This window comes from Harpia harpyja, chromosome W (genome assembly GCF_026419915.1).
Source record: "Harpia harpyja isolate bHarHar1 chromosome W, bHarHar1 primary haplotype, whole genome shotgun sequence".
NCBI lineage: Eukaryota > Metazoa > Chordata > Aves > Accipitriformes > Accipitridae > Harpia > Harpia harpyja.
The window spans coordinates 17,700,379-17,823,656 of NC_068968.1; the positions used below are offsets into that span (position 1 = coordinate 17,700,379).

Genomic DNA, 123,278 nt, shown 5'->3' on the forward strand with positions numbered 1-123,278 from the left:
CACTAACGAGGAGACTAAGCAACAATGTAAGCATCCTTACCTTGTTTAAAGAACCAGACAGATGAATAATAGGCAAGCAAGCTGAACCCTGCATTTCTTCTAATCCTCTTATTTCCTAATACCATTTAGAAATAGCACAAACTGCTTAAGGCATGGTAAGGGCCAAATCTTCCCAAGTGCTTCCCATTTCAATATGGGCTTTGAGTCAGCCACAGCTGTGGCAGAGGAAGATTAGGAAACAGGAAACACCTGGGAGCAATTGGGAACAGTAAAGAGACAGAGAACACAATGTGAAACAACAATGGAATGGCTAGAAAAGGGTCATCAGAGGTGGGGGGAAATTTGAACTCGTAGGTTTTTATGTATGTTTGAATAGCCACCATTCCTCATCCTCTGCACCAGACTTTCACAAAGAACTGCACATCACTGGCAGAAAGGGGCTGACTTGTTTGGCAGCTGATTCCAACTAGCAGTGCAACACAAGGGCAGATGGAAGAGGCAGAGTGGACAGCTGAGTTCAGTGGGGGTGAAGGCAAGTCATCACAGCTGGAGAAACACTTCTGCACAAAGATAATCAGAGAGAGTTAGAAAATTAATCCCAGGCATGGACAGAGATGACAGATTTTGCATAGGCATAGTTTAGATAGCCAGCAGACACTTCTGGACTGAACATTTATCATCATCTGCAACTGCAGAGAGATGAATAATGATGTGATTCAAGTTCTTTGTTTCCTAATTAAGAGAATCTGTACTTGATTCATTAAGTCATCTATGTAACAATTATCTTACTGTGAAAGCTCTGGACCAATTATCCTCACACAGTGCCTCATCTTCTTGATGCTGTTTGTTACCAATTAAGAATAAATCTAAATAAACTCTGAAATAAAGTGTACACTGCCTTTTAAGTATGACTACTGTGCATAACTATAAAGATCTCAAAATTCTGATGGTAACGTTTAGAACGGAAGACTTCTGAAGACCTCTTTAATAAGGATCTTGCCATAATTCTCTCATCCTTGGAGTATTTTTTTTTCTCTTTTTAAATTATGGAAGCAATAGGGAAGAGACTTCAAAAGCTATACAAAAAATTTAATTTGTCCAACTTCCTTGGAAAATTGTCTGTTGCTTATTTATTACAAGATCTTGCTAGTTACTTTTGTTTATGCTATAAACAAACACTACTATGTTTTAACGGAGTTAATAGCATAATCAACTGCATTTTCTAGAAAAACTGTGAAAGTGTCTCCTGTATCCTCCAGTTTAAGCCTTTTCCTTACTACTGCCCATCACCAGAATTCAAAGGTTTGGCTGGACCATCATTTGATAGTAAGAGAATGAAACATGATAGTCTATTTAAGGTATAATAATTAACAACAAGAAGATCAAAGTCTAAAGCTGCAGCATTCACATTTAACTATTCATACTCAACTGAAAAAGAGGTTTAGCAACCAGTATTACAGTAACCCTAAAGAAAACAAATATATCGACTCAGACAGGTGTTATCCAAAACATATTTTTAATGCAATCTGCATTTAGAGCCTAAAGAGAGTAAGAGCAAAGAAATATATTTCTTATTCCTTTTTTTACATTATCATTGAAGCTAAATTAAAAAAAGAAAATGCAGTATTTTGAATTTATAATTGAAATATTTCAATTACATGGAATTTCCCTGCACAGGAAGTCTTTGTGATAGAATGGAACACAGAGTTAGTTAAAACCAAATGAACAATAACTTTTCATTCTGCTCACTGAGGGTTCAACATTTACTTTCACACCCAAAGCAAAGATTTGAACAATGTAAAACAAACTATATTTAAGTCTAGTATGTCTCCATCATATTCCTCAAAGTTACTTTGAAGCATTAAATACCATTTCATTGTAGTCACAGAACTTAGTGTTAAGTCTTTGTACTCGTATTTGTCAATATTTTAGAGTATAGCAGGCATTCCACTCTAATTCAAAGCATGAGGAAGCTATTTCCAGAGTAGTCATATCCTGACACTATTAACTTGCAGTTGATGCAAAACTGAGGTGGCACATCGTCTTTCCTATTAAGGTTTTTATCCTTTTTTTAACCCTTTAGTAAGAATTTTGCTATGGCATTCCATTCCTTCTATAAGATAGTGTTTTATAAAAGCGGAATGAGTAATTTCAACCAGTTTCAAAACAGTTATTAAAAGAGAACTTTTGGTATTTAGGTAATATATAAAAATACCTCCTATCTAAGGACTGTTGCAGAGTATACATGGAAAAAATAACCATGCTGTTGCCTTGCATTTTAAAAAGTGCCTTTATACCGTGTGCTTAACAATCAGAACCTCAGAGACACCACAGACAGCTGGAATCTCATTACTGACATAAGTGATATAAAAATAGGAATCTAATTTTAGAATTTGGCAAGAACAGCTTTTTTTTTTTTTAAACCACAATACTTTTCATCTTCCTGGCTGAAATATTTTCAGTGGAAGCCAAAGAAGATTAGAAAGAAGAGTGCTTTGAGTATTTATTAAAAAAAAAAAAAAAAAAAATCCAACTTCAGAGGTCTCAACAAGCAAGGGGGTATCAGTATCCTTGTCTTTAAAAGTACATACCTGCAAATTATTTAATCAATTTTTAAATCTATTTCACCCCCACAGGGCATACAATTTTTTCCTCAATGTTCTCGATATGTTTATGGGTTGGCAGCTCTGAAAAAGCACTTTTAATCAGAAAAAAACAAATGGGAAGATAAGAACAGAAAAAGAATGAGTTAATAATATGACAAAAAAGGATAACAGTTCTGTGTTCTGAATGCTCTTCAGTTCCTTGTCCTTACTATAGTTTGTGTTCAGCTAGCAACACTACTGCATTTAGTATCAACATGTTTCACTAAAATAATCTTATTCCTATCTCTGAATGGGTAATAAGACTAAGAATTAAAACAAAACAACAAAAAAAAAAACCCAAAACACACCACACAAACAAAAACCAACCAACCAAAAAAACCAACCAAACAAACAAAAACAACTAGTCCAGAAAGTTAGTATCTATACTTAAGTGGAGACATTCCTGGTTTGAATTAGGGGCTGAGGGGGCAAAACTGCTACTACCCATTAGCACTGGCCATAGTGGCACAGACATCTCAGACAGGGCCTACTGTCCTTACCCTCCTTCCCAATCAGCAAATCCTTAACTAATCCGTAACATTACCCAACATACGCTCTGTACCGATTTCTTTTAAAATGAAGCAAAAATTAAATGGGGGTAACATACACATACAGGGTTAAATAGAAAGTGGAATTAAATGCATTAACTTATCCATCTGGTCACCTAAGCTTGAATATCTGACATCACAGTTAAGAATTCAGCAGATAGCCTCATGACCTTGCAAAATTAAATTCTGAATGTAGGTGATAATCTTTAGGATTGATGTGTATTGGCAGATATTTAGACAGAATTACATACAGTAAATCAGTACTTCATAAATTAAAAACAAATAGAAAACCCCAAAACCTAAGTAGCTAACAATAAGCCCTGTAAGGCCTGGCAATTTTCACTGGATTTACACATATTAGATAGTGATATGCTTTCTATTCTGGGGTGTTTTCCATTCAAAACTTTGCTAACAATAGCAGCACACACTACCATAATTTTTTAGTTCTATTTCTGGACTAATAATCTCTAAGTAACTAACTTTAAACAGGATATTATACAGTTATAAAGACAAATTCAAATCGCAAACACTAAAGAGCAGTACAGATTCCAGAGTATAAAACAGTAATCTAAAAATCCCTTTCTCTGTGACCTATAGAAAGATGACTTTTTTATTACTTGAAGTATAATGCTTTTTATGGCTTGAAGTATAATGTGGACCGTTTCTAGCGTGGTATGATTTGAGTACACGAACTTACAGAGTAGTAGAGAAGCATATAAAAAATAAGAAATACAAAATCAAACTACTTGTTCTCACAACTGACAACTTGGGTGGCATGTAGTTTAATCATTACAAATCAGAAAAAAAAAAATCAGCCAACGTAATAGAAGTTTACTGCTGCACATTTGCAAGAGAAACAAATAGGATTTCCTTATGCTCAGATTTTCATACAATATAGGTATGCCATGGGATAAACAGGTGAAAGTTATTTCAAAATAAGAGTTTGAAAGTGGCAGTATACAAACAGCACTACTTTCAATATCTCTTTGTTTAAAAGCATCCCAATATTTTCCCCAAGAATGGCTAAGCTTGTTGGCTCCACGCTGTACACTAAGAGAAAACCTGAAACAGCCAAAAAGTAAGGATTATTTTTTTTTTTTAATATATACACTCTTTTATACTCTCAAGACATTCTTCATCACCTTAGTTCACAGAAGAAAAATACTCCAACATCAAATTTAAAAAACCCCTCCTAAATAATTTTTTTCCTTGACTTAATTTGGCTTTTAAATATCTCTATCACCAACAAAAGCCTAAATCAACTTGGCAAGAAACACATTTACTGCCCATCACTGAAATGAAACATCAAGTCAACAATATCTAATATGCTAGAATACTAAACTATATTCTACTCAACACAAATTAATTTCACTTAGACATCTGCAGGGCTAATATGCCATAATAAATTCTACTATTAATCAACAGTAAAGTGTTGAATTATATTAAATACCTGAATCTCACTCTCCTTTATTAAATTCTTTTATAGATTTCTTATCAAGTCAAAAGAGCCCTTTCTGTTGTAAAAGTTAAGCTATTATGCAAATATTATAAAAATAGTTACGTTTAATTAGAAGCTATATATACACAACAGAACTGCTTTTTCTTTAAGTACAGCTGACAGATAAGAGAGATGGAAAAAACATGCATTTATAAAGATATTTAAAACAAAGAAGAGAAGACACTGCTATAGAATTTCTATTACTCTGGCATACAGCCATTTACTATGTTATAATGATATTGATGATGCCTATATTTCTGGACTGATAAGCATCGCACCACCAACATGCTTTAGTTTCTTTTGTAGCTAAAGAAGTTGATTTGTAAATTGAAACTATAGCATGCATTTCATCTATTTCTCATTAGAGTGTATCATTGAGTTTGAGGTTCAACTTTAAACAAACTTTACATCTAGTCACGTAACCAACACAAGCAAGACATTAGTGCAAAAGGAAAGCTGTCAGTTGTATATGATGAGGACTCTTCCCCCAACTGCATGATGTGAGAACGATTATCAGATTAAAAATTCAAGTAGATTACCATGAGAACAAGAGAGATTTTCTTCTCCCAAATTTAGCACAGATTTCCAAAGGATCAAGAGGAAAGCAACCCTCAGTTACAGCTAGAATAAAAAAGTTAAACCCCAGTTCAGAAAGGTGATATGTAGCTCCAAAATTTGTCATGCTATGAAGGCAGCATTCTCAAAAAGAGCTCCAAACAAAACTGCAAATCAAAATGGGCATTTAAGTTGAAATTGGCCAACTGCTGCATAGAAATATGTTCACACACAACAGTCACATTTAAGTCAGTGCATAGAGAAGATAAAAAGCACTTATGGTAGTTGCAAATGTTAACAAGTCTATACAACTCGCACAGTTTAACAAGTCCATAGAAAAAGAATAGGAGTAGAAATACTCAAGCAAAACCAAAGAAAGATGACCCTCCAACCATATAAAATCCACACAGTTGTAGTAAAAAGACATCAGTGGAAAATATTCAACTCAGTCCTAAACACCCAACAGGCAAATAAGACCAGGATAGACAAGCCTTTGGCAAACAATTTTAAGAGTCTAAATACAGCACTGCATTTTTAAATAATCCACAAAATATAATAATATGACATATTCAAATATTGGTTAACCAACTCTGCAGATGCGATGCTAACAACATTTTAGCCAATGAGAGCAAGATAGAGCAAACTAAGGGAATACTGGTATATCACAATAGTGCTCAATAAAAAAACATTGTCACCAAGTCATGCTTCAACAGCAGCACTCTGGGACTGCACACTATTATCTATGGAGCAAAACAAATTTCTCTAGTTTTTCAGGAATGTGCCCTGCATAGCATATGTTATGATTCACTATAACACGAGCAGCAAGACACTGCAACGTAGTATGATTTATAGGCTGGATTAAGTTTTTTGCTATTTTCTTTTCATCCAGCAAATCACTAGCAGTTTGTTTATGCGAGTTTGTGGCATCAAAGTGTGAACCTGACTTGATAAGAAAATTCATTATGCCTGGATGGTTGTTCAGTGCAGCAATATGTAAAGGACTATTGTTATCAGAGTCTCTGACATTTATATTAGCACCACATTCCACCAGGATAGCAGTAACTTGTAGAGAGGGGAATTTACAAATTGGGTAGCGACCCACACATGTAGTATTCTTGTCAACAGCAAGGTGAAGCGGACTGAAGTTATTCTTCCCTCTAGGCTGAAGCTTAAGAAACTTGTAAATAGTCTGTTTCTTAAAATGCTCCTGTTCTGAGCTGCAAGGTACTTTTTCCATCAAGCAAATTAAATGCAAAATGATTGAAAGGGCTTTGTTCAGCTGTATTGGATCAGGAGGGCACTGGATTTGTTTCATGGCCCGCTCTATTTCAAGAACACTTTTGCACAGTATACCCATGAGATCATCAAATGTAACAGTAGTGCCTAGCAGGCCTTTTGCCCTGTCCTGCAGCATGAAGGAGAAGAGTTCAGCAAATGATAGTAAACTGCTGGCTGTCATAGGGCTCAGCGGATCTAGATTGCTCTGCTGCATGTCCAAAGCATATTTCCATAAGTTGATGCATCGCTTAAAGTTTCCAGAGTCTGCACAGACAGCACCTCTATATCTAATATAGTAGGATGTATCTGGGTGAGAAGGACCAAGAATACGTTCTCTAATTAATAGTGCTTGCATTCTCATCTCATCAGGATCTGCAATAAGATTTTCTAGCTCTTCTGAGCTGTTTACCTCTTTAGCATAATCATAGGCCATAATTAGTGTTTGTGACACAGGTTTGTTCAGGATACTAGTCCTATCACTGTATCTCATTTCCATAGCTTGCTTCCAGTATTTCAAAGCACCAAGCAGATCTCTCTTTTTGTCCACAAATGTTGCTCCTAGAAGTTCCAGAGCATTTATACATTCTATCTTACTGGTCTGTTCATGTTGGGTCAGAAAGTCCACAATATTTGTGTGGCCTGTCACACTGGCTGACAGAAGGGGAGTCATTCCATAGCCATCCTTTTCCATCTTAGCACAATACTTGAGAAGCATCTTCATGATCTCTAAACTTCCAGATTCTGCACAGTCATGTAATGCAGTATTTCCTAGCAAAAGAAGAAAAACAATTACATAAATCATAAATTATAGTCCAAATATCACCACACTAATAGTTAAAAAAAATAAAAATAAAATCTGTTTTGACATCTATAGACTATGAAAAGCTTAAACAACAAGTTAAAACATTCAAGACCTGATTAAAACATCAAAGCTACCAGACAGTTATACAAATCAAAATGCTTGACATTATTACCCAAAAGAATTAAACAGATTTTAAGGACACTTATGTCTCATTATTCAAAACTTAAACCAGAATTCTCTACTACATGAGCAATTTTGTATCTGCTTTCAAGTATAAAACAGAAACCTAAGCTTGCCATCTTAAGCGGTTATATTTTCCCTTCTTCCCTTGTCAAATTTCTTTCCTCCCTATCTCCATCCATGATAAAAAAAAACAAACCAAGATCTGTATAAAAATTAAAGCTGTGCTAACTCAACATTGGCCTCGTTCACCTCTACACTGTACCTCTTCCTCTCTCTTTCATCCAAAGCCTTTGATTAAAGCGTTCCAAGGTAATAATCATACACAAAGGCAAATACAACTCATCGCAACAGGCCCTTCATCTCAGCTGGGGCCTTGGAGACTTCCAGAATATTCTGAGGGACCTGCTTATTTTGTCAAGCCTATGTATACACACAGACAAACTATTCTTAGTACTTTTAGGTCTTTATCCTGAAGTCCCACATTAACCCCTCTGCTCAGGATTCCCAAAAGAAAAAAAAAAAGCCACCCAAAAAAACACACCCACAAAATCCATAATGCCTTCAACACACAACATGCAGCCATTTGTCTTAAGTCTTATCATTTACATTAAGATTATTTCTCATTAAGAGAATGTGCAATGTCACACTAAAGGCATTCAGGTAACGCTCGCACTACATGGTGAAGTTTCCAGCAAGCACTAGTGCCACCTGACTGAAAAACATATTTGCAGCAAATTAAAATGAAAACATTGGACGCCGCAGTTAAATACTTAACTACTATGCTTCAAGTAGAAGAAAGTTTTGCTTAAGAACATATATGAGTACTTCATTGGGGGAGACAGGAAGATGGACGACCAATAACTCCCCCCCCCCAACATAATAAAGCCTCTGGTTGATTGCTTTTAAAACTACACAATTTAAACCTAGCTTCTTTTTCATATATACTACAGATTCAGGCATACCAACTTTTCAGTCTCCCACTACATTAACATGAAAATAATTAACAGCACACCCATGTAAGAATCCCACCCCCCAATTAAAATGTCTTACACCACTAGTCTTGCAAATTCTGGTTTACTGGCCATCAGATGATCAGTATCTTGATATAGAGAACAAACTGCTTATTGCTTAATGATTGTCTCTCTGTAACTTTACATACCAAGGACTGGTGTTTGTCAAGGATTAAGCCTGTCAGAGACTGGTACTTGGGAGTGATGAGCAAGAAGAAGCCATGAGCAATCACAAAACTTAATTAAATGTTTGATGAATTTACGATCTTGTTGAGAAGGCACAAGCAGAGGCCTTGCTTGAATAGATAGGGCTGGAAAAGATAACAACTCCTGCCTTTGTTCTCGTCCTTGCAGATAATTTAGCTTAAACTAGCCATATGGTTTTACATCACTAATGAAAACTTAGATAGTAAGAGCACTAACAAGCATTGATGTATCAAAACATGTAAAGGACCATACTGCGCAGAATCACCTAAGGAGGGTCAAGTAGCAGACAAGTGATGAAGACTATGGATGACCACCAGAGGACTCCCGAAGACCACCAGAGACCTTCAATGTGCCTGCATAAAGGACATTTGCATATGCTAATAGTTTCCCGGAAAACTAAAGAATATGTATAACATTTCTTGGAAATCTAGTGAATATGTATGTAGAACATGTACTTAACCTGCACAATTAGGCCCGACGGTGTGCACGATAGGTGGAGCGATCCCCCGTGCATCCAGCGCTGCCAATAAAGAATACCTACTTAATAGTTAATCAAACTATTGTGTTAGTTTCTTTGAATTAATCTGTTACACCATCAGCAAGTTTCCACATTCTCAAATGAGACCTCCTTTTCCAAGGATTCCGTACATTCATAGTCATCTGATTTGGCTTTTTAAAAGTTCAGAGAGAAAGTTTCCTAAAACTTCCTCATTTGCATTTTTGGCAGGCTTTTTTCTATGCCAACAAGACACTGATTTGCAGTGGGCTTTGCTGTTGTATTTCTAGATTTATAACAGAACTGAAGTAAGTAGGGAAACAAAGCAGTAGTCTTGAAATCTTCAGCTGATGTTTGGGAAAAGTGCATTTTTGTAGGTATACAGCCTCCTGATCTCAACGGTTTAGATTTACCTTCATACATTTTCTTAATGTGCCCCCCCCCCCAGCTCTGATATCTAGAATGTGCAGTTCACTCTAATATAAAGAGTGTTTAGTCAGTAAAACTCAAATCAGTCCCTAAAGCATGCCTGAGATTTGTCGTAAAAGCTGAATGCTACATCAAAATAAACTGAAAATAAGATGGAGATAAAGGCTTTCCATTAACAAATTCTTTCTGCCCAGAATGTATTGTTCATGCTGTCTTAAATAGGTTAAATTCAAATGCAAAAATATTTGAAGTTGGTACATGTATATATCTATCTACAAGAAAAACAAAAAAAAGACTCATATTTGTTAAATACATTTCAGAAATAGAAATTTTGTTCCTTGTTCTCATTCCAATTATAAGAATCTGAATTAAGTTTATACAAATAATCTTGGTATCTTCTAGCTTTTGACTTCACAGCATTCTTATTTCCTTTTTAATGAGAAACTTGGTAAGGGGATATGAAGTCAAAGTTTGATAAAAAAAACAAAACAAAATTCAGAAATATCTGGTGAAACCATGACGACTGTCCTATAAATTCAATACCTACTTGTCACCAGCAGAACCAGATGCTTTAGACCCACAATGCAAACCTCTTATCCTATCTTGAGTTAGATTATCAAGTAGTAGCTTACTTTTATCTTCTGTAGATAAACCACTAGGATGAGAACAAGCGTATCCAAGAGTTTTACGAGTTTTAGTATACAGCAGAAGGATGTATAAACTCAAGGTCTATTTAGATGAAAGTGTTCTAATGGGCACAGAACATTTTGCCTCTTTTCCCCTGCTAATATTCCAACAATCCTCTCTTCACTTTCTCTTCCTGAAACTTTACATGTAAATTAATCTGCTGCTTCTTCCTTAAACTTGCTTGTGGACCATCAGAGGAAGAATTGACAGCACATTTCAAAACTTGCTTATCGCTCTCAATTCCAGTAACCAGAAAGACAGTAGTAAGGAGGAACAGTAGTTATTCAAGACAAACCGAGTCTCAATCTAAGCACACTGGATAATAAGAATTTAGCTACCACACTAATCAAATTCATACCAAAGGGGTGCAAAAAGCTATTTTCAAAAGATTATGACTAAAGGTTAACAGGTTTTTACAATTACAGTAGAACAGAAACTGTGGTCACATTTTGTCCCCTCAAACAATTTTTTAAGTGCAAGTTTCAAACATTAAAAAAAAAAATCCAACCCACAAAACATTAGATTTTTTATTAACATACAGTGAGCTTAACTTGCTGTCATGGTTTAACCCCAACCAGCAACTAAGCACCATGCAGTCACTCACTCACTCCCCCCACCCAGTGGGATGGGGGAGAAAATCAGAAGGAAAAAGGTAAAACTCGTGGGTTGAGATAAGAACAGTTTAATAGAACAGAAAGGAAGAAACTAATAATGATAATAACAATAGTAAAATGACAAAAATAATAATAAAAGGATTGGAATATAAAAAACAAGTGATGCACAATACAATTGCTCACCACTCGCTAACTGATGCCCAGTTAGTTCCTGAGCAGCGATCCGCCCCCATCCCCACTCCCCCCAGTTTATATACTAGACATGACATCACATGGTATGGAATACCCTGTTGGCCACTTTGGGTCAGCTGCCCTGGCTGTGTCCCCTCCCAACTTCTTGTGCACCCCCAGCCTTCTTGCTGGCTGGGCATGAGAAGCTGAAAAATCCTTGACTTTAGACTAAACACTACTTGGCAACAACTGAAAACATCGGTGTTATCAACATTCTTCTCATACTGAATCCAAGACATAACACTATACCAGCTACTAGAAAGAAAATTAACTCTGTCCCAGCCAAAACCAAGACACTTGCCAAATGTTCTTTTTCCAATACATTTCTGAATAGTGACCAACTATTTTACTATCACTTACAAAAAAAGTAAGTTGAGGAAGACACCCCACACAAAGTAGCACCCAAAATCATCTGTTAGATCAAGACTCATGAAATTAAAACCAGGTCTTAATAGGAAATGATTTTCAGTCTCAAATACCCTAGGCAATCTTTGTCACTAATGGAGCGTTAAGTCAGTGACCAGAACCTTCACCTATAAACTGGTCTGGTCACGCTACAGTTTCTACAGAGACCAACAAAATTTCCAGTTACAGGAACAGATATTTTTCCAAATCTAGGTGGATTAAAAGTTTGGTTTGTCAACTGTAGTTTATTAACTATAACTCCTTCTTTCTTTATTACGGAAAACTCTTCATACCACCAAATTGACAAGCATGAGGCCTTTAAATTCCTAAGATAGAAAGGGATCAAAAGCAGACAAATACACAAAACCAGCTTGCCAATACACAGACACGTTATAAAAGTCACCTTGCTATGCTGGAGAAAGTCTAGTTAAAACTTAAGTATAGCTGTCAAACCAGAAGCAAATACTGACTGGCTCCTCAGGCCATCTGCACTTATGGAACACTCAGTGATGAAGCCAAAACCAGATTCATCTGGGTGTAGGCTGAGCCACCAGTTAGTGTAGCCAGTTTAGTTCAAGTCCATACTACCTCACTCACAGCAGAGCTCTGAAACACTAGAAAGGTCTTTTAGAGGGTGCCAACTCCAATACCAATCTAGACATGGCCTGGGATGAAAAAGATTCAGAACTACAAGTGTTTGCAGCAATGTATGTCAGAATCTTGCATTAGCTGGGCAAATTTAACTTTAACATTTAAATTTCAAAATATTAGTGTACATAGTTTCAGTTATATTTGAGGTGTTACTTAATTTAAAAAAAATTAAAAACTCTCAAAAATGTTTTATTACAGACCATACTGTACTTGTTAAAATACTAGAGTCATCCTTAGGTCACAACTATTTTATCTTTACATGTTATCATTCACAATCCTTTATTTTCTACCTTCAAGTCAATATTTAAGATATTAAGAGAGTCATAACATAAAAGCATATTAAAGACAAATAAATCAAAATGCACTAGTGACACGAAAGTTCTTACAATTGCTTCACAACTATTGATATACATCTTGCTAGCTTTGACAACAGGATCAATAGCAGCTATTCATATTACACGCTGTAGATCCATCACCACATAATGTTGCCCTTTACACTCTTTTATCAGTTACCAGATGTGTATGCTATAACACACTGATAGTGCAAAAATTCACACAAATTAAGCTTAGCCATTGTCTGCATAAATTCAGGTACAAACCAGCAGTTTATATGTTATTAGTTTACAATGCAGCTATGCAGAAGACATGGAAATATTCCTAAACCACCAAGGATTTTCAGTACTCTCTCTCCACCTGGATCGCCTTCATTAAAAGATTTGCTTTTTTATTAGTATTATAGTTATTTACTCAAACTATGGTTATTAACAGCATATCAGAAGTAGGGTAATTTTTTAGCTACTTATATTGTAGTAGGCCTTAGAGACCACAATTATTTCAAGCAATGCACAAACTAAAAGGAAAGCGATCACCACTAATTTTTAGTGGCTGCACCTCACTTCAGTTTGACTGGATGGAACAGCAGCAGGAAGGAAATATTATAATATAAGCTTCCATAAACTAAAAGTGGACACGGGCAGATAGATGGATATAGAACTGCCAACTTAAACAAAAAAATCCCCCCACCCAACAAAACACACACACACATAAAACCCAACCTTAAGAAATAACAAGAATTCCAGTCATCTACCTCGCAATTATCAAGTGTTAAATTTGAGGAAGAATTTAAGAGGACATGGCAGTTAGCCTTGATATCCAACTCAAGAACTATGTTCCACATTACCCATAAATTCAACTGTTCAAATATAAGGATGGCAAATCAACTATTACCCACTTCAAAAATACTATATTGTCTATAGTGACAAGAATAAACAGTGCCTGAACACTATCTATGCAATTCTGCAGTTAAGTCAATCCAATTTTTGTAACAAATTATTTCTTCAGTAAGAAATTAAAATCAACATTATATCTACTGCTGTATTAAAGAGGAAAAAGGCTGAAAAGAAGCAAACACCCTTTGAAAGTCATTCTCTTTGATAAGCAGCTAAGAGAAACATATACAGAGATGTTGGTCAAACTTTTAAAGAATTCTTTAACTTAAAGATGATTATTTCAAAGCAGACTTCATTAAAATTTTCTTAACTCATTTCTAATTCTTAAGTGATCTGCTGAAATTTGATCACATGTAAAAACTAGCCAATATTAGAACATGAGAAACTTCTCATTCTTGCACAAGAACAAAATTGGACTGGAAATATACTAATCATAACACATCTCTGCTAGAGAAGGTACTGTTATATTGCAATATATTGCATTGTTAATACTGTTTTCTATCTATATAAAACTCTACTATTTGCACTACCTAATAATGTTCTCTAATTAAAAACAAGAGCAAAATGGAATAATCCAAATCTCAAATACACATTCGGAAAAAAAAATACATTAAACCAATGTCATAGTTTCATTCTTTCATTATAGTCCTACTTTAACAGAGGTAGTATAAACATCACAGAACTAATTCCCTAACTATCCAGTCTTACAAAAACAAACAAACAAAAAAAAGGCAGCTCATCTAGGGAGGTGTGTCTAATGAGGTTGTGTCTTTCTAAGTCAGAAAGAAATTATTCTCAAAATAGGCTGGTAGCTTGTAACATGGAAAAGAAAGTAAAGCAGTGACACAAAGTGATTTGGCTTGATTTGCAACCACTATTAGCTACATCTACTTCCTAAAATTTGCAAAATGCTTAATCAAATTTCTGGATAGCAAAACTTTTTAAATTTGAAATTTGATTTTTTAAAATATGATAGCAGTGTGATATCATACCAAAGATCTCTTCCTGAAAATACACACTCAGCTGCTGAACTTTACACACTGGTCAAGCCTTCAAATTAAATATTTTTTTATATGTTTAAAATAAACCACATGTATATATTTTTGCAGCCTCACAGAAGAAATTAATCACCTTCATAAAATGAAGCTGTTCATAAAACACTGAATTTTTTTTTTTTTAAGCAGAGCACTTGAAGTAAATAAGTCCTCTAGCAGCTTTACTGATCTTTAAAAAAAATTTATTGATACATACATACAAATATAGGCAGTGCAAAAGAAAACTGTTTTACATCTCTACATTTAATAAACATGACGAAGGAAAATTAAAGTTATGCCTTCCTTTTAAAAATAAATTAAGTAAAAATTGCAAATAACCATTAACCTCAACAAGTTGTTCCATGTTCTGTAATGGAATAATTGTTCCCTTGGTCACAAAACTCCTTAATGATAATTCGTATTACCAAGATTAATAATACAAAGTGGCAATAATGTATAAGATTACGTGAATCATTTAATTTCAACAGGAACTACTTTTGGCATCTGAAATTCAATAATTTATTCCTTTAAACTGCACCTTCTTTTGTTATTTTATTTATAGACATTGGTACTGAAGTTCAGTTTCACATAGCAGCACACACAAAATATCTACAAATTGCAGCGCAGAACATAGTGTAATATCATCCAAAAAAGAAAAACAAAAACAAAAAAACCACACAACCCACAAAACCAGACAGACACAGAACACTTTGAGAACACAGCCTTTATTCACAAAGGAAAAAAGTGTGTTTGGAATTTTTTTCCTTGTTTTTTCCAAAATGAATCTTGGCAAACAGACAAGACAAACTCAAAAGAGAACAAATCTGTCAGATTCCTTGATGTTTACTGCAAGGGAAGATTAATTTTTTCACATATACTAATGTATTGGGTTTGCATGGCAAGGTTCTGGTAGCGGCAAGGGGGCTAGAGGGGTGGCTTCTAGGGGAAGCTTCTAGCAGCTTCTCACATGTCCAACAGAGCCAATGCCAGCTGGTTCCAAGACAGACCCGCAGCTGGCCAAGGCCAAGCCAGTCAGCAATAGTGGTAGTGCCTCTGTGATAACATATTTAAGAAGGAAAAAAAAGTTGCTGTGGAACAGAAACTGCAGCCAGAGAGAGGAGTGAGAACATGTGAGAGAAATAACCCTGAAGACACCAAGGTCAGTGAAGAAGGAGGGGGAGGAGATGCTCCAGGCACCAGAGCAGAGATTCCCCTGCAGCCCGTGGGGAAGACCATGGTGAGGCAGGCTGTCCCCCTGCAGCCCATGGAGGTCCACGGTGGAGCAGATATCCACCTGCAGCCTGTGGAGGACCCCACGCTGGAGCAGGTGGGTTCCTGAAGGAGGCTGTAACCCCGTGGGAAGCCCACGCTGGAGCAGGCTCCTGGCAGGACCTGTGGACCAGTAGAGAAAGGAGCCCACGTTGGAGCAGGTTTTCTGGCAGGACTTGTGACCCCGTGGGGGACCCATGCTGGAGCAGTGTGCTCCTGAAGGACTGCATGCTGTGGAAGGGACCCATGCTGGAGCAGTTCGTGAAGAACTGCAGCCCGTGGGAAAGACTCACGCTGGAGAAGTTCATGGAGGGCTGTCTCCCATAGGAGGGACCCCATGCTGGAGCAGGGGAAGAGTGTGAGGAGTCCTCCCCCTGAGGACTAAGGAGCGGCAGAGACAACGAATTGACCGCAACCCCCATTCCCCATCCCCCTGCGCTGCTGGGGGGGAGGAGGTAGAGAATCCAGGAGTGGAGTTGTGCCTGGGAAGAAGGGAAGGGTGGGAGGAAAGCGTTTTAAGATTTGGATTTATTTCTCATTACCCTACTCTGGTTGATTGGTAAATTAAGTTAATTTTCCCCAAGTCGAGTCCATTTTGCCCATGATGGCAATTAGTGAGTGATCTCTCCCTGTCCTTATCTTGACCCACAAGCCTTTTGTTATTTTGTTATATTTTCTCTCCCCTGTCCAGCTGAGGGGGGGGGGAGTGATAGAGTGGCTTTGGTGGGCACCTGGCATCCAGCCAGGGTCAACCTACCACAACTAAACCACACCGGTCATACAGCAAAGAGTGTGCATCCACATAATCCCCCTACTTCTGGGTCTGCCAAGTCTGTAAAAAAATTCCACCCCCAGTAGGTTCGAGTATTATGCTTTTCAGTTTCCCACATAAATAACAACACTGAAATAGTGCTAGTCCTTGATATAGTACTACTATATGTATAACCTTGATAAGGTACTCAGAGACTGAGGTCTATATACTTCTAAACTTTCCAAAATGAGCAAGTAAACTGAAGAAGCCTCATCCTCCACATTATTTTACAAAGCCATTATAATCAAATACTGCACCATAGCTAATGGTATTTAACATCAAGATTTCAAATCATAGCATTATTTTGCATTTTCAAAATACATGATTCCCTCTAACTTTTATGGTCATATGGAGTATGATAGACAACAAAAAATAGGGTTTCCACCCCAACGTTCCTGTGCAGATCTCGAGATACCTAAATGAATGCCTAATCCAGCAGTTCTCAAATTTTCTAATACTTGGGGGTGGGGGGGAAGGGAAAAATCAGTCTTTTGGCTAGCAGATGCGTCTGTTAACAACTGAAGGGAGACAGAGGTAGTAAAGACCACCAGTGAAACCCAGGAATATCACCTCAATGAGAAAGAGACCACATTCCAAGCAACTCAGCAATGGAGTTACAAGCCACATTCAGAGAGGGGGAAAAAAAACAAAACAAAACAAAAACCCTGCCTTTCAAGTAATTATTTTTGGCAAAAAGAGTCCTTATTCCCTGCACCATTACGTACACACCATCCTGGCTATCAGAGCTTGTGTACTTTATCTATAGTTTAACTTCTTAATTGCAGAAAGAAGGAGAATGAACCTCCATTATTAGAGCAGGTCTGATGGAGAAGGGATAAAGCATAATGCAAAGTATCAAAACACGCATTGTGATTTCTCAAAGTGCAAGATCCAAGTATTATGTCTGGCGTTAGACTAGAGGTGTAACATCTCTTTAAAATGGTTTGCACGCAAAATATCTCTGTTGTGGAAATTAAATTAATTTTAAATAGAAAATCCAATTCCAACAACCACAGCCTCAGGTAGATCACCAACAAAGCCCAAATCCGTAATTTCGAGGCCCAGCAAAGACTGCTATCACTTGAATTACAAGAGCAAGCATCTCCGCCACCCTCCCACACCACACAAACACTGACTAGCCAAAAGACGACTGCACAGAAACACATCAGCAAAACACTGATCAAGACTCCAGAAGTCTATTAACACTGTAAGGGAGCACTAACCTTTAACTACAGATCATTGGCAGGCTTCACAATGCAGCAGAATAGAAAACTGCATGCAGCCAAAACACAGAATGTTCCTCCTGATCCAAGCACATGAATAGATGGTCTGTACCTCATTCAGAGTTTAGTTCTAGGGTTCTTCCTCCTCATGAAAAAAACTCAGGTTTCTGCTACTACAGTATTATCCATACTATTCTTTATTTTAAGAGAAATTTTTATTTAAATTAAAAAAACACACAACCAAACCAAGAAAAAACTAATTTGCTGTTAGAGACCTCTGTTTTATACCAGTGAAATATATCAAGCCCTGTTAGTTTTAACCTGCAGCTTCTCAAACCAGGAGTAATCTACTGGAAAAGCCTCTGAATTAGGATGACAATACCGAATTAACTCACATTGGAAGCATTGCTTTAACTACTGTCTGCTTTTCTAAAAAAGTCTTTAATTCCACAGGTATCTTTGCTATTTTCCACAATTCTAAAAGAAGAAAAAAAAAAAAAAAAAGAATTTTCTTATCCTGTTGTCATGGTTTAAGCCCAGCCAGTAACAAAGCACCACAAAGCCACTCGCTCACTCCTCCCCCACCCCAGCCCCAGTGGGATGGGGAGGAGAAAATATAAAGAAAAGCTCGTGGGTCGAGACAAGGACAGGGAGGGATCACTGACCACTTATGGTCATGGGCAAAAGACAGGCTCAACTTGGGGAAAAAAATCAATTTAATTTACTACAATCAAATCAAAACAAGGATACTGAGAAGTAAAACCCAAATCTTAAAACACCTTCCCCCCCACCCCTCCATCCTTCCCAGCTCAACTCCACTCCTGGTTTTCTCTACCTCCTCCCCCCCCAGCGGCACAGGGGGATGGGAATGGGGGTTGTGGTCAGTTCATCACACCTTGTCTCTGCTGCTCCTTCCTCCTCAGGGGGAGGACTCCTTGCTCTTCCCCTGCTCCAGCATGGGGTCCTTCCCACGGGAGACAGTCCTTCACGAACTTCTCTGGCATGGGTCCTTTCTGCAGGCCGATCTTCTGGCACAAGCTGCTCCAGTGGGGGCTTTCCCATGGAGTCACAGCCATCTTCGGGGGCATCCACCTGCTCCGGCATGGGGTCCTCCACAGGCTGCAGGTGGGCATCTACTCCACCGCTCACCTCCATGGGCTGCAAGGGGGACAGCCTGCCATCTCACCACGGGCTGCAGGGGCATCACCTCCTCCAGCGTACCTCCTCCCCCTCCTTCTTCACTGACCTTCAAATCTGCATAGGTGTTCCTCTCTGTCCTGGTTTCAGCTGGGATAGAGTTAACTGTCTTCCTAGTAGCTGGTACAGTGCTATGTTTTGAGTTCAGAGCGAAGAATGTTGATAACACTGATGTTTTCAGTTGTTGCTCAGTAGTGTTTAGACTAATGTCAAGGATTTTTCAGCTTCTCATGCCCAGCCAGTGAGAAAGCTGGAGGGGCACAAGAAGTTGGCACAGGACACAGCCAGGGCACCTGACCCAAACTGGCCAATGGTGTATTCCATACCATGTGACGTCCCATCCAGTATAGGAACGGGGAAGTGGGGGGGCAGGGATTCGCCGCTCGGGGACTGGCTGGGTGTCGGTCGGCGGGTGGTGAGCAATTGCACTGCGCATCATTTGTACATTCCAATCCTTTCATTATTGCTGTTGTCATTTTATTGGTGTTATCATTATCATTATTAGTTTCTTCTTTTCTGTTCTATTAAACCGTTCTTATCTCAACCCACGGGTTTTGCTTCTTTTCCCGATTTTCTCCCCCATCCCACTGGGTGGGGGGGAGTGAGTGAGCGGCTGCGTGGTGTTTAGTTGCTGGCTGGGGTTAAACCACGACACTCTCACATTCCAATCCCCTCCACCACTGTAGGTTCCCCTTCTTAAATATGTTATCCCAGAGGCATTACCACCGTCGCTGATGGGCTCGGTCTTGGCCAGAGTGGGTCCGACTTGGAGCCAGGGGAGCTTCTAGCAGCTTCTCACAGGAGCCATCCCTGCAGCCCCCTCCCCTGCTACCAAAACCCCACCACACAAACCCAAAACACCTGTTTATCACTGGGGTTTTTTCCTCACTTGCACTGTTCACATGACAAAGTATTAAGAAAATCCTTTGTTTCCATTTCTGTGGCTCATATGTTCTTCATAAAAGTTTGGGGAAAATGTAAAAGTCAGATCTGTAAAACAGTGGCAAGAACAAAGACAACTAAATGCTCGTATTTTAAATTCAAAACTATTGACCATCTTCTGCAGTATAGCACTTGTCTAACCCCAAACATCTTGTTACCTCCTTCTTCACCATCATCGCCTGTTAGATGGTGCTAGACCTATACTTTACATCAGCATAGTATCCTACCTGAATCAGACTCAGAAATCATATTCTAGCTGTACTTTTGCACTTCCACAACTCTCCTTCCAAAACATCTGCATTCTGAATTTTAGTAGTCCAAAACACAGTTGCTGGATTATGTCTGTATTTTAGAAGCAGGACTTGACTGCATGTTTTTAAACTACTCTTTTATACCCCTGCCTCAACTGTCATCCTGGCTTTTAGATCTCTCTGAACTTACCCATTTTGTCATCTCCAAGTATTTGGATTTTTCCCTGGAACGGTCAACACCTGAAAACATATTTTCACACTTTTCCCAGCTCTAGAATTCCCCCCATTTTTTAAATGTGAATGAAGTCCTATCTTACAATAAGAAAGTCTACTGGAAAAGCCTAAGGGATAGTTTGAGTAATTTTACCCTCTCACTCTTTCCCTGGTTTCAAGAATAGCTGGAAGAGAACCTCTAGTAATCTCCCATAACAGCATTTTTCAAAACATAGTAAAATTACATTAGTTTTGTTCTTATAAGAAGCTTTATATTTTAAAATGCAACAACAGTAGCTAAAGCTTTTGCATCTTTCACAGGGCAGTAGGCTTTTCCATGAATGGCCCAGAAAGGGGTCTAGTTTAGATACAAGTATAGCAACAACTTTAACTATTTGAGCAGAGCACTAAGTTCTCTTCATCTCCCTACCACAAGCACCCCTACTCTCTGTCAAGAGTTGTTAGACAACAGGGAAGAGTAGAAACTGAAAGCAATAGACAGAGACTTTGAGGCGGAATATGACAATGTAGAATGAAACCTATTGGAAACATTCATTTTGAAATTAATAGCTAGTGAGCATTCTTGCAAAACAAAGTTCAGAAGGTTAGTTGTTGAGCCTCAGCCATTGCAACACCCATACTGTTGTAATATTTAAGGCTACCAGTTTTGGTCAGTTCTGCCTTTCCACAGATGACTTTCAGGGTTTATAGCACTTTCTTTCTCTCTTCCTTTAGCTTGTCACTGCTTATTTAGTAACTTCAGAGACCAGACCGCCTCACGATGCCAAAAAAGTATGCTCACGTCATATCAGAGAGGAGCATTTGTTTCCAAACACAAAAAGGCAGCGCATACTTGACCAATAGATATATGTATACACATGCATTTGTACACACTGTAGTCCAAGAGATAAAATGAATTTTTATGAGCTAAAACATATGCAACTTTTTTTTATTATTATTCAAAAAATAAGGATCAGTTAATACCTTAGGAAGTTTTGCTCATGTGCCTCAGTTGTAAGTCACAGAAACTGAAGGAAGCAGAGAGAAGAAGGAAATAAGATAATAAAAAAAAACCCCAAGAGCAGTGAGAAAATCCTCAGGAGTGCACAGCTGCCATTCAGTCATTTAAACAATAAATAAAAATAATGCACTAGTAAAGTGAATAATAAGGATGAGTAAATTAAAGCCTACTCCACTGACACAAAAATGAGGAATAAGAGATCCACAGATTTATTTTTTTCCTGTTACATCAGATATTTAGCAGCTCTGCTCTGTTCATACCTACCATATAAAGGGATGAGTTTTAAACTAAAGATAATATATATTTTTATATTTAGCTTGTTATTCCAAGAACCCAGTCTAGAAACATGACGTTTTTATCCTATCACAAGTCCATGATTCATAGGCAACCTTAAATTCTTACAAATAAAGATTTATTTTGCTCTGCCCACTTCTATGACAAATTTTTAGTTTAGCTTGCTTTATATTAAACCCACATAACTCCATGACTTGCAGAAAAAACGCATATTTAACTGAACAGCTTTTTCAAAGAGATTACTCTCATATTTGGCATTTAACAATATTGTGCAGTAAGCCAAGTACTACAGGTTTTTCTGTCAAAATATACTTAAAGTATATTATACTGTTAAAATTTTAATTAGCCAGAAAAGGGCAACTGAAGTATTATGCTACAGAAAGATTTATTAGCAGATTTATTATTAATAAACATATATTAAAAAAATAAGCTGCTGAGACACAATCCTGGCTCAACAAGCTAAAAAGTTAACTATAACCTGCAATAATCAATATGCTTTTTAGGCCAATATCATAATCACATACAAGTTTGAGATGTAACAAAAGCCAGCAATTAGAATAAGAGGTCCACATAAATATGACCACAGCAAAAAGGACATAAGTCTTCACTTTGAACAACGTGTCAGGATAACTGTAAACAGAGGCAAACAGATGTTCTTTGTGATCTGTGCACCACTGGAAATCTTTCTGTTGTGATCACAGTCACATGAAGCTTCATTTCCTTAATTCTAAAATACATTTTTGTTTACCAACATTGAAAAAAGGTCCAAAAATATTCAAGAATTTGAGGGAGAGGAGGAGTAGAGAGCAAAGTGAATTCTTTTCTACATTGGAAATGAATAATCTTCTCCTTTATGCATCTTTCCCTATTCTAGTCTTAGTGGCACAGGCAAATTTTATGTACAGCATGTTTGGTTTGTTAAGAAACAGTACAAAAAACATCCTAAATTTTTACACAATATACGCTCATATATTTATTACTACACAAACCTGCTACAAATAGGAGTTCTCGGCAAAAGTCAATTAGCTTTTTGCACATGCATAAATGCAAAGTCTTTAGATTAAAATGTATCAATTTAGAATTACATTTTATAGCCAGTATTAAATGAGTATGCTGAAAAAACTTGTAAAAACATAGCTAAATACACTTCATCTCTTACTGGAAAAAACATTCACATTATGAGACTAGAGGAATATTTTTGGATGTCAGTCTCCTAAAGAACATGAGTAACTTCACCCCTATTTACTACAAGGAAAAATGAAACATTGAACTTACCTTTAACACTTTTTCTGTTAACATCAGCTCCTTTTTCAAGTAAATACTGAGCAATTTCTTTGTGGCCTTTGTAACAAGAGATCATCAAGCATGTATGCCCATGACGGTTTGATACTTCCAAGTCTGCTTTGTGCTCCACAAGATATTTTACTATTTCCAGGTGACCATCAAAACAGGCAGCTCTAAGCGGAGTTGAATTTGTTAGAGTTGTGTTGTTAACAGATGCACCATGATCTAACAGACACTGAACCACCTTCAAGTGGCCAGCAGCTGATGCTGCCCATAATGGCGGAGCTCCCTCAATGGTCTCACCATCAAAATTAACCGAACCACCAATTTCTATAGAAGCAGAGCAATAGTCCAACAAGTATTCCACCAAGTCAACGTGCCCATAACGGGCTGCCATCAAAAGTGGTGTGGCACCATTGGTTTTTTCTGACATTAGTAAGGCCACCTCTTCTCTGGTTTTGCTTGCCAGTAACTTGGAAAGGAGCCGCAGCTTGCCATCACGAGCTGCATTGAACACTGCTGTCTTTAGATCCATTTAGTCTGTACCTCTGTTTCCTGAAGGATACACACCTGCCTTTTTCAGTCACAAACAAAAGCTTATTAGAAACACACAGCCCAAACAGAGCATCCCCAACTTTTTCTCAGATCAGGCAGATGGGACAACACGGAGACTCTGAACGAGGTCCTGACAAAGCACAGGCTGCACTTGATAACTCTGCAAAAGAAAAGAATTCTGGATGTTTTTACCTTCTGCTTCTCAAATAAGTATATACATTTTTCTACAGCTATACTCAAACAAACCACTGGTTGTGGTGCACCAACATCCAGCTGCCTTCTATAGGACTTCCCTGGACTGCACAGTACCCCTTAAGGAAAGATGTTGAGCAAGAAGCCAGATCCTAGCAGTGCGCTATCCGTACCATTTGCAGGAAAACGCTTTCCCCTCACAACATAACAAACCGTACACTTGTATCAACTTCTGCTTTTAAGCACAGCCTAAGCAAAGAACCATTAGCACCCCCCCCCCATCCCCTCAGGTCCTCTGCGGAGCCCCACGCTCACAGACACACACGCCCCCGTGCTACCTCCACCCTACTGGCAAGGGAGCAAATTCAGAGCCTGAACGGAAAGACAAAACACGTCCTTGCCACAGTCGTTTGATTTAGTATCAGACACCGACGAAACCCTGAACTTGCTCTTCCACCACAACCACCCTCAGCCTGCCCAAAGGCCCCCCCGACCTACAAATCTCCTCCTTCAAGACCACACTATATTTGCCTCCCACCCCAAAGCCGCCTACTCCCCCAGGATTATCCCCCGATGCCTCCCTTCAGATCGCCCCCCTCTTTTCCACCCCTAGTCCAACAACCACCCGCCCCCCACCTCTGGGCAACCTCCCCATACCACCCCAGGGTCCCCAAAACCCCCTTCCCAGCTCCCTCAGAGCCGCTTCCCACACGACCGCTGCGACAGAGTGGCTGGCCTCCACCACTTGCCCGGAGACGGAGAGGAGGAGGCGACAGCAGCAGCAGCAGCAGCAGCAGCAGCAGCAGCAGCAGCAGCAGCAGCAGCAGCAGCAGCAGCAGCAGCACCACCACCACCACCACCACCACCACCACCACCACCACCACCACCACCACCACCACCACCACCACCACCACCACCCCAGAGAACATATCGGCGAGGAAGGACCCAAGGGCGCGGGCTACCTTCCCAGGACGCCACCGGCTCTCTCCCGCCGAAGCCACCCTCACGCGGAAGCACCCACCACCTTCCACCCTCCGTCCAGCTGCTCCATAACAAACCAGTTCCCACAGCGACTAGCCTCCACCACCAGCCCTACACCTGGGCGCAACGGAACCTACCAATCATATCCCGGCCACCGCCAGGCCCAATGAGAAACACGCCTGAGCGCTGTTAGCCACTCGGAGCAGAGCGGGGGGTGGGACTACGCCGCCGCTCAAGCTACGCTGAGAGGGGGGCGGTGCTGGCGTGCCGTGGTGATGCGGTAGCTGTCCGCTAGGGGGGGTGGGTGAGTCCCTCGCACTACCCTCCACTATAGCGCGGGTGAGCTGGCAGAATGCAGCGGGGAGGAGGTGGGTTTTGGTTAGCTGTGGTGTGTGGGGATCAGGTAGGGGGTTTCCTTTTCTCCAACTCGTGCCTTATTTTCCTTTCTCTAGAATAAAACAAAGGGCGGAGCAGCGCTACAGCGGAGCGTGCACCGGTGGGGAGGGATGTCGCAGAGGTGAGGGGGCAGCGGGGGTGAACAGTACCGGGGGAGGGGCGCTTCCATGGAGAGCAGCAAAACCCCGCAGGGCTGCAGGAGGAAAACCCTCACGGCCGGCCACGTGTGGATCTGCTCAGCAGCTCTGGGCAATAAACCCATTCCTTGCAGAGGAATGCAAAAACTGCCCAGTCTGGAGAAAGAAAAGTGGGTGTTTCCTCAGAAATAGATCGGTTTACTGCTGAATTGAAAGGGGTAATTAGATGCTCCTTCATTTAGTGGGAGAGGCGGCCATGAAGGCCTGCAGCACCTGCAGCTTATAGGCAGACCTTCCCTACCCACCTGTGATGTAGGCCAGGGTGAGGAGCTGGTGTGGGGGCTCCAGTGTCTTGCTGTGCCTGTGGGGAGGGATGGGAGCCCCAATGCCCTTGTCACAAAAACTCGCAACTGGCTTGTGCTAACTGAGGAGAGAGGCCAGGACTCAAAGTATAGAATTACAAGGGTAAATATTTATTTATGTGCATGAGGTGTCTCAGCCAAATTGGGGCACCTCAAATGTGGTTTTACACAGGGTTCTTATAGCCTTCAAACACTCAGGTACAACATGATTTGATTAATCACAAACACACACACTACCCATTATTAATCATAGTGAAATTTTGCAAAGCAACTATATTTTTGCAGCATTTTTGCTGCTTGCCTATTGATCCAGATGTCCCTAGAGTCAGTCTTGCTATAGTTACTTAGCTATGATGCCAGACAATGCTGGGAGGATTTCAAAGATGTGCTAGAGGGGCTAAGATGCTGGCGTTATCTTGGTTGTCCAGGGGTATCCTTTACCCTTCATGGACAGCTATAAGCTTCCAAGAAGCAAAGTCCTTATTTCCAGGGCTGGGCTGTCCTTTAGTTTGTTTTACTTAAGCATGAACAATACCAAAGTCTCCAGTAAAATTCCACTACCTCGTTACATTACAGTGTATGTGAACCAATATATATATTAACAAAGTTAATACACTTTCATACTACAAAGGCTGGTTGATAGAATAGTTAGGGAAGGGAATTTTCATAACAGTCCCTCCTTTTCTTTTGACCATCAGGTTCACTTTATATTATTGTATTGGCTTTGTGTGGCAAGGTTTTGGTAGCGGGGGGGGGTGGTGGTGTTACAGGGGTGGCTTCTGTAAGAAGCTGCTGGAAGCTTCCCCTGTGTCCAACAGAGCCAATACCAGCTGGCTCTAAGATGGACCTGCTGCCGGCCAAGGCCGAGCCAATCAGCGATAGTGGTAGCGCCTCTGTGATAACATTTTTAAGAAGGGAAAAAAAGTTGGGACAGAGAAATGGCAGCCAGAGAGAGGAGTGAGAACATGTAAGAGAAACAGCCCTGCAGACACCAAGGTCAGTGAAGAAGGAGGGGGAGGAGGTGGTCCAGGCACCAGAGCAGAGATTCCCCTGCAGCCCGTGGGGAAGACCATGGTGAGGCAGGCTGTCCCCCTGCAGCCCATGGAGGTCCATGGTGGAGCAGATATCCACCTGCAGCCCGTGGAGGACCCCACACCGGAGCAGGTAGGTTCCTGAAGGGGGCTGTGACCCTGTGGGAACCCCGCGCTGGAGCAAGCTCCTGGCAGGACCTGCGGATCTGTGGAGAGAGGAGCCCACATTGGAGCAGGTTTTCTGGCAGGACTTGTGACCCCGTGGGGGACCCATGCTGGAGCAGTCTGTGCCTGAAGGACTGCACACCGTGGAAAGGACCCATGCTGGAGCAGTTCATGAAGAACTGCAGCCCATGGGAAGGACCCACGTTGGAGAAGTTCATGGAGGACTGTCTCCCATGGGTGGGACCCCATGCTGGAGCAGGGGAAGAGTGTGATGAGTCCTGCCCCTGAAGAGGATGAAGTGGCAGAAAATAACATGTGATGAACTGACTGTAAACCCCATTCCCCATCCCCCTGTGCTGCTGGGGGGGTAGGTAGAGAATCCAGGAGTGAAGTTGTGCCCAGGAAGAAGGGAGGAGTGAAGGGAGGGTGTTCTGAGATTTGGTTTTATTTCTTATTACCCTACTCTGGTTGATTGGTAATAAATTGAGTTAATTTTCCCCAAGCTGAGTCTGTTTTGCCTGTGATGGTAATTGGTGAGTGATCTCTCCTGTCCTTATCTTGACCCACAAGCTCTTTGTTATATTTTCTCTCCCCTGTCCAGCTGAGGAGGGGGAGTGATAGAACAGCTTTGGTGGGCACCTGGCATCCAGCCAGGGTCAACCCATCACAATTATCTATTATTTTAGTAGTAAGTTGAGTGCATAAGGTAATACAACACTGCAAATACACCTATATAATTACAAAGCAAAATAAGATACTGAATACAACAGCCAAAATCCTTTTAGTTCACAGTCCTATACTTAAGTCTGGGAGCCAAGAGGTTAACCACCTGAATAGATTTAGGGGAGATTCCTGTCTTACTTTATGTAAGACTTTTAAATGAGTTCTATCTTGTTTATATTAGTTTCAATTGTCTTGTCTTCATTGACGTAAAACCAGCAGCTATTATTCAATAATGCACATATCCTGTTCTGTGCTGCTAATAGATCGTCTAAGGCTAATTGATTCTGTATTACCATTTCTGATAATAATTTGATTTTTTTCTGTAGGGCTACAATATTATCTGCATTTTAATTAATGCACCTAGAATACACTTCTCATCCCAGGTTGAGGGTAAATACTTAAATGCCCTTTCTCCACATATCCAATATTGCCCTGGTAGTTGTGTAAATAGGGTAGTATAATCCTCAAATAAATCTTAATCGTGTAAGCTATTTCGTGCAAAAGGGTTAGCATGTGCTGGATCTGGTTGTTTAGGTAAACCAGTAAGGCTCAGACCCAGATTACATGACTCGGAGCAATCAGGATCTCATAGGTCCATAGTGAAAACCAAAATTTTACAATTATCTTCAGTTTGATTATGGCTTCCTACAGAATACCAAGTTAATCTATCTGTGAATATGCACATTGTTTCGGATTTTGGAGAGCCTGATAAACTCCATCCCAGAACAAATCTACAATATGATGTCTCATTATAATAGGTTTCGTGTAAGGGTTTTTTAAACTATTATTAGTAAGAAAAAAAACAAACAGCATATTGTAACAGACAACTACACTCTAATTTTAAGTAAGGATATAGTTCAGTCCATGTGCAATTCATAAGTATCAAATTACTTTCTACTTTCTTGTTGTTGTATTTTAAGCAAGGTTAGCAAGTCCACAGCCAATCCACTAGCTCCGTGTAAATTCCCAGCCATGGGTAATTTTGTCTCTGCAGTGGTAGATATTTTCTTGGTGGCAGAAGGGTTTCCTGGTTCCAATTCTAGATTGGTTGCAGCTTTCAGGTGGGAGTGACGGATCCAAGTCGATTTTTCTTCCACCTTTACTTCTGAGAAAGGTTAGCAATACCAAAAATGGTCTCTGCCACCAAGGAGATAAGTTATCCTTTCTTTTCTGTGCTTTTACCCAAACGTAATTTCCTATATTGAAGGGTACAGAGCCCCTTCTAGAGGAAGTGGTTGTACTAGTGTTACCGAAATCCGGAATAAAACTCCTTAACACCAATGTGAAGTTAAGAAGCAGGCACTTCGTTTATTGCAGCACTGGGGACACGGGGGATCGCTCCTCCAAAGGCATGTCCAATTTAGTATCAAAATCCATCAGTTTTTATAGACTTTTTCTGTCAGGTCATTGTTACATAAGCTCTTTACATAAAAATGCATACTATGCTCGTTCTTAAATTTAACCTTTATAATGATTGGTCCTTTGATTATATAACCTTATCAATATTCTTATTTAAAAACAATCATTTGTCAGTTACACTTAGCTCTACTGATTGGAATCTTCGATACTCAAATCGAGATGGGAAGGGTAAGGGGTTTCCAAGCAGCATAACTGGTGTCCATGATGGTTTCCTTAGTTTCTTGAAACAAAACATAGAAAACCCAGTAACTTCCTGGTGAGGTTTCTATGGTTAGCTATTTCAAACTTTAACAATATTAGGGTTCCCATAGTCACACATAACACAGTTCCTAAAGTTTCTATGGCTACATTTCAAACTTAACAATCCTATACGTTATGCTTCACAATTTTACTTCTTAATCAAACCTAACTCTTCTATGTGATTAAATTTTGATTTCTTTATCAGAATATTTGCAACACTATCTGTGCCTGATTGTATTTTAATAATTTCTGAACCTTGTTGTGCGATTTGGTATACTACTTACATAGAACTTGCTTAGCATAACTTGCTTAGAATTAGTAGCTAAATTTCCTGAAGCCTAGGCCACAAACTGTGAACTTTCACCTACATATGTTGAACTTTTACCTAGTGTCATGGTTTAACCCCAGCCAGCAACTAAGTACCATGCAGCCGCTCACTCACTCCCCCCCCACCCAGTGGGATGGGGGAGAGAATCGGAAGGAAAAAGGTAAAACTCGTGGGTTGAGATAAGAACAGTTTAATAGAACAGAAAGGAAGAAACTAATAATGATAATGATAACACTAATAAAATGACAACAGTAATAATAAAAGGATTGGAATATGCAAGTGATGCACAATGCAATTGCTCACCACCTGCTGACCGACGCGCAGTTAGTCCCCGAGTGGCGATTCCCCCCACCCCCACTACCCCCAGTTTATACACTAGATGTGACATCACATGGTATGGAATACCCCATTGGCCACTTTGGGTCAGCTGCCCTGGCTCTGTCCCCTCCCAACTTCTTGTGCCCCTCCAGCCTTCTTGCTGCTGGGCTTGAGAAGCTGAAACATCCTTGACTTTAGTCTAAACATTACTTAGCAACAACTGAAAACATCAGTGTGTTATCAACATTCTTCTCATACTGAATCCAAGACATAGCACTATACCAGCTACTAGAAAGAAAATTAACTCTATCCCAGCCAAAACCAGGACAGTATCCACCCCTTATTCTATACCATTTACGTCATGCTCAGTTCCCATACTTTCCAATACATCCTAATCAATCACCATCACCTTTTCTGTCCTTTGATATATATCTATACGCACACAGAGATATCATTCCCTTAGTCTATGGGCCATCTCTATAAAATGTTCGTTGAGTTCATTTAGTCCTGTGATGAGAATAGTTGATTACTGCTTGCGATTGATTTCTGCTTTTATAATTACCCATCTCTGTAAATAGCAACCTGAACATCTGGATGGTATTATCTCTGATTAATTACCACTTTTATCCTTGTCCACCTCTGTAGATAGCAACATGAACATCTGGACAATATTTTATTGTGTGCTGACTGGATGTGGTTCATTTCTCACTCACACCCGGAACACCTGGCCAGTGTTCCGGATGGGATTGATAAGGGGAGCATAACAGTCTGCACATTCACACTGCCAGAAAGACTTATGTAAGATATTTGTTACTTACTATAAAAAGCAGGAAACTCTTGCGCTGACACCTGAAGACTCACCTACGGGTGGACGCACTGCGTAGGACCTTCCCAATTACCGAGGATATCCAGGGGCCGGCTGCCGAGGGGCTTCCCAGCCAAAGTGTGAACCCAGATGATGGTTTTGAAGTGGTAATTGGTGATGTATCCTTTCCTTAATGACTGCCTTGCTTTACAGTAATGAACTGGTGCATTGCTACTCTGCTTATCTTTCCTATTTGATTATTATTATAATATATGTATATATATATTAAAGCATATTAATTTTTAGATATTAGACTGGAGTCTGTGTTTTTACTTGAAATCCCGCCATTGAGCAAAACAAGTCCCCGACTCTGGGCTCCATCTGTCATACCAGCCTTTCTGGGCAGGAGGGATGGTGCAAAGTCCTCTCAGTCGGTAGAGCAGGATTGGGCTTCAGTGCGGTGCGGTGAGTGGGTGACATTGGGCGCAGCAGGAGGATGGTGTGCACCGTTGGATTGTTGCATGCTGGAGTCAGTTCTGGTTCCATCACTACTGCGCTTCGCTCAGTTTTATCACAGTTCATTCTTGCTTGATCTAAGTGATTCTTACTGTAGTACTATGGATATAGCATATAACAATTATAGTAATGATAACATACAGTGGCAGGGTTATATAGCAATTAACATCATACAATTTAATTCATTGGCTATTCTCACCTAAAATCAAATCCCCTTGAGCATTCCTCATCCTTTCGCATCACCCACCAAGTACACCCAGGTCCTTGAGCAAAAGCAATCCCATGAATGGGTTTACCTTTGCCTGAGGCAGGAGTAGCCCAGACTGTCTTCCCTAACATATTTTTTATGTGCACTACAGGGACTTTATCCCCTTCTACAGTACATAAACGTGCTGACTGGGCAGGGCCACCCTGACTGGCAGATCCTCTGGTGTTGACTAACCAGGTGGCTTTTGCTAAATGTGTATCCCAGTGTTTGAAGGTCCCAACCCCCATTGCTCTCAATGTAGTCTTTAACAGTCCATTGTATCGTTTGATTATCCCGGAGGCTGGTGCATGATAGGGGATGTGATACACCCATTCAATGGCATGCTCTTTGGACCAGGTGTCTATGAGGTTGTTTCGGAAATGAGTCCCATTGTCTGACTCAATTCTTTCTGGGGTGCTGTGACACCACAAGACCTGCTTTTCAAGGCCCAGGATAGTATTCTGGACAGTGGCACGGGGCACGGGATATGTTTCCAGCCATCCAGTGGTTGCTTCCACGATTGTAAGCACATGGCACTTGCCTTGGTGAGTTTGTGGGAGTGTGATATAGTCAATCTGCCAGGCCTCCCCATATGTATATTTCAGCCATTGCCCTTGTGGTGGATTGACCCTGGCTGGATGCCAGGTGCCCACCAAAGCTGTTCTATCACTCCCCCCTCCTCAGCTGGACGGAGAAGAGAAAATATAACAAAGAGCTTGTGGGTCAAGATAAGGACAGGAGAGATCACTCACCAATTACCATCACAGGCAAAACAGACTCAGCTTGGGGAAAATTAACTCAATTTATTACAAATCAACCAGAGTAGGGTAATGAGAAATAAAACCAAATCTCAGAACACCTTCCCTCCACCCTCCCTTCTTCCCAGGCACAACTTCACTCCCGCATTCTCTACCTACCCCCCCCAGCGGTGCAGGGGGACAGGGAATGGGGTTTACAGTCAGTTCATCACATGTTATTTTCTGCCACTTCATCCTCCTCAGGGGCAGGACTCATCACACACTTCCCCTGCTCCAGCGTGGGGTCCTTCCCACAGGAGACAGTCCTCCACGAACTGCTCCAGCGTGGGGTCCTTCCCATGGGAGACAGTCCTCCATGAACTTCTCCAACATGGGTCCTTCCCGCAGGCTGCAGTTCTTCGCGAACTGCTCCAGCATGGGTCCATTCCACAGCATGCAGTCCTTCAGGAGCACACTGCTCCAGCGTGGGTCCCCCACGGGGTCACAAGTCCTGCCAGAAAACCTGCTCCAATGTGGGCTCCTCTCTCCACAGATCCGCAGGTCCTGCCAGGAGCCTGCTCCAGCGTGGGCTTCCCACGGGGTCACAGACTCCTTCGGGCACCCACCTGCTCCGGTGTGGGGTCCTCCACAGGCTGCAGGTGGATATCTGCTCCACCGTGGACCTCCATGGGCTGCAGGGGGACAGCCTGCCTCACCATGGTCTTCCCCACGGGCTGCAGGGGAATCTCTGCTCTGGCGCCTGGACCACCTCCTCCCCCTCCTTCTTCACTGACTTTGGTGTCTGCAGGGTTGTTTCTCTTACATGTTCTCACTCCTCTCTCTGGCTGCCGTTTCTGTCTGTCCCAGCAACTTTTTTTCGTTCTTAAAAATGTTATCACAGAGGCGCTACCACTATCGCAAATTGGCTCGGCCTTGGCCGGCGGCGGGTCCATCTTAGAGCCGGCTGGTATTGGCTCTGTCGGACACAGGGAAAGCTTCCAGCAGCTTCTCACAGAAGCCACCCCTGTAACCCCCCCTGATACCAAAACCTTGCCACACAAACCCAATACAGCCCTCCATACCACAGGGGCTTTAACCTCTTGGCTTGCTTAATTGCAGCACGTTTCACATTCATGGATAACTTGTGCAATAGTGTCCATGGTCAAGTCCACCCCTCGATCACGAGCCCATCTATATGTTGCATCTCTTCCCTGATGGCCTGAGGTATCATGGGCCCACTGAGCCATAAATAGCTCACCCTTATGTTGCCAGTCCAGGTCCACCTGAGCCACTTCAGTCTTAGGAGCCTGATCCACCTGTTGGTTGTTTTGATGTTCTTCAGTGGCCTGACTCTTGGGTACATGAGCATCTACGTGACATACTTTTACAACTAGATTCTCTAACCGAGATGCAATATCTTGCCACAGTGCGGCAGCCCAGATGGGTTTGCCTCTGTGCTGCCAGTTACTCTGCTTCCATTGCTGTAGCCACCCCCACAGGGCATTTGCCACCATCCATGAGTCAGTATAGAGATAGAGCACTGGCCACTTCTCTCTTTCAGCAATGTCTAACGCTAACTGGATGGCTTTCACCTCTGCAAACTGACTTGATTCACCTTCTCCTTCAGCAGTTTCTGCGACTTGTCGTGTAGGACTCCATTCAGCAGCCTTCCACCTCCGATGCTTTCCCACAATGCGACAGGATCCGTCAGTGAACAGGGCATATTGCCTCTCATTTTCTGGCAGTTTATTATACAGCGGGGCCTCTTCAGCCTGTGTCACCTCCTCCTCTGGCGACATTCCAAAATCTTTGCCTACTGGCCAGTCCGTGATAATTTCCAAAATTCCTGGGCGACTGGGGTTTCCTATGCGAGCTCGTTGTGTGATCAGTGCAGCCCACTTACTCCATGTGGCATCAGTTGCATGATGTGTAGAGGAGACCCTCCCTTTGAACATCCAGCCCAGAACCAGCAGTCGGGGTGCTAAGAGGAGCTGTGTTTCAGTACCAACCACTTCTGAGGCAGCTCAAACTCCTTCATGCTGCCAATATCTCTTCTTCAGTTGGAATACAGCAAGACTCAGATCCTCGATATCCCTAATTCCAAAACCCCAGGGGTCGGCCTCGGGTCTCCCCAGGTGCTTTCTGCCAGAGGCTCCAGGTAGGGCCATTCTCCCCAGCTGCAGTATAGAGCACATTTTTAACATCTTGTCCTGCCTGGACTGGCCCAAGGGCTACTGCATGAACAATCTCTCATTTAATATGTTCAAAGGCTTGTCGTTGTTCAGGGCCCCATTTAAAATTGTTCTTCTTCCAGGTCACTTGATAGAGAGGGCTTACAATCAGACTGTAATTGGGAATATGCATTCTCGAAAAACCCCACGACACCTAAGAAGGCCTGTGTTTCCTTTTTATTAGTCGGTGGGGACATAGCTGATATTTTGTTGATCACGTCCATGGGATCTGACGACGTCCATCTTGCCATTTTATTCCTAAAAACTGGATCTCCTGTGCAGGTCCCTTGACCTTACTTTCTTTTATGGCAAAACCGGCTTTCAGAAGGATTTGGATTATTTTCTTCCCTTTCTCAAAAACTTCTTCTGCTGCATTGCCCCATACGATGATGTCATCAATATATTGCAGGTGTTCCAGAGCTTCACCTTTTTCCAGTGCAGTCTGGATTAGTCCATGGCAAATGGTGGGGCTGTGTTTCCACCCCTGAGGCAATCGATTCCAAGTGTACTGGACACCCCTCCAAGTGAATGCAAACTGTGGCCGGCACTCTGCTGCCAGAGGGATTGAGAAAAACGCATTAGCAATGTCAATTGTGGCATACCACTTGGCTGCCTTTGACTCTAGTTCATATTTACGTTCTAACATAGTTGTCACGGCAGTACTCAGCGGTAGCATGACTTCATTCAGGCCATGATAGTCAGCTGTTAGTCTCCACTCCCCATTAGACTTTCGCATGGGCCATATGGGACTATTAAAGGGTGAGCGAGTTTTGCTGATCAGTCCTTGGGTCTCCAGGCGACGAATCAACTTGTGGATAGGAATCAGAGAGTCTCGGTTGGTGCAATATTGCCGCCAGTGCACCGTTGTGGTAGCAATTGGTACTTGTTGTTCTTCAACCCTCAGCAACCCCACAATCAAAGGGTCTTGAGAGAGACCAGGCAGGGTAGACAGCTGTTCAATTCCCTCCGTCTCCAAGGCAGCTATACCAAAAGCCCACCGATACCGCTTTGGGTCCTTAAAATACCCTCTCCTGAGATAGTCTATGCCAAGGATGCATGGAGCCTCTGGGCTAGTCACAATGGGGTGTTTCTGCCACTCATTCCCAGTTAGGCTTACTTCAGCCTCCAATACAGTTAACTGTTGGGATCCCCGTGTCACACCAGAAATACAGATGGGTTCTGCCCCTTTATAACTTGATGGCATTAAAGTACACCGTGCGCCGGTGTCTACTAGAGTCTTATACTCCTGTGGGTCTAATGTGCCAGGCTATCGGATCCACACAGTCCAATAGACCCGGTTATCCCTTTCCTCCACCTGGCTGGAGGCAGGGCCCCTCTAATTCTGGTCAGAGTATCCATTACCCACTTCTCATAAAATTGGCTCAGAAGTCCCTTCAAGAGGATCAGAAGTAAGATCAGCCCTTCTACTCTGTTTGGAAACTGGAACAGCATTTTTCCTGGTAGAATCCCCTTTTGTGGTGGTTTTTCCTCGCAGCTTACGTACCCGTGCATCTAGGACCGAGGTAGGTTTTCCATCCCATTTCCTCATGTCTTCTCCGTGGTCACATAGGTAAAACCACAGGGCACCTCGTGGTGTGTACCTTCTATATTCTTTCTCTTGGGCAGAGGAACGCTCACCCCTAATAGCTGAGACATTGGTCCGTACAGGTGGGGAGTAGGACATATCCTCTTTGAATTGCTGGAAATCCCGGGACAGCCTCTCCACAGCTGAAATGCAGGCTTGTAGGGAGGAAGCGAGATTTTCTTTGTATTGCTGGAGGTGGTGAGCCATTTCATCCACCGTTGGTGCCTCTTCGTCTTTCCAGGTCATTATTGCCAGTGGGCTGGGATAGGATGATGGTGCGCTCCGTACAAACTTCCGCCACATGGGTCGTGTGCATTGGACTTCGTCTGGATCTTTGGGCAATTGTGGGTTGTTTGGGTCATAATAAATTGTCTCTAGCATGGCTAATTCCCTCAGATATTGGATACCTCTCTCCATGGTGGTCCACTTGCCTGGTTGACATATAACATCGTCCTTGAAGGGGTACCTTTCCTTCACGCTTGACAGGAGTCGCCTCCAGAGGCTAAGGGCTTGTGTCCCTTTTCCAATTGCCTTGACAATGCCACCTTCCCTGGCAAGCGATCCCAGCTGCTTGGCTTCCCTGCCTTCTAATTCCAGGCTACTAGCCCCATTGTCCCAGCATTGGAGCAGCCAGGTGATAATGTGCTCACCTGGATGATGGCTGAAATCTTTTTGCATGTCCCACAGTTCACTCAAGGATAGGGATCAGGTGATTACCTCTGGTTCTGCCTCTTCCTCCTGTTCTTGTGATGACCCTGGTTCATCTTCCTCCTTCGCTAAGCGAACTGATTTTTTTGTGTATTTCTTCTTGTGTATAGGGGCAACTGATACTGGTTCAGGTGCAGTGCCTGTTGCAGGGGTTGGAGAGGCCGTACTGCCTGTCGCCTTGTTGTTAGATCCAGAGACCTTCTCTTCCCCTTGAGGGTACTGAGTGGTGTTGAACAGGGCTCGATAGGCATGGGCCAGGCCCCAGCACGTTGCAATGATTTGTGTCTCTCTGGAGTTGCCAGGGTGACAGCATGCTTTTTCCAAATATTTTATTAGTTTTTCCAGGTCTGCACTTGTTCAGGGGTAAAGTTCCAAAACACTGGAGGTGCCCACTGTTCTAGGTACTTGCCCATTCTACCCCACACACCCTGCCACTCATAATTATCCAGCCTCAGGGCAGATCTCTGGGTGATCTTCTTAAAATAGTTGTTTAACCTTAAACAAGACCTGAACCACATTCAGGAACATGCTAGTTCCTAGCAAGAGGACCACGCTGGTTTCAACATCCCAAGGGTATTCAAATTTTTCCAAATTCTCAAACGCTATTGTAATTAGACTGGAGGAGAAGGGAAAGGGGAAGAACGGTGTCTTGCCCATAGATTGGCTCTCCGAGGAGGAGAGGTAAAGGGTGTAATTATTAATAGTTTCCCACAGATGCCTCCCAAAGTATAGAGGTGACGACAATGCTGAGTGTAAATACCGGATTAGTCCCACGACTGATAATTTTATCATACCATAAGCCAGTATTACACAATATATCAAAGCAAAAACCTTAATCCACCTCCCACGCATGATAAGCAGCAGCACAGGGACTACATACAGTAAGTGAGGTGATACATAACTGTCCTGGTTTCAGCTGGGGTAGAGTTAATTGTCTTCCTAGTAGCTGGTACAGTGCTATGTTTTGAGTTCAGTATGCGAAGAATGTTGATAACACTGATGTTTTCAGTTGTTTCTAAGTAATGTTTAGACTAAAGTCAAGGATTTTTCAGCTGCTCAAGCCCACCCAGCGAGAAAGCTGGAGGGGCACAAGAAGTTGGCACAGGACACAGCCAGGGCACCTGACCCAAAGTGGCCAACGGGGTATTCCATACCATGTGACGTCCCATCCAGTATAGGAACTGGGAAGTGGGGGCGGGGAATCGCTGCTGGGGGACTGGCTGGGTGTCGATCAGCGGGTGGTGAGCAATTGCACTGCGCATCACTTGCATATTCCAATCCTTTTATTATTACTGTTGTCATTTTATTAGTGTTATCATTATCATTATTAGTTTCTTCTTTTCTGTTCTATTAAACCGTTCTTATCTCAACCCACGAGTTTTGCTTCTTTTCCCGATTTTCTCCCCCATCCCACTGGGTGTGGTGGGGAGTGAGTGAGCAGCTGCGTGGTGCTTAGTTGCTGGCTGGGGTTAAACCACGACAATAACAGAACTTTAAAAATGAGCGCCAGAACTCTAAGAGCTCATAAATCGACATTGTGACCAGCAAATGACTGCTGAATGCAGATACATAAGTAATGAAAGCAAGCAGTTGCTGCCGCTCTTAATGCCATGGAATAAAAGCTTCTGCTATGTTTCCTGTGGTAGTGTGGGCAAAAATCTCCTTCTCACTAGGTAGATTTGTTTGCTTTGCAGTTATCTAAATGATAAAGATCTAATGTGCATATATAATTAATTCTGTGATTGATTAAAAAGAACAAATTTCTTTTGCCTGTTTTACTGTAAGGTTGAAATTCATGTAGCCAGAGACCTGTCCAGGGTTTGCAGGCCTATCAAGAGCTGGGAGGAATGCAGAAAAGAGATTGGACCAACACATTCAGAAGCACTCTTACATATTCCTTATCATTAAGGAGGAGAACAATGGACACATACCATTATAAAGATAATGATTTATAAACACTTTTTTTTTATAGGCCTATCTTTTTTTTATCTGCCTATCATTTTTACAGGATGATGATTTCCTTGCATATGAAGTGGCCAACTGTCTTCAGGAGTTTTCATAAAATTTGCTCTATCCAATGACATATATTACCTTTGTATTTTGTGATTGTTGTATTTCAACTGTTTTTTGTTACATTATTAATGTTTTCATCGTGACATATATTTCAGTTTGTATTAAAAGTTTTTCACTATGATCAGCTTTTTTTTTTTTATACTCCTCCTTGAATTTCAGATTGGTACATGAGAAATAGTAACCCTGATTTTATTTGCTCCTATTAACCCTTATGAATGTCGATGGAAGTCTTGTATGCAATTTGCTACACAGTAAATTATTTCCTGAGACACGCATAATTAGTTCAAGTTACTGGACTTACCTGCAGGATATCACCAGATGTAATAAAACAATACATAGTCATTTTACCTAATAGTATCTCGGGCACGTATTGAGCTGACTGGGAGCTCATGCAGGCTGATAGGGTGCCGTTACAAAGTGTGGTGGGTTGACCCTGGCTGGACGCCAAGTGCCCACCAAAGCCGTTCTATCACTCCCCCTTCTCAGCTGGACAGGGGAGAGAAAATATAACAAAGAGCTTGTGGGTCAAGATAAGGACAGGAGAGATCACTCACCAATTACCATGATGGGCAAAACAGACTCAGCTTGGGGAAAATTAACTCAATTTATTACCAATCAACCAGAGTAGGGTAATGAGAAATAAAACCAAATCTCAGAACACCTTCCCTCCACCCCTCCCTTCTTCCCAGGCACAACTTCACTCCTGGATTCTCTACCAACCCCCCCAGCGGTGCAGGGGGACAGGGAATGGGGTTTACGGTCAGTTTATCATATGTTATCTCTGCTGCTTCATCCTCCTCAGGGGGAAGACTCCTCACACTCTTCCCCTGCTCCAGCATGGGGTCCCTCCCATGGGAGACAGTCCTCCATGAACTTCTCCAACATGGGTCCTTCCCATGGGCTGCAGTTCTTCATGAACTGCTCCAGCATGGGTCCTTTCCACAGCATGCAGTCCTTCAGGAGCACATTGCTCCAGCATGGGTCCCCCACGGGGTCACAAGTCCTGCCAGAAAACCTGCTCCAACGTGGGCTCCTCTCTCCACAGATCCACAGGTCCTGCCAGGAGCCTGCTCCAGCACGGGCTTCCCACGGGGTCACAGCCTCCTTCGGGAACCCACCTGCTCCGGTGTGGGGTCCTCCACAGGATGCAGGTGGATATCTGCTCCACCATGGACCTCCATGGGCTGCAGGGGGACAGCCTGCCTCACCATGGTCTTCACCACGGTCTTCACCACGGGCTGCAGGGGAATCTCTGCTCCGGTGCCTGGAGCATCTCCTCCCCCTCCTTCTTCACTGACCTTGGTGTCTGCAGGGTTGTTTCCCTTACATGTTCTCACTCCTCTCTCTGGCTGCCGTTTCTGTCTGTCCCAACTTTTTTTCCTTCTTAAAAATGTTATCACAGAGGCGTTACCACTATTGCTGATTGGCTCGGCCTTGGCCGGCAGCGGGTCCATCTTAGAGCCGGCTGGTATTGGCTCTGTCAGACACAGGGGAAGCTTCCAGCAGCTTCTCACAGAAGCCACCCCTGTAACCCCCCCTGCTACCAAAACCTTGCCACACAAAGCCAATACACGAAATAAGCAGTTACTCTCTCCCCCTCCCCGTCATTCCGGGGTGAGGTGGACCCAGAGAGCCCCCGCGGGGGAGCTGAGCCACTGAGGGAGGTGCAGCTGTCCAGCCTAGGTCTGTGGGGAGAGCTGGCAGACGATACTGGGGCAGCTCCCAAGAGAGCTTCACGCCCAGCGGGCGGGACCGGCGCCTGGTTGTGTCCCGCGGCAGCCGCACATGACGCAGGTTGTACGCGCCGGCCACGGGAGGGGGTTAAGATGGCGGTAGCGCGGCTGTCGCTGAACTTGGGGGAGGTGGAGCGGCTGGACTTCCTGAAAGAACGGCATGTTTGTTTTTTCCAGCGTTGTCTCCAGATCCTGCCCGAGCGGTACTCGTTCCTGGAGACCAGCAGGTATGCTCGGCAGGCCGGGCTGATGGGGCTTTGGCGCGTTCCTGTCGCTCTCGGGCCTCACGGTGGAAAGGCGGGACAGACCCAGTTTCCTTTTTCCTGGCGTCCTCCGCCAGCCTCAGAGAGTCGGGGGGAGTCTTTTCTCTCTCAGGGGCGGTTGCGTTTGACAGGAAATCATTCCTGGAGACTTGTCCGCTCGCCCGCCCCGGCTCCCCTCGAGATGGTAGTACTGGCGAAGCAGCTGTGGGCAGGATACAGGATCTCACTGTATCGGTAGTCTTAACAGCCGGCGCAGCGGTGGTCAAAATTAATGCCTTCTCTAGAAAACTCTCCACCAGCAGATAGTTCACAAAAATGTAAGTTTATGTAGAAGTTTAGTCTGTGCTCAGTTAAACTTCCTTATATGCATGAGAAAAAAACCCCATTTATTAATCCTTCTAATCTATATTTAGTCTAGTGCTTCATTCTTTTAATCCACCCTGAAAGCCGATTTTAAAATAAATTACTTAAGTTGCCTGTAGTTCAAAGCCAGCATGCAGAATACTGTTATGTAACAGAAATCGTTTATATCTTCATTAGCTAGTACAAGTGTTAAAACATGTTACTGGTAATAGTGAAATATGCCCCTTACTTTAAAGTAGACAGACACTTGTCCATGTAGTGGATTCAGAATGCATTTATTTCAGATTCTTTATGTCTTCATGTAAGCTAATAAGTTATTTCTGATGCAACTTGACAGTTAAATTATTGACTATCTTGTGCATTTAATAAAAACTTGGAGATGTGTAAAGGATTCAATATTTTATTCAATCAATAGTCATCACATTTTTTTCACTTTGTAATTTCTTGGAAGTCGTACATACTGTGAAGAATGCTTAATGACTTTGATCAAGTCCTCCTGTTAAATGAAGCTTTCCTTCAGTTGAACATACAGACACCTGGCAAAAACCATGTGTTTCTTCAGTTATGAAGATTAGTATGGATATAGTGTTAAAGCAGTGTGTGAAATAACACATGGCTTTATATTAAAAAAATTATACATTTTGATCTTAAGTAATGCATTAATTCATTAAGCCTTAGCCTGTTTCAGTATACTTTGTTATTTTAAATGGCATGAAGAAGTCGTCTTAGCATGCTATACACTAGTTCTATTTAAGCATTAAAGTTATAATAAATTTGATACACAAATCTATTAAAATCATAGCCAGGAGGGCTAAACATGGCCACATAATATGAAGTGGAGAAAACATTCATCATTCTGGTGTGGAAAATCCAAACTAAAACAAGATAAGATGATAAGAAGACTAAATCCTTCTTGGAATCTTACAGCAAACTATTTTCTCCTCCATTTTAAATAAATATATATAGGTGCCTGACAAATATTTATAAAGACCGATCATAACCATTTTTTTCAGTGTACTTCCATAATTTTTCAACACCTTGTTAAAGTTTTAGGAGGGGTCTTCCAATCCTGTTATTTCACTACAGTTATGTTTGTTTAGGTGGTGAATAACGGAGATCCTTTCCAATCTCTAAACTGAAATACCAGACCAGATTACAAGTAAAATATAATTTGATCTTCCAAGCTTAACATTTGCAGTACTTGAAGTAATGAAGGCAAAACATGCCCTGGGTTGTATAGTCACAAGATCAAGGATGTGATTATCCCACTCTATTTGGTACTTGTTATGTCACACCTGGAATTCTGCATACATTTTTGGTCCCCCAGTTCAACAGAGATACTGAAAAATTGGAGGGTCCAGCAGAGGAGGGCTGCCAAGATGATAAGAGGGTTGGAAAAATTGACATATGAAGAAAGGCTAGAGAAGTGGGATTTGCTCAGCCTAGAGAAGAGAGGGCTCAGGGAAGATCTAAATCACAGTCTTTCACTACCTAAAAAGTAGTTGAAGAGAAAGATGGAGGTGCTTCCTTCACAAGGGAATGCAGTGACAGGACAAGAGGCAACAGGGATGAGTTGCTTTTGGGGAAATTCTGTCTGGATATAAGAAAAATGTTCTTCACCATGAGAGCAGTTAATCACTGGAATAGGTTGCCCAGAGAGGAGTCTCCCTTAAAGACTCGGCTGAATGGGGCCCTGGGTAACCTAATTTAAGGCCCTGTTTTCAACAGAAGGTGGGACCAGGTGATCTCCAGAGGTCTCTGCCAGCCTAGACATTTCTATTCCATGATTTACATTACCAAGCTGTCACAGTTTGCCACTGAGCTAAAGCAGAGGCTCTAGTTTACATGGCATCTTCCCTAATCTTATTGAATAATGCTAATAATAATACTAATTGTTTTCATATCTCTTTTGAAATTAATGAGCTATCTGAGCTTAAATTTAATGTGTGGTCATAGTAGCCATGATACATTAAATAATCAGTGCCCAGTGAATTGTATATAATTGTTGTACAACACTGAAAAAACCCTAAGTTTTCTGAAAATTGGAACCGTCAGTTTGAAGCTATTTCAGGACTCCTTAATTTTTGGCCAGTTGGCATAGTCAAATTTAAATCTTCAATTAGAATAAAAATCATGGTCATCTAAATTCATGCATTTGTTTAAGTCATGACATTTTTACTCACCCAGAGATTCTTGAGTTCTAATATACTGATTTTTAGATCAATGTTCTGCAGATATACATATGTCTCTGTTAACAAATTCTAAGCAGGTGATTGCACCACAAAAGTGTCATCCCTAGTTTGACCTTGAGGGCACAAAGTTGGCCTTTTTGACAAGTTCAATGTCACTGAGTTCAGCAAACCTCCTGACCTGGTATTGCTGCAGAAAGAAATGCTGTCATCCTTTCATTCTTACCTCCCTTGTTCCTCCATTTCTGTGGTTCCATTGTGACCCAGATTGGGGAACTCAACTAAATTACAGAGAAACTTGTAATAATAATAATAATAATAATTTGTCAGTGAGATTAGTTTTGGTTCACTGCACTGCAGCAGAAACAATGCATTTGTTGTAACAAGGCAAGGTGGCAGAGGATGAAGTTTTTTTCAGCACAGTGCTGGTCCATTCTAACTAGTTTGTCAAACACTAAGGGAGTTGGTACAACTATAACAACAGCTGTCCTGGCTGTGTTCCCTCACAACCTATTACTCACACTACTTGCTGGGGAGGGAAAAAGAGTGAGGAAAAAGAGAAAGCCTTGATGCTGTGCAAGTACTATTCAGCAATAGCTAAAACATTGGTGTGTTGCCAACACTGTTTTAGCCACAAACCCAAAACACAGCACCATACAGGTTGCTATGAAGAAAGTTAAGTCCATCCCAGCCAGACCCAATGTAATCTTCTTCACTGAAATTATTGGTCCAAAGCCCTCATGATTATTTTTATCTGTAGTTGCTGCATGCAACATCAGTGACAGTAGATTTTCAGTAATCTGGTCTGTAAAGTCTCATACACTATCAGTCATACTATGAGGTTTGGCAGGAGAATTCAGCTCTCCTGGTCTCTAAAATCTTTCAGATTGTGATATTTCATGATGCTCTTTGTAGCATGATTATTCAGCTTCTCAAATCAGTCACTTGAAAAGGTTTTTGAATTCTGAGAAACTATAGTCTGTACTTGGTTGAAGATCAAGAGCTCTGAATCTGCCATCAGAAATGTCTTTATTTGCTTACCTTGGAGGGGACCTTAAGACCCAGGATATCTGTTACGTAAGCTTTCAATAGGTCAATTAAAAAATAAACTTCAGATGTCAAACTTTGATGCTTGACTTCCTAAATTAATACATGTTGTTTTGGGTTAAACCTGGTAGGCAGCTAAGCCCCACACAGCCGCTCACTCGTTCCCCCCCTCAGTGGGATGGGGAAGAGAATCAGAAAGGCAAAAGTGTGAAAAGTCATGGGTTGAGATAAAGACAGTTTAATAGGGAAAGCAAAAGCTGTGCGTGCAAGCAAAGCAAAATAAGGAATTCATTCACTACTTCCCATTGGCAGGCAGGTGTTCAGCCATTTCCAGGAAAGCAGGGCTTCATTGCGCGTAACGGTTACTTGGGAAGACAGGTGCCATAACTCTGAACGTCCCCCCTTCCTTCTTCTTCCCCCAGCTTTTTATTGCTGAGCATGATGTCATATGGTCTGGAATATCCCTTTGGTCAGTTGGGGTCAGCTGTCCCAGCTGTGTCCCCTCCCAACTTCTTGTGCACCCCCAGCCTACTCGCTGGTGGGGTAGGGTGAGAAGCAGAAAAGGCCTTGACTCTCTGTAAGCACTGCTCAGCAATAACTGAAATATCCATGTGTTATCAACAGTTTTGGTCCCAAATTCAAAGCACAGCACCATACATGCTGCTATGAAGAAAATTAACTCCCTCCCAGCCAGACCCAGTACACACATGCAGTAACTATAGTTGTTGTAGAAGGCATGAAGAAAAGGTACAGCAATAGTGATACCAGACTTGGGGGTTGTGTTAAAAAGGGCTGCTCTCTCTCTGAATTGTTCTATATGAAGTTTTTTAATTTCATGCTATGTGTCAGATAAGGTGCTGATAACAGTCTTGGTTAGTCTTAGAACACGTGTCTGTTAATTCTCTGTGAGGCAAGATAGCATATGAAGTAAAATATAGTATGTAGATGGCTGTATGAGGAGTGCACTGTGTTCAGTGTTGCCTGGATGTTTTTGCCCATCATATGTGAATTCCAGTACTCTGTGTACAGTCAGTTTCTTAATGCTGCTGGTACAGTTAACACAGAGAATCAGCTTTGATTAAACTGAAACCTAATTATACATAAAACCATTTTCTACATTCATTTATCTGATGTATGTATTTTTTGGTATAGGTCAGGTATATTGTTTTGTCTTTTGTATGCACAATCTTGTGTTATTGGGCCTAGTTTACAGCAGTTCCTAGTGCTGAAATTGGCATGGTGTTTGCGCCTCTTTGGAAGTAGCTTAACTGGGTAACAGTGTGAAAATGCCTTTAAATATTTGCAGTCAGAGATTGTCAAACTTAGTATTTGTGAAAATTGGAACATATCATATGCGAGGTTTCAAAAATTTACTGTAGGTGAACTATCTTTTAATTTTTTTTCTTGTGTTTCTTAAAAAGTAGTGGTTTTGCTCAAAGTAGTGGGTTATTGTCCAGAGTCTGATTTTGGGTTACACATATCTGATCTATGGCAAAAGTTGATATAAGCCTTGAAGTGTTAAGCTTACACTTTAAAAAGACAATTTTGCAGCCATCAGATCATGCTTAAATAGTATTTTTGGCTTAAATGATATTTTTGTTCCATGTAGAAATGTTTTCTACGCAGCATACTTTTTTGGCTTTCTGTACTCAAAAACTTTATTTCTAATAATAATAATAAAGAGAGATTTTAGAATTAAGTGATTACAAATGTCGTGGTTTAACCCCAGCAAGCAACTAAGCACCACGCAGCCGCTCACTCACTCCCCCACACACCCAGTGGGATGGGGGAGAAAAATCGGTAAAAGAAGTAAAACTCGTGGGTTGAGATAAGAACGGTTTAATAGAACAGAAAAGAAGAAACTAATAATGATTATGATAACACTAATAAAATGACAATAGTAATAATAATAAAAGGATTGGAATATGCAAGTGATGCACAATGCAATCGCTCGCTGACTGATGCCCCATCAGTTCCCGAGCAGCAATCCCCCCCAGGCCAACTCCCCCCAGTTTATATACTAGACGTGATGTCACATGGTATGGCCAGTTTGGGTCAGCTGCCCTGGCTGTGTCCCCTCCCAACTTCTTGTGCCCCTCCAGCTTTCTCGCTGGCTGGGCATGAGAAGCTGAAAAATCCTTGGCTATAGACTAAACATTACTTGGCAACAACTGAAAACATCAGTGTTATCAACATTCTTCGCATACTGAACTCAAAACATAGCACTGTACCAGCTACTAGGAAGACAATTAACTCTATCCCAGCTGAAACCAGGACAACAAAATAAGTTTATACTTTTTTTTGACCATAAATACCTGCACTAGTGGAGATGCATGCTATTCTGTGTTTGAAATTTTCAACAAGGACCTTAGAGTTGCGTGGAGCGTTTTTTTGAAGAGGGTATGTTAGTGTCAGAATCCATGCAGATTATACATTAAAGTCTATTTTTTGTAAGAATGGTACAAAGAAGCAATACAAAAACTCGGGGTTGAAGTAAAAGATACCATGAAATCAAGTAACCTCAGTGTAACAAGTTACCATTTTTCAAATGAGTTGTGATCACTGTTTGTGGTATGTAATCCTAGGTGATATCAGTTGTGAAATAGAAGTTGGCTTAAAAAACTGCTTGTGACTGTTTGGCCACATGATTATTCTAACAGCAGATCAGCCCACTGATAGGGATGTCATGCTTTGTAGGGTGTGCTATTGTGTTTGAGATAAGTGTCTGCTGCATCATTGTTTGGCTGCTGTGTTTTAATTAGCAGAATCATTTTAAGGTGTATTTTGGGCTGACTCACATCACCATTTTTTCTTGGCCTTAGCATTTGTGGCTCTGGTGCAGAACCACAGGCAGAAATTAGATGGCTATAGAGGCTTCTGTCTACGTCTGTCCTGAACTTCTTCAGAGGTTCCTACTCCTGATACTCAGGGTGGTCAGGAGGCCTGTGAGGTAACTGTAAATTATAACTTAGTCTCCTAAGGAAAGCTGGCATTGACTTTTGGTTTTCCTTAGCATGCTAAGCTGTAGTTTCTGTCTATTCAACAGCTGTTTCACAATCAGTTTATCTGTTGGTCAAACAGAGCAAGAATTTAAAGAAGGATAGGCAGATACAACTGTGAGTGGCAAAATGTACATTCAGCTAATTTTAATCTGAGTCAGAACTTACATGGTACTGTTGCATGAATGTTTTCCTACCCCAGTGCTGCTGTTTTGGTGCTTTTTCAGTGCAACTGATATAACTGCTTGAGGGGCTATGCTATAAGCCTGTTATAAAAACAACCCTCCCAAACTAAGGGGTTGGTTTACTGTGTAGCCTTATAAACAGTTACAATAGCACAAATTTAAGGAAGGAAATGAGCTATGAGCAAGAAATAACTTCAGCATGTGTGGTAGGTTGACCCCGGCCAGCAGCCAAACACCCACCCTGCCTTTCGCTCACTCCCCTCTCCTGGGGGACAGGGAGATAAATGGAAGGTGAAAAGACTTGTGGATCAAGATAATGACAGTTTAATAAGAAAAGCAAAAAGAGGAATTAATTCCCTACTTCCCATCGGCAGGCAGATGTCCAGCCACTTCCTGGGAAGTAGGGTCTCAGCACACGTAAGGGTTGCTTGGGAGGACAAATGCCATAACCACAAATGTCCCTGCATCCTCTTCCTTCCTTTCCCTGAGCTTTTATTGCTGAGTGCGACGTCATGTGGTATGGAATAGCCCTTTGGTCAGTTGGGGTCAGCTGTCCCAGCTGTGTCCCCTCCCAACCTCTTGTTCACCCCCAGCATACTGGCCTTTGGGGGCAGGGGGGGAGAGAAGGCTTTGTGCACGCACTGGTCAGCAGTAGCCAAAACACTGGTGTGTTATCAACACTGTTTTAGCCACAAATGCAAAACACAGCACCATATGGGCTACTATGGAGAAAGTTAACTTCATAACTTCATCCCAGCCAGACCCAGTACAGCATGCTAGCTACTACAGACTTCACTTCCCATGTTGGATACTTAGATTTGACTTGCTTAATTTTAGATGTTTAATTAAGTTATTCATCTAGGCTCCTTTGTATCCAATGACAAGAAATAAGTACCTCTAGATGGTAATTCATTGTGTGTGCCTATTGATACATTGATTGGTTATAAAGGAAGCCTTGCTATTTGACACCTAACTTCTAAGCATCTGAAACTGGATTTAGGACACAGTGAGAGGCAGCTTACTTCAGTTCAGGGTTACCTTGCACTTACTGCATATTGATAAGATTGTTCATGTAAGAATTCATTACAGAACTAGTGTTCCATATGTTAATAACCTAGTTTGCCTTGTATTGACTTTTTCAGGTAAGCAGGCTCTTAGGTTAATGTCTGAATTGGCATCTCATTACTATATAAAAGAAGAGATGGCATATAATAAGAGCTTTGTTGAGATGGAGAAATCCTTAAAGTATAAAGAACATAATTTTGTCCAGTAGATAAATTTCATGCTTTCTGAGCTAGACTCAGTATGATGTACCACTCTCAAAGGCTGAGAATTCATAGATATTTCTGTTTCTTCAACCATTTGTTAATCTCCCAATGATATTTATGGTGGGAAGTGTAAGTCTCATCTTTTTCTTTTAGGTTGACAATTACGTTTTTCGCACTCTCTGGTCTGGATATGTTGGATTCCTTAGATGTGGTGAACAAAGGTGATATAATAGAATGGATTTATTCCCTGCAGGTCCTTCCCACAGAAGACAGTGAGTGAGTTTTTAGTTTGGTTTTTTTTTTTTTAAATTAATATTAATGTCTTTACTTTTGCTTTCTACTTGGGGAATAGTGTATTGCTCTTAGTTTTTATAAAATACAAGCTTGACCTTCCTGAGGTGGTTGTCCTGATAATTTCTGATAGCAGTATGTCTAGCAATTCCTAGAAATATACCCCTCTAATGAAATAAGGCTAGAAGTGATTAGTTTAGCTTTTTTATGTGTTCAAGGTGAAGCTATGAAATTAATTTGAAGACAAGACAATATAAAATACTTAAGAAGTTGTTCCACCTTTGAGCATCTTCTCAGAGAATTTTTTCACCTGTTTCTAAAAGAAATGCATATGCCATATAGATATTACAAGTCTATTAATAATTATATTGACTTCTGCTAATTGTAGCTATGCCAGGAGCTATAAGCACAGATGTGACTTTTAGAAAAAAGGGAGGTGTAAGGTTAAGAAGCAAAAGGGATAAACACAGTTCCCACTTTATAATGAAAAAAATATTCTTTAGATCTGTGAAGGTTAAATTTACCTAATGTTTTTAGAAGGAGTAATACTGTTGCTCTGTCCTAGCTGTCCTCAAATTGGAAGGTTCATAGTAGATTCAGGTTAGGGAGGGAGCACACAAGAAGTGGCCCTCTCAAGGTAACTTGACAGAAGTGGAGGGAGGTGCTATTTCTCTGGGCTAGTAGGTATTGGTGTTTTTTCTGTGGTGGCTCAGGCAAGTGGTTAATAGCAATAGAAGGAGTGGAAGTGAGGGAGATGTGGATGAGGCACTGCCATTTTAAGAAGTGAGGTGCTGGCATGTTAAGTGCTGGTGTGGGGATAGCTCTAGACTTGTCTTTAGAGAAGAGGTAATTCCAGGTGCCTGTCTATAAAATCATGAACATGTGAAGTACCTTGTATGTTGGATGGTTGTAGAAATAAAATTGTGTATTTCCTTATAATATCTAGTCTAATCATATACCACAAATTAGGTGTCTTCCCTAAAGCAGTTTTATGAAATAAAAAGAGTTTTATGAAGTGAACGTATGGAAGTCAAGATTGCTGATGCTTGATTTTTGCAGTAATAAAAAGAACCCGTTTCTTTTTCTAGCAACTTACAAACCATCAGATCTGTTCCAGACATTAGCTCTAATAGATTTTGATTTCTTGTGCTGTATTTCAGGACTGATTACAGAAAATTAAGGGGTTTGGATCACATAATTCTTCCTACAGGTCTTTTATTTATGAGAAGGTTCCTGTCACTTAGCACTAAGAAAATTTTCCAGGGTATACATGCTTTTTTTTCAGGAGTTGTATACTTTCTGATCTATATCCCTGTCTTCAGGAGTGTATTCTGAAAGAACAGTCAACTTTGCAAGAAGAGAGATTAGAATAGGCATTTTTTTGTTTGTTTGTCTTTGATAGTATGCTGTAATTCTCAGTAAGTGTCCCATCACCCCACCTCCCAGCCAATATTTGGGATAGTCACATCATTATCAAGGGCCTTCTAGGGATGACGGTATATATCTGTCATGGTTTAACCCCAGCCAGCAACTAAGCACCATGCAGCCACTCACTCACTTCCCCCCCACCCAGTGGGATGGGGGAGGGAATCGGAAAAAAAAGTAAAACTCATGGGTTAAGATAAGAACAGTTTAATAGAACAGAAAAGAAGAAACTAATAATAACACTAATAAAATGACAACAGTAATAATAAAAGGATTGGAATATGCAAGTGATGCACAATGCAATTGCTCACCACCTGCCAAATGATGCCCAGTTAGTCCCCAAGCGGCGATCCCCCCACCCCCACTCCCCCCAGTTTATATACTAGATGTGACATCACATGGTATGGAATACCCCATTGGCCAGTTTGGGTCAGCTGCCCTGGCTGTGTCCCCTCCCAACTTCTTGTGCCCCTCCAGCCTTCTTGCTGGCTGGGCATGAGCAGCTGAAAAATCCTTGACTTTAGACTAAACATTACTTGGCAACAACTGAAAACATCAGTGTTATCAACATTCTTCTCATACCTAACTCAAAAACATAGCACTGTACCAGCTACTAGGAAGACAATTAACTCTGTCCCAGCTGAAACCAGGACAATATCTTAGCATGCAGCAGAGGCTAAAGATCCAGGGCACAGCTAGGACATGCTATCTTTTTTTGTTGTTGTGGTTTTTTGTTTTCCTGGCTCTCATACTATCATAAAATTACAGGACAGTAGTTTTAGGGAGGATGCCTATGGCAGTGCATTCTGTGCTTATAAATAATAAATCCCTCATTTCTCCAGCAGACCAACCTTCACTCCAATCCTGTATCTTGATATCACATCATAAGAACACTGTTTTTGTTAAGCTATCTTCCTTTTGGTATTAACACTACTCTTTATCTGGTCCCTTGACCCCTAAAATTTCAGCATTATTTTATTCCATTTTTATTTCATCTGATGGACAATAGATGAATTAAAATGTAAATGATACCAACAACAACAAATTGGATGCTGGATGATTAAATGTGCAGAATGGAGTGCACATCATCCTTTAATGTCTACTTTCAATAAAATGCACTGACTTTCTGGTTTTTAATTCTGGATGTGTGCAATATTTGCTATATGGCAGCCTCCCACCAGTAGAGCTCTGACTGTCTTTTGGCCTGTTTGAAGAAGTAGCTAAACTGTGGTAGGCTGCAGCACTTGAGGTTTTTGGTTTCAACATGGTTTTGTACATATCTGGTTAAAGGAAATATTTGCCAGCTTGATGCATCAGAATCTTTCCTGGAAAAAATCTGACTCTACTTTTAAAGAAATATATTATTGAAGCTTCTTTGACATGGATGCTGATATATCCCTCTTTCAGGGGAAAATTGATTTTTAAGCATCTAAATTCTAACACTGATGTATTGTGTAGTTTCTAGAATAAGGGAATTCCAATAATCTTGCCTTAAGGAACTGCATTGCACTTGATGTAAGCCTTCATTACTTTTGGTTCTGTCACTGAAAACCAATGGATTTATATTTAAATTGGAATATGTTTTTAGCTCATCTTGGTTCTTTGGTTTTGATTGCATCACTGGATGAATTCCTAAAAGGAAAAAAAAAGAGAATTCCTGTAATTCTTACTGGAAAATTTTCTCTGCTGTTCATGTTACTCTCTCCAAAGCTTCCATATCAGTAGTACTTCACTTGATTATTAGGCACTTTTAAACGTGGCAAGTTCAAATTATTTTGAGAACTACTAATACTTTACAGTGGGTTTCCAATGGATTGGAGACAGAACAGTCGATACTCTACAAAGTTAATTTCTGTTTACTTTTGCCAATAACTATTATAGTAGGGTGTTATAGAACCTGGTAGAAAATTCAGAATTTGAATTTTTAGAATACTTATTGTTATAATCTCAAAATACACTGTGATAGTATTAAGTAATATGTTTGTATATACTAATATGGGAAGATCTTGGTCTAGCTCAGTAAGAAAGCGTGCACACACACACTTTGTGAACCTAATGGAAATGCACTAAAGGAAGCTAAAGCTTAAGGTCCATCAGGATAGACTATATTCTTCTGTGGTTTAACTGTAAATGTGAAATATAGGAAAATCAAAAAAGTAATACCATAATTAATTTCAGCTCAAGTGTTTTAGAGCCTGACTCAATACCTGTTGTAATTTGGAGAGAGTGGCATGTGTTGTGGTTTAACCCCAGCCAGCAACTAAGCACCACACAGCCACTCACTCATTCCCCCCACCCAGTGGGATGGGGGAGAGAATTGAAAAAAAAGTAAAACTCATGGGTTGAGATAAAGACAGTTTAATAGGGCACAAAGGAAGATGATGATGATGATGATGATAATAATAATAATATACAAGACAAGTGATGCACAATGCAGTTGCTCACCACTCGCTGACCGATGCCCAGTCAGTTCCTGAGGAGCGATCTGCCCCTCCCAGGCCAACTCCCCCTGGTTTATATACTAGACATGATGTCATATGGTATGGAATATTCCTTTGGCCACTTTGGGTCAGCTGCCCTGGCTGTGTCCCCTCCCAACTTCTTGTGCCCCTCCAGCCTTCTTGCTGGCTGGGCATGAGAAGCTGAAAAATCCTTGACTTTAGACTAAAGATTACTTAGCAACAACTGAAAACATCAGTGTGTTATCAACATTCTTCTCATACTGAACCCAAAACATAGCACTGTACCAGCTACTAGAAAGAAAATCAACTATCTCAGCTGAAACCAGGACAGCATGTCACACATCAGCTGACTCTCACACAAACCTAACAGTCTTAGCTGGATGTTTGGTTTCCTTGGTGTCTTCTACTTATTTGAAAGGACTATGTCTTCTATAACTTTTTGTATTTGGTTTGTGTGGCAAGGTTTTGGTAGCAGGGGGGCTACAGCGGTGGCTTGTGTGAGAAGCTGCTGGAAGCTTCCCCTGTGTCTGATAGAGCCAATGCCAGCCAGCTCCAAGACGGATCCGCCGCTGGCTAAGGCTGAGCCACTCAGCGATGGTGGTAGCGCCTCTGGGATAACATATTTAAGAAGGGGAAAAAAACCCTGTGCAACAGAAACTGCAGCCAGAGAGAGGAGTGAGAATATGTGAGAAACAACCCTGCAGACACCAAGGTCAGTGAAGAAGGAGGGGGAGGAGGAGTTCCGGGCACCAGAGCAGAGATTCCCCTGCAGCCCGTGGTGAAGACCGTGGTGAAGACCATGGTGAGGCAGGCTGTCCCCCTGCAGCCCATGGAGGTTAATGGTGGAGCAGATATCCACCTGCAGCCTGTGGAGGACCCAATGCCAGAGCAGGTGGATGCCCCCGAAGGAGGCTGTAACCCCGTGGGAAGCCCACGTCGGAGCAGGCTCCTGGCAGGACCTGTGGAGAGAGGAGCCCATGCTGGAGCAGGTTTTCTGGCAGGACTTCTGACCCTGTGGGGCACCCACACTGGAGCAGTCTGTTCCTGAAGGACTGCATGCTGTGGAAAGGACCCACGCTGGAGCAGTTCATGAAGAACTGTAGCCCGTGGGAAGGACCCATGTTGGAGAAGTTCATGGAGGACTGTCTCCTGTGGGAGGGACCCCACGCTGGAGCAGGGGAAGAGTGTGAGGAGTCCTCCCCCTGAGGAGGAAGGAGCGGCAGAGACAACGTGTGATGAATTGAATTGACCGTAACTGCCATTCCTTGTCCCCCCGTGCTGCCTGGGGGGGAGGAAGTAGATAAAATTGGGAGTAAAGTTAAGCCTGGGAAGAAGGGAGGGGTGGGGGGAAGGTGTTTTTCAGATTTGCCTTTATTTCTCATTATCCTACTCTCATTTGATTGGCAATAAATTAAATTAATTTTTTTCCCCAAGCTGAGTCTGTTTTGCCCGTGATCGTAATTGAATGTTCTCTCCCTGTCCTTATCTTGATCCATGAGCTTTTCGTTATATTTTCTCTCCTCTCTCCAGCTGTGGAGGGGTTTGATAGAGTGGCTTTGGTGGGCACCTGGCGTCCAGCCAGGGTCAACCTACCACAGTTTTGCCAAATAGTTTGGTTTTTACTTCCATAGCTTTTGGCCATTGCTACCTTTCTTTCATGTTTAGTAAAAGCTCTGCCTCGTTACATGGCTAATAGCATGTGTTTGTTTTGTTTATGTGTTGAAGGGGAAATTCTAATTTTAACTGCTAAGCAGTGGTAATTTGTGACTGAGGAATGATCTGGCATGGAGGGCAAGAAGGCATTAAACTGGCTGGAAGCAGGAATGCCAGAGACAGAATGACTCCTTGCAAGGGAGTGAAGTTTCCCTGGGTGATGAGATAAGAAACAGCCCTAGCATTGTCTTGTATCCATCCTGGAATGCCAGTGTTCAGGGGCCACCTTTGGGCAGCAGAGCTGGGCTGGGTGATGGACTCAGGGCCCAGCTGAGGTGCCCCATGCAACCGCTCAGGGGATTGGTGCTGGTGCAAGTGTATATAAGGAATCTGCTTGTGATGAATCTTTGCAGACTCCTTGTAGAACCGCTTATGGTTGTAGGACTGTTACGGAGGCTCACACAATCAAATCCATCAGGTGTTAAAATTCAGATTTATTCTTCAGTAAGAAGTTAGTTAAAACTCCGGTAACATTAGTAAACCACAAGCTCAATGATGTAAGGGGAATTAGTACTACACAGCTGACTTAAGAATTCTTAAGGTTTAAAAACGATGACTCAAACTGCGCATATCACTCACCTAAAAGATGAGGGCTCTCAACCTCGAGGAGTTACCTAGGGCAGCATCCCAACCCAAGGGGAGAGTCACCGACTGCAGAACTGCTGCTCTGAGGAGGACTGACTCAAAATGTCCTCCAGCGGGACCCCGTTTATACCCTTGTCGAATCTGATCTGTGGTCATTTTAATCCCCATTGGCTAAAAGGTCAACACTTCCGTGTACCTGGCGCGTGTTGGATTGGTCAGTTCAATTTTCAACCTGCGGCCTCTAGGGCTTGGTTTTTTTTTCCTCTCCTCCCTGCCTGGAGAAGTTTCGTTTCCTGTCGGGGCGGGTGTACCTGTCAGAAGGACTCTGCCCAATGCATTGTTCATTATTTTTTTCTTTTATACTTAAGCACAAGTGTGTGTTTAATTCGCCTCAAAGGATACCATAAAAATTCCCCAACAGTGTTCATTGTAGTAAGACTAAACTGTGTTTCCTTTTAGAAGGACACTGAAATTTTGAAAAATCTTCCTTTTCTTTTTCATTAGGAGGGGGGCTGTGCTCTTTTACAAGCCTTATTAGAAATTATATCTTTGGAATAAGACATATTTCTTAGTGTCAGTAAAATTAGAAAAGGATTGACAAAAGACCCTGTTTCAACTCCTTGTTCTTCAGATTCTTGTCATGTTATAACTTTACTGTTTTCCCTCTCATAAAGCAGCTCCTAGAGAGAATTTCAAATTTATTATAAGTATCTTAAAGCGCAACTCTTAGCAATGTGAGAAAGAGGTATCCCAGTTGTTCCTTGCAGGTCGCATGTAAAACCACTTCAGCACTTTTAAAAGATTGTGAATCCAGAGCTCTGGGCTGAAATAATGTAATTACAGACCTACAGTGGATGTAGGTTCCTTGGCCATATTCATCTGCCATCCTCCCCTATAGCAACACTGGCACTTGTTTGACCCTGCTGGGAGCTGGTTTAGCTTGCCGAAGCAGCAGAAAAACGTGTATTTATTTATCTGTCAGAAAGGTTAGCTTTGTGTTGCCTTTGTGAACTGAAGTGGCTGGGAATGCTAGTGCCAGCCCAGTGGGGAAGAGGGAACAAGATTACATACTTTGACAGCTGGATGTTTCACTGGCTTTGCTATACTAAGAAACTGCACCCTAAGTAAAGCTGAGACATCTTTCACTTCCTGGTCTGAACCCCCAGGATCCATGCATTAGCAGGCTGAAAACTGCTGCTCTAGACCAGAGACCTAAAACATTTGTGGGTTGTTTTTTGGTTTGTTTTGGTTTTTTTGCAAAGATTGAATTTAGATTTGTAATAATGCTGCTTTTTTCTCCTCCTTTGCTTGTGCACTAAAAAAAATGGGGAAAATGTCATTGACTGTTTTTGAGATCCTAGTTACATTTCAGCTTTCTGATCATCAATTTCTTAAGCAGAAATATGAATTCTCCTCTAACTTAACCTTTTTTAATGGCTGGATTTGAAGTATTTATCTGGATGTGTAGCGGATTGCTGTTTTAAAGAATGTAACTTTACATTTTATGATACATTCTAGTGCTTTGATTTATAAGAATAATCTATTTTTTAGCCCTAGTTCAGTAAGAATTGCTCATGTTTACTTTTATCTGGGTATACTATGTCAGCCTGTGTTAAAGCTATGACTTCTTCATGTATTTTAAGCTATTGATGGTGTATTTAAAATTACTCCTGTACTTAGCAAAATAAGAAAAGCCTAGGAACCAGAGGAATGCATACGTTCCCTGAAGGGGAAGAAGTAGTGGTAGAAGTTACCACTCTTCCCATCAAAGGTTAATCATAAAAGTCACATAACAGAAATGTCCTTTCTCTAACATAAGAGATCCTAGGATAAACCTTCTGTGGTCATCACTTGGAGCTCTGTTATACATCATAAAGACTTTCTGATCTACACTTAAGTAACGTGACTTTCTTCAAGGTAAAGTTTCAGCTCTTGATGTAAACGTGGAGTCTTTTGACATGGGAAAAGGGTCACGTTTATTTAGTTCTGTTGTCAAATAAGACAAGTTTTCCCAGGTTTTTTTGTTATGCTTTCAACAGTCATACAGTGATTGATAAAATGTTTATTACTTTTTGTTGTATATTAAGCTCTTTCAGAAAGTGGTTGTTGTGGTTTAACCCCAGCCAGCAACTAAGCACCACACGGCCGCTCGCTCACTCCTCCCCGCCATGGTGGGATGGGGAGGAGAATTGGAAGAAAAAGGTAAAACCTTGTGGGTTGAGATAAGGACAGTTTAATAGGACAACACAAGGAGAGAAGAAGTAATAATAACAATAATACTAATAAAAGAATGTATAAAGCGAGTGATGCACAATGCAATTGCTCACCACCCAGAACCTGATGCTCAGCCCGTTCCTGAGCCGCGATCCCTCCTCCCCCCCCCCCCAGCTCCCCCAGTTATATACTGAGCATGACATCATATGGTATCGAATATCCCCTTGGCTAGTTCTAGTCAGCTGTCCTGGCTGTGCCTCCTTCCAGCTTCTTGTGAAAATTAACTCTATCCTAGCCAAACCCAGGACAGTGGTTAAATATGCTTAACTCTGAAAGTGAATGCTAGGTGGTACCATTTCATAACTGCATTTATATGTGATGCAGGTGCTGAACTTGTCACTTCATCATTTTTTTACAAGGGGCATCAGTATCCTTTTAATTCGGGTATGTTTCTGGAATACATTTAATTTTTAAAGTTATTTCTCATTCTGACTAGCTGTTTGCAATTCAAGAAAGTAGGGAAGAGTTGATTAGCACTACTAAGCTATTACATGAGATAAGAAGTACAAGTAGCCTGCAATAAAGGAGTAAAACCAACTTCACTGAAAGTGAGGTGATGTGCATAAACTGAAAGATGAAAGATGGGTCTTTCTCATTAAATAAATGTTTCCCTTTTAGATTTGAACTTGTATGTACACAGGAAGCTTTAAAAAAAAAAATAAAAATAGAGAGAGAGACATGACATCAATGTGCCAGAATCATCTGCTTAGAAATGGGCTGTTTTCACTTCCCATGTAGGATTTCAGATGAGCATTCTATTTTTAAATTCAAGAATTGCAGCTATAACTTTAGCAATTCACTTCTAATCCTGAAGCTCTAGGAAGCATTTATTGCATGCACATTAACAACAAAGTTCTTTTATTTGGAGAAGGAGATAAAGCTTCCCTTTGGAGATTATGTAGTAGTGAGGACACTGAAGAGTCATGTTGTTCTTTGTGGACCTGAGACTGTGTTTCTCCTAGGAGCCAGTGTGTAAACTCTGGGATTAAAGACCAGAATTCACTTAAATAAATAGACAAAATAAGTTTTAAATCAATTATAGCAATACAGTTAAAAATCCAGCATTTGAAAATTACCAATTATGAGATTTGGTTGATAACAGTTCAGTAGTATAAGAAAAGTTTTAAAACATTGCACAAAAATTGAGCAGCTAAAGGGAATAATAGATTCTGATTTCATTCAAATACTTTATTTTAATCACACTTTTTAATGGTAGCTGTCATGTAAGAAGGGAATTGGGGTAACCCACTAACAGCATGCCTGCACTTGGGTCTCGTACTGCCATTTTTACTTTGGTAATGAATTGTAAACTACAGTCTAAAAGGCAGATGCTGGGGTTGAACCCTTCCAGGATGAATCCTTCCATCTAGCAATGAGAAGCTGAGTTCTGCTTAAGTGAAGAGCTGTCCTCATTGTAGCACGTTTTTATTTGCAGCGGGCCACAACAGCTATGTACCAGTAGGCTTACAACTGTTTTCTAGGTGAAGGATTTCCACATCTGTGCCTTTCTTTTAAATTTATTTTGTAGTTTGCATAAGCGCATTTGACACAGATTAAATTGTGCCCATTGCCTCTTGTCCTGTCACTGGACACAATTGAGAAGAGCCTGACTCCATCTTCTTTGAACCCTCCCTTCAGGTATTTGCACACATTGATGAGATCTCCCCCCCTCCCCCGAGCCTTCTCTTCTCTAGGCTAAACAGTCCCAGCAATCTCAGCCTTCCCTCATAGGCGAGATGCTCCAGTCCCTTAATCATCTTCATGGCCCTGTGCTGGTCTCTCTCCATTATGTCATAGAATCATAGAATCATGGAATGGTTTGGGTTGGAAGGGACCTTAAAGACCAATCTAGTTCCAACCCCCCTGCCATGGGCAGGGACACCTTCCACTAGACCAGGTTGCTCAAAGCCCCATCCAACCTAGCCTTGAATACTTCCAGGGAGGGGGCATCCACAACCCCTCTGGGCAACCTGTTCCAGTGCCTCACCACCTTCACAGTGAAGAATTTCTTCCTTACATCTAATCTAAAGCTACCCTCTTTCAGTTTAAAGCCATTACCCCTTTGTTGCGTTAAAGGGTAAAGAAGTTTGGCAGAAAATAAACCCCCTTGCGTTCCAGCTTATCCTCAGATGTCAGAGGGGCTGGGGGCGGCTAGGTTTAATTTCTGAGTGATGTCCAATTCAACGCTATAAGTCCGGTCATGTTCAATATGCTGAACTATCATGATTACGGATGCACTAATAGTGTACTGCACTCTCGGCTTAGCCACGTTCAGCGCACTAGGATTACCAGACTCAGGGAGTTTGGTTGCGTTAACGAACTATCATGACTAGATTAATGAGCAGCGCAGTTTATTAAAGCAACAGTACAGGTTCTTTTGGATTGCTGGTGATAAATACACTGTCTGCAAAGCATGTGCAAATAATAATACAGTTGACTACAAGCACACTAAATTATGGAAAAACTCTATAGAGATTTCTAAGTTTCCCAGGGAAGTACTCGGTATAACTGAGGGTTCAAATCTTACCCAATAGGTGTCCCTATGGGGCGGAAGAGAGGTTCAGCCCATCGACTGATCCCAGAAGTCAGTGATGCCCTCCCGACTTGTCTACGATGGTGTCTTCCCTAGCATTCCTCCTCTCTTAAGCCCTTTTATAGTTTATTATTTTTTAGGTGGAGCTTGAGTGACTCTAGTCATACATACCTTTACTTTGATTGGTATAAAGTTCTCTCGCTTTACTTTTAAAGGTATATGCTAGAGAAAATTCAGAGCGCATGCTCAGTGAGGGGTAGTCGCACCTTGGAGGCAGGTAGCTTTTGGGATGGAGATATGTTTTGGTATTATAATGAGATTATAATGAGAAAAGTTCACCCAGAGGACATGATTTAGCATGTCACTACTCCAGAACTGGGCACTTGTGATATAAATCAGAAGTAAGGCCATAGCGTTGACAGAACCCCATTGTTTCACTTCCTTGCTTCAGTGGACTCAATGCAGGGACCTTCCATTCTTGTTCCAGTAGTTCCGGTTCCCCATCCCTGCAGTGATATCACAGAGCCTGGCTGCGGTGTCTCCACTCCGCTCCACCCTCCGTGTTGTTTCTCAGAGTCAGCATACCAAGCTCCCCTGGTGTTGCTAACATCTAAGGTTGCAGGTTATGTTGCTTAGGGAATTATTATGGAACAGATTTCTTGCATATCCACATATCCACTGCTTTCCACCCTGGAGGTTTACCTTCCCTTAAGAGGGGTGTGTGTCATATCGATAAGTCACCTCCAGCAATCATTCCACACCCTTGTCCTATCACTAAATGTCCTTGTAAAAAGTCCCTCTCCGGCTTTCTTGTAGGCCCTCTTTAGGTATTGGAAGGCTGCTATAAGGTCTTCCTGGAGCCTTCTCTTCTTCAGGCTGAACAACCCCAACTCTCTCAGCCTGTCTTCATAGGAGAGGTGCCCCATCCCTCTGATCATCTTCAAGGCCCTCCTCTGGACTTGCTCCAACAGGTCCATGTCCTTCTTATGTTGGGGGCGTTTCGTGGTTTAACCCCAGCTGGCAACTAAGCACCACGCAGCTGCTCACTCGCCTCCCTCACAGTGGGATGGGGGAGAGAATCAGAAGGGTAAAAGTGAGAAAACTCGTGGGCTACAAAATAGTAGGTAGCTTTACAAACCTCCTGATGTGGTGGGTCGACCTTGGCTAGCCACCAGGTGCCCACCAAGCTGCTCTATCACTCCCCCTCCTCAGCTGGACAGGGGAGAGAAAATATAACGAAAGGCTCATGGGTCAAGATAAGGACAGGAGAGATCACTCGCCAATTACCATCACAGGCAAAACAGGCTCAACTCAGGGAAATTAATTTAATTTATTACCAATCAAATCAGAGTAGGATAATGAGAAATAAGAACAAATCTAAAAACACCTTCCCCCCACCCATCCCTTCTTCCCGGGTGTCGTGGTTTAACCCCAGCCAGCAACTAAGCACCACGCAGCCGCTCACTCACCTCCCTCACAGTGGGATGGGGGAGAGAATCAGAAGGTTAAAAGTGAGAAAACTCGTGGGCTGAGATAAAGACAGTTTAATAGGTAAAGCAAAAGCCACGCACGCAAGCAAAGCAAAACAAGGAATTCATTCACTACTTCCCATTGGCAGGCAGGTGTTCAGCCATCTCCAGGAAAGCAGGGCTCCATCACGCGTAACGGTTACTTGGGAAGACAGGTGCCATAACTCTGAACGTCCCCCCTTCCTTCTTCTTCCACCAGCTTTATATACTGAGCATGATGTCATATGGTCTGGAATATCCCTTTGGTCAGTTGGGGTCAGCTGTCCCAGCTGTGTCTCCTCCCAACTTCTTGTGCACCCCCAGCCTACTCGCTGGTGGGGTGGGGTGAGAAGCAGAAAAGGCCTTGACTCTCTGTAAGCACTGCTCAGCAGTAACGAAAACATCTCGGCATTATCAACATTGTTTTCAGCACAAATCCAAAGCATAGCCCCACACTAGCTACTATGAAGAAAAGTAACTCTATCCTAGGCAAAACCAGCATAGGGCCCCAGAGCTGAACCCCAGAGCTGAACGCATGTCCATGTCTCTCTTGTACTGGGGAGTCCAGAACTGGACACAGGACTCCAGGTGTAGCCTCACCAGCACTGAGTAGAGGGGAAGGATCACCTCCCTTGATCAGCTGGCAACAAATCCAGGAATGTGAAAGCAAAAAAGTATCTGAAATTAGTAAGCAGGATCCAAGACTGAAAAGAAATCTTCAGGAAAAGCCAGAGGGCAAAGAGGATGAGGTGAAAGAGAAGAGGAGAAGTACAGAGAAAAAAGACAGAGAGGAACATAAGACATACATTGGTGCCTGGGGTTGTTCCTCCCCAGGTGCAGGACTTGGCACTTCCCCTTGTTGAACTGTATGAGGTTCCTGTCAGCCCGTTTCTCCAGCCTGTTGAGGTCCCTCTGGATGGCAGCATGACCCTCTGGCATATCAGCCGCTCCTCCCAGTTTTGCTAAGGGTACACTTTGCCCCATCATTCAGTTCATTAATGAAGATGTTAAATGGGATTGGATCTAGTATTGACCCCTGGGGTACACCACTGATTACTGGCCTCCAACTAGACTTCCATGGTTTCCAGAATTAGCTACTTCATCACATTCCCAGTGATCAAGGTAAGGCTGACCAACCTGTACTTCCCTGGGTCCTCCTTCTTGCCTTTCTTGAAGACAGGAGGGACATTTTCTTTCCTCCAGTCTTTGGGCACTTCTCCCAGTCACCATGATTGATCAAAGATTATCGAGAGTGGCCTCGTGATGACATCAGCCAGCTCCCTCAGCACTCGTGGGTGCATCCTGTCAGGGCCCATGGACTTATGTCCAGTTTGCTTAAGTAGTCCCTGACCTGATCCTCTTCCACCAAGGGTACATCTTCATTGCTCCAGCCTTTCCCCCTTGTCTTTAGGGCTTGGGATTTCTGAAAGCCAGTCTTGCTAGTAAAGACTGAGGTAAAGAAGGCATTCAGTACCTCAGCCTTTTCCATGTTCTGTGTCACCAGGTGCCCTGCCTTATTCAGCAGTGGGCCCACATTTTTCCTAGTCTTCCTTTTGTCTCCTATGTACTTATAGAAGCCCTTCTTGTTGCCCTTGACATCAGTTGCCAGATTTAACTCCAGGTGGGCTTTAGCTTTCCTAACCTCATCCTTACATGCTTGGACAATGTTTCTGTATTCCTCCAAGGTTACCCATCCTTGCTTCCACCTTCTGTATGCTTGCTTTTGGTGTTTGAGTTTGGCTAGGAGCTCCTTGTTCATCCATGCAGGCCTCCTGGCATTTTTGCCTGACTTCCTATTTGTAGGGATGGACTGCTCTTGAGCTTGGAGCAGGTGACCCTTGAATATTAACCAGCTTTCTTGGGCCCCCCTTCCCTCCAGGGCCTTATCCCATGGGACTCTTCCAAGCAGATTTTTGAAGAGGCCAAAGTCTGCTCTCCTCATGTCCAGTATTGTGAGCTTGCTTTTCGCCCTGTTCCTTCGCCTCAGGATCCTGAACTCTAGCATCTCATGGTCACTGCAGCCAAGGCTGCTGTCGACCTTCACATCCCCAACGAGCCCCTCTTTGCTGGTGAGTATGAGGTCCAGCAGAGCACCTCTCCTCATTGCCTCCTTGTCGTGGTTTAGGCCAAGTCAGGAACTAAGCACCACAAGGCTGCTCGCTCATTCCTCCCCCTGGTGGGTTGGGGAGGAGAAAATATAATGAAAGGCTTGTGGGTCAAGAGAAGGTGTCCTGGTTTTGGCTGGGATAGAGTTAATTGTCTTTCTAGTAGCTGGTATAGTGCTATGTTTTGGGTTCAGTATGAGAAGAATGATGATAACACTGATGTTTTCAGTTGTTGCTAAGTAATGTTTAGACTAAAGTCAAGGATTTTTCAGCTTCTCATGCCCAGCCAGCAAGAAGGCTGGAGGGGCACAAGAGCTTGGGAGGGGACAGAGCCAGGGCAGCTGACCCAAAGTGGCCAATGGGGTATTCCATACCATGTGATGTCATGCCTAGTATATAAACTAGGGGGAGTTGGCCTGGGGGCAGATTGCTGCTTGGGAACTAACTGGGCATCGGTTGGCAAGTGGTGAGGAATTGCATTGTTTTGTATATTCCAATCCTTTTGTTATTATTGTCATTTTATTATTCTTATTATTATCATTATTAGTTTCTTCCTTTCTGTTCTATTAAACTGTTCTTATCTCAACCCATGAGTTTTACCTTTTTCCTTCTGAGTCTCTCCCCCATCCCACTGGGTGGAGGGGAAGTGAGCGGCTGCGTGGTGCTTAGTTGCTGGCTGGGGTTAAACCACGACACAAGGACAGGGAGGGATCACTCAGCAATTACCGTCACAGGCAAAACAGACTCGACTTGGGGGGGGAAAAAAAACAATTTAATTTGTTCCCAATCAAATCAGAGTAGGATAATGAGAAATAAAACCAAGTCTTAAAACACCTTCCCCCCACCCCTCCCTTCTTCCCAGGCTCAACTTCACTCCCAATTTTCTCTACCTCCTCCCCCTCAGTGGCGCAGGGAGATGGGGAATGGGGGTTGCGGTCAGTTCAGAAAGGGTTTTGGGGATTTCTCCATAATGGTGCCTTGTAGACACTTCCTTGCTTACATGCAAATGCTGGAGGTGACCCTGCTTAAGCCCTGTTTTGTTGATTTTGTGTTCCTCTACTGTCACATAACCCCAGGCCCTTTGCTCGTCGACCCTGTCCATCAGTCCCTCGCAGGGCTTTTGGTTACTCTCTCCCTCCCCCATCATTCTTAGTTTAAAGCCCTCCTTATGAGGTCAGCCCTCCTGTTGGCAAAAGTAGCTTTGCCGTGCTTAGTGAGGTAGATCCTATTTCTCCCAAGCAGACACTGATCTGCAAACAGGCTCCCTTGGTCATAGAACCTGTCGTGGTTTAACCCCAGCCAGCAACTAAGCACCACGCAGCCGCTCACTCACTTCCCCCCCACCCAGGGGGATGGGGGAGAGAATCGGAAAAAAAGGTAAAACTCATGGGTTAAGATAAGAACAGTTTAATAGAACAGAAAAGAAGAAAGTAATAATGATAATGATAACACTAATAAAATGACGATAGTAATAATAATAAAAGGATTGGAATATACAAGTGATGCACAATGCAATTGCTCACCACCCGCCGACCGACGCCCCGTTAGTCCCCAAGCGGTGATCCCTCCCAGGCCAACTCCCCCCAGTTTATATGCTAGACATGGTGTCACATGGTATGGAATACCCCATTGGCCACTTTGGGTCAGCTGCCCTGGCTGTGTCCCCTCCCAAGCTCTTGTGCCCCTCCAGCCTTCTTGCTGGCTGGGCATGAGAAGCTGAAAAATCCTTGACTTTAGACTAAACATTACTTGGCAACTACTGAAAAAATCAGTGTGTTATCAACATTCTTCTCATATGAAACTGAAAAAACATAGCACTGTACCAGCTACTAGGAAGACAATTAACTCTATCCCAGCTGAAAGCAGGACACCCAGACTGTCTTCCCTAATATATTTTTTATGTGCACTACAGAGACTTTATCCCCTTCTACAGTATGTAAAAGTTCTGACTGGGCAGGGCTACCGCGATTGGCAGATCCTCTGGTGTTGACTAACCAGGTGGCTTTTGCTAAATGTGTATCCCAATGTGAAGGATCCACCCCCCATTGCTCTCACTGTAGTCTTTAACAGTCCATTGTATTGTTCGATTTTCCCAGAGGCTGGTGCATGATAGGGGATGTGATATACCCACTCAGTGCTATGCTCTTTGGCCCAGGTGTCTATGAGGTTGTTTCGGAAATGAGTCCTGTTGTCTGACTCAGTTCTTTCTGGGGTGCCATGTCACCACAAGACCTGCTTTTCAATGCCCAGGATAGTGTTCTGGGCAGTGGCATGGGGCACAGGATATGTTTGCAGCCACCTGGTGGTTGTTTCCACCATTGTAAGCACATGGCACTTGCCTTGGTGAGTTTGTGGGAGTGTGATATAGTCAATCTGCCAGGCCTCCCCATATTTACATTTCAGCCATCACCCTCCATACCACAGGGGCTTTAACCGCTTGTTACGGATGCACGACTAACCAAATCCAACAGGTGTTAAGACTCAGATTTATTCTTCAGCAAAAGTTAGTTAGAAGTCTGGTAACATTTTATGAAACCACAGGCTCAATGATGTAAAGAGAATTAATACTACATGGCCGACTTAAGAATCCCCAAGATTTAAAGTGGTGTCTCAAAACATGCATATCACTCACCTAAAAGCTGAGGGCTCTCTCCCTCGAGGAGTTACCTCGGGCGGTGCCCCGACCCAAGGGGGAGTCCCTGACTGCAGACCCGCTGCTCCGAGGAGACTGCCAACATGTCTTCTGGCAGGACCCCGTTTATACCCCTGTCGAATCTGACCTGTGGTCATTTCATCCCTATTGGCCAGAAGGGTCACCTTGGTGTACCTGGCGCGTCTCGATTGGCCAGTTCAAATTTCAATCTGGTGCCTCCAGGGTTTCCTTCCCCTTCTCCCTTCCTGGAGTTTTGTTTCCTGCTGGCAGGATGGGGGGGGTGGGGGAAGTGTACTGCCACACTGCTTGGCTTGCTTTATTGCAGCACATTTCACATTCATGGATAACTTGTGCAATAGTGTCCATGGTCAAGTCCACCCCTTGATCGTGAGCCCATCTATATGTTGCATCTCTTCCCTGATGGCCTGAGGTGTCTTGGGCCCACCATGCTATAAATAATTCACCCTTATGTTGCCATTCCAGATGCAGCTGAGCCACTTCAATCTTGGCAGCCTGATCCACCTGCCTGATCCACCTGCTGATTGTTTTGATGTTCTTCAGTGGCCTGACTCTTGGTGTACGTGGTGTACTTTTACCACTAGCTTCTCTATCCGAACAGCAATATCTTGCCACAGTGCGGCAGCCCAGATGGGTTTACCTCTGCGCTGCCAGTTGCTCTGCTTCCGTTGCTGTAGCCACCCCCACAGGGCATTTGCCACCATCCATGAGTCAGTATAGAGATAGAGCACTGGCCACTTCTCTCTTTCAGCAATGTCTAACGCTAGCTGGATGGCTTTCACCTCTGCAAACTGACTTGATTCACCTTCTCCTTCAGCAGTTTCTGCGACTTGTCCTGTAGGACTCCATTCAGCAGCTTTCCACCTCCGATGCTTTCCCACAATGCGACAGGACCCATCAGTGAACAGGACATATTGCCTCTCATTTTCTGGCAGTTTATTATACAGCGGGGCCTCTTCAGCCTGTGTCACCTCCTCCTCTGGCGACATTCCAAAATCTTTGCCTTCTGGCCAGACTGTGATCACTTCCAAAATTCCTGGGCGACTGGGGTTTCCTATGCGAGCCCGTTGTGTGATCAGTGCGGCCCACTTACTCCACGTGGCATCAGTCGCGTGATGTGTAGAGGAGACTTTCCCTTTGAACATCCAGCCCAGCACTGGCAGTCGGGGTGCTAAGAGGAGCTGTGTTTCAGTACCAACCACTTCTGAGGCAGCTCAAACTCCTTCATATGCTGCCAATATCTCTTTTTCAGTTGGAATACAGCAAGACTCGGATCCTCGATATCCCTGATTCCAAAACCCCAGGGATTGGCCTCGGGTCTCCCGCAGTGCTTTTTGCCAGAGGCTCCAGGTAGAGCCATGTTCCCCGGCTGCGGTGTAGAGCACATTTTTAACATCTTGTCCTGCCCGGACTGGCCCAAGGGCTACTGCATGAACAATCTCTCATTTAATATGTTCAAAGGCTTGTCGTTGTTCAGGGCCCCATTTAAAATCGTTCTTCTTCCGGGCAACTTGGTAGAGAGGACTTACAATCAGACTGTAATTGGGAATATGCATTCTCGAAAAACCCCATGACACCTAAGAAGGCCTGTGTTTCCTTTTTATTAGTCGGTGGAGACATAGCTGCTATTTTGTTGATCACGTCCATGGGATCTGACGACGTCCATCTTGCCATTTTACTCCTAAAAACTGGATCTCCTGTGCAGGTCCCTTGACCTTACTTTCTTTTATGGCAAAACCGGCTTTCAGAAGGATTTGGATTATTTTCTTCCCTTTCTCAAAAACTTCTTCTGCTGCGTTGCCCCATACGATGATGTCATCAATATATTGCAGGTGTTCCAGAGCTTCACCTTTTTCCAGTGCAGTCTGGATTAGTCCATGGCAAATGGTGGGGCTGTGTTTCCACCCCTGAGGCAGTCGATTCCAAGTTTACTGGACACCCCTCCAAGTAAAGGCAAATTGTGGATGACACTCTGCTGCCAGAGGGATTGAGAAAAACACATTAGCAATGTCAATTGTGGCATACCACTTGGCTGCCTTTGACTCTAGTTCGTATTGAAGTTCTAGCATATCCGGCACAGCAGCACTCAGCGGTGGCGTCACTTCATTCAGGCCACAATTGTCAGCTGTTAGTCTCCACTCCCCATTAGACTTTCGCACTGGCCATATGGGACTATTAAAAGGTGAGCGAGTTTTGCTGATCAGTCCTTGGCTCTCCAGGCGACAAATCAACTTGTGGATGGGAGTCAGGGAGTCTCAGTTGGTGCGATATTGCCGCCGGTGCACCGTTGTGGTAGCAATTGGCACTCTTTCTTCAACCCCAGCAACCCCACAACCGAAGGGTCCTGAGAGAGACCAGGCAGGGTAGACAGCTGTTCAATTCCCTCCGTCTCCAAGGCAGCTATACCAAAAGCCCACCGATACCGCTTTGGGTCCTTAAAATACCCTCTCCTGAGGTAGTCTATGCCAAGGATGCATGGAGCCTCTGGACCAGTCACAACGGTGTTTTTGTGCCACTCATTCTCAGTTAGGCTTACTTCAGCCTCCAATACAGTTAACTGTTGGGATCCCCCTGTCACACCAGAAATACAGATGGGTTCTGCCCCTTTATAACTTGATGGCATTAGAGTACACTGTGTGCCAGTGTCTACTAGAGCCTTGTACTCCTGTGGGTCTAATGTGCCAGGCCATCGAATCCACACTGTCCAATAGACCCGGTTATCCCTTTCCTCCACCTGGCTGGAGGCAGGGCCCCTCTAATTCTGGTCAGAGTATCCATTACCCACTTCTCATAAAATTGGCTCAGAAGTCCCTTCAAGAGGATCAGAAGTAAGATCAGCCCTTCTACTCTGTTTGGAAACTGGAACAGCATTTTTCCTGGTAGAATCCCCTTTTGTGGTGGTTTTTCCTCGCAGCTTACGTACCCGTGCATCTAGGACCGAGGTAGGTTTTCCATCCCATTTCCTCATGTCTTCTCCGTGGTCACATAGGTAAAAACCACAGGGCACCTCATGGTGTGTACCTTCTATATTCTTTCTCTTGGGCAGAGGAACGCTCACCCCTAATAGCTGAGACATTGGTCCGTACAGGTGGGGAGTAGGACATATCCTCTTTGAATTGCTGGAAATCCCGGGACAGCCTCTCCACAGCTGAAATGCAGGCTTGTAGGGAGGAAGCGAGATTTTCTTTGTATTGCTGGAGGTGGTGAGCCATTTCATCCACCGTTGGTGCCTCTTCGTCTTTCCAGGTCATTATTGCCAGTGGGCTGGGATAGGATGATGGTGCGCTCCGTACAAACTTCCGCCACATGGGTCGTGTGCATTGGACTTCGTCTGGATCTTTGGGCAATTGTGGGTTGTTTGGGTCATAATACATTGTCTCTAGCATGGCTAATTCCCTCAGATATTGGATACCTCTCTCCATGGTGGTCTACTTGCCTGGTTGACATATAACATCGTCCTTGAAGGGGTACCTTTCCTTCACGCTTGACAGGAGTCGCCTCCAGAGGCTAAGGGCTTGTGTCCCTTTTCCAATTGCCTTGACAATGCCACCTTCCCTGGCAAGCGATCCCAGCTGCTTGGCTTCCCTGCCTTCTAATTCCAGGCTACTAGCCCCATTGTCCCAGCATTGGAGCAGCCAGGTGATAATGTGCTCACCTGGATGACGGCTGAAATCTTTTTGCATGTCCCACAGTTCACTCAGGGATAGGGATCGGGTGATTACCTCTGGTTCTGCCTCTTCCTCCTGTTCTTGTGATGACCCTGGTTCATCTTCCTCCTTCGCTAAGCGAACTGATTTTTTTGTGTATTTCTTCTTGTGTATAGGGGCAACTGATACTGGTTCAGGTGCAGTGCCTGTTGCAGGGGTTGGAGAGGCCGTACTGCCTGTCGCCTTGTTGTTAGATCCAGAGACCTTCTCTTCCCCTTGAGGGTACTGAGTGGTGTTGAACAGGGCTCGATAGGCATGGGCCAGGCCCCAGCACGTTGCAATGATTTGTGTCTCTCTGGAGTTGCCAGGGTGACAGCATGCTTTTTCCAAATATTTTATTAGTTCTTCCGGATCGTGCACTTGTTCAGGGGTGAATTTCCAAAACATTGGAGGTGCCCGCTGTCCTAGGTACTTGCCCATTCTACCCCACACAGCTTGCCACTCATAATTATCCAGCCTCGGGGCAGATGTCTGGGTGATTTTCTTAAATAGTTGTTTAACCTTAAACAAGACCTGAACCACATTCAGGAACATGCTAGTTCCTAGCAAGAGGACCACGCTGGTTTCAACATCCCAAGGGTATTCAAATTTTTCCAAATTCTCAAACGCTACTGTAATTAGACTGGAGGAGAAGGGAAAGGGGAAGAAAGGTGTCTCGCCCATAGATTGGCTCTCCGAGGAGGAGAGGTAAAGGGTGTAATTATTAATAGTTTCCCACAGATGCCTCCTGAAGTATAGAGGTGACGACAATGCTGAGTGCAAATACCGGATTAGTCCCACGACCGATAATTTTATTATACCATTGTTACGGATGCACGCACAACCAAATCCAACAGGCGTTAAAAGTCAGATTTATTCTTCATTCGAAAAGTTAGTTAGAACACCGATAACATTTTATAAACCACAGGCTCAGTGATGTAAGGGGAATTAGTACTACACAGCCGACTTAAGAATCCTTAAAAGTGATGTCTCAAAATGCGCATATCGCTCACCTGAAAGCTGAGGGCTCTCTCTTGAGGAGTTACCTCTGGTGGTGCCACGACCCAAGGGGGAGTCCCCGACTGCAGACCCGCTGCTCCGAGGAGGACTGATTCCAACATGTCCTCCGGCGGGACCCCGTTTATACCCCTGTCAAATCTGACCTGTGGTCATTTAATCCCTATTTGCCAAGAAGGTCACCTCAGTGTACCTGGCACGTCTCGATTGGTCTGTTCAACTTTCAACCTGCGGTCTCTAGGGTTTAGGGTTTTTTTCCTCTTCCCCCTGCCTGGAGAAGTTTCGTTTCCTGTTGGGTAGGGGCAGGGAGGGGAGTGTACTGCCACAATCCATCCCATGACCACAGTCATGATTCGACTGTTTTCTTTGGAGTGGTGGTACAGTCACCTCTTGCCTCCAAATTTAAAAGGGAGCGCAGTTTGGTGAATTGGACGCTCATTGTGGGCCATCATTTCATTCTGGTCTAGAATTAAAGTGGAATATCGGACACAGGAATATCCAGCGCATGAACAGGTTTTAATGGAGTATACTTAACCGTTAGTACAGGCTGCACTACCAAGTGTTTGATAGAACTTATTGCAATACAGATTACAGTAATCATAACTACAAGCATTATTAAAGATTAGAGAAGGCTGGTCGCCCACCCCGTGAAAGAAAATCCAAACATATCAAAACCTTTTCCCCAGTCAGTTAGTCCCTGGTGCAGAAGCAATTGCCTCTAGGTCTCTTGCTATTTTCTTTTGTTGATTTAATCTTGAAGCTACATTGACACATTTGGAGTGAACACAGCAGTTGTCCATCCATAGATTCAAACTTCACATGCACCCTTCTCTTTCCCAAATATTGATAGTCATTTTACAGGTGTGTTATAACTGAGTGTTCAAGAATCCCCAAATTATCAGATGTAACGTTGGCTAAGGTTGATAGTTGTAAACTCAGTTCTGGAGTGCTCTGTCGGTGTTTTCTTGGGTACCATTCATAGTCACCCTGTATTGGCTTTATGTGGCAAGGTTTTGGTAGCGGGGGGGGTTACAGGGGTGGCTTGAGTGAGAAGCTGCTGGAAGCTTCCTCTGTGTCTGAGAGAGCCAATACCAGCCGGCTCTAAGACAGACCCGCCGCTGGCAAAGGCCGAGCCAATTTGCGATAGTGGTAGTGCCTCTGTGATAACATATTTAAGAAGGAATAAGAAGTTGCTGGGACAGACAGAAACGGCAGCCAGAGAGAGGAGTGAGAACATGTAAGAGAAACAGCCCTGCAGACACCAAGGTCAGTGAAGAAGGAGGGGGAGGAGATGCTCCAGGCGCCGGAGGAGAGATTCCCCTGCAGCCCGTGGTGAAGACCATGGTGAGGCAGGCTGTCCCCCTGCAGCCCATGGAGGTCCACGGTGGAGCAGATATCCACCTGCAGCCCATGGAGGACCCCATGCCGGAGCAGGTGGGTGCCCAAAGGAGTCTCTGACCCCGTGGGAACCCCGCGCTGGAGCAGGCTCCTGGCAGGACCTGCGGATCTGTGGAGAGAGGAGCCCACAGAGCAGGTTTTCTGGCAGGACTTGTGACCCCGTGGGGGACCCACGCTGGAGCAGTGTGCTCCTGAAGGACAGCATGCTGTGGAAGGGACCCATGCTGGAGCAGTTCGTGAAGAACTGCAGCCCGTGGGAAGGACCCACGTTGGAGAAGTTCGTGGGGGACTGTCTCCCGTGGGTGGGACCCCATGCTGGAGCAGGGGAAGAGTGTGAGGAGTCCTCCCCCTGAGGAGGATGAAGCGGCAGAAATAACGTGTGATGAACTGACCATAAACCCCATTCCCCGTCCCCCTGCGCCACTGGGGGGGTTGGTAGAGAATCCGGGAGTGAAGTTGTGCCTTGGAAGAAGGGAGGGGTGGAGGGAAGGTGTTCTGAGATTTGGTTTTATTTCTCATTACCCTCCTCTGGTTGATTGGTAATAAATTGAGTTAATTTTCCCCAAGCTGAGTCTATTTTGCCCATGATGGTAATTGGTTGGGTGATCTCTCCCTGTCCTTATCTTGACCCACAAGCCCTTTGTTATATTTTCTCTCCCCTGTCCAGCTGAGGAGGGGGAGTGATAGAATGGCTTTGGTGGGCACCTGGCATCCAGCCAGGGTCAACCCACCACACACACCTATGGAATTGCAGGGCATGATGTGGTACCATTCCAACTGCACTCGGTGATCTCATGGGCTAGTTGGAGGGTATAGTTGCATCTGGTGACCAACTATAAATAACATGAGTATAACCTCCTCCCCCATACAATCTGAAACTCCAACTATAATTCGTACATTGCTCCCATGTGAGCTCAAGGGCTCACGATATTATCATCCAGATTTTCACCATCCATGCCTGCCACCATCATCACTGCCAGTAGAAGCACTGGAATAGCTCGTTTCTTCATTGTCCTGTAAGAAAGCACAAACTAGGCCTTGGTCTTAAAACCGGGTCACAGGGTTAAAAGTCTGGGATTATCCACCGGTCACCGATGTGGTGAGTCTTTCCGCTCATATCTAAGGTTTCCCAATACCAATTTCCAGTGCAACTGCTTTATATTGCCATTTTGATCCCACTCGACGGGCAGATGCATCAGTGAGCCACACTCCCTGCACATCTGAGCCTGCCACAAATTTGGGTGCCTCCTCAATCAGAGAAGGTTTATAAGGTCGACCCAACAAGGTCGGATCGGGGTTCACAGGTTGCTGTAGTTTGAAAACCTTAGTCGGACCCTCCTTTAGTGGGAGCAATTGGCTTATCCCTTCTAGGTATGCATACCATTTCCTAACTATGGCCTTTTGGGCTACTCCCTCGGGAGGAGGTGACCCATTGAGGATTGAATTTAAGAGAGGGAAAGGACCCTGTACTATAACATCCTGTGAGGTACGCAGCTTTTCAGCCTCCTTAACTGCTCTAGTGAGGGAAAGGACCCCCTTCTCCCAATCTGAATATCGTTGCTCAGTCTCTTTAAATGCAGTGGAAGAGAATAATAACGGTCTAGCTGGTCCCTGTGGCCCCTTTTGAAACACGCCACAGTATGAGGCATGTTCAGTGAATCCCCATTCCACCCTTAATGGATCTCGCTGGTGCAATGGGCCTAGTCTCTGATAAGCCTTAAGCTCATCCTTCAGAGTGTTAAGGGCTTCCGTATGTTGCAAAGTCCAATCCCATTTCCTATTCTTTCGGGGCAAGTCATAGAGAGGGTGGGCAATCACTGAAAACCCTGGTATATGTTTTCTCCAGTAGCCCAAAGTACCTAACAGCTGTTGTAACTCCGTTTTATTGCCTGGAGTCTGTCCCTTTTCAATAGCTGATAGAGTGTCGTCAGGTACCGCAACTGCTCCAGCTATCCACCATGCCCCCAGGAATTTGACTTCTTGTCCAGGACCTTGACATTTAGAAGATGGAACGTCTAGCCCATTCTTGACTGACAGATTCCAGATGGCCTCAGCCACTTGCCCTACCTGTTCCTTGTTATCCCCACCGACGAGGATATCATCTATATATTGATATATGTGAACGCCTGATGGTACTTCCACAGCATCAAGGAGCTTGGCTAAAGCATTGTGGGCAATAATGGGGGAGTGCTACTTCCACAGCATCAAGGAGCTTGGCTAAAGCATTGTGGGCAATAGTGGGGGAGTGCTTATATCCCTGGGGAAGTCGATTAAAAGTGCATTGTGTCCCTTCCCAAGTGAAGGCGAACTGGGGTTTGTCCTCTTCCCTTAGGGGAACCATAAAAAACATATCCTTGACATCTAAAGCAGCCATCCATGGGTGGGCCACAGCCTGTATTGCTGTTATTACTGAGGTAATACTTGGAACAGCAGCGGTTAATGGTGGGGTATTACCGTTCAATCTCCTGTAATCAATTCTTAGTTGCCACCTTCCATCTGATTTGCGGACTGGCCAAACAGAAGAATTATAAGGGGAATGTGTGCGACTTATGATCTCTCTTTTCTCCAGATCATTAATTACTTCCGAAATGCCCCATTTGGCCGCGGCTGGAAGTGGGTATTGAGGGACACAGGTTACTTTAGATTGCAGTAGTGCAGGAGCAACCTGCAATGTTCTCACATGAATAGCCTCTGCCTCCCTGCCTCCGAAGCTCCACACCCTGCCATTGGGTAGGTACCATTGTTTGCCCGCCAGCACATCAAATCCCAGTATATTTCCCTCATAGGGGCTTAAAGCCACCTCCACAGCTGTCATTCTTTTTTCCCCCGGTAGCCAAAGTTGGGTTCGAGCTATGGGGCATTTTTCTGTCGCCCCTGTTACTCCTATAATGTTTATAGCCTTTCTCGATGGTTTCATTCCCAGCTCACTAGCTTGTCGTTCGCTTAAAACACTAATTTGGGCTCCTGTATCGATTAAGAATTCTAAACTTATCCGTCTTGGACCCACAGGAATGCGTATATAAGGCTCTTTATCAGCAGACCATTGGCAGGTATTCACCATGCGGACTGGGCGGCCTGAACCCCAAACCGCAGCTCCTAGTTTATTAGCCCTTCCAGTTCCTCTCGCAGTGCCGCGAAAGGGTCCCGTTTCTCTTCCCGAGGGGGCGGGGTTGCCGGCGCTTCCCTTTGGTCTCTAGCTTTCCCCTCCAGCAATTCCACTCCCGGATGTCGTCAGTGGACTGCCCGTGCAGCACGGCTCGGGCTGCCCCCAGTGCCGGTGCCTTCCGCCAGAGAGCGTCCCTTCCGGGATCGTAGTTCCGACCCGACCGCCCGCGAGATCGAGACCGCTCGGGGCGGGGTTTACAACCGGCTGGGCGGACCTTCCTGCTGCCCTCCGTGCCACCGCTCGGCTCCGCCCATCCCATCTCGCGCCCGTGAACTACTATGCTGTGCTGTACTTCCGCCCAGGTCATCACGTGCGCGGGCGGCCTCTGGGGGTTCTGCTGATTGCGTTCAATGGCCCCCTGGATTCTTTCTCTGACGGACTGGACGTGTATCTTTAAAGCGTCCGGCAGACCTCTAATAAGGGGTCTGAGGTGGCGGAGATCCACCGGGGCAGTCATCGGTATCCCTTGCTGCCCTCTATCATACATGGCCTGAACACAGGCGGCTTTTTGCACTCCCTCCGTTAACTCCGACAGTCCCTTTACCCGGATAGTAATAGGTTCTCCTCTCTCCCTGGGGTCCACACCCCCAGCCCAGTAAGCTACTCGGGCCGTTATCGACTGATCACCCACCGGTCCGTCACTCAGGAACACTCCCGGTCCCCAGTAACCTCTTGCTTCATCATCACTCAACAGTATCCAATCCCCAGCCATTAAAGAAACTCTCCACAAATACTTAGATTCGGTTTCGCCCGGCTTGCATGAAAACTTAGCTTGTAACTCGCTGAGTTCGGGTCCCGACCAAGGGGTTGTGCGAATAGTGGTTCGGGGGCTCCCACCGTGTGGACCCCTGTGCCTTTCTGTTTTAATAAGGGGTCCCACGTCCCTTTCTTCCAATTCCACCTTCGGACAATCTATTTCCCCATGCCTTTTAGCAGAATCCCTCTTTTGGTTTTTTGCTTGAATCAAGTAGGTGCCTAGGAGGGCACACAAACTGCTTTGGCCTTTGCCATCTCGACTACTTCTGTGGCATAGGTTTAATTCTCTCCACGACCGCTGCTGAATTGGACCACTTCTCCTTCGCCCATTCCAGACCTGGGGGAGAAGGGCTGCAGCCGTGCTTCCGTAATAATTCCTCTATTAACACCATCCTGCCAACTATGGCAATTTAAAATGTTACGGATGCATGCACAATCAAATCCAACAGGCGTTAGAAATCAGATTTATTCTTCAGTAAAAAGTTAGTTAGAACTCCGATAACATTTTATAAACCACAGGCTCAATGATGTAAGGGGAATTAGTACTACACAGCCGACTTAAGAATCCTTAAGATTTAAAAGCGATGACTCAAAATGCGCATATCACTCACCTAAAAGCTGAGGGCTCTCTCCCTGGAGGAGTTACCTTGGGCAGTGCCCCGACCCAAGGGGGAGTCCCTGACTGCAGACCCACTGCTCCAAGGAGGACTGATTCCAACATGTCCTCCGGCGGGACCCCGTTTATACCCCTGTCGAATCTGATCTGTGGTCATTTAATCCCTATTTGCCAAGAAGGTCACCTCAGTGTACCTGGCATGTCTCGATTGGTCTGTTCAACTTTCAACCTGCGGCCTCTTGGGTTTAGGGTTTTTTTCCTCTTCCCCCTGCCTGGAGAAGTTTCGTTTCCTGCTGGGCGGGGGGGTGGGGGGAGTATACTGCCACAACCATAAGCCAGTATTACACAGTACATCAAAGCGAAAGCCTTAATCCACCTCCCACGCATGATAAGCAGCAGCACAGGGACTACATACAGCAAGTGAGGTGATACATAACAGAACTTTAAAAACGAGAGCAACAACTCTAAGAGGTCATAAATCGACATAGTGACCAGCGACTATTAGACCAATGTAATGAATGCTTGTAACAAATTCATTTTCACAAGCTCTGGTCAGTTTTGTCACTATCTCAACCCTTCGTGCCCCACGTTGGGCGCCAAAATGGAATGTCGTGGTTTAACTCCAGCCAGCAACTAAGCACCATGCAGCCACTCACTCACTTCCCCCCACACCCAGTGGGATGGGGGAGAAAATCAGGAAAAGAAGTAAAACTCGTGGGTTGAGATAAAAACGGTTTAATAGAACAGAAAAGAAGAAATTAATAATGATAATGATAACACTTATAAAATGACAATAGTAATAATAATAAAAGGTTTGGAATATACAAGTGATGCACAATGCAATTGCTCACCACTCTGAACCAGTGCCCAGTTAGTCCCCAAGCGGTGATCCCCCTACCCCCACTCCCCCCAGTTTATATGCTAGACATGACATCACATGGTACGGAATACTCCATTGGCCACTTTGGGTCAGCTGCCCTGGCTGTGTCCCCTCCCAAGTTCTTGTGCCCCTCCAGCCTTCTTGCTGGCTGGGCATGAGAAGCTGAAAAATCCTTGACTTTAGTCTAAACATTACTTGGCAACAACTGAAAACATCAGTGTTATCAACATTCTTCTCATATTGAACTCAAAACATAGCACTATACCAGCTACTAGGAAGACAATTAACTCTATCCCAGCTGAAACCAGGACAAACCCAAACCCCTGTTGCCAATACCAGCTCCGCAGCCAACTATTTACCTTCATTATCAGTGCCCTGCTCCTCACACCCTTTCCCCTCACCAGCAGGATAGAGGAGAACACCACCTGGGCCCCCATGCCCCTTACTACCGCCCCCAGAGCTCTGTAGTCGCTTTTGATACTCTCCAGGTTGCCCCTGGCTGTAACATTTGTGCCCACATGGAAGAACAGCAGGGGGTGGTAATGAGAGGGTCATACGAGCTTTGGCATTCCCTCTACAACATCCTGGATCCGGGTCCCCAGCAGGCAGCAAACTTCTCTAGATGACAGGTTGGCTTGACAGATGGATTCCTCTGTCCCCCTCAGCGGGGATGACTTGCTGCTTCTTCTTGGTGGTCTCGCATGGTTTGGGGTCAGGTGGCCCAGATCCTTTGCTTGAAGGCACATCTGGCTCGTCTTCAGTTTTGCAGCCTAGGGCTTGGAGGGCTTCATCTGCCATCTGAAGCTCCACCTGCATTGAAGCCTCTACCCTAGCAGGGACAGCTGCTCCAACACGTGCTGGGGAAAACTGCCCTGTGGTGAGTCACCACTATAGCTGAGACTGTTTATGCTGGTACGAATTCAGCTGAGGTCCCCTTCTTTGAGCCTTTTTCACTTTGTTGGTATGACTAGAAGATAGCAGTTTTTAATGCATGACAAACTGACTTCGTTACACTTGTCATTAAAAAAACCCTTTTGTTTGAAAGGTATATGGTGGAGGAAGTGGAGAATTGCAGGTGTTTTCTTCTGTGTCCTGGTTTCAGCTGGGATAGAGTTAATTGTCTTCCTAGTAGCTGGTACAGTGCTATGTTTTGAGTTCAGTATGCGAAGAATGTTGATAACTGATGTTTTCAGTTGTTGCCAAGTAATGTTTAGTCTAAAGTCAAGGATTTTTCAGCTTCTCATGCCCAGCCAGCAAGAAGGCTGGAGGGGCACAAGAAGTTGGGAGGGGACATAGCCAGGGCAGCTGACCCAAAGTGGCCGATGGGGTATTCCATACCATGTGATGTCACATCTAGTATATAAACTGGGGGGAGTGGGGGCAGGGGGATCGCCGCTCGGGGACTAACTGGGCGTCAATCGGCAGGTGGGGAGCAATTGCACTGTGCATCACTTGCATATTCCAATCCTTTTATTATTACTGCTGTAATTTTATTAGTGTTATCATTATCATTATTAGTTTCTTCCTTTCTGTTCTATTAAACTGTTCTTATCTCAACCCACGAGTTTTACCTTTTTTTCCGATTCTCTCCCCAATCCCCCTGGGTGAGGGGGAAGTGAGTGAGTGGCTGTGTGGTGCTTAGTTGCTGGCTGGGGTTAAACCACGACATTCTGTTGAATGATAGTTCACTCCATGGAAGTTAGTTTCAAAGACTTGTCTGATAGAGAAATTGCACACTGTAATTGCATAGAAACTTGTATCAGTCGAAGTAATTCAAATTTAGAAGTTGCATATATGCAGAATGTATTTTAAGTTAGAAGTTAATGTGTTGATAAATTACACTACAGTTTATGTACCACATTGCTTAATGATCTTTTTTAGGGCTTTCAACATTATAACTATTTTTCTTCACTTAGTCTGGTGCAATTTTCCCTAATTTAGGTTTGAGTCTGAAGTTGGGGGGAGGGGAAGAGAATTTAAGAACACCCTAGTGCTGATGATTTAGAGTACTCATTAGGCTTTTAGCTTTGGATGTTGAGGAGTGAAGCAGTTGAGTTGTTGCAGTGCAGAAACAGATTTGAGCCCTGGAAACCTGTACTTAGCTCTAGACAGTATGCGGTACACACTTCTCTGTGCTACATGCTCAGATACCATGACACATTTAAAACAAGTCACATCTGAATCACTGAAAGAAATGTTTGATTGGTAAAATGTTTTTGTGCCTGAATTTTAGGTGGCAGAGGAATAGCTCCATTAAAAATTTGTCTTTCACATCGTTTTAAGTATTTCATTCTGACTGTATCAAGTTAAATCACTACTAGCTTAAAACTGTAAATTGTTTGTCCTTGTACATGTTGCAAAGTATTTTAAAACAATTCTTTTTAGGAACAGATAGTATTACCAGGCAGGAATCTAGAGAGGAGAAAAAAAATCTGGTAACTCTGAGCACTTTTCCAGGGGAGTCATTTTTTAAAGATTTTTGAGAGCATGGAAGACAATTGTATGCTGGTATGAACAATGTATTTCCACCAAATAAAAAATGGCTTACTTTGTCATTACACCAGGACCCAGTTTGCTTGTGGTTTTCTTTGGTTGTTTTTTTTTTTTAATTTTAATTTTTTTTCCTTTTCATAATGGTAACAAGCTGAGGTTGGGAATATACTGAAAGGACACATACAAATACTGGTAATACTGCGAATGGTGTTGAACTAACAGGTTTTGATCTTGACTGGAGAATTATGGTTTATAATGAATGTTTCAGCAAAGCAAATTAGTTGACTCTTTATTTTTCTTCCTTTTCCAGGCTCAAATTTAAATCGCTGTGGATTCAGAGGCTCTTCATATTTAGGGATGCCATTCAATCCATCCAAGGTTAGTTAAGTGTTGGGGAAAAAGATTTTCAATTAGGCAGTAAATGATCATGTGTCTTTTTTATAATATTACCTACAGAATTGTGGAAAATCTGGGAAACAGGGTTTTTTTGCACTGTTAGTATACTGAAACAATTACAGAGATTTTAAAAAACGTGCAGTACTCTTAAAATGGTACTGCTTGTGTTTCTGGGGGCAGTGACATAGAAACTGTGGCTTGTCTTAGTGCACTTATCTGATCTATAACTGGGGAGGGGAAACTTCTCCAGGTCAAAAACTGTCTGTGGACCTGGAAGTGAAGGGCAGAACAGCTCTGTATCAGGTAGTACAGCACATGCTGTTCTTCAGTGTTCCTCTTCCTTTGATGAAATATGGGGTGTTTGATTGTACCTGGTATCCATTCAAAAAGGCAAGGCTCTGCTCATCCCAGTCTGTGGTGGAAGATCATAAGAGAGGATGCTTTTAAACCTATGGAACTGAGGTTCAAGAGAATTAAGTCTGTATAGGAAAAGAAATTGTCCTTAATACAGGGGAGAAAGGAGGTGAACAGAGGCTGCTAAAGATGATACAGAAGGCCTGATAGGGTTGGAAGATGGAAATAGGGGCCAGTGTGCAGGAAGGATTGTGAAAAAGATACAGAAGTTCTGTGCTGTGTTTGAGGATGAAAAGGCAGATCTCCTCACTAAAGAGTAGATGAAACATCTGAAGAGCCCTAAGTTATGACCAAGTATTTGATTTTTCTAGAGGACAGATAACAAGAAAATTTTAGATATGAGTTTATGAATACTGGGATATGAAATTGAAAGCGAGGATGGACATCTGATATGGTTATGACTGTAGATGAGTGTGAAAATGCTTGAACTAGCTCGAATATGAAGGTGGTACAGCATCTTGTTTTGACCTCATTTTTATTTATTCTAACAGCACAGCTTTACGTTTCTGAGTAGCTTGTGGGAATGTTAATCTACTCTAGAGTAATAACCACTTAATGCCTCTTCTTGTCAGCGAAGTATTTATAGTAGTAATTGTGGTGGGTTGACCCTGGCTGGATGCCAGGTGCCCACCAAAGCCGCTCTATCACTCCCCCTTCTCAGCTGGACAGGGGGGAGAAAATATAACAAAAAGCTCATGGGTCAAGATAAGGACAGTTTAATAAAGTGAAAGCAAAGGTCACGCGCGAAAGCAAAGAAAAACAAACGATGTTATTCTCTACTTCCCATCAGCAGGCGATGTCTAGCCACTTCCTGGGAAGCAGGGCTTCAGTACGCGTAGTGGTTGCTCCGGAAGACAAAAATGCCCCCCTTCCGTCTCCCTTTACTTAGCTTTTATAGCTGAGCTGATGTCATATGGTATGGAATATCTGTTTGGTTAGTTTAGGTCAGCTGTCCTGGTTATGTCCCCTCCCAAGATCTTGCCCTGCCTCAGCCTGCCGTTGAGGGGGGGGCAAAAATGTTGGAGGGACAGCCTTGATGCTGTGCCAGCAGTGCTCAGCAGTAGCCAAAACACTGGTGTGTTATCAACACCTTTCTAGCTACTGATGCAGAGCACAGCGCTATGAGGGCTGCTATGGGGAGTATTAACTCCATCTTAGCCAGACCCAATACAGTAATATTTAGAAGTTATGCTTTATAACAAGGGAAAAAATAATTATAAAGACAGTTTTGTATGTCTCTACATCAGGTGCTACAGCAGTGTGTGACAGACAAGGTAATATCTCTCTTGGTTTGCTTTGGTATTTACCCCTTTTTACACTAGAGATGGTGTCTGCAGTGAGCTTCAATTGTAGTAGTAAGATGAATTCATCATCTGTTTTAACTGGAATTCACCTCAGTGACAATCCTACCTCCAAATGGGCTTGAAGGAAAGAAGGAAAACTTCTGCTTAAAAGAAAACCTAAAACAATTTGGGATCTCTACTGGTAACTTATTGGGATACTTTATTAAAAAATAAAGCTTAAAGGCAAAACAGCAGACCATAATTTCAGTATGGTTGTAGTTTAAAAAAAAAAAGTTTTAATCAGAAAGAAGCTGGTTGTCTTCCTTTTGATAAGTCACCTAAAGCAGTTGAGGTTGTAAGGCTATTATTGTGGTATAATTGTTATAAAATTAATAAAGACATAATTTTTCAAAGCAAGATAATAAAAATGTATCAGTCATGTTTTCCCAAAGGTCTGGTGGGTTAGTGCCATGCCATGTAGTACATTAAAAGGAGTATCTACTTTTGGGAAACTTTTTCAAATCTTCCCCAGTGCATAAAGCTTGAAGAATGAGTTTTGCCACGATAGTCAGCTGTTAGTCTCCACTCCCCATTAGACTTTCGCACTGGCCATATGGGACTATTAAAGGGTGAGCGAGTTTTGCTGATCAGTCCTTGGCTCTCCAGGCGACAAATCAACTTGTGGATGGGAGTCAGGGAGTCTCGGTGCGATATTGCCGCCGGTGCACCGTTGTGGTAGCAATTGGCACTCTTTCTTCAACCCCAGCAACCCCACAACCGAAGGGTCCTGAGAGAGACCAGGCAGGGTAGACAGCTGTTCAATTCCCTCCGTCTCCAAGGCAGCTATACCAAAAGCCCACCGATACCGCTTTGGGTCCTTAAAATACCCTCTCCTGAGGTAGTCTATGCCAAGGATGCATGGAGCCTCTGGACCAGTCACAACGGTGTTTTTGTGCCACTCATTCTCAGTTAGGCTTACTTCAGCCTCCAATACAGTTAACTGTTGGGATCCCCCTGTCACACCAGAAATACAGATGGGTTCTGCCCCTTTATAACTTGATGGCATTAGAGTACACTGTGCGCCGGTGTCTACTAGAGTCTTATACTCCTGTGGGTCTAATGTGCCAGGCTATCGGATCCACACAGTCCAATAGACCCGGTTATCCCTTTCCTCCACCTGGCTGGAGGCAGGGCCCCTCTAATTCTGGTCAGAGTATCCATTACCCACTTCTCATAAAATTGGCTCAGAAGTCCCTTCAAGAGGATCAGAAGTAAGATCAGCCCTTCTACTCTGTTTGGAAACTGGAACAGCATTTTTCCTGGTAGAATCCCCTTTTGTGGTGGTTTTTCCTCGCAGCTTACGTACCCGTGCATCTAGGACCGAGGTAGGTTTTCCATCCCATTTCCTCATGTCTTCTCCGTGGTCACATAGGTAAAACCACAGGGCACCTCGTGGTGTGTACCTTCTATATTCTTTCTCTTGGGCAGAGGAACGCTCACCCCTAATAGCTGAGACATTGGTCCGTACAGGTGGGGAGTAGGACATATCCTCTTTGAATTGCTGGAAATCCCGGGACAGCCTCTCCACAGCTGAAATGCAGGCTTGTAGGGAGGAAGCGAGATTTTCTTTGTATTGCTGGAGGTGGTGAGCCATTTCATCCACCGTTGGTGCCTCTTCGTCTTTCCAGGTCATTATTGCCAGTGGGCTGGGATAGGATGATGGTGCGCTCCGTACAAACTTCCGCCACATGGGTCGTGTGCATTGGACTTCGTCTGGATCTTTGGGCAATTGTGGGTTGTTTGGGTCATAATACATTGTCTCTAGCATGGCTAATTCCCTCAGATATTGGATACCTCTCTCCATGGTGGTCTACTTGCCTGGTTGACATATAACATCGTCCTTGAAGGGGTACCTTTCCTTCACGCTTGACAGGAGTCGCCTCCAGAGGCTAAGGGCTTGTGTCCCTTTTCCAATTGCCTTGACAATGCCACCTTCCCTGGCAAGCGATCCCAGCTGCTTGGCTTCCCTGCCTTCTAATTCCAGGCTACTAGCCCCATTGTCCCAGCATTGGAGCAGCCAGGTGATAATGTGCTCACCTGGATGACGGCTGAAATCTTTTTGCATGTCCCACAGTTCACTCAGGGATAGGGATCGGGTGATTACCTCTGGTTCTGCCTCTTCCTCCTGTTCTCGTGATGACCCTGGTTCATCTTCCTCCTTCGCTAAGCAAACTGATTTTTTTGTATGTTTCTTCTTCTGTATGGGGGCAACTGATAGCGGTACGGGTTGGTTCTCTGGTTCAGCTGTAGTGCCTGTCGCCAGGGTTGGAGGGGCTGTAGTGCCTGTCGCCTTGTTGTTAGATCCAGAGACCTTCTCTTCCCCTTGAGGGTACTGAGTGGTGTTGGACAGGGCTCGATAGGCATGGGCCAGGCCCCAGCACGTTGCAATGATTTGTGTCTCTCTGGAGTTGCCAGGGTGACAGCATGCTTTTTCCAAATATTTTATTAGTTCTTCCGGATCGTGCACTTGTTCAGGGGTGAATTTCCAAAACATTGGAGGTGCCCGCTGTCCTAGGTACTTGCCCATTCTACCCCACACAGCTTGCCACTCATAATTATCCAGCCTCGGGGCAGATGTCTGGGTGATTTTCTTAAATAGTTGTTTAACCTTAAACAAGACCTGAACCACATTCAGGAACATGCTAGTTCCTAGCAAGAGGACCACGCTGGTTTCAACATCCCAAGGGTATTCAAATTTTTCCAAATTCTCAAACGCTACTGTAATTAGACTGGAGGAGAAGGGAAAGGGGAAGAAAGGTGTCTCGCCCATAGATTGGCTCTCCGAGGAGGAGAGGTAAAGGGTGTAATTATTAATAGTTTCCCACAGATGCCTCCTGAAGTATAGAGGTGACGACAATGCTGAGTGCAAATACTGGATTAGTCCCACGACCGATAATTTTATCATACCATAAGCCAATATTACACAGTACATCAAAGCGAAAGCCTTAATCCACCTCCCACGGATGATAAGCAGCAGCACAGGGACTACATACAGCAAGTGAGGTGATACATAACAGAACTTTAAAAATGAGTGCCACAACTCTAAGAGCTCATAAACCTACATTATGACTAGCGACTATTAAACTAGTGTAATGAATGCTTGTAACAAATTCGTTTTAACATGCCCTGGTCAGGTTTGTCTTTTCTCAACCCTTCGTGCCCCACGTTGGGTGCCAAAATGGAATGTCGTGGTTTAACCCCACCCAACAACTAAGCACCACGCAGCCGCTCACTCACTTCCCCCCCACCCAGTGGGATGGGGGAGGGCATCAGGAAAAAAAAGGTAAAACTCATGGGTTGAGATAAGAACAGTTTAATAGAACAGAAAGGAAGAAACTAATAATGATAATAATAACAATAATAAAATAACAATAATAATAATAAAAGGATTGGAATATACAAATGATGCACAATGCAATCGCTCACCACTCTGAATCGATGCCCAGTTAGTTCCCGAGCAGCAATCCCCGCCTAGGCCAACTCCTCCCAGTTTATATACTAGATGTGATGTCACATGGTATGGAATACCTTGTTGCCACTTTGGTTCAGGTGCCCTGGCTGTGTCCCCTCCCAGCTTATTGTGCCCCTCCAGCCTTCTTGCTGGCTGGGCATGAGAAGCTGAAAAATACTTGCCTTAGTCTAAACACTACTTAGCAACAGCTGAAAATATCAGTGTGTTATCAACATTCTTCTCATACTGAACCCAAGACATAACACTGTACCAGCTACTCGGAAGAAAGTTAACTCTATCCCAGCTGAAACTAGAATGTGGGCCTTTATTCCATGAAGCCAGACTACAGCTAGCAGAAATTCTGAAATGCACATAGTGTCGTCACCGGGACTTCAGCACTAATTGTTCTGCTCTCCAGACAGATTCCTGTTGCACTGCATTTCTCCTTAATTTAGACATAACCTTAGTGGGTCACATTCATTTCCTGTGGGTGTTTAGTCTAAATGTTTCACAATACATAGGCAGTTTAACACCGTTCTTGTTCTTCATTTTTGAGATTTTAACTGGTGTCTGTCTTAAAATAATTTTGGTTACCTGTGTGTCATTGGCCCATGAAGCTCATGGTTTGAGATGATGGCAGCAGCGTCTTGGTTTTTTTTTGGTTTGGTTTTTATGACTAGCCTGACAATTGGATTACTTGTTGCTGCTATTCCTTTGGTCTGCAATGTCTATGAAGCGGAAATAGATCAATTTAACCAGAAGTAGCTTTATTCATAGTACAGAACTTAATCAGCAGCTTATTTTAACCAAGCACGAAGGTGCCCATTTAAAATCAGTTGCTTTGACTATGGTGTCTTTGATAAATTCAGAGTAGACTTTTACGCTGTGTCTGAATTACTTTGTCCTACATAGCAGAGGTGGTTTAACAATGGGTTTTTCTATTAAATACACATAATGCTTAAACGCCTTTGATATCCAACATAAGTCAAGAAACTTAAAAGTCAGCAATCTTGTAGTTCAGGTATTTTTCTTGCATTTCATTTCCATACAGAAAAAAAAGTGCACTTTTGTACTTGAAAACATTTTATTGGGGGGAGATGAGATTATTTTTACCTTAAACATTCACTTCTGTAGTCTCAAGGGTACAAAAATAGAATTTTGCAGTTGGAATGTACTATGTTTCTAGATATTCCTGAAGAGGGCTTTTTCTTTTTTTGTTGAGTTTTATTTTCTTTTTTTTGGGGTGGTGTTTTTTTTTTTTTTCTTTTCTTTCAAGAATTCAAAGACCTATGCCAGAAAAAGCAGTTGGGAGCTTCTGAGGAGGGTTCATCTTCGCTTATGTAAGTTTGAAATTTAAAGTTACTTTAGGAAAAAAAAAAATGAAGTCCTTCTTCAAGTGCATATGATCATTTTTTCTATAGTTTAGTAAAGGGAAGGAATGTTGTTAGATAATTTTGAAAAATATTTTAAATATTAAAAAACCAAACCCTCCAAAAACCTAAGCCCTGCTCAAGGTTATCTAGCTCAATACAAGGGTATACATACGTGTAATGGAGCCATTGATTAGTCTTACTTTAATCACAAAAGACTTTCTCCCATCCATACAAATTTTGGAAGCATTAGCAACTATCTTACAAAACCTTTAAAACTTCTTGTAATCTTTTCCTTTCGGAAAAAATATTTAACTTCTACTTTGTGGCATAAAATTGTCACAGGACCAGTTTCTACAAATTTAATGACTTCCCATTTAATTTTTTACCTCTTTATATGCAAAAAAAGGTAAATTTTTTCTTTTTTTGTCTGGAATATCTAGTTCTTCTAAATGATGTCCCCTCAAAGAAATCCTGTTATTCGGGCCCAGGTGTGTTAGTTGAATTAGCATGTGAAGTATATATTGTTATGTGTAGGTAAAACATAGTATGTGATGAGTTGTATCATGACAAGCTTGAAATAATTCCATGGAGCCTAGAGCAGACTAGGAGATAAATTGAATTCTAGTGCACTTAAAATTTGAACAAATTATATTTGTTTTACATTAAAAAAAAAGAAAAAAGCATGTATGGTAAACAAAGATCTGTTAGGCCCTCAAAAACTCCCAAAACCCTAGAGTAAGTTTACATGTGAAACTTCATCTCGGCCTTTGTGAGTATGCTTTGTAATAATTTGTTTATATGATCTCATACTTGATTCTGAATCTTCTGTGTTTAATTTTATTGAAATATTTTATAGTTTGCTAGTAGGGTGGAGCACAAAGTTTTATACACCTCAGGGGTTGCTGAAATCCTGTATTTGGAAAAACAGTATGCTACCCACACATGTTGAAATGTTTGCATGGAAAAGAAAGAGGAGATAAAATTTGTACATTGTCTAGATACTGTAGGGATTGATACTGTTTGTTGGGGGGGCTGTTATTTTGTATCATGAGCATACAGTATATGTGCTTCTAACACTTCTGTAATCTGTTTTTATTGCAGCAAATAACAGTGTAAAAGAAATACCTGCATTCACACAAAAAATAAAGACCCAGTTATTTTAATATGTTTGTAGGCTACCAAAGCTTTGCAGACAATATGGATGTGTGTGTATATAGAAAAGTACAATTTAGAGAAAGCAGGAATTTTCAGTTACTTTGTGTTGACACAGTGTGAAAAATTGCCACTTAAAGGGGAATATTCTTTTGAGATTTACAGATGCCTTAGAAAATTTATTGAATATCCAAGCGCCTTCATAGTAGTTGACATTTGGATAGAATTTCTGTAACCATGGTTTTAAAAACTCAAGCCTGAATTTCCTTAGTGTGATTCTCATTTGCTTAGTAAATTTAATCTTCCTCTGGAAATAAATAGAATTTTCAAAATTAAAATTGAACTGTTTCACTATATCTACTCTGCTCTTGTGAGACCCCACCTGGAGTACTGCATCTAGCTCTGGGGGTCCCCAGAGCATCAAGAAAAAGAAGAAATCTTGAAGGAGAAAGAATTCAGAAAAAATGCTCAAGAAAATGTCTTTGTCTTGAAGAAGCTCAGAAGCAAAAAGCAGAAGAAAGGAAAAGACCTTATTGTGGCCTTTCAGTACTTAAAGGGGGCTTATAAGAAAGATGGAGAAAGACTTTTTACCAGGGACTGTAGTGACAGGACAAGGAGCAATGGTTTTAAATTGACAGAGAGTAGATTTAGATTGGACATAAGGAAGACATTTTTTACGATGAGGGTGGTGGGACACTGGAACAGGTTGCTCAGAGAAGTTGTGGATACCCCATCCCTGGAAGTGTTCAAGGTCAGGTTGGATGGGGCTTTGAGCAACCTGATCTAGTGATCATCTAAGTTGGACCTAGATAATCTTTAAAGGTCCCTTCTGACCCAAACCATTGTATGATTCTGTGTTTGGAAACTTAGTTTTCTTCATAGTTGCTGATGTGACTTTTTGTAGGTGGTTGGTACTAAATATCGAAGAACCTTTCCAGATTTTTTTCATCTGCTAATGTGTGTCATGTATTTCATTTGACAAAATATGTGAGAAGAATTTTTAGCTACTGAGCTGGGACACTGAGAATCCTTTTAGAGCCAGAATTGGTTCAAATTTGGATTTTCAGGAGAGACTTGCTTTGTTTAAAAGTAAATTAATTGATTACATGAAACTGAAGACTTTTCTGTGACAGAGCAAGTTTGTATCACTCTCTCTATATGGATCTTTAGAGTGAAAAATCTACATTTCAAATGTATTGATACATCACAAGGGTTAAGCTGCTTATAATAAAATTATGGTATGATAGGCCAAGTTGTTCCTTCAGAGATTAGAGCCTGTCATCCACCCAAGAAAAACTTGTTTCACAACTGCAATAGTTCTCCAATCCATTTGAGTATGCAGTTGTCCTCCATCTATGGGGTGCCCCATGGGGAAGTGTGTCTGGGACCGGGGAGCATGCAGGGGAAGAGAGAGTGATGGGAGCACTGGCTCAGGGACAGGAGTGGGAGCCAGCTATGACTGCTGAAGTTTTTGCCCCACTTCTTGACAGAGACCCTGGGGCCAGAAATGAGGGAGAGGAGGGGTGGCTCTCAGCACTCCCCTGTTCCCCTCCTCTGTTGTGTAGCTAGAGCCTTTTCAGTGCTGTTGCAGCCACTTTCACCTTGTTTTGTGCCTGCCTACCGCAATGTGATTCCCTAGTGTGAGAACAGTGGGCAATAGGTATTTTTATCCTAGCTTCTTATTTAAAATAACGTTTTCTGGCTTGGGAAACAAGCATGATTTGGCCTGAAAAATACTGTGTACCCATAACATAATCTCATTTAACTTTTTTTTGTACTGCTTTTTGCATGTGTTTTTAATATGAATTGCAAAATAAAAATGACAATTGACATAATCCTAGTAAAATGTGCTTTAAAAACTTGTCTGTCTTTGCTGCTCAGTACAGAAATAGCTCTTTTATCCTCTTTAAGAGAAAAAAAAGTCATCTTCCAGTTGTTCCAAGTTGATCCATCCTCAGTACCATCCTAAGTATCCAAAGTCATCTTGTTACATGTGGTTTGTGTTGTCATGCATTGGTACAGTCCAGGATGTACCTATAAAATATCACAAGGAAAAATAATAATTTTAGGACAGCTGTATCAATCTCCCTCCTTTTTGGTTTTGTACCATGTAACTAGTCAACATTTAACTCTCATTTTAGCTTCCTAGTTGACTTTATTTGTTATACAAATAGTTTGTTTAAACTCTGATTATTTTTTTATAATATAGATGAAAGTAGATGAGGAGCTAATTTGTTTTCCCTTCAACTGATGGAGAGATTACCAATAATCCCTCACACTACTTTCTACTTGTAGATCATTAAGTTCTAAAATTTTTGCAAAAGGAACCTGTAGAGGTATGGCTATTTAACAGAGAGTTCCCCTGGCTGCCAGGGAACTAATGCCCAGTAGTATGTCACAATAAACTTAGATATGGCTCAGCACATTTGATTCTTTTTGCTTGACTCTTGCATGAATATCAGTGTTGGCATAGTCCTGTTCCAAAGCTTCCTACTGACGAGCTGTTTACAAGTGTAGCAGAGCTGTGCAGTAATTTAGTTTCATCCAGAAAAGTTGAGTGGGATGTGTTCAGTCTAGCCATAATTAGTGAAGGAAAATGAACTTTGCTTATCCCTTTAATAATAAAAAAATGAATATGTGATTGTAATATAAGTTCTTATGATGTGGGTTTTTTTCTTTCTTTCTTTCTTTTTTCCCTTAAGGGTCCTGGTATGTCTCATCCCTATGATAGTGGGCACATAGCAATGACTTACACAGGTCTTTCATGTCTGGTTATTCTTGGAGATGATTTAAGTCGAGTAAATAAAGATGCCTTACTGGCAGGACTGAGAGCTCTCCAGCTGGAGGATGGAAGGTAAAAGATATAAAATATCTTACAACTCTCTGGAAGGTTAATAGAAAACCCAAGTGTAGAATTGAACATAATACATACTTTTATGAAAATAGTTGTATAATATTTTCTTTCTATCAGAAAATATTTTGGTGGGGATAAGCAATAGAACAACATGCTAGTTTACAGGACCAAAGAGCACTTCATGTCCAGAGTTGCTTTCATACTGAAGAATGATGATGTTTGCTTACAGCTGTGTACTTAGATTTTACTGAATATAATTTTTTAAAGAGTACTTTAAGAAATGCATAACTACAGAAATCTTATTCCTGAAGAAATTATGTTTCACTTCATAATGAAATTGCTGTCCCCATTTACCAGCTATGAAAGCCTTTGTTTTGGTCAAATGGCTTTGTATTGCCTAGAAGTCTCCTATAATTAAAACTTTTTTTTTAAATGGAGCATAACTATTAAAATGCAGTGTTACATGTGTAGGTTTTTAAAAAAAAACAACCCAAAACCAAACACCTCCCCCCTCTAGAATGTTCTAAATGTAAGTAGCAAATATGAACTATATGATCTACAATTTCCTGTTACTTACAGCAACAGACTGACCTTAATGGGCTAAATTCTAATGTATGTATACATGGATTTGTTGGTCTACTTCCATTTGCAGCATCTTCTAGCATATGGGGGTGCTTTTACCACTGCTGTATGCATTCCTATTATATGTTGTACCATTTTTGTTGTTAAAGTTTATTCAAGAGGAAGGAGTTAGGGATGAGTTGCTCCAAACCCACTAGCACCTTGAAGCGGTTGCTTGTCATCATGCCCGATTACAATGATAAACTGCACACAGTTAACCTGTTCTACATGTTTGTATCATGTATGGTTTTAATGTACAGACTGATACCTCTTATACTTGATCCTGTATTTTGTATTCCCTGCTAAGAGTGCCAGCTAGCCACCAGAGGGAAAGGAGAGTGCTTTGCACCTCTCTGGGGTAGAATTGCTACTTGAGCGGAAGTCAACTTCTAGTATGACAGACATTTTCATACCTATTAAAACAACTTTTACTGCACCAAAGGGGAAGGATGCACAAAGGCTGGAACCTGACCTAACATCTTGTCCAGATGGAAACAGCAAGCGAGCTGAATGAGGGAAAGAGAAACTTTTCTGGTGTTACCCTACTATAAGTATACTAGACTTACTTTTTATTTCTTCACCCATATCTTCTATTAACTAAAAAAAATGTAATTATATTGTCTCTTTTTAAATGTCATGAATAAATGTGTATATTTGCATTTCTACTTTACCTTGTGTATTGGGTTTGCATGGCAAGGTTTGGTAGTGGGGGAGCTACAGGGGTGGATTTTGTGAGAAGATGCCAGAAGCTTCCCCTATGTCCGACAGAGCCAATGCCAGCTGGCTCCAAGACGGACCCGCCACTGGCCAGGGGTGAGCCAATCAGCGATGGTGGTAGCGCCTCTGGGATAACATATTTAAGAAGGGGAAAAAAACCTGCAGCTGGAGAGAGAAGTGAGAATATGTGAGAGAAACAAGCCCACAGACACCAAGGTCAGTGAAGAAGGAGGGGGAGGAGATGCTCCAGGCGCCAGAGCAGAGATTCCCCTGCAGCCCGTGGTGAAGACCGTGGTGAAGACCATGGTGAGGCAGGCTGTCCCCCTGCAGCCCATGGAGGTCCATGGTGGAGCAGATATCCACCTGCAGCCTGTGGGGGAGCCCACGCCGGAGCAGGTGGATGCGCCCAAAGGTGGCTGTGACCCCGTGGAGAGCCCGCACTGGAGCAGGCTCCTGGCAGGACCTGCAGATCTGTGGAGAGAGGAGCCCATGCTGGAGCAGGTTTTCTGGCAGGACTTGTGACCCCGTGGGGGACCCATGCTGGAGCAGTGTGCTCCTGAAGGACTGCACGCCGTGGAAGGGACCCATGCTGGAGCAGTTCGTGAAGAACTGCAGCCCATGGGAAGGACCCACGTTGGAGAAGTTCATGGAAGACTGTCTCCCATGGGTGGGACCCCATGCTGGAGCAGGGGAAGAGTGTGAGGAGTCCTGCCCCTGAGGAGGATGAAGCGGCAGAGACAACATGTGATGAATTGACTGCAACTGCCATTCCCCATCCCCCTGCACCGCTCGGGGGGAGGAAGTAGAAAAATCTGGAGTAAAGTTAAGCCTGGGAAGAAGGGAGGGGTGGGGGGAAGGTAATTGATTGGTAATAAATTAAATTAATTTTTTTCCCCAAGTCGAGTCTGTTTTGCCCGTGATGGTAATTGCTGAGTTGTCTCCCTGTCTTTACCTCGACCCATGAGCCTTTTGTTATATTTTCTCTCCCCTGTCCAGCTGAGGAGGGGGAGTGATAGAGTAGCTTTGGTGGGCACCTGGCATCTAGCCAGGGTCAACCCACCACACCTTGGTTTAATGTAATTTGAAGTATCTGGATAACATACAAGGAACTTGTTACCTAAGGATGGGATGAAGTTGTAAACCACAGCACTGGCACATCTTAAGTGTCCTGGTTCCTGAGAATATCCTTTACTACATCCAAAGAGTAATGGAGTGGATCCCCGTTTGAGCTGCAGAGAGCAGGAGCTGGCAACCTTGAGGTTAGGAGAGATGAAACTATCTCCCAGTAGGCGTTGGAGGCTTTTGTATGCAACAAGATGGAGTACATACCTGAATCCCAGGGTCAAAGGGGGAGTGTCACAGTGGTGCTTGAAAGACTGTCCTATGTAAAAATATTCTAACTAGCTCTTTGAACCAAATGGAGGCTTATCAGGAAGCAAATCACAGCATCAGTCATCTTTTTAAGGGTCTCTGAGAGAACACCAGATTGTATCTAGATAATCTAGATATAACAACTTTAAAATCTTTTCAGAGTTTGGAAAGAATCTAACCATTAGAAACAAAAAAATGGATTGCAAGTAATTTTCACCATTTGTATTAGAAATTGTAATGATAACAATTACATTTATACATACATGGGAATCTGATCCTAAAGTTGGGCAGGAAAGCCATGTGAGCTATGAAGATTTCTAGGGAGGAAAAGAATTCTGCTAAGAATAGTAAATTCTACAATGGTAACGCATACATCAGTGTATACTGTGATACGTGAAAGAATGTAAACATTAACATATTTGGATAAATAAAGACCAGTGTCATGACATTACTGGAAATAAGGTTATCCAAGCCCCTAAATGTTAATAGTTGTATTCATTTTGCTTAGCTTGGTTAGAATCACATATTCTGAAAAGAAAATCTAATGTAGGTTTAGGTTACATTCATGTGAATACTATAAATAGAAGTAACTAACTTATTTTAAAAGGAAAAATAATGCAATTCCTAAAATGCTTTTCATATTTTCTAATGTAATAGGCTATAAAATGTATAATGAAAGAAACCTTTCTTTCAGTTTCTGTGCTGTGCTGGAAGGAAGTGAGAATGATATGAGGTTTGTGTACTGTGCTTCCTGCATCTGCTACATGCTCGATAACTGGTCAGGCATGGATACAAAAAAAGCGGTAGACTACATTAGAAGAAGTATGGTAAGTATTCCCAAAGTGTTATTTCTCAATGCATTTTCAAGTTAATAGCTTTAGTTCTTTACTATGACTAAAAGTCTATCCATCCAAATAGAAATATTACAGTAATTTGTTTCTTTTCTATTCCTACTTCAATGAGTTGAAAATGAAAAGTACATTCCTTTTTGTATTTATATTTTCATTGTAATGTTTGTACTAGCAAAGTAATCATACTGGTTGTGTACGTTTGCTGCAAGTTAAATTAAATCTCATCTTTTTTCTTTGAAATTCAATTTAAAATTGAAAGCAAGTTTTTAAAAAATGAAGTTCTGATTCCTGAAGGAATAGTATGCTTAGTATGTTGTTGCTTCTGCCCCCCCCTCGCCCCGCCAGTCTTCAGTTTTTGAAAGGCTGATGCTCCATACTTTGAAAGGCTGATGCTCCATACTTTGAAAGGCTCTTGCTCCATACTAAAGCATTTCTTGTGCTTCAGCACTGTACATACAGTAGTACCCTACATTATGCTTTCATGTACATTAACCATCTTTTGGGTTAGAGACAGATTTCATTTATGCACTTCAATTTTGTTTGGAATTATGTATCCATTTTCCCTTTTTAGGCCCCAAAATTGCAGGGCTTTTTAAATGGTTATCTACACTGCACATTTTCCCTTTTTGGCAAAGAAATGTTTACCTAATTCCAGACTTTTAACATATATCACAACTGAAATGAACTCTATGCCCTTTGATTGAAGAAAAAAGTAATAAAAACTGCCTGTATTGAAATAGCACTGATTTGTGCCAAGAGCTTTTTGAGACATAGATTCAGAATTTAACTAGATTAAAATGGTGGAATGGTCTGATAATAATTTTGCTAATAAACTGATAAATTGTAATGTCTGTAAAAGTGATTTCACTCTAAAGTAACTGGTTTGTGGATTTCTTTCTTTAGTCTTATGAAAATGGCCTGGCACAAGGAGCTGGACTGGAATCTCATGGTAAGAATGTTAACATATGTTATGTTCTATACCCATTTTTAAGACTGGAATTGAGAAATGCTGTAAGAAGTGCAGGGTATGTCATGCTTTTCCTTCTTTTCTGGTTTAAGGAAGTGGGAAGAAGAGGAACAAATCCAAAACATGCCTCAGAATATGATGTCTTCTCTTAGTTCCAGCTTAATATCAGACCAGATGGGCTCTTAATATATCAACTCTGTTATTCTTACCTCATGAACGTTTTGTTGAAAGGTGTTGGCTGTAGTTCTCGTCTCTTGCTGACAGAGCAACCTGTTTCCACATGTACCATTGGTATTTTGTGGATTTATCTGAAGAGATCTTGTGCAATGCACTTGATAATTTCCAGTTTCAGCAGATATCAGTAAAGCCTAGAAACATTTACTCTTCTAGTGGTCAGCATCCATTGGGGGCTCAAATCTTGAAGCTGCAGTTAATTTTTGTAAATAAGTGGTAAGGGATTTTAGGAGCAGTCGCCTCCATGAGTAGCTCCAGCCTAGGACTTCCTCCTGCCTGGTCGCTGGAGCCCAGCCCAGTGTGCCTGGGGACCCAGGGTCTCTGCCCAGGCTGAGACAGGGCTGCTGCTTTCCTGCTTGCAGGTTCAACCAGTAGCAAAGTTGAGCACCTATCCAAGACACGCACACACAGGGGACACACACACACACATCTTCTCTGTAAAAAAGATGAAGAAGTGTTCTCAGTTCAGTTAATGTACATCACAGGAAGCTTTCTGGCAGACCACTATATACTGGTTAGGAACATAGTTTTCTTCAAATGTTCTTTTTCATAGATTTAAAGTCAGTCTGATTCATGCGCTGTTCATTGATGACATAAGCCTGCATATTGGAATGAACAGTATGAACAAGATTTTATACTATCACATTTGTATTGCTTTTAATTCCTGAGTGTCCCGATCCAATGTCGGGGAAGGTTTCGATATGATCCCAAGAGTGAGATTAAGACACAAACGAGGTCAAATGCCGTATACCCAAAAGAGTTTTTATTATCCAAAGTATCAAAAGTAGAAAATAGCAGCGATAGGATAGAATGGAAGAAAAGGCAGAAATCAAGCAAGCAGTCGGGATAGAGTTGCAAGGATAGTCACCACCATGGATCCAGCGGCATCCCGTTGGTCCTCAGTCTTCAATTCTTCGGTGGTGGGTGCACACCATGGCTTGTCTCCACGGTTTTTTATAGGGCATATTTCGATGAGGTATGCACATATGTATTGTTCATGCACTGTTCACACGCTGCAGGTTTCGTCTATCACACGACCTTTGCATGATCAACACCAGAAAACAGTATCTTATCTCAAAGACTACAGTTTCCGTGAGAATGGTAGCCTCCACATTCTTACATGCTTGTCGGCTTCAGCCTGTTTCCTCTCCTGAATGCCTCAGTGGCCTAGTAATTGTCCTTATGGACAGAGGAATGTCCTGCTTAGACAGGCGATCTCAGAGACAAAGGGCTTGAGATAAGCAGTCCACAATTCTTGAGATGAATGGCTTGAGAAGTCTCTCACACCTAACAATCTTTGAGACAAACAGCTCGAGATAACAATTCAGTCTCTCACACTGAGCTAACCTGTTTAATGTTAGCTAATATGTTACTATTCTGCCCTGTGGTATAGCCACACCCTCAGGCCTAAATTACTATAGGATATGGTCAGTTTATATATTGTGTAGTTGTGGTAGGTTGACCCTGGCTGGATGCCAGGTGCCCACCAAAGCCACTCTATCACTCCCCTCCTCAGCTGGATGGGGGAGAGAAAATATAGCAAAAGGCTCATGGATCGAGATAAGGACAGGGAGAGATCACTCAACCAATTACCATCACCGGCAAAACAGACTCAACTTGGGGAAAATTAACTTAATTTGTTGCCAATCAACCAGAGGAGGGTAATGAGAAATAAAACCAAATCTTAAAACACCTTCCCCCCACCCCTCCCTTCTTCCCGGGCACAGCTTCACTCCCGAATTCCCTACCTACTCCCCCCAGCGTCACAAGGGGACAGGGAATGGGGGTTACGATCAGTTCATCACACGTTGTCTCTGCCACTCCATCCTCTTCAGGGGGAGGACTCATCACACTCTTCCCCTGCTCCAGCGTGGGGTCCCTCCCACAGGAGACAGTCCTCCACGAACTTCTCCAACATGGGTCCTTCCCACGGGCTGCAGTTCTTCACGAACTGCTCCAGCATGGATCCCTTCCACGGCGTGCAGTCCTTCAGGAGCACACTGTTCCAGCGTGGGTCCCCCATGGAATCACAAGTCCTGCCAGAAAAGCTGCTCCAACATGGGCTCCTCTCTTTCCACAGATCCACAGGTCCTGCCAGGAGCCTGCTCCAGCGCAGGCTTCCCACGGGGTCACAGCCTCCTTCGGGCGCATCCACCTGCTCCAGCGTTGGGTCCTCCCCGGGCTGCAGGTGGATATCTGCTCCACCGTGGACCTCCATGGGCTGCAGGGGGACAGCCTGCCTCACCATGGTCTTCACCACGGTCTTCACCACGGTCTTCACTACGGGCTGCAGGGGAATCTCTGCTCCGGTGCCTGGAGCATCTCCTCCCCCTCCTTCTTCACTGACCTTGGTGTCTGTGGGGCTGTTTCTCTTACATGTTCTCACTCCTATCTCCGGCTGCAGTTTCTGTGCTGCTGCAACTTTTTTTCCTTCTTAAATATGTTATCACAGAGGCACTATCACTGTCACTGATTGGCTCGGCCTTGGCTGGCGGCGGGTCTGTCTTGGAGCTGGCTGGCATTGACTCTATCGGACATAGGGGAAGCTTCTGGCATCTTCTCACAGAAGCCACCCCTGTACCCCCCTGTCACGACCCAGACTGGACAGACCAGGGAGTCATATCTAATTTGAAATTCCCTTGGGCTAAATTAAGGTGACACCAAACGATCAGTTAAAGATTTTATTCATGACAGAAGCAAACTGAACTGGGGAGGCGTGGTAGTAGGTGGCAGGGTTTCTCACAACAGGAATTGCCATAAGACTACTTCTGTAAACTGTGTAACCATATACATCAATTCAGGGAATAAGGAGATTGCCGCACTTTCTCCGCTGTGACAATCTAGGGAAAACGACGCATCGCCAGGGACTCGCCCTGGGGAGAAAATGGACTAACACAGATACTGTGGATCAAACGGTTTCTCCGTTTATTAACTGCGCAACACTCGGTTATATATGTTTCTAATATCTACTCACGCATAAGCCATTTGTTGATTGGTTAACATGTGCCGTTCACGCGCTTAAACAATAGTCTAATTGGATAAAGTCTTCTGATCACGCGAATAGTTCCTCCACCTGCATGCTGTCTTGCACCCTGTCTTCGGTCACGTTGCCCTCCTGTTATCAGTCACGTACGCCTGACCTTGTTCTACTTTTGTGCTTACTTCAGCAAACTTATAACAAAGAACAGTAGTGTCTTGTGCTAGCAAACAGAGAATAACAGTTGTGCCTTACGCAGTTTAACCTCGTTCTCCCACAAGTTCTCCCACAATTCTCCCACAATTCCCCCTCCCTAAGCTCATCTAAACAGTTTCGCTTGCAATAGGTGAGTACAATACATAAGCGTGCATAGTTTAACTATTCTATCTAACATACTTTTCAAAAGCGCCAAAGCACAAGGAATGATCATACAGACAACGGCCAAAACACACAGACCTCCAATGATGGAGAAACCCCATTTTTTCAACCAGCCAAACCAATCCTCAGGAATACCTGAAATCCCTACCACTTTTTCGGCATCTTGGAGTTGTCAAATGATCTCGGCTTGTTGCCTGATGGTTTTCAGCGTCTCGGTGTTGTTTGTAAAGTCTAAACAACAAAATTCTGGAAAAAGGGTGTTGTTTTGTTTGCATCCTACCTCAAATTGAGCCAGTAGAAAAATCTATGGGTGGAAGTAGTGCTTGTAATTGATTTGTTGTCGTTTCTTGAAGCGCTGTTAATGCGTCGATGGCTCAAGCAGTGGCATTTCCTTGTTTTAAAACCAAAACAGGCTAAAGCTTGAATATTCATTCTGTTTCTCCAAGGTCCTACTGGAGTAACCGATGAGAGTGTCAAGTATAAAAAATCAGTGGGTAAACGGACGTTGGGGTCACAAGAGCTGTCCAATTTCGTTACCTGTACAGTTCTTTTTTCTCGACGTGTCACGTTGATTAATTGTGCTTCTGTAGGTGCCCAGGCTCTCAATCGTCCTATGGAACAGAGTCCTCCTCGCAGTTTTGGGGGTATCACTTTGTAGGCTGTTAATCCTTATTGGTTCCTTGTACATCTGGTCAGATCCATTTGGCCGGTACCCATCTGGGTCCTGAGTCTGTTTGGACACAGGCGTATCCTCGCCCCCATTGTAAAATGGGTACCGGCCCTTGCCATTCCATCGTGATTGGATCTCGATACCGAACTGGTGCTCCCAGCATACGGTCAGATAGCAATGCGGTAGAAAAATGTCGCTGTGCCGCGGTGTGATGCTGAGATGGATCTGAGTCGCCTCGTGGCATATGATTTATTACCATGCAGGCCTTGGCTAACAGTTCATTTTGATAGCTTACAGGTACCTTCTCCCCCTCCCTAAGACGGTCTAACTGCGTCTTTAGGGTTTGATGGGCTCGTTCAACGATTGCTTGTCCTGTAGAATTGTAGGGTATTCCGGTTATATGTGAGATGCCCCACTTATTTAAAAATTCGCGAACTCGAGAACTAACATAATTGGGGCCATTATTGGTTTTTATTTCTTGTGGAACCCCTAATATACTGATGGCGTGACAAAAATGTCGTATGGTGGCGGTGGCGTTACTTTTAGTTTCGGCAGTAGGGCAGATATAGCCGCTGCATGTATCTATAGTAACATGTAAATACTTCCGGGGTTTGAAAGGTTCATAGACTGTGATGTCTGTTTGCCAAATTTGATTCGGTCGTAGACCGCGGGGGTTAACTCCCCATGTCCAAGAGTTAGTTTGACGACAGTGTGGGCAAGAAGCGACCACTGCTCGAGCATCAGACAGGGGTAGTCGGAATTGTCTTGCTAGTGCTTTAGCTCCCTGATGAAAAAATTCATGAGAAAGTTTGGCTTGTTGTAAAATGGGAACACCTGCTGTCTGAATGAGGGTTCCTGCTGCTTTGTCTGCATGAGCATTTCCCCCCGTTAAAGCGCCCGGTATTTGTGTATGACTGGTAATATGTGCAAAAAATACAAGTTCTTGTCTTTTCTCTAATATGGATAACAGCTCTCGAGCTGGTTCAGTCCCTCCCGGTAAACTTTGTTTACATCGTTGTGTTAAGTTATACACATATTCGCTATCTGTTACAATATTTAGAGGGATGGTAGGCCAAGTCGTTAAAGCAGTTAGCATGTAATTCTAAAGTTTGAACAGATCCTTGGCTTTTCCAAGCTCTGGTATGCCACTGATTGTCCAAAAACCAGGCTATAGCTGCCTGTTGAGTCGTTCCAGAGGCATCTGTAAACACAGTGAGGCCTTGGAGGGGTTTCTCTGAAATGGGTGTTTGTGGTTTGAAGGTTGATGATAATAGACTCTTAATGAGAGGGTCACCCCTAGCCGGGATAATTTGCCCCATGAAATCTGCTAAGGCCGCTTGTAAACACATATCAAACATTAGTAATTGTTCAAAATTACGGGGACTAACAGATGTTGAAATAAATTTAGGATCTCTTCCCGATAACTGCTGCGTTCGTCGTCGTCCTCGAGAGATTGCATCTGCCAATGCTACTAAAAATTGTGGTGCAGCTTGTTTGGGATAACTGGTATACAGCCATAACAAAGGACATACCCGTGAATCAATGAATTGATATATTAGTCTGTTTGCTCCTTCTCGTTGCATAGTTATATGCAATTCTAATGGGATTTCTGGGGTATAACGGTTGAGACTCTTGTGAGCTAGTTTAGTAGTTATCTGTTGTAACACAGCCTTTTGTGTGTCTGTCAATGTGCGAGGAGCTGCGACATCTGGGGTTCCTGCTAAATCTGCTAACAAGGGTTGTAACTCCTTGTGTGTTATGGGAATAAATTGTCTTAACCACTGTAGGTTACCAACCAACACCTGTAGGTCGTGTAAGGTCGACACTTGGTGTTCAATTTGTAATTTTGGAGGCTGGACTGCTCGTTTCTGAATGAGTGTTCCCAAATATTTCACTGGAACAGTTGTTTGTACTTTTTCAGGTGCTATTTCCAGACCATGTTCTTTAAGAGTTTGAACTAAGTGTTTTAAGGTTGTGTTAATGTCTCCCTCCCCGCATAGCAAAATATCATCCATATAATGACAGAGAACCCAATTTTGATGTGTATCCCGAAACCGACGCAACGCGCGAGAAACAAACCACTGACACAGAGTTGGGGAATTTTTCATCCCCTGTGGTAACACCGTCCAATGGTAACGTTGCACTGGTTCTTGATTGTTGATCATCGGGATCGTCATCACGAACTTGGGTTGATCGTCCGGATGGAGTGGAATAGAAAAGAAACAGTCTTTTATATCAATCACTACAACAGGCCAGTTTTGGGGTAACATGGATGGCCAAGGTAAACCTGGTTGTAAAGGTCCCATGTCCTCAAGAATGGCATTGACCGCTCTGAGATCATGTAGAAGACGCCAGGCACCTGACTTCTTTTGGATGACAAACACAGGGCAATTCCACAGACTGGTGGTTGGGACTAAATGTCCGTTTTCTACTTCACGCTGTACTAATAGCTGTAGCTGAGACAATTTTTCTTGGGGAAGGGGCCACTGGTCAACCCACACCGGTTGTTCAGTTTTCCACTTCATGGCTAGGGCCGGTGGGCATTGGCCAGCGGTCCCTATAAAAATGTGGATCTGTGTGCAACTGTGAGTCGGAAACTATGCGCAGCGACAAGCCTTGCATAGCGTCTCTCCCTAACAGGGGTAAAGGAAGTCCTTTTAAGATAAAAGGTTTGATAACAGTCAATTGGTCCTCTCCTTTTATTTGAATTTGAATTGGCAAAAGGCTTTTTTGGGTACCTCGACTTCCTCCGACCCCTGTTACTGAGATGCTGGTCTCTTCCAGAGGCCATGACACTGGCCAAACTTCTTGTGGGATTACTGTAACATCGGCCCCAGAGTCTAAAAGGGCTCTAATTTGACATATGGTCTGTCCCCATCCCTCACACACTGGTTGCATTGTACATTCAATAGTAGGTCGCCTTGACATATCTAACACCAAATGGGCCATAGGGGTATCTTCAGGAATATACATTGGTATTTCAGTGAGGGGAACTATAGTGGCTTGTATAGCGTCATTTGTTTCAGTGCACATTCCCGGAATAATATCGACTCCCCATTTGTGAGCCCCATCACCCACTAAAATTCCACCTGTACTCTTTCCCGATCCTCCTCTCTTCAAGGTTACCGTTGTTGGTTGCTCTACCCACACTCCTGTGGTAGTCTTTAAAGCCCATCGGTGGTCATCTTCCAGGGCAGGGGCTCATCCTTTTGCTGTCCAATCGTCGGTGATTCTCGGCATTCTACAGGATATGCTTGACAGGACAGATTGTTCTCCAGCAGCCCCGCCCGCCCTGTGCTGGGACCGCCCCTGTAGTTTCCCTGATGTTCCCCAGCCCGTGTCATGCGACATTGCTTTGCAAGATGCCCTAACTTCCCACAGCGGAAACAACTCCCTTTTTGGTCTGAATTTGGCGTCCTGCCCAGATTGGCTCTAGACACTGAAGGACACTGGCTTCTAACGTGACCGCTTCCCCCACAACCAAAGCAAGAAATGTTTTTCCTCGGGTTGTTATTTGTGCGATTGCGAAGTACAGCTGTAACTGCTGCAACTACAGGTGCCGCTGCGGTTTGAGCTTCTGCTTCTAACACTCGTTTAATCATATCTGCTACTGAAGCTTTTGCTGGCAATTGTGATAAAATTTGCCTTGTCTGGTCATTTGCTTGTGTACGAGCTAATTCTTTCGCAAGAACTGGCTTAACCTCGTCCGGTATGTCTGCTACCTCCACCGCCTTTTGCAAACGCTCTAAGAAATCCTGATATGGTTCATTAAGTCTCTGAATAACCTTTGTATACGGGACTCTTTTCTTTTCAAACTTACTAACCTTCATAAATGCATTTCTAGCACACTTTGAAGAAGCCGCTATCATCCGACCTCGCAAACCGGCCTGATTTTGAGGGGATACATGATCTCTGGTCCCCGTTAACTGCGCCATAGAGACCCCTACTAAATCGTGTCCTGGAGTAAGAGCGTCCAAAACAACCGCTTCTGCTTCCTCTTTAAACGCCTGCTCCCAGAGGCACATCAAAGGTGCCGTAAGTGCTGCACGCGCCAGCTGTCTCGAGTCAAAGGGCAGTAACGGCTGAGCATAAATCACATCTAACAGAGCTCGCGTCCTTGGGCCATTCAATCCATCATCTCTACAGCTCGTTTGCCATTCCTTTACTAATTTGTAATCTAATGGTTGCCATCTAGGTCCATCTTGAGTGATTAACAACGGACACGCTAACACTCCCCCTTCATCTGAAGGTTTGAAATCCACACCCTCTAGAACACAATTTTTTGCTATTAACTTCCAATTCGTAAACACTGGAGGCTGTGCCGCACGACCTACAACGCTTTGAGCATGCTGTACTGTCTGTTCAATAGTCGCCGCTAAATTTTTAAATTTCGTCAAAACCTCCGTTACCTCAGTGATCTGATTCTGTTTTGCATTCGGTGGACTCTCCTCATCCGAGTCCAGCAATGGAACTGCTTCTGCTTGCAATTTCTTTCTAATGTAACGTTCTTTTTCATCCAAATCTACCTCCATCATAGACACCGGGGGTGCACTAGGACCCGTGGTCGTACTACTCGCTGGCGGGACATACTTAGAGGGCTCCTCTGACTCGTGTGAAAACAATCCTGGCGGGGGAAGGGGTGGATACCCAAAAAAAGAATCCTCTAATTGCCCGCGAGAGACTGGAAACACTAAGGCATCCGGAGCATCCCCTGCTCCTTCCACTCTCTCTACTTGTTTTCCCAACATCTCCTCACCTCCGACACTGGTAACACCTTTACTCTCTTTGTCAGCCTGTACCTCTAACAAATCAATCACCTCTCTACTCGCCTCTCCGCGCAACACCGCTGTAGCCGCCATCCAAACCGCCTTTGCCTCTCTCCCCTTCCTCAATACGGTCAACGCTGAACCAAGAGCTGCGGGCTTATCCGCAGCTCCTTTCTTCCCACTCAAACACTCCTCCACCAACTCCTCACGCGCAGCCTGCAGCCGCGACGCATCAAATATCTCTCCCGGCTTTACTATGAAGCCCCGTTGTATCATCCACTGGATGAGACTCGTGACTGGAGCCGTATGCACTCCACAGTCCACCTCCCTGCCTACCGCCTTTAGTACCTCAATGATAATTCCGATGGATGACATCATCACCAGCAGGATCGCCCCGAGGGCTATCTTCCAATCGCCTGGCCAGGCAAAACACTCGCACACTCCGCGTCCGCGTCTGCGTCGGGGTCACCACTTGCCGCACTTTCTCCGCTGCGACAATCTAGGGAAAATGACGCATCGCCAGGGACTCGCCCTGGGGAGAAAACGGACCAACACAGATACTGTGGATCAAACGGTTTCTCCGTTTATTAACTGCGCAACACTCGGTTATATATGTTTCTAATATCTACTCACGCATAAGCCATTTGTTGATTGGTTAACATGTGCCGTTCACGCGCTTAAACAATAGTCTAATTGGATAAAGTCTTCTGATCACGCAAATAGTTCCTCCACCTGCATGCTGTCTTGCACCCTGTCTTTGGTCACGTTGCCCTCCTGTTATCAGTCACGTAGGCCCGACCTTGTTCTACTTTTTGTGCTTACTTCAGCAAACTTATAACAAAGAACAGTAGTGTCTTGTGCTAGCAAACAGAGAATAACAGTTGTGCCTTACGCAGTTTCCCTCGTTCTCCCACAAGTTCTCCCACAATTCTCCCACAGGAGATCCCTCCCGTTGAGTCACGAGGTTCAGAGCAGACCCCCTTGCTTTCCAGACTCCTCCTCAGAGAAGGGCCCAGGGCCGGCTGGATCTACTCTTAGTCTCAGACTTGGTCAACGGTTTATATCTTGAAACGGATGAGGTGTAGGGATTGTGGAAAAGGAAAAGAGAGAACAAGACAGAGAGAGAAAAAGGAAGGGAGAAAGATTTCACCGGTCCTGGGTCCAGCGTTGGTTCAGTCAGCCGAGGTGTCCAGTCAGCTGAGGGGTCCAGTCCCGGTGGGCTTGCGCGCCTGGGGCTTCACTTTGTGTCCTTTTATCATCCATGCCCCTCCTTTGGGCAGGCACCCGAACTCGTCAGGTTAATGAGCAATTTGTGAGCCTTTGGGCTTGGGGGTCATTTGTGGAGCAACTTCTCCTTCCCTGCAGACACTGCCATTGTTTGATGTTTGTATCAGAACAGCTTATCAGAACAGGGAGCTGCCCACCCTCCAGCATGCCCTCCCCCTCCTGTTGCTGATGTCTGAGCTGATGGTCTTTTCACCTCGGTTCCTTGCTGTGCAGGGTTTGTCTTTAAGCAGAACTTGCCCCACCACAATGTTTGAGACATTAACTCTTTCAGTCTCTCACACCCATGGGCTGCAGTCCTTGAGGATAAGACTGCTCCAGTGTGGGTCCTCCACGGGCTGCAGTTCCTGCCAGGAGCATGCTCCAGCATGGGCTCTCCACAGGTTGCAGCTTCCTTCAGAGCATATCCATATCGGCTCTGGCATAGTCCTTTCCACTGGCTGCAGGGGGACAACCTGCTTCACCATGGTCTTTTCCACGGCCTGCAGGGGAATCTCTGCTCCAGCACCTGGAGCACCTCCTCCCCCTCCTTCTTCACTGACTTTAGTGTCTGCATGGTTGTTTCTCATGCTTTGTTTTTCTTCCTTCCTCCTCTCTCACAACTGCTGTGCAATGTTTTTTACCCTTTCTTAAATATGTTATCACAGAGGTTGTAGAATCATAGAATAGTTTAGGTTGGAAAAGACCCTTAAGATCATTGAGTCCAACTGTAAACCTAACACTGCCAAGTCCACCACTAAACCCTAAGCACCACACCTACATGTCTTTTAAATACCTCCAGGGATGATGACTCAACCACTTCCCTGGGCAGCCTGTTCCAATGCTTGACAACCCTTTCAGTGAAGAAATTTTTCCTAATATCCAATCTAAACCTCCCCTGGTGCAACTTGAGGCCATTTCCTCTCATCCTATCACTTGTTACTTGGGCAAAGAGACTGACACCCACCTTGCTACTTTCAGGTAGTTGTAGAGAGTGATAAGGTCTCCCCTCAGCCTCCTTTTCTCCAGACTAAACAACCCCAGTTCCCTCAGCTGCTCCTCATAAGACTTGTGCTCTAGACCCTTCACTAACTTCATTGCCCTTCTTTGGACATGCTCCAGCACCTCAATGTCTTTCCCATAGTGAGGGGCCCAAAACTGAACACAGTACTCAAGGTGCAGCCTCACCAGTGCCGAGTACAGGGGGATGATCACTTCCCTAGTCCTGCTGGCCACACTATTTCTGATACAGGCCAGGATGCTATTGGCCTTTTTGGCCACCTGGGCACACTACTGGCTCATATTCAGCTGGCTGTCGACCAACACCCCCAGGTCCTTTTACACGGGGCAGCTTTCCAGCTGCTCTTCCCCAAGCCTGTAGCATTGCATGGGGGTGTTGTGACCCAAGTGCAGGACCCGGCACTTGGCCTTGTTGAACTTCATACAATTGGCCTCGGCCCATTGATCTAGGCTGTCCAGATCCCTCTGTAGAGCCTTCCTACCCTCAAGCAGATCAACACTCCCTCCCAACTTGGTGTCGTCTGCAAACTTACTGAGGGTGCACTCACTCCCCTCATCCAGATCATTGATAAAGATATTAAACAGAACTGGCCCCAATACTGAGCCCTGGGGAACACCACTTGTGACTGGCCACCAACTGGATTTAACTCCAATTTCTCAGGACGACGACTCAGGTTTGCTGATTCCCAGGTCATGATTAAGGTGAAACAACACCAGGGATCCTTTAACTCACAAAACTCAACTTTTATTTGCTCACAACAAGAATTGGTATGCTCACAACAAGAATTGGCATGAAACTATGCCAGTGAACTGTGTAACATGCTAACCATACAACACCAAACATATACTACAGGCCTTGTTTATTTGGGGATCAGTTCAGGGAAGACAATAAGGAGAGCCTTCCCATTGAGTCATGAGGTTCAGAGCAGACCCCCCTTGCTTTCTAGAGTCCCTCTCAGAGAGGAGCCTAGGGGTGGCTAGATCCACTCCTAGTCCCAGACTTGGTCAACAGTTTATGTCTAAAGGGATGAGGTGTAGGGATTACAGAAAAAAAAAAGGAGCGAGAGAGAAGAGAGAGAAAAGAGAAAGATTTCACCAGTCCTGGGTCCAGTGTTGGTTCAGTCAGCCGAGGGGTCCAGTCAGCGGAAGGGTCCAGTTCCAGTGGACATGCGTACGTGGGGCTTCAGTTTGTGTCTTTTTATAATCTCCTTGCCCCCTCCTTTGGGCGGGCACTCGAACTCATTAGGCTAATTAGTTCTCATGCGCGGTTTGTGCTTCCAGAACCTTCGGGAAATGGGTGGGTGGGCTTGGGGGGTCGTTTGGGGAGCAACTTCTCCCTCCCTGCAAGTACAACTGTTCTTTGACCTTTGGCCATATATGGTGAGCTGCCCTGCTCAGCGTATCAGAACACAGAACTTGGAATTGCGTACCCTCCAGCATGCCCTCCCTGCCCTGTTGCCTGCCTGTGGTTCCTTGCTGTGCAGGGTTTGTTGTTATGCAGAGTTCCTCTTTAAGCAGAACTTGCCCCACCACAACATTTGAGACATTAACTCCTTTGGTCTCTGACACTCCATTCACCACAACTCTTTGGGCCCAGCCATCCAGCCAGGTTTTTACCCAGCAAAGAGTATGCCCGTCCAAGCCATGAGCAGCCAGTTTCTCCAGGAGAATGCTGTGGGAAACGGTGTCAAAGGTTTTACTGAAGTCCAGGTAAACAACATCCACAGCCTTTCCCTCATCCACTAAGCAGGTCATCTTGTCATAGAAGATCAGGTTAGTCAAGCAGGACTTGCCTTTCATAAACCCATGCTGACTGGGCCTGATCACCTGCTTGTCCTGTACGTGCTGTGTGATGGCACTCAAGATGATCTGCTCCATAACCTTCCCCAGCACCAAGGTCAGACTGACAGGCCTGTAGTTCCCCAGATCCTCCTTCTAGCCATTCTTGTAGATGGGCATCACATTTGCTAACCTCCAGTCAACTGGGACCTCCCCGGTTAGCCAGGACTGTTGATAAATGATGGAAAGCGGCTTGGTGAGCACTTCCACCAGCTCCCTCCATACCCTTGGCTAGATCCCATCTGGCCCCATAGACTTGTGTATGTCTAAGTGGTGTAGCAGGTCGCTAACCATTTCCCCTTGGATTATGGGGGCTTCATCCTGCTCCTTGTCCCTGTCTTCCAGCTCAGGGGGCTGGGTACCCCGAGAACAACTGGTCTTACTATTAAAGACTGAGGCAAAGAAGTACCTCAGCCTTTTCCTCATCCTTTGTCACTATGTTTCCCCCCACATCCAATAAAGGATGGAGATTCTCCTTAGCCCTCCTTTTGTTGTTAATGTATTTATAGAAACATTTTTTATTGTCTTTTACAGCAGTAGCCAGATTAAGTTCTAGTTGGGCTTTGGCCCTTCTAATTTTCTCCCTGCATAACCTCACGACATCTTTGTAGTCCTCCTGAGTTGCCTGCCCCTTCTTCCAAAGGTCATAAACTCTCTTTTTTTTTTTTCCTGAGTTCCAGCCAAAGCTCTCTGTTCAGACAGGCCGATCTTCTTCCCCAATGGCTCATCTTTTGGCACATAGGGATGGCCTGTTCCTGTGCCCTTAAGATTTCCTTCTTGAAGAATGTCCAGCCTTCCTGGGCTCCTTTGCCCTTCAGGACTGCCTCCCAAAGGACTCTGTCAACCAGGCCCCTAAACAGGCCAAAATTTGCCCTCTGGAAATCCAAGGTGGCAGTTCTGCTAACCCCCCTCCTTACTTCTCTGAGAATCAAAAACTTTATCATTTCATGATGGTGCCACCAGCTTCACTGATTAGCCAGTGGTGGGTCCGTTACAGAGCTGGCTGGAAATGATTCTGTCCAGCACGGGGGCAGCCCCTGATGTCTTGTCATAGAGGCCACCCCTGCAGCCCCCCTGCTACCAAGACCTTGCCACATACAACCAATATATGTGGTAGAGATAGTTCACTAGTGAAGGCACACACACAACATTCTTTAAATTCACAAGCACATGCACATTTGTGGATTCCCCAAGTACCAGCGCAGCCCCTCTGTACGTCTGTGTCACCCAACGCTACACGGACAGGCAGGTTCTTTTAAGGATCCTTGGTAGAATGAAAATTGACCACAGGGTTGTAGTTATATTTAGAGCTTTATTATTACATAATGATTTTAGTAATCAGCGTAGCTTATCATTACCTAGAATTTCTAGCAATTAGTATAGCTTTACTATTACCTAAAATTTCAGTTACCTAGACTTTTCAGTCACCTGGACCCTCTGCAGATCACGTCAAATTCTTAATAATCAGCATGCAATACAATAATCATAATCTAGACTCTGACTTTAAAAAAGTAGACGAGTCATTCACTCAATCCTCGGAGGAAGAACAACGATGGAGGCGGTGTCACGATACTCTAGCCAACAGTGAGGGTGTTCCTCTTTCCCCCTCTATCACAGTGCAGGCATCCTCTGTATCATACCAGGAAGCATGAAGGCCTTAGCAGACTGGCTGCTGTTAGATCTCCTTCAAAAGCCTTTTGGATAAGCTGATATATTTATATCTCTCCATCTGGGAGTTTAGTCTTTTCCATTTCCATAAGTTAGTGGATTCTGAAGAGGCTGCCAGACAATAAATATGCAAGAATTTTGTCTGCAAGAGACAGCAAGCTGCAGATGGCAATGGCTGCATAATGATCTTTATCTCTTCCTGTCCATTGTGTCCTGCCTACCTGTTGCTCTCCCTTCGACCTAATGGTGCTTCTCCCAGCATACATCAGGTCTTAGCACGAGCTGTGTGTTAGCCAAAATCTGAGCAAGAGTTGAGTGAACAGTCACAGGAGGCATCCCTGACCACTGGGGGATCATGGGTTTTGCCATCCAGACTATCTCATGTGCTGTTACGCTTCCCTATTCCATAATGGGTGTCACCATATCCTGGCAACAATGCTGTACCAGGTGTCAGGAGCAGGGGGCACTGGTCACACCCTGGTAGCACTGCCCAGACCCTAGGCCTTCTTACTTGCTTCATAGGTTCCCTACTTGCTGGCTCGTCCAGCTTGATGCTTGCTAGCAAACATGCATGCACTCACACGCTTATCCCTCAGGCACTCCACATTCACAAGTTCCCCTTGAATATCATCACAGTCCCTCTGCCTGATACTCCTGCCCAGACCCAGGGCTTCCTACTTGCTGGCTAGTCCAGCTTGAAGTTTGCTAGCAAATACACATGCACACCCCATGCACCACCAGATTTGGGGAAATACAGACACTCAGCCCCCCCCCCAGCAGCCAGCACCAGGCACATGGACTGTGACTTGTGGTCCTGCTCCAGCCACTGGTGCTGAGACCCTCACTCACCTCACTAAGTCTGGTCCCTCCCAGTAGCTGTTTTTTTGGGATACACCTCATTCCTGCCCCAGTGGCTGGTGGCCAAGAGCCCCACCCACTCCAGTAGCTGACACCATACCCCAGAGGCACCTACAGCCCTGGTCTGACTCCTCCAGTAGCTGGCACCAAATCAACTCACACAGGTCTCCCCAGTAGCTGACACTTAATCCTTGCAGCACACATGCACATGTGATACAGAGAGAGTTTATGCAGAGAGCTAGTTAGGAAAGGATTTAATAAGAAGATAGGACAGACTGCAGCAATCAGACGCAGGGCTCAGTCAGACAAGTGTATTGACCTGTGCCGTTTTAGACGTGACCAGTCCTTTTTATACTCTTTTCTGTCTACTCCCATTTCGTTCCTCCCTGCTCCCCTGTCATGACCCGGACTGGACAGACCAGGGAGTCGTGTTGAATTCGGAATTCCCTCAGGCTAAATTAAGGTGAAATGACACCAAACTATCAGTTAAAAATTTTATTCATGACAGAAGCAAACTGAACTGGGGAGGTGTGATAGTAGGTGGTGGGGTTTCTCACAAAAGGAATTGGCATGAGACTACTTCTGTAAACCATGTAACCTGTGGTAACCATATACATCAATTCAGGGAATAAGGAGAACCCTCCCATTGAGTCACAAGGTTTGGAGCAGACCCCCTTGCTTTCTAGACTCCCTCTCAGAGAGGAGCCTAGGGGCGGCTGGATCCACTCTTAGTCTCAGACTTGGTCAACAGGTTTACATCTTAAAGGGATGAGGTGTAGGGATTATGAAAAAGGAAAAGGAAAGAGAGAACAAAACAGAGAGAGAAAAAGGAAGAGAGAAAGATTTTACCAGTCCTGGGTCCAGCATTGGCTCTATCAGCCAAGGGGTCCAGTTCTGGTGGGCTTGCACACCTGGGGCTTCAGTTTGTGTCCTTTTATAATCTCCTTGCCCCTCCTTCAGGCGGGCACTCGAACTCATTAGGCTAATTAGGTAGGTTTGGGGGTCGTTTGGGGAGTAACTTCTCCTTCCCTGCAGAGGTAACCATTGTTTGATCTTTATATCAGAACAGGGAGCTGCGTATCCTCCAGCATGCACTCCCTGCCCTGTTGCTGATGTCTGCACCTTGGATCCTTGCTGTGCAGTGTTTGTTGTTATGCAGAGTTCCTCTTTAAGCAGAACTTGCCCCACCACAATGTTTGAGACATTAACTCTTTCAGTCTCTCACATCTCCCTTCCCCTGCACATTCCCTCATCTGTTTGCATAGTTCCACAGACCTCCCCTCCAACATCCTGGACCCTCAGGTTTGCATCCTTATCAGTTGCAAAGTCCAAGTTTGCCTGTGGTTTCCTGATAGCCCATCAATTAGTGTGACTGACCTGGTTTGTTTCCTTGTCTTTGTCTCCATTGTGTTTGCCTGTCAGGTTTGTGTGTCTATGTTTTGTTTATGGCTTCCCCCTTTTCCTCATTTGACAAGGTCCTTGATCATATAATCTTAATGGAATAAATATTCCCACACTCCATATATCTTTACCAATTAGTGTGGCTGACCTGGTTTGGTTCTCGTCACTGCCTCCCTTATTGTTTGTTGGTTAGGTTTGTTTCTCTCTATATTTTCTTGTTTATGGCTTCCCCCTTTTTCTTAATATCCCCTTTTGCATTGAAAAGGCCCTTGACCAGATACCCTTAAAGGAACAGACTCTCTTTCCTTTCACACACTGTTACAATACTGGCACTCACGCAGATATGAACAGCACAGACAACCTGATGCTGTTCCTCATCTCCAGTTGATCAAGATAGTCAGTCCATCCAGCAGCTGGCCCCTAGACCCCTGACAAAGTTGAAAAATTTAAATTATACCCCTACATATTTTAAAATGTAGTTAAATAAGTTGCTGTAGAATGCTAATGATAACAAATATCATTACTTCAGTATCCTTCCTGCATTTCAACATCAGAATGAAAAATAATCCTAGATTTTCTAGTGTCATAATAGTGTAACAGTGGATCTTGTTCCCCATGTCTTGTATCAACAGCTTACTTCCAGGCTGTAATTATATGATTACAGGTAATAGAATGAGCTTTGATGGGTTTTTAAAAGTGATGGCAATGATACGCAGACAGAGAATATGAGTTTCTCTTCTAATTTCAAATTTTACCTTGCAGTTTCCTTAGCAATAAAAAAAATCCTTAGAAGCATAATTCGTGTGTTTGCTACAACTATGGGAATCCTCCAGTTTTTTCATAGCATTAACCACGTATTTTGGATTGGGGGGGGGGTTGTTTTGGGGTTTTGGTTTTTTTTTGCTTACTGCTTGTCAGACACTTACCCTTCAGTTTATTTTTCTTCTCTGGGGAGTTGTGTCTATGACTGCCTTTGGCATTTCTGCTTCAGTCTGATAGTCTGGTTGCTGGTTTCCCATTAGCTCTCTTGTGCAAGTAACATATCAAGAAATGTCTTCTGTTGCATTACCATTTACTCATTCCTGTTGTACCCTTTTTAGAAATCCATTGATATTACCCTAGTTAAAATTCTGATTGAGATCATACAGGCTTCGGTGAAAATCTGAGTATCTTAAAACATTGCATAAACAACTGTTTCCTCATAGGTGGTTCTACATTTTGTGGTATTGCATCGCTGTGTTTGATGGGTAAACTGGAGGAAGTTTTTTCAGAAAAAGAACTGAACAGGATAAGAAGGTGGTGTATAATGAGACAACAGAATGGCTACAATGGACGACCCAACAAACCTGTAGACACCTGCTATTCCTTTTGGGTGGGAGCAACTTTGAAGGTAGTGTACAGAAAACCTACAGGATAGTTACTGACTTGTTTTGATTTCTTTAACCATCTTGTTTTACTTGGAAAAATTACATATTTGGCACAAGTACAAGAATATGCAAAGATCACTATAAAAGGTTTTTATCTTAAAAAAATGCAGGATAAGGAGGTTTAACAGATTAGTGCTATATTGCACTACTTATCTATGTAAATAGACATTATATTTTAGTATTTAAAAATATACTCAAGTTTAGTATATTACTGTAACATTCTAACTCCTTTTCAGCTCTTGAACATATTCCAATATACAAATTTTGAGAGAAACCGCAATTACATCCTGTCAACTCAAGATCATCTTGTTGGTGGATTTGCCAAATGGCCAGATAGCCATCCAGGTAAATTTACTTCTCAAAATTATGGTGTCTTTTAAGCTACAAATATATTCCAGCAGTCAAATATCTGAGAGGTGTAAGAGAGGTTTTTTTCCCCAGTCTCCTTCAAATAATGGAAAAAACCCCAAACCTTAAAATATGAGATTTTCATGATTTAGAGGGAAAGGGATATAGTTTTTCCTTGTTAAGCATCAGAGCAAGTGAGCTGCTGTTATTTAGGCTATCACCAAAACAGTATCACTGTCTGTTTAGAGCTGGACAAGCTTTTCCATATGTGTTTAACCATTCTAATTAAAAATCATACTGTGCAGTGGATTTCTTTGTAAAGGGTCTGAGTAAAATATTTCAGAATGTTTATTTCCTTAAGAAATGAGTCCTTTGAGCTTATTCAGAAATCTTTGATGTATTTAAAAATACTCAATTCAGTTTAGATGATAGTTACATATTATGATTTACAGATTGTAATTACACATAGAAATTATACATAGTATATCTGAAATAGTTATTGGTTGCATTTTGGAAGTGGAAACTGATAATTTGAAAAGATGCTAGAATTCAAAAGAGATACTGTAAAGATATGAAAACAAACTTTGTTCCAGTAGTAATGTTCAGTGGCATTTTGTACAGAGAAGATAAACAGTCCATAAACTCACCAAACAAGATAAAAACATAGTTATAATAAAGGAGGAGACTGTTCAGAATCTGCACAGAGATATTTCAGCATGGCATCATTTCATTTTGAAGAACAGTTGACAATTTGTCAGAGTGGACTCACACTGATAATATAGTGCTCATGACATGCTTCCCCCCCTGAAAACCAGTTTAGGATTCCTGATGACTAGCTATATTTGGTGTACATTATGTAGACCAATCAGTATCACTTTGAGGAAATATTTCTGTTTGTCTTGATGAGCTGTTTACTTAGGAGGTTAGGAAGAAAACCAGCATGTTTAAAACCCCAATCATGTAAAAAGTTCCTCAACCTGTCTTTTAAGATAGTTTGATATAAGATTTGAGGAAGGCAAGACTACTAATAAAGCTGTTTGCTTTGATTTGTATGGTGTTCCTGTCCGTACACTACTGTTTCCTATAAAGCAAGCTTTTCCTGTCTCTTAAACTTTCTTTTGAGAGTAAGCTACTTTTTAACTTGAATGCTCTGGCTGGCCACAGAAATGGAACAAGAAGATTGAACTAGAGTACTAAGGATTAACTAGATTGCTGCTTTATGAATGTACAGAAGTTTTGCTGGTATGCCAGTTTTTTTCTAGCTCTGACAATTTATAGAATATGTCTTATAAGATTGCATATCTTCTGGGAAAAACTTGTTTGGTGTTTCCTTTGGTACTGTTGAATTTTAATGGTGTAGGATTTTTACAGAAAAAACAAATCAGTTTATACTTTTGTGATAGGTGGGTTTATTGCAGTGTTCTTTCCTCAGGCAGATGGTGACGTAATTCTGTGTTCATGTTTTGAAGAAAAGTAGTAAAAAAGTTAATGCAGTTTTAATCTGAAGAATGACTGTAAATGCAGCATCATTTTATTTTTTTTTATGGATCTGTAGTTTCAATGCCATATATACACAGCTGAGCTTCCTACAAGATCAGTCTACTATCTGAAAGCCAAGCTGTCTTTTTGAATGCAAGAAAGATTTCCCACTTTATTAATGTGAAGTGTCTGTGCAGCTCCATTGTTTTCAGAAGCCTACTGATGGTTAAATGTACACAGTCCTCTTGACTTCCATGTAAATGCAAAATGTGAAGATAATGAGACTGGTATGGGTCATGTCACAAATGAGTTAATAGTTCTGTTGAGGTTGAATAAAGACAGAAATGATTCATTCTCCTTGAAGCATTTAGCTTTTGTAAAGCTGAGACTAGTGGCCTCAGTTTGGTTTTGTTGCAAAACACGTGTGACAGAATATGCCAGGGAAAGGTTGCAAAATAAGCATATGCAATTTTTTCATAGGTGCTTTCTAAAATAGATTCAGTATTTGAACTTCTGTAGCTCCTACTTTATGCAAAAAGCTCTGTTTAAATATTACATGGACTACCAAAATTGCAAGTAACTTTTCACAACTGATGATTCAGGAAAATATTATTTTGTAGTCCTGATGTTCCCATGCTAACAGATGTTAATACGTTGTTGGTTTTAGAGGTAGCAGTGTTTCTTGATTTAAAATAGTGTTTGGACCAGTGTGCTTGTTGAGCAGTGATCTTAGAAAACTATTTCTTGCCTTTGAAAATCAATCTGAAAAGTCAAAAGTCTTTTAAATGCTAGTAATCCTCTGAAACCATGAGCATACCAAAGTGAATCGCAAAAAGACTATTGTTTAGTTTTTAGTAGTCTCTACAGGTAAGCATCCACATAGGGTTGTCAAACGCAGAAAAGGCTATCAGAAGTTTCCTGATAAAAAGCAGTTAGATCTGCTATCTTATGTTAATGATACTTATTACAAATATTAAACTCCCAAACATTAGGGTTCTACAGAGCTGGGGATTTTGTTAGAATACATACCTAAGTAATTAATTAATTTTTTTCTAGATTTTAGCATAAATCATGATAAGATTTAAATAAATTTAAATAGATTTCTCTTAAACTACTAGATGTACTGCTGATGCATCTCACGATATCTTTAAATGATATACAATACAAAAGAATTGGAAACGTGTGAATTACAGGTGACGCAAAAGAAAGATTAAAATATCTAACATGATAAAAAGAGGAGAGGATGAAAATGAGTGTGCACATTTACTAAATGTAAAACATTGAAGTGAGATTTGCACTAGTAGAAGTATAAATCCACCTTATATTTTTGTTTGTTTTTAAGACAGCTGCTCCGTAGTTGTGAGATTGTGTACTGCCATGTATTTGTGAGTTGCTCATGAAACAAAACATTTGGACCTATGTTTTTCAGCCTTGAAAAGCCTTGCACTTTTTATAGCTTTAGAGAGGAGTGCACAGGCTGCATAGGTGTGTTATGGCTACAATGGAGTTGTGTATTAAGTTGTTATGGATTTGCACAAGTGTAGAACTTTGTGGTTCAACTCACCAAATATCTCTATATAGGTAATTAGGTTTGTATATGGAGTTTAGTGAGTATCAATACAGCTTTCCACAGGAGTTAATATACTATATTTCCTGAAGTTGAGCTTTCCTTGCCTGACATACTTTCTGCAAGGTCTAATAGGGACTATATCTACCAAATGTGCTTTTGTCTGCATGTTAATGCTGATAAGCAGAAGCCATCTTTCAGAGAAGGCTTCTGGCTAGCAAGACTCTAGCCATATAACTTCTTGTAATATCATTTTAGTCAGATATGAAATTAGTGATACCTCCAAAAGATTACCAAGTGTTGAGAATTTGGAAGGGACACATTAAGGTCACATCCTCTTTCCATCTTTAGGCTGTGATTTCTTGGGTGGATAATCCAACCTAATGGGTTATTATTGCCCAGAGAGGGCAGGCTCACTCCTCTTCCTCCCAGCTTCCTTAAGTACAGCTGCACGTCCTTTCCCCTTTTTGCACTAGATTTGGTGTATATTGAACACTTCTGCAAACCAGTTTAATTCACTAAAATGTCAGAAAGCTGTCCAATTTTTCCTGCTTGGGTTAGTTTTCTTCCATGTTTTCTGAATTACTTTAAGTCATGGAGGGTGTTGAGCAAGCTCTAGTGCTGGTATAAAATAGGCAGCAGGAGAGCTGTGGGATGGGGAAATAAGAGCATCTCATCTCTGCTGATCAAGCTACTTCATGAATTCATATCCTTAGGGTATTTTCTCTGGAAGGGGGGAGATTAAGGAAAGTAATGGTTTTTTTCATACTTCTAAATCTTGCTGTTTGGCTACTGGTGCTAATTTTGGTGTTTCAATAGTCAGCTGTCCACTAAGTAGCCAGCTATCCACCTGACCTTTCATTTGCAAAAAAAATTCCTTCACATTGTGTGGGGGGGAAGATTTACTCTGTTGAAGGAAATGTATTTACAGCTCCTCAAATGATTTTGCTGTTTGGCCTGAGAATTCAGAAGAAATTAAGTAGTGGGCAAGAATTGTTATAAAATAAAACAGACTCTAGTCTTGGAGATTGCACACCATCATTTCATGCTGGAGGGTTTGGGCAGAAATTCTTCTCTTGTTTCAAATCCTAAGTTTAAAATGTAGCATCTGTTTGTTTTCCTTGGTTGTAATTATTCAGGGGTTTTGGAATCCAGGAACAGTTGGCTGTTACAGCCTGACAGAAACATAATATTCTTTTTCATTTTCCGTCCTGCTTTCAGATGCTTTACATGCCTACTTTGGGATTTGTGGCTTGTCGTTAATTGGAGAAACTGGTATTTGCAAAGTTCATCCTGCCCTGAATATAAGCACAAGAACCTCAGAGCACCTTCACCATCTCCATCAGATCTGGAAAACAAGGACTCTAAACAGTGTTCAGACAACACGCACATCTCTACATGAATGATTTAGACTTGATTTTAGTTCTGATAGCATAATTGTATCCCAAGGTTAAAAGCCATGTATAACCAGTGTGCTCTTTTAAGTGCTGAAGTCATACAATCAGATCTGTGTTGCTGGCATCATTTTGATAGGTAATTGCCTCCAGACAGTTATTCTGCACTGGGGGAAAAGGAAATATTTTGGATATATAGAAGTTTGTCACCACAGATGGTAAAGAGATCTTCAAATGGCTTTACTTCTAAGAAATACCTTGAGGCAATTGAATTTAATTTTTATTTTTTATTTTTAAAATTCGTGCATACTGTGTCAAAATATATAATGGGAAAGTATTTTCAAAATCTGTTTACATATCATACAGTATAGCACAGAACCTTGAAGTTCTTTATTACATTAATGACTGACATATTTTTGGGGAAAGAATCTCCCATATTAAGTCTCAGTTAAAAGTTACCTTTTATCATCTATTTTCAGATTCCATAAACTTTGTTTGGTTTTTTTAAGTAGATACAAATAAAATTATTTTATTCAATATACTGGACTTTTAAAGTTGTGTGGCCTTACTAAATGTATTTCATAATTCTACTGAGTAGCTTCTATACAGATGCAGTGAATCATTAGCCAGACACAGTGTTTTGGACTGAAATATTCTCTTCATGGGATATTAATGAGAGTGCAGTGTATTGATGTATAGCATTAAGAGATATTCAGCACAGAATAGCTGTGTGTGAGAGAAGCATTAGAACCTCATGAGGTTCAACAAGGCCAAGTGCAAGGTCCTGCATCTGGGTCAGGGCAATCCCCAGTATCAATACAGACTGGCTGGTGAATTGATTGACAGGAGCCCTGTGGAGAAGGACTTGGGTATACTGGTGGATGAAAAATTGGACATGAGCCGGCAATGTGTGCTTGCAGCCCAGAAAGCCAACCGTATCCTGGGCTGCATCAAAAGAAGCGTGGCCAGCAGGTCGAGGGAGGCGATTCTTCCCCTCCGCTCTGGTGAGACCCCACCTGTAGTGCTGCATCCAGCTCTGGAGTCCTCAATACAAGAAAGACATGGACCTGTTGGAGTGGGTCCAGAGGAGGGCCACGAAAACAATCAGAGGGCTGGAACACTTCTCCTATGAAGAAAGCCTGAGAGAGTTGGGATTGTTCAGCTTGGAGAAGAGAAGGCTCCGGGGAGACCTTATTGCAGCCTTTCAATATATAAAGGGGGCTCATAAGAAAGATGGAAAAAGACTTTTTACCAGGGACTGTAGCAATAGGACAAAGGGTAATGGTTTTAAACTAAAAGAGGGTAGATTCAGACTAGATATAAGGAAGAATTTTTTTATGATGAGGGTGGTGGGACACTGGAACAGGTTGCCCAGAGAGGTTGTGGATGCCCCATCCCTGGAAACATTCAAAGTCAGGTTGGATGGGGCTCTGAGCAACCTGATCTAGTAGAAGATGTCCCCGCTCATTGCCAGGGGTTTGACCTAGATGACCTTTAAAGCTCCCTTCCAACACAAACCATTCTATGAGTCTATGATGCCCCCTGCGCTGCTTGGGGTTGGGCAGGGGGAGGAGGTAGAGGAGTTGGGAATTAAGGAGCAAAGTTGAGCCAGTGAAGAAGGGGAGTGCAGGTATGTGGGTCAGCACAGGCAGGATGCAGGAACAACCACAAAACCACGGATGAAATGCAAAGAGTAAATTTATTCTTGTTACCTTGCCAACTGGGGGATCCCCAAAGCAGCACTCAGGTAGAGGCACACAAGTGGGAATGCAGGCACTGCAGAGCTCAGTCCATGCTAGAGAATCACCAAACCTGCTGTTTTTGCCTGTTTCTTAGGGATTCGCATAGGTGTAGTTTTCCACTGTGCTTTGGCCTTTCCCACAGCAGGGCAGGAATCTCAAGCATGTACAATAGGGTGCCTCTAAGTCTATCACAGGCCTATGTTATCTGAACACAGATGTTCTACTTGTCAAACACACAAGGATAAACAACAGTTAGAATGATATATGTATTTTTCTACACCCCAGCTGCAAGTCACTTGAGCGCATTTACAATCCTCCTTGCCAGTCTTTGGTTATTATCCCACATTCCACCCCCTTGCTCAAGGGACCACTTCTGCTGGGGCTGGCAAAGCTGGAGGTGTCCATTTGGGCTTGCGGGGTGTAGGGCAGGGTAATTTACAGAAGCATGTAATAAACACATATAGAAAAAGGAATAAACATATCCCTACCATAATGCTTTGAATCAGGTGTCCCACCCATCCTGTCAGGGAATTAAACCACTCAGCTAGCCAGGCACCACCAGTAGATTGTTTCATTTGATGCATTAAGTCCTGAAGATGTTGAATGTCATCCTCTACGCTGGTTGATTCATCAGTTATGTTGAAGCAACACATGCCTTCAAAATCGGAGCAGTGTTTATGGTGTCGAAGGAGGAAATAGTCCACCGGCAATTGATTTTGTAATGCTCCTTGGTATACAGCCGTTACCTACTCGGAAAGAATAGCAATGAGGAACATTAATATCAAAAGCACTTAGCATAGTATAATTCTGTAATACAGCTACTGGGGTTGGCAGGCCAATGAAACACATTGTCAAAAGATCTGCAGCTGTTAATCCTCTCTCAATACAAAAGGCAGATGAGTTAGTTAAAGTACAGGCTAACCAAATCTAAGTATTTACATTTTGATCTCATGGAATTATATCCAGGGCATGTGCCTGTAGTACAAGACTGCAAAGCACGATGAGCCAACCTGTGATAGGAGAGGAAAACAGGAGTGTCGTCTCCTTCCAAGAATACATATGCCATTGCTCCAGCTCCTTCAGCTAATATCACTCTGGGTTTGATAACCTGATGTGGGGTAATTGCCCACACAGATTGGAGAGCTATGGCTTGTGCTTTTTCAGACTGAACTTCAATTTGATGTTGGGTTCGCGACACCAATAACACCATTCCAATGCTATCTCCTCTAGATAAGGCACAGGTATTTGTCAAAGATACCTGAAATAAAAGAACTCGAGAATCTGATATCAACAGAGGATGTAAAATAAGAGGAGAAGTTGGGGTACAGAACCATGCGTCATTCTCAGGGGTTATTATATGAACCTTCACGCCTAGACTAATAGGTTGCGGTCCCACCACGCAATCCGTCAGTGTAAACAATTCCATTTCCCCTGTAGTTAATATTTTGGGAGAAATACCATCTGGAAGAATTTCAATCCTCACCATGTTTTGTACTGGAGGTGTTGTAATACGATCATAGGGTGTTTGATTATGAATATTCCGGCTGTTTAACAAAAAAACTGCTTTAGTAAGATGTGAACTCCAATGTTGTAAAGTTTTAGTACTGGTGTAGTGGGTTGACCCTGGCTGGATGCCAGGTGCCCACCAAAGCCGCTCTATCACTCCCCCTTCTCAGCTGGACAGGGGGGAGAAAATATAACAAAAGGCTCGTGGGTCAAGATAAGGACAGTTTAATAAAGTGAAAGCCAAGGTCGCGCGCGAAAGCAAAGAAAAACAAATGCTTCCCATCAGCAGGCGATGTCTAGCCACTTCCTGGGAAGCAGGGCTTCAGTACGCGTAGTGGTTGCTCCGGAAGACAAAAATGCCCCCCTTCCGTCTCCCTTTACTTAGCTTTTATAGCTGAGCTGATGTCATATGGTATGGAATATCTGTTTGGTTAGTTTAGGTCAGCTGTCCTGGTTATGTCCCCTCCCGAGATCTCGCCCTGCCCCAGCCTGCCGTTGAGGGGGGGGCAAAAATGTTGGAGAGACAGCCTTGATGCTGTGCCAGCACTGCTCAGCAGTAGCCAAAACACTGGTGTGTTATCAACACCTTTCTAGCTACCAGTACAGAGCACAGTGCTATGAGGGCTGCTATGGGGAGTATTAACTCCATCTCAGCCAGCTTTTTTAATTGTTCCTTCAACATCCCATTCATTCTTTCAATCAAGCCATTAGCTTGGGGATGGTAGGCATTGTGGAATATCCAATCTATCCCTAGCCCTTGAGCCCAATCAAGGGCTCCAAGTGGAATACCACTTGGAACACCAAGTGTTTCTTGGTCACTTTGTATTTGGTGAGGAGGTCCGTATTGAT

At 43.1% G+C, this 123,278-nt stretch overlaps 2 protein-coding genes across 3 annotated transcripts in view; one reads left to right on the forward strand and one right to left on the reverse strand.

Annotated features, from left to right (window-relative positions):
• The window catches only part of LOC128136229 (protein fem-1 homolog C-like), a 26,963-nt gene extending 2,067 nt beyond the window's left edge, over window positions 1–24,896 (reverse strand). Inside the window, exons 1-3 of one of the 2 annotated variants that reach the window (XM_052775462.1) lie at window positions 24,873–24,896; window positions 22,999–23,722; window positions 1–7,292 (exon numbers count right to left, since the gene is read on the reverse strand). The exon at window positions 1–7,292 is cut by the window's left edge and continues 2,067 nt beyond it. In XM_052775462.1, coding sequence (XP_052631422.1) covers window positions 5,983–7,292; window positions 22,999–23,542 — 1,854 coding nt within the window. In that variant the 5' untranslated portion in view covers window positions 23,543–23,722; window positions 24,873–24,896 and the 3' untranslated portion in view covers window positions 1–5,982. Of the gene's footprint in view, window positions 7,293–22,998; window positions 23,723–24,716; window positions 24,829–24,872 lie in introns of those variants that run through there. The other variant, XM_052775461.1, reaches the window with a different exon arrangement.
• Window positions 24,897–40,483: 15,587 nt separating this feature from the next.
• On the forward strand, window positions 40,484–121,693 carry LOC128136230 (geranylgeranyl transferase type-1 subunit beta-like). The gene is given in 10 exon segments (XM_052775463.1): window positions 40,484–40,716; window positions 48,957–49,075; window positions 80,693–80,760; window positions 91,214–91,365; window positions 94,769–94,901; window positions 95,829–95,874; window positions 114,172–114,356; window positions 114,630–114,738; window positions 119,009–119,140; window positions 119,143–121,693. Coding segments are annotated over 10 exon segments (1,125 nt in total). The 5' UTR covers window positions 40,484–40,582; the 3' UTR covers window positions 119,190–121,693.
• The last annotated feature ends 1,585 nt before the right edge of the window (window positions 121,694–123,278 follow it).